Below are 144,179 nucleotides of genomic sequence, written 5' to 3'. Positions count from 1 at the left end.
TTCTCTTGACCTACTATTCAGTTATAGCTCTATATTTCAAACCATATATTGTGACATATTAGCAAGTTATAAAGTCAATTTAGTAGGTTTTAATACATTTTTGTACTAAAAAAACGGAATAAAAAGGAAGGAAAAATAGGATATGCCATGCACAGAAGTTTTAATATTGCTTTGTGAAACTTTAAGTTTTGTGTGTATGTACATATGTGGCTACTAGGTAGCATTTATTTTTTATTATAGATCATGATCAAAAACACCTGAAATCCTCTGACCCAGAATGTATTAACTTTCCTTCTAATGAAAAACTAAAATATTGGCATGCCATTTTTCTTAAAAACTATGCAGTGATTTTCATGCTCAAACTTAAAAATCAAATGTATATAGAGAGACAGAAGGAGTAATGTAAGAGCCACAATCTCTATTTCAGCTCTTTGATGCACAGAAAATGTATCCTTAAGTTTCTAATGCTATTCTAGTGAAAGTCCAGATCAGCTTTTCCTTTTTTTCTTTTCACTGCCAAACATGCAACATATAGAAGTCCCCAGGCTAGGGATCAAATTGGAGCTGCAGTTGCAGGCCTATGACACAGCAATGGCAATACCAGATCCAAGCCACATCTGCAACTTGCAGCAACTTGGGATCCTTAACCCACTGAGTGAGGCCAGAGATGGAACTTGCATCCTCATGGAGACTACCTCAGGTCCTTAACCTATTGAGCCACAATGGGAACTCCTGGATAATTTTTTTTTTTTTTTTTTGCTTTTTAGGGCCATACTTACGGCATATGGAAGTTCCCAGGCTAGGAGTCAAATTGGAGCTACAGCTGCTTGTCTATTCCATAGCCACAAAACATAAGATCTGAGCCACATCTGTGACCTATACCGCAGCCCATAGCAATGCCATATCCTTAACCCACTGAGAGAGGCCAGGGATCGAACCTGCATCCTCATGGATCCTGGTAGGGTTAGTTTCCGCTGAGCCACCATGGGAATTCCCCCAGATCAATTTTTAAAGATGTGATTTACATGCAACTTTTCAGAACACCAGGTACTGCATCAGGGAAGGTATATGGAGTCTCTTGCCTGCTTTCATTAACACCTGCAGGTTAGTCAGTTCCTCTCTGGTGCTTTTTTTCTTTGCATGTTGTTTTGTTCCTCTTTGACTACAAAAAAATCTTAAACTCTTTGACTAGTATCCCTGGAGTATGTAATGACTATGTATGTGTGCTGGAGATGCTCTTGTCTACTTTGAGTAAGGGGGGGGGGCGTGGCACAAACGAGATGAAGAGGAGAATTGTATAAACGCTTTATGCAACTGTAAGGTCTGCTAGTGAAAGAGGAAGAGAAAAAGTAAAGAATAATCTGAAACTGAGGATTTAAGATCGGAAAAAAAATAGCTTCGAGTCATCTAGATGGTAAAGTTTTCGATTTTCTTTTTTCATGTTTAAAGGAAAAATAGACATGCAAAATAATATAGATCAAAACAATAAACACGAATGACCTTTTCTGGAGAACTAGAGATAAAAAGGAATGCAGATATAATTAAAACCCTGAGAAAAGGAAATGGTAGTAAATCCAGTTATTTCTATCACACTCAGTGTGATTTATGAATCATTACAGCAACTTCTGGCACCAGACCAAGAATGGCTTGGGAAATGCCCCCCTCCACTTGTTTTATTATGTTTGTTTTAAGTTTGAGTGACATCTTCTTTTTTTTTTTTTTTTTTAAACTGGTTGTTAACAGCACAACTTCATGAACCAGAAAATGTGTAAACCTCACATGGGTGCTGGGGCATGCATATACCAGGTACCAGGTTGGAAACTCCACATAGGCCTCAGCCCAGCTCTCTTCGGCTTTCCAAGGCTGGGCTGAATCTGAATTTTTGAAAAAATACTTTTATCTTGGTTTTCATTTTCTTTTATTGTGTAAAAATACATAACATGAGGTCTAACTCCTAACAAATTTTTAAGTGTACAATATACTGTTGTTGACCTTAAATCCAATGTTATACACCAGATCTCTAGAAAGTATTTGTCTTTTTTTGGGGGGGGAGCTGAGCCCGAGGCATATGGATATTCACAGGCCAAGGGTTGAATCCGTACCGCAGTAGTGACCCCAGTGGCTGTAGTAACAGTGCCAGGTTCTTAACCCACTGCACCACAAGGGAACTCCTAGAAGGTATTCATCTTGCTTAACTGAAATTTTATCCCCATTGATTATTAACGCCTCATTTCCATTTCCAGCCCCTGAGAAAAAGCACCATTTCACTCTTTGATTCTCTGTATGAGAGGCTGAGCTGATTCTTAGGTGAAGAAGGGGAACCCTTTTATCATTCTGCCACCAAAGCAGAATTTAGAGAGGTAAAAGTTCTTGGATGTCTTCTAACTTCCTTATTTGGTTAATAGGAACATTATCATTTAGAGAAATGAAAGGACCTTTCAAATTTGCACAAGAATTAATGGCATAACCAACTCTAATCACTGCTAGGCCATTTCTACAAAACTACCACTACCTCAAATTTGCTTAGATAAACACTTTAACTCTGATAGTGCCCCTAATAATTTTAAAGGGAAAGTACATGTTTTGAATTAACTAAAACCCAAGGTCCGTTCCCCACTGTCATTAAAACTGAGAGGACGTTTTACAAAAGAGACATCCATTGCAATGTTCAGCCAAGCCCAGTGTTCCATATTAAGACCATTAGTCCTCTCGTTTTGGTCAGCAGTGTTCATTCATTTGCCCACAGAAAGAAAGTGGTGGAGTTATATATATGTGTTTTTTTTTGTTGTTGTTGCTGTTTTTTGTTTTTTGTTTTTGTTTTTTGCCAAGCACAAGAGGAGTGACCTGTAACACTCCCTCAGGTATATTTATTATCATTGAAAAGCTAAGTGAAGACACCCCATCACACAAACTGTCCTAAGTGCAATCCTCATAATACCTCTGTTAGTAGGTCACATAATGCTAATTTTTATTCATAAGCAAGTTAAGGCACAAACAGAGCCTGAGTGGCAAAAAAAGTGGTCTGGAATTTTGTTCACTGAAACACACTTTCTTCATCTTGAGGTAGGCAACCCTGCATTGCCTTAAGACACACTGCAAGGATGTCCCTACATCAGTCATGACTCTGGGGAAGAAGCTCCCTCTCTAAGGCTCACTGACGGGAGTCTTAGCAGCTGCCCTCCACTTAAGAGTACTAATGTGTGGACTGCCGTATATTTGATTCCAAAGGCTATTCTTTAGCCTCTGTGCTATTTTGTCAAGGCAGCATTAGCAGAGAAATAAAGTACAAGTATAAATATAGGCTATCTCTTAACACTTAACTCATAATATTTTAGAGTTAAATGCAGTTAGTTAATGAGAGATAGTGCCTCTGTGAATTGATGTTCATCACAAGTGATTCTCATTCCCATTGTACATGCAAGAGTTCACAGGCTGGAACTGTATGCAGCAGTCAACCCTTAAGCAGCAATTGGAAATTTTGTTGATTTTTCTGAACAAAGACATCATGATATTCGCTGCAGCCAAAAACCCTTAAGTTGTGTAGGAATTGGAAATTTTGTTGATTTTTCTGAACGAAGACATCATGACATTCACTGCAGGCAAAAATTCTCAAACTCAATTTCAGTGCGTTGGTCATAATTATGAACCTAGGAACAATTTAAGGAGTTCCTCCTTCATTATAAATGGTGTCTTTCTCTTTCACTTCTTAGGGCAAAAAGGGGCTCTCTCTTAAAGATTTCCTGATCTTCAAAGGGTCCCCTTAAATCCAAAGAGCTAACTTATACCTACAAATGACGTCAGTTTTAAACACCGCCTATTTAACTAACACAATTTCTTACTCTTTCCTAAAACAAAACATAATGAAATAAAACACAATTGAAAAAGAAAATAAACTGCACGGGAAGAGAGAAAGTGCCCCCCCATTCTTATAGGGTGATTTCTCTTATCAAGGCAATTGTCTGTTGGCCACAGACCAGGGGTCCTTTTTTTTTTTTCCAGCTACCAGGCTATGCTGTCAGTTTTTCTTCTGGCCCTTCTAGTACCTGTCTTCAAGTCAGTAAGATGAAAGTGTTTCACTTAAACAAATATCAGAGTGGCACCATCACCATGGCAACCTGAAACAAGAGCTTTTCAAGATGGAGAAAAGTGAATGAGGGAAGGAGAGGTGTTATTATTTATTTCACATTAAATAAAATGCATGCAAGTTTAATAGTTGAAAATAGCCTAGCATATTAAAAAGAGATAATAGAATAGCCTGCCTCTCTCAATCTACTCTCACACACTTTACCTGTTTTCCATTATTGTGAGCAAAATCAGAATCATCCAGTGGCAGAATTCAGCTTCCTTTCATGAGGAATTCCAAATGATGCCTATTATTCAAGCCATTTATTATTAAGAAATCTTAGATAGTTCATGTGGAAAATAAATGGGTATACACCCTACATCTTTAGAAAAGAGAGATTGATAGTAAGTGCATGAGACTCTCAGTGGAGTTCTTAAAAATTCAGTTCTGAATCTTACATAGCTCAAACATCTGTCAACACGTGGATCTCAGTAGCCTTGTTTGAGGATGGAAAAAAAGAATTTAAATTTGCCCACAGTTGGTATGTTAGTTTGAATACCTTAGTGGCTGGATTTCAACCCCTTTAAACTTGTTTTGAAACCAATCTCAGTTGCATATTTTGCGCATTTCATATGCCTGCATCTTCTTTCTCCTTCAGAATTAGGATAAAATAATATACCATAAAGACCAATTGTTTTTCTACCATAATATACACACTTAAATATATTTAATGGATTTGCAACACACTTCTTGAAATCTGGAGGCTGAAAGAGTTTCATTGTTTAGTCCTATAATATAGATATTTAGAGAAAAGCTCAATCTTCATATTGTTCAGAATGTCATTATTTTTATTGTCCTGGAGAAATTAAAGGAAAACCAGAAGCACTAGGGAGAAAATTACTGACTTCTGCTTTTCCTCTAAAATAGAGTTGTTGTGAGACTACCTCTGTGTGAGACAAGGACCCTGCTGTCTTAGTGACAGAACAGGGGGTGAGAAATCAGGGGATCGTTTCCTCTCATTTGTTCTTTGGGATTCTCTAGGTACTGTTTTCTAGTGCCATGAAAATATCTAAATGAGGGAGTCTGAGGCAGACTTCATAGAAACTGCTTCCACCTGCTGATTTGGAGACCAGATTAGTCGTGGCCTGAAACAAAGCCTACAAAAGAAATTGCCTGGTGGTTCAATATTCCCATGTTGTATTTTGTCTGCATGAAATAAGCCTTGCTATTTTCAAATAAAGTTTTCAGTTTAAACACACCTCACCAGGCAGTATAAGCAGATTCCTCAAACAACCTTAAGTAGGCAACTCAGGCACTTTCTATAGAAACTTGGTCCTGTAGGTGCTGCCTCTAAGGGAAAACGTAACTGGAAGAAACCATTCATGTGGGTAAATTCATTCCCGGTCAGAATCAGGCCAAGAAACTTTGCTGTCATAAAAACTTGCTCCTCAGCAGCTTTCGATGTGCCATCATCATAAGGAAAGATCTGGTTGGTCTAGTTAATGCCATGGAAACAGCAGTGGACAAGGAGTTAGGAAACCCAGCTTCTCAGCTCTATTCTTCCATGCTTTGCTCTGTGAATGTGGGACAGTAACATCTTTCAAAGCAGAGAGAATGTCAGGGCTTCCAAAGCTAAAATTATTTACTTAAAATTATTGTGTTTTCTTAGAAGAATTACTTGAGGAATTAATTACTAGAAGATTAATAGGCAATAAAAATTTTAGGGCAAATCACTTTGGGAAATGTTAGGGGACCCAAGTTAAATAGGGCTCTTTATGATTTCTCAGAGGCTTTTATATGGTACATGTATTGTGACTCTCCTGAAGGGAATTAAATGGTCCATATTTGACTTTATTCACCCATTCATTCATTTATAACCTTGAAAACACCATATTTCTAAGAACATAATTTGAAAAGACTGATGCCACCCAAACTTTTTACCTCATCAGGGAAATTAATGCCTAGAAGGCGTAAATGACAGTAATTAATGACAAAGACATGCATTGCCACAGCCCTGCTCTCTTCACCCTCAGTGTAGGAACTCTGTCTACTACACCAGCCTGTCCTAAACTTTGTTGAGGTCTACTTTTTACAACTGTAACACAGGGAAATTTTTTTTCCTGGACTCCATGATGGCGATTCTATGAGAATCAAATGAGTAAATGTATGTGAGATATTCTCCAATGTGAATTAGCAGGTTAAAAATATTCATACTAATATTTCACATGGAGTATGTGGTATATGAAAGTATGTAAGTTAGTCAGCCTAGTACAAATACATGATTTTAAAATTGCTGGCTAGGAGTTCCCGTCGTGGCTCAGAGGTTAATGAACCCAACTAGTATCCATGATGAGGCGGGTTTGATCCCTGGCCTCGCTCAGTAGGTTAAGGATCTGGCACTGCCCTGAGCTGTGGTGTAGGTGGCAGACGTGGCTTGGATCCCGTGTTGCTGTGGCTGTGGTGTAGGCCAGCAGCTACAGCTCTGATTTGACCCCTTGCCTGGGAACCTCCATATACTGCAGGTGCAACCCTAAAAAGACAAAAATAAAATAAAAAAAATAAAATTGCTGGTTGTTATTATGCTTTTGGAAAACTATCCAGCTATAAATCACTTATTCTGGAGGCTCCACACATCCTTTGTGAGTGTGAGGTGTAATTTCTCCCTCATCTACATGATTTCCACTGAAAAACAGGTCTCTAGAGCACCAGCAGGTTTGTGCAAAAGCCTCAGTATGCCCAGAATCCTTTCAAAAGAGTTTTTTCTTGAATCATTTTCTCATATATTTGATACTTGCTTCCCAGATTCTGAGGGACCCTGTAAGATTTTTGGTTTTGTTTTTCACATTTATGGGCATTGTAACAAAACAGAACCTGAAGCTAAGAACAAAAGACATGGAGTACCTCAATTCTGAGTCAAGCCATTTCCATACAAAGGTTGCTAAGAGGTGCTATTTCAGCTGAACCAGCAATATAGCCCCTTTTCCCTATGGTAAAGAAGTCTATAAAGTTAAACATAAACTTACTACATGATCTATTTTTATCGTAAGTATTTACCCCAAAGGAAAAAAAAAATATGTCTACACAAATACGTGTGCATGAATGTGCATATCAACGTTCTTTGTAAGTTTCCCAAACTGGAAACAATCCAAATGCCCATCAATAGATGAGTGGATGAACAATATGTGGTCCATCTACATGGCAGAATAGTACTCAGCAATAACAAGGAATGGACTCTTGATATATTTGACAACACAGATGACTCTCCAAGTAATTATCCTGAGTGAAAGAAGCCAGACCAAAAAAAAAAAAAAAGTGCATGCTGTATGATTCCATTTATATAAAAATTCCAGAAAATTTAGATTCATTATAGGAAAAGAAAGCAGACCAGTGGTTGCCTGGAGACAGGAGGAGGCAGAGTGTGCAGGAGGGGCAATTTTTTTTTTTTTTTTTTTTGGTCTTTTTGTCTTTTAGGGCCACACCCACAGCATATGGAGTTTCCCAGGCTAGGGGTCCATTCAGAACTGTAGCCGCCAGCCTATGCCAGAACAACAGAAACGCTGGATCAGAGCTGTGCCTTCAAGCTACACCACAGCTCACAGCCATGCTGGATCCTTAACCCACTGAGCAAGGCCAGGGATTGAACCTGCATCCTCAGGGATGCTAGCAGGGTTTGCTAACTGCTGAGCCATGACAGGAACTCCATGGAGGGGCAGATTATAAAGAAATATTAGGAAACATTTGGGGTGATGAAGATGGTTATTCACTTGGCTGTGCTATGGTTTCACAAGGGTGTATACATATCAAAACTTATTAAACTGTTGACTTTTTAAAAAAGTGCAGTTTGTTGTATATTGATTATATTTAAAAAATAATTTTAAAGAAGGGAAAACTAAACTATGTACTACACTGGGAAGCCCATTTGAAACTGAGCAGGACCCTGATGAGCCCTCCTGGTCACAACAGCCCTTCTGTGTCTCCTGTTCTTGCTTGTAGGAAAAAGGTTTCAGCCTCCCAGATCTTCCTTGAGTTCTGAACGGCAGATTCAAACAGTTACTAACTAAAGGAGTGAGAGCATGCAGAAACAGAATCTTGTAACAATAGCACAGTGTTGGGGCAGGCTCTTTTTTTCTTCCTTAACTGATAAACACAATCTAATACTTATCTCTGAGTTCTACTACAGGAACTAGGCCCCCACCCAGGTGGGGGATGGTAAATTCAGGTTAAGCACAAGCAGGGTACCCCTGATCAGTTAGTACCAGAAGGCTGCTAACAGATTCCTGGACCACTACCCTGTTACTTCATTACCAATCAATCAGAAGGAAGTTACTTACACACCCTGCTGTTCTGCTCCCAATTTGCTTTAAAAAGTTCTTCCTGAAATCCTTTTGGGAGTTCAGGCCTTCTGAACATGGGCTGCCCATTCTCCTTGCTTCGCCCTGCAATAAACCTTTTTTGCTTCAAACTCCAATGTTTGTCTGGCCTCACTGTATCAGGCATCTGAACTTGGGTTTGACAACACACGGTTTGACAACACACCAGGGGAAAGAATGATACTGTTTTTAAAATTATAAGCTTGGAGCTCCCAACGTGGCTCAGTGGTTAACAACTCCAACTAGGAACCATGAGGTTGTGGGTTCGATCCCTGGATTTGCTCAGTGGGTTAAGGATCCGGTGTTGCCGTGAACTGTGGTATGGGTTGCAGACGAGGCTCGGATCCCACGTTGCTGTGGCTGTGGTGAAGGATGGCGGCTACAGCTCCAGTTGGACCCCTAGCCTGGGAACCTCCATATGCTGTGGGTGCGGCCCTAGAAAAAGATTGAAAAAAAAAAAAAAAAAAGACAAAAATAAATAAATAAATAAATAAAATTATAAGCTTGCATTGTCCCCTCCCCCTCACAAGAGACTGCCCACATGATTTCCAGTAATGCATCCACAGTGTGTCTTTCAGAAAATCCCCAGAGTTAAGAGAACCCCTCACTCTCTCCCTTTACTTTAGAGGACACTGTATCTATAGAACAGAATTGTTGATTTTCTCTTTTTAAATGGTATCTCTCTGAATTACCACAGTGTGTACATAAAGGCAGTTCTCTTAGCAATTAGTTCTCTAGTGTGCTCCCAGCTCTAACCTTTCTTCCTGCGAAATTTCATTGTTGCTTTAAAGCTGCTGTGTCCACGAATATTTTTGCCAGCAGCATTTGAGCATAAAAGAGTTTCTTGTGGTCAAAGGAATGACTCAGAGATTTGTTTTTTCACTAATTGACATAGTTACTGAGCATCATCAGATTTTAGAAATTCTGTTTAAAGTGCCTATTTTCCACATTTATGTGATGTTCCCAGTGTGGGAGAGCTAACAAGATAGAAATTTTGCCTTATTAAACTCAGAACATATTTGTATACTTATCATTTGCGGTATGTTTTTAAATGGAATGAATCCTTTTAATAAAGCAACTTTAAATTAATGTACAAAAGTGCTTTTTATTATTGTTCCTATTCTGCTGGATAAAATAACACACTTGAAGATAAATGTTAATTCTCACAAAGTCTCTTAAAGGAAGAAAACATAGGAAGAAGCAGAAAGTCCAGAAATGTTGAAGTGAAAGACTCATGGATCAGTGCTCTGAAAAACTGAGCTTGAGTCTTAGCTTTGCCATTAATTAACTGACACTTTGAGCAAATGAATAATCCTCATTGGGACATGGATTCCGCATCTACTGAGTAAAGAATTATAGCAAATATTTCAAAGACATTTTCCAGCAGCTCTTTACTAAAAAATCATTACCTTCCTTGTGGCATAAAATGGGACAGGAAGAAAAGTCACTCTGTCTTTAACTGTAGATTCCTTTCAGTTACACCACTGTACGAACTTATAAGTTATCTTCTTATTACTTATTACAAGTGTCCTTTCTAAGTTTCTGTAGTGAGGTACTTAGACCATTTGGATACATGCACTAGAAATTATTTATACAAATATTTCTTTATGCAGTCACAAATGCAATTGCCCTGTTATAAATAATCTGGCAATAACTAATTCTGTGGAGTACTTAATTTTGCCCCTTAGTTATAGTTGCAGTTATTCAGGACGTGTCCACATTGCACAGACTAAATGAAGTTTACTATAGGGATTGTATAATAACCATGATAAACTTCTATTTACGAACAATAGCTCAGCAGACACTTTTATTAGATGATTTCAAGTTTGAAACAGTATCACTGTCTTAGCAATTTGGGAACAATGGATGACAATTCAATGTCTGGAGCTTAGAACTTTTTTCTTCCTCTGTGGTATGTGGTGTTTGTATATATGCACTGCAGAGATTCTAACAGATTTATACAGTCGAGTCTGTTTTTATTCCTGTGAACCATTATAACATAAAATGTCTTTATTTTCAGAGCCATATTAGTTTTTGGCCATTAGTGTTACAGATATAATTTCTTTTTTTACGAAGAGTTAAAACATTTTTCTGAGTACAATGACTAACATAAAACTAGAAAAAATACTAGAAAAGTGATCATAGATTGTCCTTAACTGACAGCCAGGAAATACTCATCCCAAGAGTGTCATGGAAGCCATCAGGAATACAGAAAACAATAAAAGAATTTTAGTGCATACTCTTATAGTTGATCATTTCTTCCTAAGAATGTAAGGCATCAATTACTAGGTTTTTTCAAATCTTTCTCTCTCTAATTTCTCTGTTTTTTCCTCCCCCTTCTCTCTCTCTCTCACTCTCATTCTTTTTTTTTTCTTTTTTATTGTTATTATTGGGAAATCTTTAACACTTCGTTTTATATGATTATTTTCTAGAACTTCACATATAAAGACTTTGCTATATGAAGGAATTTGAAAGTGCCCCAACTTTCCCTTCAGGTGGTCTTCCCTCTTTATGGCTCCTGGTTTCCTCCTGGAATTGTTACTGATTGAGTCTGTGTACTGGGCCTTGGAAAACCCTGCCTTTTGTTTATTGTTCAAACAAACACGCTTTAATAGTAGCATATGTAAAAGAAGACTTCAGAATTTAATTTATTCCAGTGTAATGAGGTTGCCAAGAAGAGATCAAGGTAAAAGCCAACCGTGCCATCTTTAAAACAAAGCCCATAAGAGCTTGGCTAGCTCTCCAGTCTTCTCCAGAGCCTCCTCCCTGTGATAGGCATCTTACACTCCACCCACAGGAAACAATTTACAGTGCCCATCAAACGCCTCCTTCCTCCATGTCTCTGCATATGCTTATCTCCTATTTGAAATGCCATTCTCCTTTCCCAGCTAACTCTAACTTGTCCTCCAAGACTTGATTCAAGGTTTCTCCTCTGGAAAGTCTAAGTCTCCCCCCAATTCACCACCACCACCAGCCAGAAAGGATGTGTATGCTTATCTGTTTTATACATATGAAAACCATAGCCCTTTTCTGAATTACAGTTAACTTTAAATATCTGTCTTCCAAACAGACAGTGATCTTTAGATCTGGGATGGCTTGTTCACTGTCTCATCTCCAGATTTCGCCACATAGTTGGCCCTTAGCAGCCACCACATCAGTTTTAGATGGATGCATAAACAATTGGAGCATCCATCTAAAGAATGCAAAGTGTTAACCTTGTTGTGAGCCACATGGGAAGTCCAGTGTGTTAACCTTGACTAGAGGATTCTAAGATGCCTATAAGAAGGGTCTAGCTAACCTAACATTATCATAATAATAGCCAATCTTTATTTAGTGCTTAATAAGTGCCATGCCATGTTTCAACTTTTTTTTTTTTTTTGTACTTGTCATGTCATTTATTCCTGGCCAAACCCCAATGTGGTGATACTATTACCATCCTCATTTTATACATGGAAAACCTGAGGCACAGAGAAGTTAGGTAAACTGCATAGACTTGGGTAGAACAGGGTTAAGCCAGGTTTCACACCAGAAGGTTGACCCCAGAGCCCACACTCTGAACTAGTTCAGGGTGCCTGCCTAGGCTGTTACTGTAGAAGAAGGAAGAGACATTTGCAGGCATCTGAGCACAAACTTCTGTGAGCTCAATAACTGCCTCTATGATGATTTGCTCTGAGTGACCTAAAGGCTGGAAACCTGGTGAATGGTCTTGGCTATTGACTCAACAGAAAAAAATAACGTTACCAATCCTAACTATCCAACATGGAGTGGGCTAGCTCTGCAGTCACTCATTTGTAAAAATATTTAAGCAGAGATTGAGCTACTGCTTAGTGGGGGTTTCAGATCTGAAATTCATAAATATTAGAAGGATTAGGCACTGGTAAGTTATTCACACTGATGCTGCTGGAGTTACGCTTTGGCTACTCATATACTAAATATAATGACTACAGTGTAGAACTTGTCCAAAAGATGTCAATCAACTCTTTCAAGTAATTAAGACACCATTCAGACCGAACGCAAGAATTTTCTAACAGTGGAGATGGACATAAAGCACTGTGGAATGCAGGTAGGATAAAAGGATAGGAGATATATCTGTTTCTCACTGTCAAATGACAGTTTCTGTATCAATTAGTCTTTTAGAGACTCAGTTTCTTTGGCTATAGGATGGGGTAATTATAGTTTCCTAACTCTCAAGATATGAAAATCGAACAATTTTTGAAAGTGGCAGAAAGTGATACAAAGATAAATTGCCATGAAGGAGACATGAAAGAGATGTAAAATTATGAGGCAACTATAACTTAAAGTCAGGTAAATACACACTTATTCCGCCTATAATTACCACCAGCTTTTAAAAATTTTCCATTATGATTCAGGTATCTTTGTCAAAAACATCATCCTCTTATGGCCTGAGTATATTGGTTTATCTCTTATGAACTGGTACCTCTTCCTGGATATTTTCTGTGTCTTAGCCCTTATACCATAAGCACAGTGTATAAGCAGCCTTGACTATTTAAAATGCTTAAGGCACTGAGATGCCTAGAGACACTTTAGCAATTCTAAGGTTGGCAGTCTGAGAATCATCCTCTTCCTCTTTTCTGCACATTTGTATCTGCTCAGATAAATCCATTGGGCATGAGCAGTAATGGATTTTTTTGGCCAATGATGCCTGCAAGAGCATCTGTATGTGCAGGTCTGGACAGTGGTTTAATCTCAGTGACAGGAAGCCTTGATCAAAGGAAGAAAAATTCTGATTCTCAGGTTATAGAGTCACCATTGGTGAAATGCACACCTTATCCACCAATCAAATTCCCAAATAATTCACGATATAATTAAAAAAGCAGCACTGAGAATACATGAAAAAGGATGAAGGGAGAAAGTAAAGTAAAAGAAGAAAGAATAATAGGAAGAAGTGAAATGAGAAGATAGAGAAACTCAAGGAGAGAGATGACAACAGGATGAGAAAAGTTAAAAAAAACACCACAACTCTGTAAAGAGGTGAAGAAAGAACAAGACTTCTGTACCTGTTTTGCTGTGGAAAGGGTGTGAGGGGTTGCCCAACTTCGGTGTTTTCCCGATTTTCAGAGATGGATTAGCAAAATACAAAGTGAGCATAAATGTGCTAACTGTGGTGTTGCAGAGTCACCTTGGACCTCATCAGCGTTGCTAAACATCACCCGTAACCTTTCCATTATCACTGAGGGTCTGCTCAGCACCAGACCCAACTGCTCCAATAATTTCAATTACTTTTCCTGACAAATTTTATGTTTCATGTATTTTAGTGGCTTGATAATTATGATTTCTCTCATTTCTCGCTATCGAGCTTAATGGGTTCCAGCATGAGTGTGCAGTTTCGGAAATGAAGTTCCACTTGAATTCACAAGTTATTATCTGCTTTCATTAATGGAATTGGAAAAGAGAGAGTGGAAAAGAGATAAAGAATGAGGAAGAAGAAAGAGATGAATGAGCAGGAGGAGGGGTAAAAAAGAAGAAAACAAAAGGCCAGGATTAAAGAAAAAACAACAACAACCAACCAAATTGGAAAGGAAAAGTCAGACTGAATATATATAGAAAGTAGAAAGGAAAGTAGGTAGACAACCTATTTTAAAAAATATAAAAAGCACTGAAGAGATTTCTTCCATTATTAGACACATGACTAATGAAGCAGATGGTGTGTTGGAAAATTTGCAGGGCTTTGCAGCTAGACCACACTGGGTTTGAGGAACCTGGTTCTTTCATTTATTAGCTATGTGATCAAAAGCATGTTACTTGCTGAGAGTCATCTGTTTTCTTCTCTATATGGATAAGAACATTGACTCTATGGACTAATTCTCTTTCCTCTTTCATAATTCCTCATGTGTGTGTGTGTGTGTGTGTGTGTGTGTGTGTGAAAATATTACAGTGGAATTATGTTCAAGAATTTGTGCTGGTGCAGGGAGAAGGGCTTTCTGAGAGGTTGTGGAGCTGGAGGCAGAGACAGAGGTAGAGCTTAGGTTACCTGGGCACCAACACTATTTTTCTCCTACAGGTGAGTCTATGACTGTCTGGCATATGAAATGGAAAAGTCCAATTCTGAAGACACCCTTGGCAGTGGAAGCCCTAGTAAAACAGATTATTTGCATCCATTCTATGTGATGATGTACGCTCCCATAGAAAAGGATTGTGATGCAACAAGGCATCAAGGTCTCAAATCCATTAGGACTTTGTGAAGCTAGTGTCATCTGCAGCTGTGTGTCACCTATTAGGGTGCAGATATGCTACATTAGGCTGCTGTTTCTCCTGCTCTATGGAATTCTGATTTTTGGCTAAATAATTAATCTGATCTTATAGTGGAGTTTTGCCCATCATTTCTCACAACCAACATTTAATCCACTGGAAGAGATATAGCTGGGACAAGTAGGACCTAGGAAAATGAAGAAGACACAACTCTTGACTTCAAGAAGCTAATAATGGAGTAGGGAACATAACATAAATAAGCATATAAGTGTAACAGAAAATAAATATGATAAAACAGTCTAAAGTGTCACATTGGATCATATAGGTTTAAGGAGGAAAAATGTTACATCTCTTATAAAAGATTATCTTTTAATAAGATCCCAAGTTTTAAGCCAAAAGAATGAATCTCTAGTTTTACAATTTCAAGCATCAATGAGCTACTTGGGAAAATAAAAAGAGGATTACAGAGTACCTTCTTATTTCCATGAAAATACATCACATGGATGGCGATAACTGAGCCCTATACTATAGGCACTTGAGAGGATAAAATGAGAAAAATTTAAAAATTCCCAGAAAAACACTGAAATTAAAAAAGAATTAAAGACAACAAAAAACAGCTCTAGAAAAATCTAACAATCAATAAATCACCATACATAGAAATAGCTGGAGAGATGATTCATATAAAAAGCCTCTCCTCTTTATCCTGCAACTGAAAAGATTCTCACTTCTCCCCAATAATTCTAAGAGGGACCTCTGAAAGATGGCTTATCTTCTTCAGTTCCCTTGAAATGAAGTGAAAATGGCTGCTCTTCTTAGTGCAGACGGAAAGAAAATAGCCAATTAACCTGGCAACGTGCTCCTTTCTCACCAAGTACCTTTCTTTCTGCAAAGGCAACTAAAACTAAAGACAACTGGACATTTCTTAAGGTTATTATACTTTTCTGTGAATACATTAAAAAGAAAAGCATCAATTTATCAGTTGGCTGACACAGTCACATCAGCTTTGGCTTTCAGAAGAAGCATATACCTATTGAAGCACCGTGAGCCTATCTGCCCCACTCCAGGAACTGTGGGTACAAGTGAGAAAATCTCACTCTTGAAGCCCTGGTACTTCGAGAAATAAACACATACCAAAATAATTATAGCTCTGAGATGTGAGTGCAAAGTACTGTGGTTGCTGATGGGGGAGAGATGATAAAGAGTGTGGCAGGAGGGTAGAAACTTCATGAATAGGTCAAATTTCCATCTGGCCTTGAGGAATCACAGGAGCTTGTGGTAAAAGGCAGGAAAGGAGTTCACATTTCAAGAAGGGTCTCTACAAGCTTCTGTTTGCAAGGGTCATTAAGGGTTCAGGCAGGTAGTCCTAAAACCAGTTTATTGACTATTTCCACGTTACTACTTGACTAAGATAATGTTAGTAGCCCATAGAGGGCTTTGGCAGTAATTTTAAAAATAATTCAAAATGAGTGCCACATCTAGGGATTTGGCTTCTAGGGGTGACAATTCTAGTGTAATTTCAGCAAGGTCACATTGGATCCAAAAAAGAAACTTGATGTTATCGTCCTTCTAGTATCATTATCTTTGTCAAGGGCCTCTTTAGCCTCAGTTAATCCTTATAGAGATGCCCTGAATGTGAGAACGCACATGGTGTATTGAGGGACCTAAGGGAAGCTGGGTTGCTGTGCTCTGAAATCACCAGCCCATTGCAGCCTCTCATGGAAGCTAGGCCCAAAAACTCAACAGCAATCATGAATCCAGAACCTCAGAGGCAGGAAAATTTGCAGGTTTTGCAGCTAGACCACACTGGGTATGAGGGAACTTGACTCATTTGAACCATTTAAGAGTCCTGTTTTAGGAGTTCCTTGGTGGTAAGGTGGATTAAGGATCTAGTGTTGTCTCTGCAGCAGCTTGGGTTTGATCCCTGGCTCAGAACTTCCACATGCCATGGGTGTGGCCAAAAAAAAAGAGTCCTGCTTTTCCTATCATGCTGAATTATTTTTTCATGCAAGGGTCAACTAGAATAATAAAACATATAGAAATTTTGAAAAGTTGAATCTTACATTTAAATTCAGATTCCATAGCCTACTCAAATGGTTCCTAAGGTACTTTGAAGAATAAAATATGTCTAACCTTTCTATCTGCGGAGTACAGAAAATTAATGAAGAATTTCTTTCCTTTTACTTTTTGGAAGTGATTTTGTGTTTCTTGAGCTAAAACCATATTAATTTTGGAGAATCTCAACCTATTCATTTCTCTGAATATGAACAATGTGCTTTTGGCTTGAAATTTTTGTCTTTTTTTTTTTAAAGACCATGCCAGAGTTCCCATCGTGGCTCAGTGGTTAACAAACCCGACTAGGAACCATGAGGTTCTGGTTCGATCCCTGGCCTTGCTCAGTGGGTCAAGGATCCGATGTTGCTGTGAGCTGTGGTGTAGGTTGCAGACATTGCTCAGATCCCACGTTGCTGTGGCTCTGGCGTAGGCCGGTGGCCAGAGCTCTGATTCAACCCCTAGCCTGGGAACCTCCATATGCCGCAGGACCAGCCCAAGAAAATGGCAAAAACAAAACAAAACAAAACAAAACAAAAAAACAAACAAAAAAAAAACCCCATGCAACCAGTTGCCTCCTGGGATTAAATATAATTTTTGAAATAAAATAGGGCCTGAAGTGCTCTTATCATCCTTTAGAATTATATCTTTAACGTTCTTTATACCTGGATATTATCCTCAAGGTTTCATGGATATTTTTAATAAGCATCTGTTGAAAATAAGACTTCCAACAACATGCTAATAGAAGGAGGAATGATGGAGCTGAAGGGCAAAAGGTCTAGAAGATGTATGACAAAATGTTGGTGAGGTTTATAAGCCCCATTATCTGCCCCAGCCTATGGTCCTGGTCCTAGTTGTCCCGGTAAATTATTTAGCAATACAATACATCATGTGAAATAATATTTGGATCACTTATTAAAGACCCTTTTTATGTCAGATATTGTATATAATCAAAGTCTAATTTTAGCAAACACATTTATCATTGAGAAAACTGACTCAGTTCCAGAGAATAATCTATGGTTACAGATTCAAGTTAATGCAGAGAGAGGAATTTTCTTTTTTTTCCATATTCTTGGAACGCAGAGGTTCCCAGGCCAGGAATCAAACACATGCCATAGCAATGACCTGAGCCACAGTAGTGACAATGATGGATCCTTAACCATTGGGCCACCAGGGAACTCACAGAGAGAGGATCTGAAGTATGCAATTGGAATCCCAAACCACATGTTTCCCTTTTTCTGCTAATTCCTATTTATCAGACTTGTGATGGTCAGAAGAACCAAGAATCCATCTCTTTCTTCCAGCTAAGCAATTCTGGTCAGGTTTACTTAACTATTTTTTTTACATAGACACAAAAAATATACACATTTTTAAGAGAAACATTTCTTTTCCATACACAAAAAGATACATTTTTTAAGAGAAAATGCCATTTCTACCCTTTTGCTTTGTAAGGGGTCTTAATACTATCTGTGTTGTAGAAGGAGGAATGCATCTGTCCGAAAGTGGCAGAAATGTAAGGAGGGATGCTGAACTGAGGGGAGAGATTCTGTTTCAAAGTCTGGAATGTGGATTTGAGCCAGAGATATCTCTCCGATAGTTGCCATCTAATAGTAGTACAATGCAAGCCATATGCTTGAATTTAAACATCCTAATAGCTAGGTTTAGAAAGGTAAAAATAAGCAGGTGATACTAATTTTCAGAAGATATTATGTAATCTAATGTCTCTGGAGGACTATCGTTTTAAGATATAATCTGCACAAAATATTCATGAGCTATTTCATATTCTTTTTGTAAGTGAGGTTTTTAAAAAGACTGGACACTTGGAGCACATCTTTAGAAAGCCATGTTTCAAGTGCTCAAAAGCAAGCTGTCATCAGATTGACCCTACTGCACAGCACACACAGTTCTAGTAGCTTAAGAAAGAGAAAGTGGTCAAAAGGAGTTTGCATTAAGATGAACTCATTTCATAATGGAGTGATTGAAGTATAAAAAGTTATATATTGATAATTGGAGGAAGATAAAATTTCCATCCACTGGGGATGAGGTCAAAGGAGCTAGAGGTGAAAAGTGCGGAGTGAAATGAAGGGGGAAGAGAAACAAACACTTGGGTAGCAGGTATCTCCCATCCTTTGTCTAAAGCTAAAACTCTCCATTGTATAGAGGAGAGTGCAGAAGCCAAGAGAAATCCAGTCACTTGCTCAAGTTTCTGTTTCCTGCCCATCTATGAATCTGTGACTACTTGAAATCAATAGTTTGTGTCTATCTTATTCTCACTGCCTAGACGTTTATAAAAAAAACTTCTAGGAGAAAGAGAGAGAGAGAAGTGTGATTTTCTTGAGTTTCTGTTGCTGATGAGGAGGGGCTCTGCAAAGAGCAAGGTGGGTGGATGATGGAAAGTTTGCCAAGGGCTGTGTGTCAAAGGCTGTAGCTGTGATCCTTCAGCTTGTAAAGTGTTGGGGGAGGGGGCCAGGCCCAAGGCAGCTGTTGTACTACACAGTTGTTATTCTGGGGACATATTCTTGCTGTTCTCTTGGCACGGCTGAAGACAAAAAGGAAAAGATTGGGTTTGACATGTACTCAGAGAGCATAGGTGGAAAAACCAGAGAAACTGCTACAAATGATGTTGGCTAAAAATCAGAGGAGCTTATCCAATGACCTGCTCTGGGTTTTTAGACACTAGGATAGATTCTTGTCTGACTTAGACAAGCTCACTATATTTCCTGGCTTGTATTTTAAAATAAAAAATAACAGTCATACTCAACTGCACCTGTGAAAAGCAGATCAGCTACATCCTGTGGGTATAGATTGTCAGTTCATCTTTGGGCATGGTGGTGAGGAGATGCTTTATCACCTCATTCTCAAACAGTCAACTCTTTTAGGAGAACTTGGAGTAACAGAAAAGGGGCATCAGACAGCTCTAATTAGCCTTAGTTTCATGGAAATCAATTCATTTTCAGTTAAGGATCATGGTTGAGAGGAAAGAAAAACACATGACCTGAAGAGAAATAAGACTCCCTCCAAAAATGGATTCATAGTGAATTCTCATTTCTATTTGGAATAGTAGTTTATGTGTAATTACTTAACCTATAGGATTATGAGAGAGTTACAAAGTTGACTATATTCATTCAAAAGTTCCTTCACCAACTGTTGTTTGAGTGTCTACTATGTGCTAGATGCTATTCTAGGCTCTGATTAGAGATTAATTGGTCAAGGCTGCTCACTGATTCCTGAACCCATTTCCTCTAGACCACATTTTCTAGACTTCTTTAGAGTTAGGTCTGTGTATATGGCTGAGTATTAGCCAACAGAACAGAAGAGAAAATATTACTTCTGCCCCTGCCATGTGTGACTCTCCATGAGAACTTTTCACTGACTCTAGTGACCTTGGGGACTACACCGCAGGTGGTGGAACCATACCAAAGGAGGCAGAATCACCATTCAGAGGAGAACAACAAGAATTAGTTTTATATATTTATTTATTCTGTCTTTTAGGGCCACACCTGTGGCATATGGAGGTACCCAGGCTAGGAGTCGAATCGAAGCCGTAGCTTCTGGCCTACACCACAGCCACAGCAATGCCAGATCCAAGCCATGTCTGCAACCTACACCACATCTCAAGGCAATACTGCATCCTTAACTCGCTAAGGGAAGTCAGTGATCGAACCTGCATCCTCATGGATACTGGTCAGATTTCATTTCCACTGAGCCACAACAGGAACTCCAGAAAATTAGTTTTAGACTTGAGGAGGGCTCAAAATAAACTCGTTAGAGCAGCTTGTGCAAACTTCACTAATATTAGCATGAATAATAATAGATTTGCTCTATGCTCTTTCGGTCTTATGTTCCAATGAGAGACAGACTATAGATAAGCAAACCACATAAATACAGATATTTGGTTGTATATGAAAATGTTAAGTCTACCTATAAAAGAAGCTCATATAGCTCAGGTTCAGGATGTTGGAAACATGGCTTGGATTGTCAGTGTCAAAAAATGAGACATATGAACACGGGGAGATCTCGACAAGGCTCTTTACTTCTGTGGAAGGGCGCAGGTACTCCAAAAAGTACGTGCACCGAACAAAGGACCCTCCCATATTTATCCCTAATGCAGGTGATTTACCTGCCCCCTTCTTGTAGGTCAGATCAGAGCGCACATTCTTCCCGGTTAGCTAACTTGAAACGAATTGTTACTGGGAGAAGAGGGAAAGGGGAAGTGTGGGGGTCGCAGGAAGGCGAAACCGGAGCAAAATGGAGTAACTAAGATTTCCTTTGATAGAAAAGACATTATGTTACTTTCCACAAGGTTAAAATGATACAATAATAATAAAAAAAATTTCAGGTGACCTTAGAGAAACCATCTCTTTCTTTCTTCATCATACTCCAATTCCACTCCCTTCCAAGCATACACACAAAACCTCTGTCACTATGTAAGGCCTACTTTCTGAAAGAGTGGTGGACTCTATTACTGTACGGTGTGAATGAGTGCATGTGGCATAAGAACAATCACATCATCTTAGAGATTTCACTTTCCTGGTTTCCTTACCGAATGTGAAGCCACCTGTAGAAAAACGTAAATGCATCTTTTCTGTGAGCAATAATGAAACAGTGGTTGGTTGGTTCATTTTCTTCCATGAGCCAAAAACAGAAATGCTAAATCCATCAGCTGGTGTTAGAGCAGCAGAACGGTGAGGTGACCTAGGCAGAAGTTAAAGAGGCCTGATATCCTGTCCTAATTATGTGATCTTAGTTAAAGCAGCTACTGCTGAGTCCTTAGTTGCCTCATCTACAGAACTGTGGGTTTGGAGTAACTGACCTGTAAGATTCCTCCCAGTTTTCATATGGCTATTTGTAATTTTCTGACCCCAAAAGCCCGAAACCAAACTTTTTTTTTGGACAGAAATAGGTTAGATGTGTGGGCTCAAAAGTAGTGGTTAGGAGACATTCTGCCTAGTTTACAGGTTCAAATGATGGGATTCAGTGTGTGAACTCTGAATCCTTGGTATTCCATTAGAAACCTAATGCATTATCTAGAAAAAGGAGGCTAAAGAGACGTTGGGAAAATCCCAGGTGATTCAGAGATTTTGTTTGAATTATCCAAAACCCTTCCCAGGACTACTTTTGCTTCATCTGACCCTTGAACTTCTGAAGCACATATGTGTGTGAAGGTGGCGGGGGTGTGCTTACGTGTGTCTGTGTGTATTCTGATTTCCCAAAGCTCTGAGCTTCCTTTGTCCTTTGAAGCTTCAACTTCTCACCATAAGAACTCTATTGTTTTAGCAATTGGGTCTTTCTCCCCAGCTTCCTGCCCCCTGCTCAGCTTCTCTCCTCCTTTTGTACCTTTTCCGGCCCTCTCAGCTGTCTGACCCCTGCTGGTGTGCATTGTGATTTAAGGTACTCTGTACTTTCCCTTTCTTACCGTGGTGCCTTTGATTCAGAAACAGACAGATACATTATTGATCAGATTTTGGCTGCTGCTCTTAGCGTGCTGGCGCCACATGAGTAACTAATAAGCTAGTGAGAGAGGAGGAAGAGTGAGGAAAGCCTGCTTCCTTTTATAAAGCAAGTGGATGACAACTCCATAGCCTCTGTTTTGGACACTAAGAAATGCTACCCGCTTTCCCACAGGGAGCCTCAGTTTGTTTGGTCAGCCCTCATCACTGCACAGAGGCCAGTGGTCCACACATTGGGCACCGAAGTTCTGCCTGGATGCAGAAGAGAAAATTCACGTAGATGAAGGACCATTCTTTGTTCCATAGCTCATGGGTGGTGGGGCTTCTTGGCTAAGTGTTCCGTGTAAACCCTAAGCTGCCATTTTGAACCAGATTCTTTATAATCCTATTTAATTTTTTCTGCCAATGTAGGATTGGGTCTTCAGACTCTGTACCTTAATCCTTCTCTAGAGGCCAAAATGCTGGGAATTCTCTCCTGTAACTTAGACTTCAACACATTTCCTAGGCCCTCAAAAAAGATTGGGGAAAAAGCTACAAGAAAGATTGCTTTATTTTACTTAAAGTTTCCTTCTTTAACCCTTAAACACCCTATTTCAAAATATTAAAATTTTGAGTGTTCATCTCCTTTAACCCAACAACTCCACTATTATAGTTATGCCTGCAAAACTGCGTGTATGTGTGTGTGTGTGCGTGCACACGCGTGTGCGTGTACAGATGTATACATTCAAACACAATTATTCTACCTGTAAGAGCAAAGTCTGGAAAAATCTTAGGGGTGACAAATAAATTATTGGTCATCCAGAGTTGAACAATATGCAGCTATTTAAAAAATGAGAAAGATATATGTGATAATTTAGAAAAATCTGTTATATTATTAAATGGAAAACATACTTGTATAGGCTGAACTCTCTTGTCAAAATTTTTTATCTATCTGCTACTTGTCTGTCTGTCTTTCTGTCTGTTTGTCATCCATTCACCTGTTCTATTGGTTTATGTATTGAGCATTTTCGATTTTACTGAGAGTGTAGATAAAATCTGTTAATAGCAACTTCCACTGGGAAGAGTGACTATGGGAAAGAGAAACCTTACATGTTAGACTTTACCATTTTGTGTTTTCTAAGTTTCTAACTTGGTACAAATATTGCTTTAATTTTTTAAAAGATGTCCTGTCAGCTGAGGCAAGCTGGATTCTGACATTATGGAGGATTCCTTTTCTTTCTTTCTTTACAATGTTCAAACCTTTATAAGTCTTGCTTTAAAATGCCCTAATAGTAAGGCTTAATGGTTATATTAAAATATGGTTCCAGTCATTTTCCCAAAAATGAATTTTGAAAGATGAAGGGAGCGAATCACGGGGCTGTCAGTCCCTGAATGGTGAGAACACACTGAGGGGCAAAGGAAAGCGCTGTGAAGGGGGAGTGACACTGAGCTATGTGCTCCTCCAGGAGGCACGGAGGTGAGGAGGGCGAGGGCTGCCGTTAGGAAAATTGGATTCCGGCCCCGCTCTGCCATTTCCTGCCCTCTTACACATGTCATTTAACCTCTCCTAACCTCAGTTTCCTCATTTATAAAATGAGGGAATTGTGTTGGATGATTTCTGAGGTGCCTTCTAACTCAGAAATCTATAAAACTCTGTGAAACATCGGCCTTTTCCCCACCGCATAATTGGTAGGAGGTGGTAATGAAATAAGGTCCAGAATATAATTCGTCTTTCAATGTACATTTTCTCTGTCCTTCAGATGAAAGTAGTCAATGGGTTTTGTTTTTTCCCTCCTGTTACCCTGATAATAAGTGAGGATAAATTCCCTATAATGGATGCCATAGAGACCTTTATATTCTGGGAAAAACTGAGCTGGCCCAGAAATGCCCATTTGACAGAATGCACTTCTAGTCAGAGACAGCAGAGGTGGGCACAGTGAATGGACCATAAGGTAGATGGCAGTGATCAGAGGTTTTGTTTTTGTTATTTAAAAAACAAACAAACAAAAAATATATCCTCTGTCATTTGGAATTTTGCAGTATGTGGTATTTCCTATTTTATCTGTCTCTGCCCACCTGTCCTTTCTAAAGCATTTCAGCCCCACTAATGTTTTCTATTTCACACGTGCAGAGAAGAAAGAAGTCTGACCTGGTCCCTGCCGTCCCAGCAGACTCTTAAGTTCCCCTGATTGTTTAAAACCCTTCGTTTGGGGTTATGGAAAGAATGAAAGCCAAATGCTGGGTGATCACTATTTAATGGTGTGACCTAGGAAGGTCAGGGCAACAGGAGAAATATATCTTGAGCCACTACCACATATTTGGCCTCATGCTCTGCATTCCATGTTCAAAGGTCAAGGCCCTACCTTGTAGAAGATAAGAGTCTAAAGGGGAAAGAGTCAACATGTTTGTGACTACAGTTCAAGTCCCACACCAGAAGGACAGACTAGACCTCTGAAAGTACGGAGCAGGGGCCATTTAATTTGGCAAAGAGTCATTTGAGCTGGGCCTTAACTGGCAAATAAGTGGAGTTCCCGTTATGGTTCAGTGGTTAACGAATCTGACTAGGAACCATGAGGTTGAGGGTTCGATCCCTGGCCTCCCTCAGTGGGTTAGGGATCTGGCGTTGCTGTGAGCAGTGGTGTAGGTCACAGACACTCGATCTGGCGTTGCTGTGGATCTGGTGTAGGCTGGTGGCTACAGCTCTGATTAGACCCCTGGCCTGGGAACCTCCATATGCCGCAAGTAGAAAAGGCAAAAAGACAAAAAAAACAAACAAAAAAAAAACAAGCCAATAAGCAATACCCAGGATCTCCTTTTGCTAACAGTTTCTGAGTCTACTGTAGCAAGGAAAATAAGACTTTGCGTATGACTGCCCCAGAAGTGTGTGTGTGCGTGCGCGTGTGTGAAGAGCAAGGAGGTCATCTGTGAAGGACAGATGAAGAAAGACCCAGAAAGAGTAGAGCTGTTCTGGGAATGTGGAAAAGTAAGGGAATGGGGAACAAAGCAGGGAAAGAAAAGGCCTTGGAAGGAAGTAATAAGGAGACAGAATGGGGTAGCGGGCAGGGTGAAACAGTGGGGTAGGCTATGCTTTTAATATGCTGCAGATTTCATTCCAAAATGGTCCTTTTGGACTTCCCTGCCAAAGTGGAAGTCTACTGGTGGCCTACTAGTTAAAGATTCAGCATTTCCATTGCTGTGGTTGGGCTCACTGTTGTGGCAGGGGTTTGGTCCCTGGCCTGGGAATTTCTGCATGCTGTAGGAGAGGCCAAAAAAACCAACTCCCCCAACGCCCCTCAAATAGTTGTTTTCCTTATCTCTTCAGAGACTGTGTTTCACTGGGCATCCTCTAGTAACTGCTGCGAGAGTACATCTCCTTTCGTACAAGGTCCCTTGCCATCTGTAAGCCTTCATGAACATGGCTGGTTTTGTCCTGGAGCCTTTGGCAAAGTCGAACAAACCTAGCCCCCTGCTGGGGTGAAGATGAATGGACATGCAACTGGGAAGTATTTCACAACCAGGTGTGAATGGATGGGGAAGGGAAAGAAAATATTTCTATCATGGAATGATTTACAGCAAATTTAGACTAAGGCTCAGCCAAGTGGAGGTATCAGCAGTAAGTCATTGTGAAAGAACAAACACTATTTTTTTCCCTTCCTGCAACGTGTATGTTTAAATCAAATCAGCAAATATTTTTTAATGATATCATTGTTCCCAAATGCTGTCATTCCTTGATTTATTTACTTTCCTTCTAGTAGAGTCAGGCTGAGAACTGCGGAAGTCACAGGGTCAGGGAGAAAAGGACATGGTGCTAATGCTTGACTGTTATTATTTTCAGCTGAGGAGTAAATTAAGAGTCTGCATCTTCTCAGATCCCAAAGGATGCCCCACTAGACTGACATTTTGGAGGTTAGAGTTGTCCCTGGGTTTAAGGATGAAGAGTTTCCCTAAAGGTGTTACTCAAATATCAATTAATAGGTTAATACCTGAAACCATTAACATGTGAAGTCATTACTCAGAAAGAGTAATTTTGCTGCGTGATTGTGGAGGAAGAATCAAGATAAAATAATATTCCATTTTGACGCCTAATTAGATCGAAAATGGGGAATAGGCATTAATGACAGAGTCTGTTTCATTATTTTAAGTGTTGACCTGGGGTTGAGGAAATATTTACTAAGCCATGAGTTTTCAGTGTCATAGACTATCTGATATTTTGCAAATTGGGGTCTTGTGTTTCAGGTGCTAGAGAACTAATGATACTGTTTTTTTCAGCTTCTTGACAGTAGGTAGTTACAGTAGGTAGCTTGAGCTGCAGGGTGTCCTGAAGCCATATTAATCATATGGTTTTAGCTTTATTGTATATATGGAATTAAGGACTTAAAATACATGTTTTTTTCCTCCAAATCACCAAGTGGAACATTCAAGGTCCGTAACTGAGTTGTGATGATAATGTGAAAGCAAAGGCAAAGATAAAACCCTGAGCTCCCAGTTCCTGTCCATCCATTGTTTCCTGTAGATTCCAGTTTCTGAAATACTAAAGAGAGGAATTCTAGAGAACGCCTCACCAGAGACATCACAATTCATAGCGAAATCAGAGTTTTCAAAGCTCTCTGACTGGCAAATCCATGCCTTCATCCATTTCCCCAGGCTTCATCTCAGCCCTTGGAGCTGTCACATTCAGAGTCTGTGTGGTTTCATGCAGAGTGTGTGATCACAGTACGGCAGGCAGGTTAAGGCCACCTAAGAATAGAAGGGAGCAAGAGCATGCACATGTCCCAGAAGCAAATTTTGAAATTAAGATGAATAAGTAAATGAGAACTGTGGGTGGTGGTTTTCTGTTTGTAATAACCAACCTGATAGTTAATCAATAAGCAAGTATTTATTTTGAATAAGCCGCGTCCTCAATAGCACGTAAGGCGCTATCAAAAGGAAGAATCAAATAATGAAATGGAGCCACTCCTCGTGAAACTTCTGATTCTATCTTAATGAAGCACTTTCTTGTCTTTGGTTCAATGAAGTGTAAAAGAGCTACTTTCGCTGTATCTCAGAATTCTCAGATATTTTTACTGATGATAGGACACAATTCATGCTGGGTAGGCTCTGATCTGTATAAAATGTATGTTTTATTTAATATAAATATAAAAAGATAACTGATGTGAATGGCCCTTCCTGAAACAAGTCCAGGCATATTTACACACACCTGATGTTGAGGAGGTGTCAGGAGTTAACTTCTGCCCATCTACATAGCAGTGACTTGAGGGAAAGGGGGTCTGTCAGCATAAAGGGTGGGTCTGTCAGATGACTCTGATGGACTTTCATAGAAAATAAAGGACGTGAAGAGAAGTGGAGATGGAGTCCTCTCTTCTCTGAAATATGCTGGTGCCCTTACAGGGGGAAAGCCTGCTCCCCTAAAGAGGGGAGGGACCATTAATGACCATGTAGGAGAAAATCAGATCTTAGAATATTTCCCTGGTTAATGGTAGACACTATCTCAGTAGTTGCACCCTTAATTAACTAGTCCTCATGACATGCTGTTCTTGGTACCAGATGGTAGGTATTCTGGAAAAGAAAAACTGGAAAGTAAATGATTTTTCATAACTCTTGTCAACCTTCAGGTCATTTTAGTATGGTTCAGTTATCATTTATCATCTTCCTCACTTTAGGGAGGCTTAGCATTGATGCTCAGTCAATATGTTATTCCCTATAAAACTGTTGAAAGTAAAGCCATAGTATTCAAAGTGCTTATTTTGCACAAAATGAATTAATATCTTGCACCTCAAGCTTGCTAAGTTTTAGCCTCTCTTAGGCATTAATGCTGTACTTCACTTTACATAATATATTCCTGAAAGTTATGAGTAAATATTTTTTGGATATATCAACTCACATAAATAAATACACGGTAAGAGTTGGCTGTTTAAAATGGTTCCGTCTAATTCAACAACTTTTCCTAAGAATCAGTTTCATTGCAGGCATTGAACTAGGCGCTGTGGGTGTACAGATGACTGTAACTTGTTTGCTGTCATCAAAAAATCTGAGCGTTTACTGTAGGAGAGAGAGGCATTGATACCAGATGTCCATATCATATGCTGAGTGCAAAGAGATAAGCCTAGGATACTGTGAGAAAGCAAAGGAGGAGGAACTTGTTTACCCCATGGAGGTCAGTAACAGCGCCTGGAAGAAAAAGAAATGGCCAAACTGAGCTTTGAAAAAAGAATGAAGATTCTTAAAGAATGTTCTGGTTCATTAATCATGCTTTATTTATTTGTACTGTTTGTATAATCTCAGCCAAAGCACAGCCTTGTTTCTAATTCTTCAGTTGGAGAAAAGGGAAAGAGAAGCAAATTCAGCAGGTGGACTGTTAAGTCAGTTTCCTTATTGATGACCTACACATTCTTTGTTTCTTTCTCGCAGCTTTTTTTTTTTTTCCATATAGGAAGTGTTCTTAATGCAAAGCACCCCTACCTTGTACTGTAGATATTATCAATGTACTTATAGTTAACCTGAAAATATAATCAAAATGAGTATCAGTGGTACCATTAACAAGTCTTATATGGAAAGCCTAAACCCATCTGGGATAAAGGAGCAGAGCTTTGTTTTTGTGGCTACATTAATGAAAAGGCTTATACAATGTGGAAGGGATGACATCCTGGAGAGAATAAAGCTCAACAATCATAGTGCATCAAATTCTGCCTTCTGGGAAGCATCTGGGACTATATGTCTGTTATCTTTGTATACCAATCTTCTCTTTCAAAGAGCTGTCTCTTAATCAGCATATTAGTGAAGAAAGAGTTTTTATTGAATAGATTTACATTCATTTTCCTCAGGCTTCTTTTGGGGAGGTGGTATCGAGTAGGATACCAATGACAGAATCATGTAAACTCAAAGGTTCTGATTGGCAAGGGATTCAGCCATGCAAATAATCAGAGCTAGTCTGCAAGAGCATGTGGTATTAGGGCTGAGGCAGGAGATCACACACCCTGACTCCATCTGTACTGAGCAGTGAGGGTAGGCTTCCTAAATTCTCCCACACATCCTCAGTTTCCTCACCCATAAAACACAAAGACTTGGATACACTAAAGACTGGCTTTCCTCACCTTTATTTCTGGCTTGGGGTGGGTGATGGTGTTTAGTCATTAAAGCATCACGTTATTGACTTACTAGAGAATCTGCAGGATAGTGAAAAATATCTCCCGAACACATCAGTTAGAAAGACATTGACTATCCATAAGTGGAGGCAAACTGTATTCTAATGAACTGCTTTAGGTGACAGTTGACTTATCCAAGATTTGATGGTACCAAAAGACAAAAACACTTCCCAACAGAGAGCAATGCGCAAAGGAGCCTTGCTAAACGTATTGCTGTCTGCTAACGCCCAGATGAAGATGTGTATTTAATTAGCCTTTAGGCTGTCTATAAATGCTTGCCTTTATTTTTTTCTTTTTCCCTTAACGATTGCATAGTATATGGAGAATCTTAATTGGTATATGCTAATGCACCTTCATAAAAGACCTTCTTTAGGAAAGCTCTTTAAAATGTTGAAGGAGCCTTGACTCTAATGCTTTATCATGTTTCTGACTTTAAAAACAAAATGTATAAAGAGGGCTTATTTTTTTCTTTGACCTGTCAAACTTCTATCAGCCAGTGGTGATATTTAAATAGGTTTTTAGCATGGAGCTTGGAGTTTACAAACTCATCATTTATGGACTCAGACTAACAACATCTAGGATGCCTGATTCATTTCTCATGTAGAGTGTATATCTGAGGGCTTCCAAGCTGGGGGCTTTTTTACACATATGGAAACGAGAAATGCATATTTGTTTTCTAAATCCATGATGTAGAAGGATCAGATGCGTAATGAAAAATGGATGATAATCTTAACAAGCATAGAGATTTTTCTGAGTAAACAGTAAATCTGTCAGGTGGACAGATCAGACCCCACTTCTTAGGCCCATCTGATCCTGGCTGGGGCCAGTGATGCAGAGCAGGCAGGGCCCTGGGGCTCTGCTACCTCAAACCAAAGTCTTGCCCATTCATGCACAGGTGACTTTTTGTTTTGTTTTTGTTCAGAATACTAATACTACTACTTTTCTAAACACTGAGGTCTAACACTTGGGAGAGGGTTTTTTTTTTTTTTTTTTCCTCTGAGAAGGTAGTATGCTGAAAGAAAGAGCTTTGTCTTTAGAGTTAGAGAGACTTGGGTACAAATTGTAGTGTCTTATTGTAATTTAGGGCACCAGTAAAAATAAAATTATAAGTCTATCAAGGTATTAAGTATTATCACACAAGTCACATGTATGTGTATACATACATATGTGTACATATATGCACATAATATACATGTATGTGTGTTTAAATGAGCTGCAAGGAAAGAGAGGTGCTGTTCGTGCAGCTTGGCTACTATTGCTGGGGAAACCGAAGTCTGGAGCCCATTGGGACTGCCGTTCAAGGTTTCTAGTTTTCCACACCGATGCTACTTCTTTTACTCTAAGCAACTGAGAATTTAATAAGAAGGGTAAGGACAAAGGGGCAAGCACTAGCAGGGACTACTCTAGGCTTCTATTTATTAAAGTATAATTTCAAAAACTCTAAAACCCAGAGTGTTACAAGAAGGTTGTGTGGAAAGGTTGCATGCAGTGGGGCGGTCACCAAAAGAACGAGAGGACCAGAGCAAGGTGCCCATATGCTCAAGCCAAAAGCCCCTCTGCTGACTCCCAGCACAGAGAGGAAGACCACAGCCCCTGGTAGCCTTCCTTCCTGTGAGAAGTGGAGATGCTACACAAACCCATTCTCCCAAGACTCTGGGCCTGCCTGCATTAGGCTGGTGCCTAGAGGATCCACTGGTGCTGTACTTGCTCTCAGACTCAGTCTTTCTCACAGGCTACAAGCCCCAGAGAATCTAAGGAGGATTAATCCCTCCCTGGGGAAACTGGCCACCTTCCTTTCAGGATGTGATCACCCTAGGTAATATTCATCTCTTTTATGTGCACACATAGGCCCAGAGTTTAGTTTTAATTCAGACTTTGCCACTTTTTATTTGCACTGTCACGATGAAGATATTTCACCCCAAAGTAACATCCTAGAGTAAATATTCAAGAGAAACAATGAAGGGACAAAGAAGAGAAATCCTCTCTGCACATCCATGGAAAGGCCTGACTCTGGGCTAGGTTGTCTATGGTGTCAGGCTTCTATCAGGCCCTCCCAACACATCCGAGCTCCTCTCCTTGGGTCCTTCCTTCTTCAGGCAAATGTTGACATTGTTTAGTCTGGCTGGACAAGACAGATGGCAAGGCACCAAAGCATAGGATGCATTTTGAAGAATAAACCAAGAATTTGACACAATTTTGCACATCAAGGCTTTCTACTACTTTCCCACTCAAAGAAAAGAAATTATAACATAAAGTGATCATGACATTATTAAAGGGATCTGTTCTAACCTATGAAATATTTGTTTGCAAGCTTTTAGATCACATTATTTGTAGACATCTTACAACGCATCTTGACATAGTCACTAAAAGTTAGCATGGATGAATAAATTACATCATCATACTTGTCTAATGGGTTACTGGTGTATGGTTACGCTACTAAACTTGCAGAACTCTAGTGCACCAGTTTTACTTATCATTACACTTGACATCTGTTTGTGGTTTTTTTGCTCTTTAACCCTTCCGTACTACAGAACACTAAGGAATGCAGAGGTGGGAAACTCTGTAATCTGAGCAACACCTAGATTGCAATGGCTTTCTGCCAGCTACCAAGTGAGAAAAAGCCTGGACAACGAAGTGATAAAAAGAGCGATTTATGCAGATAATTGATAAGCATATGCTAATGAACCACCTTCCTACTTCTACCACCAGACTATTAGTACATTTTAAGTGCTTGCCTAAGAGTGTGCTTGAGATTTGCTCATAGCCAGAAACCAGTTCTTGTGTAAATTTTAGGTGTTTGGGGGAAAAATCAAGTACAGTACTTCTATTGCTTTCTATCCTAATTGAGCCCCCCTAGTCTGAAAATATTAGGGTGCTAAAACAGTTGAGGACAATGCCTAATGGAGAGTCTAGGCTTATCCCTGAATTCATAGAATTTGCTTTCAGGCTTCTCTCTGTCAATACAAGAAATCAAGGACTAACCATAATCCCGGCAAACAGTCTACAATTCTTCTGCTAGTCCTTTGAGATTGTCTTGCATGCATTATGTATGGTACTCATCTGATATTAGCAGTTAACAATATTAACTGTGGTGAAAATGATGATGGGAAGTAAAAATTAAAAATAGAATATAGCCTTACAGAATTAGTAGTTTAATGAGAAAAGATCTCTCCCTCATTAATTTTTTTTCCTGTCTCCAAACCAATCTTTGTACCTCCTACTGTTATGCCCATTTGATTCTTCAAACTAAGCTTTAAGTAAGAAGTTCTACCTTTGATTAAGGAAGTTCAATTATTTCATTAATGAAGTGGCTAATTATGTCAAAACTTACATAACGTACCTGTATTCTTCACTTAAGTGAGATAGGGTTGAAATAGCTTTTTTCCTGAAGGAAAGTAGTTGAAGAGAGATGCAACTACCTTTAACTAATTAGGTAAACCCTGTACAAAATTAAAAATTTATAATTCTGGGCCAATTGAGGTTCCATGGTAACCTATCAGAAAGTCATCTAATAAAGAATAAACAGATTTTAATAAAATCTACTACAATACCCTTGATCAGTATGTAGGCCATGGAGTTCTGTTTTGCTGTGACTTTGAAACCCAGCTCATACTTGGACATGATTTATTTGAATGATCCTCCCTGGACCATAATAAATAGTTGATCTTAACAAATATTAGTAACCAGTAACCATCATCTTGTTTGGTACAGAACTGACGCATAATGCAAATGAGATAGGAGCCAGTATTTTTCGAAATCTTGCCTGTTTGTTTTGAAACGGAGATTGGTATGTTATATCATGGTAGCGAAAAGCTTGGATCTGAAGTCAAACAACCCGGGTTCAAATTCTGTTTCTTCACCCATCAGTTGGGACTATTAATAATATTGACTTTGTAAAGAATGTGTAACAGTTAGAAGAGTTAATATGTATAAAGCATTGAATACATCTAATTATCTGAATAAATTAGCAAAGCTGTGTTGATTTGAGGGATAGATATTCCCAGATGTTAGACATATCTTATCCCTTCATTTTCCTGTTTTTCTCTTGCTTTCAAGCAACATTATTTTAATTTTGTTTTTTATTTATGCCCTTTGAACATTTTAAAGGGCTGGTCTATTCTTAAGGGCCAGAGTTAAAATTGTAAAACACTTTAAATATTGATACCAGCTGGACCTGGGAAAGAATGGCAGGGAATAGTTAGGGCAACAATCTGAGATCCCAAATTTGGCATAGCCTGTCTTAGTAAGCATGATACCAAGGAATTGTAACGCAGAATATTCTTTTAAAAAGGACCTGGGTTAAGTATGTATAAGCATGCATGTGTATATGTGAACCTATGCAGAGTTTATCACTGTCTTCTCAGGTGTTTTACTTAGCAAATGAGCTCAGCAACATTCCTCCTGAAATTGCTTGCTCTAGGGTGCTTAACAAATGGTTGGCCATTTAATGGCCCGAGGCAGAGCCAGGGAAGGTTAACACAGTGACAAAATGGGCATTAACTATGATAACAACTGTTTTCATGGGGGATTATTGCTATTATAAACCTTATCCAACATCATAATGCTAGCAATAATTTTTCTTTTTCTCCCATTTTAAAATTAAGTTATGCACCAGGATGTACATGACAGAGGAGACCTGCAAACTCAGACCTTTAATGGCCTGTTCATAATTCTCTGTTATAAAAATACCCCACTCAGATGCATATTCTAATGCTTGGGTAGATTATATTACCCACACCAGATGAAGTGTATTTAGGAAGAGAGATGGCAATGTATTAGACCCTATTGTGACAAAGACCAAGACTTCTCTCTCCCATATTCTATGGAACTTCATTTTGACTAGATTTGATGTTCATGGTTAGAGCAGCAACCTTGGCTTGGATAACAAAAGACAGGCCATGTTTATATGGAAAATCTGTCCAACCGCACATTGCCTGGTTTGGAAAGAACAACCTGAAGTTGTGTGTAACCTGGTCTCATTAGCACAGAATATTAGCACAGTAGCATTTGGAAGATAAAAATACCTGCATAATGTCAAATTATTATGTAGTACACCTGGTGTACAGATAATGTATGTCAACAAAATTTCAATTAAAAAAAAAACGCAAGTGCCTCTTGAGTAAGAATGAGACATTTCTCTGGTAATATTCATCTGTGGAGCACAAGCCGAGAAGAGCATGCAGGAGGCTGTGCTATCTGCAGGAAAGCATGGTTTGTGGGGATAAGACTAGTGGGACCCCTAGTGGAGGTGTTGGATAGGACAGGCCCCATGAGGGGCTGTTGATGGAGAGGGTTCCTGAGCTGTGGCTTTCATCCACAAGAGGAAGGGGAGGGGCAAGGTCAAGCATTTTATTTCCTAATTCGGTCTAGATCAGGACTGACAAATAAACTTAGCGTAAACTTGCAGAGTAAACACTTGCACTTGGGTCCCAACATAGCTGGTTCTCAAACAAGCTGGAAGAGATGGCTTTGCTGACTCCATTCACAGACTGAACTTTTCCTTCTGCCACTTGAGCCAGAGTAGATTTGTCTCCCTTATCACTCTTTTCCTATGTGTATCCTATTCATTTCTCCGATTAATTTTCTTATCTTTTTTGGCCTCCATTTTTACTATTGATCCTCTGCTTTCTTAGTTTTGAATTACCTTCTTTGTCTGTTCCCTTTGCCTCTCCTTTTTTAGAAGTTACTTTCACTGTCTTACACACACACACACACACACACACACACACACACACACACACTCCCAGAAAGCAGAAACTTTAGGAATCCTTTTCCTATTGGACCACTGTGCTCTCAGATCCTTTGCTATGCCAGCTGGCAGCCACTCCCCACTGACTGGCAGGGATTTTTCCATCAGTCACCACCAACTGTGGAAAACAGCCAAGAGGATTTTCTTTAGCTTGTTCTTTCTCCCTGCATGTACATTTAGCTCAACATTAATTCTCTAGTTTCGATTCACCAGCAGCAAGTTCTGCAACACATGCAGTACTAAATGCAAGCTTCCTTCACATCATCTTATTTTGGGGTTTGAAACATGATGGTTGCCTATCAAACATTTAGAGAAGAGCTAACACCTCTCCTTCTGAAACTATTCCAAAAGATCCCAGGGGAAGGGACATTCCCAAACTCATTCTATGAAGCTGCCGTCACCCTGATACCAAAACCAGACAAAGATAGCACACACACACATAAAATTAAAGGCCAATTTTACTGATGAACATAGATGCAAAAATCCTCAACAAAATACTACCAAACTGAATCCAACAATACACCAAAAGGATTGTACATCATGATCAAGTGGGATTTATCCCAGGGATGCAAGGATTCTTTAATATCTGCAAATCAATCAGTGTAATATACCACATTAACAAACTGAAGAATAAAAACCATATGACCCTCTCAATAGATGCAGAAAAAGTCTTTGAAAAAATCCAACACCCATTTCTGATAAAAAACCCTTCAGAAAGTGGGCATAGTGGGAATCTACCTCAACATAATAAAGGCCATATATGACAAACACAGAGCTAACATCATTCTCAATGGTGAAAAGCTGAAAGAATTCCCACTGAGATCAGGAGCAAGACAAAGATATCCGCTCTTGCCACAACTATTCAACATAGTTTTGGAAGTCCTAGCCATGGCAATCAGAGAAGAAAAAAAATAAAAGGAATCCAAATTGGAAAGGAAGAAGCAAAACTATCACTATTTTCAGATGACATGATACTATACCTAGAAAATCTTAAAGTTGCTACCAGAAAACTGTTAAAGCACATCAATGAATTTGGCAAAGTCTCAGGATACAAAATTAATACACAGAAATTGATGGCATTTCTAAATACTAACAACAAAAGATCAGAAAGAGAAATTAGGGAAATAATACCATGTACCATCGCATCAAAAAAGAATACTTAGGAATAAACCTACCTAAAGAGACAAAAGACCTGTATTCTAAAAACTATAAGACACTGATGAAAGAAATCAAAGATGATGCAAACAGATGGGAAGACATACCATGCTCTTGGGTTGGAAGAATAATATTATCAAAATGACTATACTACCCAAGGCAATCTACAGATTCAATGCCAAGGGCATTTTTTCACAGAACTAGAACAAAATATCTTAAAGTTTGTTTGGAAGCACGAAAGACCCAGAATAGCCAAATCCATCCTGAGAAAGAAAAATGTAGCTGGAGGAATCAGGGTCCCTGATTTCAGACTATACCACAAAGTGACAGTCATCAAAACTCTATGGTACTGGCACAAAAAACAGAAATATAGATCAGTGGAATAGGATAGAGAGCCCAGAATTAAACCCACGTACCTACAATCTATAACAAAGGAGGCAAGAATATACAATGGAAAAAAGACAGCCCCTTCAATAAGTTGTGCTGGGCAAATTGGACAGCCACATGTAAAAGAATGAAATTAGAACACTTCCTAACACCATACACAAAAGTAAACTCAAAATGGATTACAGACCTAAATATAAGACCAGATACTATAAAACTCTTAGGGGAAAACATAGGCCAAACACTCCCCGACGTAAACCACAGCAATATCTTCTTAGATCCACCTCCTAGAGTTATGACAATAAAAACAAAAATACAAAAATGGGACTTAATTAAACTTAAAAGTTTTTGCACAGCAAAGGAAACCCTAAACAAAATGAAAAGACAACCCACGGAATGGGAGAAAATCTTTGCAAATGAAGTGACTGACAAGGGATTAATCTCCAATATTTATAAACACCCCCTGCAGCTCAATACCAAAAAAACAAACAATGCTATCAAAAATTGGGCAGAAGATCTAAACAGACAATTTTACAAAGAAGATGTACAGATAGCCAGAAAACACATGAAAAGATGTTCAACATCACCAGTTATTACAGAAATGATGATCGTTGTATAACTGTAAATGTAATAAAATCCATTGAGTAATAAAAAAAGAAAACAAACAACAAAAAAAGAAACAGGATGTCCGCTTACTTACATGTACTGAATTTGTTTTGTATTTATGTAATCTAAGACACCTGTCATTATTAGGAAACAGTGACAGTTTGGAATATTTCTGACTGACAGTTATGTAGTCTGGATCACTTCAACTGAAACCAAATTCACTACCTTCTCTGATAGCAAGTATCATGTTATACTTATTTTGACTTAAGAGCATATTCTTCCCTACACTTAAACAAAATTTGTTTCCTGAAAATTGTCTCCTCTGGATTATAGTTCTTCCATCTTAAGAAGATACTTTCTCATTTGGCATAAGTTTAACTACTTTGAAATAGATATCCACCCGAGCCTTCTCCAAGGCTAAATATTTTCATTCTCTTTAATATTCATCATAAAGGCAATGTAGTACAATTCTGTCCAGCCCCATTATCACTACCCTGACTCCACTCTTAGCCCACTTAAGTATAATCTAAGTCATAAAGAACATAATGCTTATTTAGCAGGCAAATTTAAAAAGGAGAACTCACTGGCATGTTTTGTTACCTCATTATCCCTTAAAGCTGGTCTAAGTTGGAAATCAACAAAATCAAGAGGAAATACAATCTTTTTGCTTTAAATTCCTAGGCATCTGTAAAAATCATAACATTTAAAGGTTACTCAGAGCTATACCTTCCTACATACAACCCAGATCTATTAGAAGACAGGTATTGTATGCTTATCATTTTATCTGAAACAAGACCACCTGCCTTCAGTGACACTGTTAGGATACTTATTTTACAGGAGTCAGAACCTGGGTCTGACTCATAGCCATTGATGCCACAGCTCCCTCGAGTCTTGACAGCCAGATCAAACCGAGCCCCTCTTACAGTCTTTTGTCACCAAAGTCTGGGGTTTCAGGCATGTGAAAATTGATGTTCTATTGTAAGCTAATCTATTACAAGATGGAGGGAAATCACATGAGTAGCCCAGCTTGCAGATTCTATAGTGAAAGCTCACTAGTCTTAGCACAGCCAGTGAGCTATTGTTTTGATGTTCTAGTTGATGTGCTCATGAACCTTCACTTCTGCTATCTGGCCAACTGCAAGGAATGGATATTTAACAGGGTCTGAGAAGCTTAGAGACCTCCACAGAGGTGAGGGCTTTCCATTTTATGTGCAGTGTGGCTCATTTGATCTCTAGCAGCATCTTTTAAATGGTTATGTGTTTGGGTTGAGAATTCATTGTGAGTTCACAGTAAAGACAAGAAGACTTTACCTTAGAGAAAAGAGTGTGACTTTATCAAACCTAAAAAGGTGCTATAAATCTCCCCAGGCAACACATAGGAGGATTATCTCATGTTAACTCTGTCCAGCTCTAAGACAGAGCCATGTCAGGGCACAACCTAGGGTCTGAGTATGCTGGAATCTGTGAATTAGATAGAAATGATGAATCCACACAGACTCATACTTCAAATCAATACCAGTTCCATCTGAAATCTGTCTTTGAAGAAATAAATCAATTTATTTTTCTTTCTCTCTCTTTTCTTTTTCTTTCTTTCCTTTTTTTCTCTTTTTCTTTTTTTTCTCTTTGCAATGCAATAGATTGTCAAACAGTAAATGGGTGACAGACAAACTACTATGTACATCACTGTCCTTTGAAATGAGTTGGCTGTGACTGGCATTTGCACAATATCCAGAGTGGAAACTCACATACTATTCAATGTGTCAAACCTCTCTCTGCCCACTTAAACTCATGTTCTGAGCTCTAGTTTCTTTTAGCTTCTGTTTTCCCATCCTTAAGTGGGTCCTGCATCATAGTTTTTCATACCTCTAGCCAAAATGCTTTGGCATTGTTCCCAATTTCTTAAATGTACTGTGTCCTATCTGCCTCACTTCACTGTTTAGATGGCAAGTCTGATTTATCTCTCATGTCAATAGTGGTTGATTAGTACTTGCTGCCTGGACACAGTTTCAGGAAAAAATTATATAGCTGTGTTTGGGCTCACTGTGGCTGACTGAAAATACCTGCAGTAGGTACATAGTGGTGGGGTGGTACATGCATGTCATTCTTGGATAATTTCTCATGCAATAACCTAAGACAAATGGACAACCAACATGTGCCCTGACAGTGTACAAGAATAGTTGTACTCCCAGAGATTTCCTGTACAGTAAATCCATCATCAATAATGAATGTCATTTACTGAGCAAGACCAATGTGCCCGGCACCATGATTGGTGGCTTACATGCATTATATCAAATCTTTCCATCTACTCTACAACACAGGCGTCACTATACACATCTTACAGATGAAAAAACAGGGCTCAACATACTTTAACAGGCTTTGCAAAGCTACATAAATAAATGAGGAAGAGAGGCTCAATTCAAACTCTGGCTCATTGTGTGCCAAAGTGTAACAATAGCAAGAACAGAAATCCTAAGCATCTATGGACTATGGTGTCCCTGAAGGAGAGTCTCCATTTTATAAGAAAGTAAGAAGGAGCCAAGGGAAGAAACTTGAGTTCAAAATGGTTGAGTATTACATATAAAATGTTAAATTAATCTTATGTTAAAGTGCTCTCGAAAGTTAGAATGAGAATTTGTGATTCTGGATGAGATGAGCAGAAAGAGGCACTGTTTCCTTTTGATTTTATACTATGATTTAGAAGATAAGAATATTGATGCCTACAACCTAGGTGGTAAATTCCATGAGGCCAAGGGTCTGCATTCTCAGTTTCTTTCTTTCCTCTTTGCCATAGATAAAACCGAGCACAATTCCTTAAAAATCCCCACAAAACATTTGTTACAGAAGTTGTGCATTCACCTTAAACAAACACAAAGGAAGAAGGAAAAAAAAAATAACATACTGACAGGACGTTTATTTTCTTGATTCTTTGTAAAATCATGGGGAATAAAGGGAATAATTTATAGTTAAGATGGCAAAGAAAATAGCTTGCTTCCAAATTTTGATCCTTTCCCATTAAAGCTTCTCTATATGTCGATAAGTCCCTACCCCATGATAAAGAAGAACAACTAAGGAGCCGAATGGCAGCCTTTAAAAGTACAGCCTAGCAGCATTCAGGTGTGGTAGAGAGTTAGAAATCTTATGGCCAGAACCATAACATGATTTTTATTTAGTAGTCACTAGATGAGAGCAGAGAAAAGAACTGCATGCTAATCGTTAAGGAATTCAAGCCGAAACAGCAACGCGGTCCTACAAGTGGTGGGGACAATGTAATGCTGCATCATCTCATTTTAGTAGCTGAAGTAATTATTTATGTTAAATAAGCACAAAGTCATTATTGCCAACATAATGACTAAGGTTTATGGTGCAATGCGGAAGGCCAAACTTGTTATATAAATGGGTAAACCTCAATAACTCAGTTTTTTAATAACAGTTTGAGATTTAATCAACACAGAGTAATTGCATTAAATCTGAATTAAGTTCACACTGGAGACACGATAATATCAAGCTGAACATCTCATTCCTTTTTCTTATATTTAGAACAGATCCCATGATCCTGTGAATCAGTGCGGTTCAGTTGAAGTTCACGGGAAAAAACAGTTTTCTACTAGAGACTATGGTTAGTATGTCTCCATCAATTTTCATACATGGAACTTGTCAGTAAGTCAGAGATATGTCTTGGAAATTTCCTAAAAGAAATTTATTTCATCCATGCTTTTTATTCAATTTATTAGATTGTTTTTAGTATTCTTGGGGGTTATTTTGTTACTCTACATCAATGCATCTCAAATTTTAGCACCAAAGAATACTATGGCATAAGAGAAAGGCAGTGTTTTCCAGGAATCTGGGTCCACAATCCACCAAAACTAACTTTTCTTTAACAGGTGGTATTTTATCTTTAAAATTACTATAAACTTTGCATTCTCTTCCAGAAAAAAAAAAAACCACATAGTGTTTATCCCTGTGTTATGCAGATCTCTAGTTTGTGAGGCCCAGCCTCAAATACTTTATTTAAGTAAAAATAATAGAAAAGAAATATTTACACCCTGGACCATAAATAAATTCACTTTACTAATTTTTCTGAATTTCCAAATTTGAGAGGTCAGTTAATATTAAAGTTTCTAACAAAGGTTAAAAAGGACCTTAAAAGTTTCTGAAACACACCCTTATACCATGCTCTCAAATAAACTCAAAATGGCTTAAAGACTTAAACATAAGACAAGACACCATCAAACTCCTAGAAGAGAACATAGGCAAACACTCTGACATTACCCTTACAAACGTTTTCTCAGGTCAGTCACCCAAGGCAACAGAAATAAAAGCAAAAATAAACCAATGGGACAAACTGACAAGCTTTTGTACAATGAAGGAAACCATAAAAAAGACAAAAAAGACAACTTACAGAATGGGAGAAAATAGTTTCAAATGATGCAACTGACCAAGGGCTTCATCTATAAAATATACAAACAACTTATACAATTGAACAGCTAAAAAGCCAGCAACCCAATGGAAAAATGGGCAAAAGACCTGAATAGACATTCTCCAAAGAAGATATACAGATGGCCAACAAGCACATGAAAAAATGCTCAACATCAGTGATTATTAGAGAAATCTAAATCAAAACTACTATGAGGTACCACCTCACACCAGTCAGTACAGCCATCATTAATAAGTCCACAAATAACAAATGCTAGAGAGGATGTAGAGGAAAGGAAACCCTCCTCCACTTTTAGTGGGAATATAAATTGGTACAACCACTATGGAAAACAATACGGAGGTACCTCAGAAAACTAAATATAGAACTACCATATGACTGCCTAGCAATCCCATTCTTGGGCATGTATCTGGACAAAACTTTCCTTGAAAAAGACATGCACCCGTATGTTCATTACAGCAATATTCACGATAGCCAAGACATGGAAACAATCTAAATGTCCATCAACAGATAATTGGATTAAGAAGATGTGGTATATAGACACAATGGAATACTACTCAGACATTAAAAGAACAAAATGCTATTTGCAGCAACATAGATGGAACTAGAGACTCTCACACTAAGTAAAGTCAGAAAGAGAAAGACAAATACCATATGATGTCACTTATATCTGGAATCTGATATATGGCACAAATGAACCTTTCCACAGAAAAGAAAATCATGGACTTGGAGAATAGACTTGTGGTTGTCAAGGGGGATGGGGAGGGAGTGAGATGGACCGAGAATCTGGGGTTAATAGATGCAAACTATTGCCAATGAGATCCTGCTGTATAGCACTGTGAACTATATGTAGTGACTTATGATGGAGGATAATATGAGAAAAAGAATGTGTATATATATATATATATATATGTGAGACTGGGTCACTTTGCTCTACAGTAGAAAATTGACAGAACACTCTATACCAGCTATATTGGAAAAAATAAAGACCATTAAAAAATAAAATAATAGGGAAAATAATAATAATAAAAAATTCTGGAATGAAACTGCTAAAATTCAAATTTAAATTCTTCTAGCTACCTGTGTATGGATAGTTACATCAGCTTTCTTCCTAACTGTCAAAACTTTGAAGCAACCAAGATGCCCTTTAGTAGGTGAATGGATAAGTAAAAGTGGCACATCCAGATAATGGAATATTACTCAGTGCTAAAAAGAAATGAACTCTCAAGTCGTGAAAATACATAGAGGAAGCATAACTGCAAATTACTAAGTAAAAGAAGCCAATCTGCAAGGTTACCTGAAATAGTATGATTCCAACAGCAAAACTGGCAACAATGAAAAGATCAGTGGTTGCCAGGGGCTAGAGAGTACACAGGAATATATAGATTGAGCACAGAGGATTTTTAGAGCAATGAAAATACTCTAGATGATACTGTAATAGTGGATATGTGTCACTATACATTTGTCCAAACCCATTGAATGTACACAGCAAGGGTTAACCCTAAGGTAAACTATGGACTTGGGGTGATTACAATATGTCAGTGTAGGTTCATCAGTTTTAACAAATGCACCACTTTGGTGGGGGGTATTCCTAATGGAGGAGGCTATTCATTCGTGGGGGCAGGGTAGATGGGAAGTCTATGAACCTTTTGTTCCATCTTTCTCTGCTAAAATTACTCTAAAAAATAAAATCTTAGAAAAGTACTTTAACGGTTTCTATTTCCTCAAGGATAGATCATACCAACATTTAATAAAAAAGCTTTCTTGAACTTACTAATATTTTTTTGTTTTTATCACTTTGGGGTGTCAGTGAGTCTATACGTTTACTCTTTTCACTTGAAATGGTACCCCTTATATTGGAAACAACTTTTCCTGAAGACTGTCAGTTGAAATCAAGTCTTATAAGATCTGCCCACAAGAAAAGGATTCCATGGTCAAATAAGATTGGGAAATTATGCGCACATGTTTCTTATAGTTTTATTTAATTGTTATTATTTATATAAATATAAATTCATTTATACAAATGTAATTTATTTTTTGGCCACACCCATGGCATGCAGAAGTTCCTGGGCCAGGGATTGAACCCATATCACAGCAGTGACCCAAGCCACAGTAGGGACAATACTGGATCCTTATTCACTAGGTCACCAGGGAACTCCTGGGTTCATACTATTGACTTATAATTACTTTCAAGTTCCTCCTGTTTCAGAAGCAGAGATTTAGAAATCATCATGTTTACCATTGTTTTAGATCTATGTTTTTCTTTGTGTCAATTATCATAAGTAGATCACTTTAGTGCCCACTACCTACTTTTAAGTTCATGCACACAAACTTTTGAAGCCTTCATAAAATCTCTGTCAATCAACTTGAAATTTTATTCACTCTTTATAATAACTATTTGGAGAATCTGCATTTGCTCCTATCGAGTCACTGAATCCATCAGTACTCCTTTTATTTCCCTTTTCCAAAGACGTACCTATTTATTTTATCCCTTATTTCCTGTCTCTCCTCTTGCTCCTCTCCAAGATAAAATGGTAAAATAGCAAATAACATTTGGTGAACATATTATACTTTACAGAGATCTTTAAAGCACATTATGCCATGATGATTTGGACACTGAATACTGAAAGAACTGCAGGGAAGGAGAATGGGAGATGGCATAGCCCAGTGGGGAAATTGCATTGGGAAGGAATAGAAATCCACAGAGAAAATCCAAATAAAACAAGCTGGAACATGAAATGGAAACCTGAGGGAAATGGAGTGGAAGATGGCAGAGGGCAATGATACATTTCAAAACAAATAGACTCTAAGAGAGTTTATAAAAAAAAAAAAAGAAAAGTCAGAGTGGAAGTGAATGAAATGGAGAGAGAACCAGGGGAGCTGATGGTTAACCGTCAAATGTAATAGAACAGAAAAATGCAATCTAGTCATCTGAGGAAGGCTGAGAGTAGAAAGAAAATTGTAATGCAGGGAGTCTAATTTCACAACTCAGCAACAGTTTCATTAATTTCACATATATTCTGTCTAATAAAAATAATTCAGCATGAACTGGGGATAAATAGTTATAAAATAAATTTTCTGGAAATTATTTACTCAATTCAGTTTTTTTCTTTTCTTTTTTTTTTTCTTGAAGCTATTTGATTGGGTATGCAGGTGGAGCAGCAAGGAAGGGACCCTGAACTCAGTGACATGAGACTTAGGAGACGTGTTTAAAATAGATGCTTCTAGAGGACCATGGTAATGTTGGTGCTGTGTGTTATGTTTTCTGAGTACCCAATATATAATATAAATTCAGTAAATAGTCGAGATTGAAGAAAACAATGATGAAGACCTTGCTTCTCCCTGTAATGTGTTCTATAACCAAGTCAATCTGCCTCATGGTTTGGTTATAAGGATTTATAACACACTTAGAATTTCTTATAAGATGAAAGATGCCATAATAGCAGGCATAATGGGAAACAAAAGCGTGAGTTGCATGCAGACAGATCTGGAAACCACCCAAGTGGGGGTGGGGGTAGCAGATTTCTAGAGGGCAGAGGAAGAGGGCAAATCCAGCTTTTCCTAGCAGATGAAGTGCAACCAGGTGGAGCACAGTACTTGGAGAAAATGGTGACTAGGTAGAAGGGAACTCAAATAATGATGTATATAATAACAGCAGCACTAACCATTTTTATTGTGTCTACCCTGTTCCAGGCACTATACCAACCACGTATGCCTCCTTTTAATCCTCACGTCCTCCTGTGGTTAAATGCCATTTAGGTATGTGTTATTAGTCCCATTTTGCAGATGAGGAATCCAGCACTCAGAGAAATTAAGTTCCCCATAATTGCATAGCAAGTAAGCAGATCCAAATTCTAATCTGCCTATCAGGTTAAAATCCCTCTCCCTTTCCCACCTGACATTGTACAATCTCAAAGTGAAGCTCTTTCATAGTTTGAAAGGGTTTGGATGAAGTTGAAGCACAGAAATAATCCTCACTGGGAGTTCCAATTGTTGCTCTGTGGAAATGAACCCAACTAGTATTCATGAGGATGCAGGTTTGATCCCTGGCCCAGATTATGGATCTGTCATTGCCATGAGCTGTGGCGTAGGTTGTAGACATGGTTTGGACTTGGCATTGCTGCAGCTGTGGCATAGGCTAGCAGCTGTAGCTCCAATTTTATCCCTAGCCTTGGAACTTCCATATGTTTCACCTGTGGCCCAGAAAAAAAAAAAAAAATTCTTACAGGCAAAAACGGAAAGAATTCCCAGAAGGCCTATGAAAAGGAACATCATTAGATTGGAGTTTCCTTGATTAAGAGGACCAGCTTTGAAATTGGGTAAACCTTGCTCTATGTATGATCTTTAGGACATCTTCAACTTTCAAAACCTTTGTTTCCACAACTGCAGAATGGAGATAATAGTGGGAATAATTCCACACCTTCAGAATTGAGGCAGTTCAGAAAGCAAGCATACATGGAATGCCTAGCATAGGACCTCACATCTAGTAAATAGGTGATAAATAAGAGCTTTTTCCTTGTTGCTATTCATGTTGCTACTGTTATTAATGTTACCACACCTAGGTTATTTGTACCACTCCCCAAATTTTTCCCATCATATAGGCATACCTTAAAAAAATTTAGAACTACAGGGGTTAATGACTTACAGAGTCACTAGGATGATTTTGTATCATTAAGATACAGAGCTGGTCAATTACAAATTCCAGAAGAGAATCTCTAAAAGCTGGCTCTGTCCTGGACTTCTCTTTTCTGTCCACAACCTAGGTTATCTCATCCAGTCTTGTGGCTTGAATATGTTGACGACTCCTAGATTTGAACCTTCAGCCTAGACCCTTACCTTGGACTCCCATCTCATATATCCCATTCCTGATTTGACATCTCCACCTTGATGCCTGAGAGGAACTTCAAACTTAACATGCCTAAAATCAAGCTGCTACTCTTCAAACTTTCCCTCATTCCTCCCTATCCAAGGAAGGATGGCAGATCCTTCCTCTTGCTGCTGAGGTTAAATGTGGTATGATCTTCCCTGTCTTTCTCTCACTTCACATTCATTCTGCCATGAGATCCTTTTGATCAACCTTATTAGACCTCTACAGGAGTTCCCGCTATGGCACAGTGGGTTAAGAACCTGGCGTCGCTGTAGCTGTGACACAATCACAGATAAAGCTTGGATTTGAACCCAGGCCTGGGAACTTCCATATTCTGCCAGGGCAGCCATCAAAAGACCCCCCCCCAAAAAAAAAGAGAGAGAGAGAGTGACCTCTAGAATCTATTTCTAACCACCATGTTGCTACCCTGGCCAGGGTCAGCATCTACACTAGTCTGGCAAATTACAATAGTCTTCTAACCCAGCCCCTTGCCTTCTTTCTTGCCTTTAACTATATTCTTCCCAGAGCAACCAGAATAATCATTTCAGCACTGAGGTCAGAGCTTGTCACTTTTCTACTTGAAGACTCCAATGGTCTAAGAGAAAAAGCTCAAGTCCTTAGGAAGTGCTCTGGGGGCCCTTCCTATCCAGACTGCTGTTGACTCTCTGGCCTTATTTCTCCCTTACTCAGGCTGCATGGGCCACAGCAGCCTCTTCACGTATCTTCACACACACTAGGCACCCTCCTTCCTAAATTCTTTGAACATGATATTTCACCTCCCGAGCATCTGGATGGCTTATTCTTCAAGCCTTTTGCTCAACTATCAGGAAGGTGCCTAAAATATCAGTCAGTATATTTGAAAATTTTTCCCATGCCTGACTATTTCTGCACCCCTCCCTTCTGTATTATTTTTTTTGTCTCATCACTCTTAACATACTACAGATTTTTATTTTGTTGTTCTGTTTTCTGTCTCCCTTCTCTAAAATGTAAGTTTTTAAGGGCTTGCTTTTTCTCTGCTTCCATCATTGCTTTACCTTTAACATCAATAACAGGTGGGGTTCAAAAATAAATGAGTAAAATAATTTTGACTTCTTTCTCACCTATTAATATCATAATCTGTATATCTGTTCCCAAAGGAGGTCTGTTATATGTTCATGTACATACACATGTGTTTATATTAAATGTTGAGGTCTTCATGCCTGGAATTTATTAAACTGCCCCATATGTATAATGCTAATAATAATCAAAGTGCATATAAATACTTAATAAAGTGCTTATGATTGATTGATGTTTGATGAATCAACAAGTAAATGTCTTTGATCATGTGATGTATGTTCCCATTTGCTGTACGGAAAAATGAACAGGGTAAAAAACTATAAACACATTCTCCCATTAGTCACTAGAAATAAACCTTCACATTTGCCTTCATCTTTCTTCTAGCTCCCCTTTTGTTCCATTTGCTTTTTTCTTTGTTATGAAACGAGTATTTATAGCCATGGCAGGGCTGAGTAAGATGCAGTGATTATGGCTGATTTTATCACAGCTGTATTACTTAGCTGCAAGGTGAAGCACCGTGGTAAAATGGATCATGAATCCTTGAAATTGACTATCCGTCACCTTTATAATCCTGATGGAAAGGCAGGTCAGATCAGGCCTGACAACTTCCCATGCAAACGAGAGCACCAAAGCAATGTTCCTGACTCAATTTGTCTGGAAAAGTAACTACTGAACAATAAGATAAAGATGAAAAGGAAACCACAAGTTAGAAGATTGGGGTACTGTGTAGATTTTTACCCTAATACATGGACTGGATGTAAATCATCTGAGTGGTAAAAGTGTAGACAGCCCAGGTATTTAAGACACACACATTTAGTCGCCTCGGATGTTATTGGTTAATTCATACATTTGCAATTCTTGCCCTCAACTTAGAATTTTTTATAAGATTTTTTGAGTTGAATATATCTTTGATGTTTCTAGCTTAACATCCCCTGACACATAAAGCAGGAGTCATAAATATTTGTTAAATAAATGCATGTCTGAAGGACTTAATGAGCAGATATTTAACAGTCATCCAGCCTTTGCTTTATCTTTATAGCAATGAGAAACTCACCCTAAGAAAACTCATTCCATTATTGAAGAGTCTTTTAATTTTTAGCATATTTTTTTTTTTCGTGATGAACTGAAATCTTCTTCATCCTAATTTCTATTAGAAATCATCTTGGCTAGGAGTCAATAGTTTTGACTTGAATACTTCTGCTGTATATCAGCTTACTGAATTTCTTCCTTTGGCTTTGTCTGGTAGATTTTAAATTCTTTCTGCACTCAATGGGACATTCCTTCAAAACCTTGGGAGAAATAGCACTAGGGTAACTCAGAGTCTTATACCTGCTGACTGCAATGGGCCCTAGTAAAGGAGAGCCTCTCCAGACTACCTCCTATTAGAACTCATATAAGTTCTTTCTTCCATTGCCTGATACTGCATTCTTCCTTCCACTTCAGCTGAGATTTCTGGGATGTACTACATTTCTACTTAAATGTTCTCTGGGCATTTAGTTCAGCATTGAGGGGCAGGTATGTTTTCAACACTGAGCAATGTCTCTCAAAGAGCCTTAATCATTGCATATACATTTCTGAGTGTTTCTGCCTTTCCTGTGGAAATTTTGGATAGATTAAGCCTCATAATCCAAGCTTTGTTTATACTTATCCATGGTTCTAAGTCCAAGATATCCCTCTGATGGGAATGCATGGGCTTTTTGAGCCCATGGAAGTGCTGTAGGGCTCAATCTCACCACATTTGTGAAGCACTGGCTCCATTTTTTTTTTCATCGGGGAAAATACAGAACTCCATTATGTGATTGGACCACCAATTACTAAGAGTTTAATCTAGTCAAATAATGATGTAACAATAAGCCCCATTAGCCCAAATGCACATTTCATTCTTTTCTTCTTCTTTATGCGAAGATGTGTGGTTGTGTTCTCTATCTATTGTGTGTGTATGTGTGCGTGCGTATGCACGTATAAGATTAGCTGTCTTTGCTATTCATTTGTTCCTTGCTAATGAAACCTCTGCGTTGCTAACAAAGCAGAAAATAAAAAAGGTAAATAGCACTCCCCAGAAACAATTTGTTTCTTGTTACATGCACTCTTGTTAAACACCATCTGAGGGACTTTTTACAGAGCAAGGAAGAGGAAAACACTGCTAACACAATTAGCTGAGTCAAAAAGAAATAATAATTACAGTCACAATATGGTCAAATAGATATTGTGACACACAAGCTGTGGACCAGTAAGGAAATGGATCTTTGTCGTCAGGGACAGTCACAGGAAAGATGATACATGAAGGCACAGGTAGGTGCTGATTCCCCAGGAAATCTTTGTACTGATTTCTTTAAAGGTCATAGGAGCAGCTGTCACCCTGACCTTCACAGCCAACCATCTGAGGTCAAACCAACTCTGCATAACACTCAGTAGGAAGCAAATAATTGATCTTAAAATATTACTGCAACATGGTTTTTACTGAACAACTACTGTATGCAGGCAAATGCACTGTAATGCTAAGGACAGTATTAGGACAGCAATGCAGTGGAAAAAAAAATGAATCTGATAAAGTAGTCAGGCTAACAAAACTCAAACACAAAGTGAAATCTGATGACAACTCACCCTGTTTGGCTGCACATAATTCATAAACTCTCTTGAAAATAATTGAACCAAAATAGCTTAAACACTGCAGGAGGGTAAAGTGGATATAAAGATCAGCATGCATTATGTTATGTTTTTCCTTTAGTCAAATACCTGGAATGGAATATTTTAATGGCTGGAAGTAAAAGACTAACATTCTATTAGGTTTGAGATTTTGTATTATGGAATCAATTTTAAGAAATAAAGTGAACTATATGCTTTTATCCATACTTGGAGCCAGGATTGAGTTATAATCTCTTAAATCACAGGGTGAGAACCGTGGCTATGAAAACACTTCACTATAGCTAGAGGTGTGGGGTACCCTCTTAGCACAAGCTTGGCACTGGAGGACGTCTTCAGTTTTATTGGATTCAGGAAAGAATATTTTTAAAAATCTCATTTATATTTTACTATGAGGTTCTGTATTTGGAATCTATCCAATTAAGGTTGTGACTTCCTTCATGGAAGGTATAGCATCTTTTTCTCTATAGCTTCCATGGTGCCTGAAAACCAACAGTAAGCTCAAGAAATACGGGTTATACATCCAAACAAAACTGTAATTCAAAAAGGTACATGCACCACTATCTTCATAGCAGCAGTATTCAGCATAGCCAAAATGCCCATCAATAGAGGAATGGGAAAAGAAGATATGGCACATATACACAGTAGAATACTACCTAGCCATAAAAAAGAATGAAATAATGCATTTGCAGCAACATGGATGCAACAAGAGATTATTACACTGAGTTAAGTCAGGAAGAGAAAGATAAATATCACATGGCATCACTTATATGTGGAATCTAAAACATGACACTAATGAACATATCTGTGAAACAGAAACAGACTCATAGACATAGAGAACAGACTTGTGGTTGCCAAGGGCAAAGGGGATGGAGGAGGGACGGAGATGAAGGTTGGAATTAGCAGATGTATGTACTGTAGAGCATAGAGAGCTATATTCAATGTCCTATGATAAAACATAATGGAAATGAATATAAAAAAATGAATGTATAAATATGTATAACAGAATCAGTTTGCTATGCAGTAGAAATTAACACAACATTGTAAGTCAACTATAGTTCAATTTAAAAAAAGAAATATGAGTTAACAAATCATTTGAGTGAAAATATGCAGAGTTCTCACAGCTCTAAACCACACCATTTTCCACACTTAAAAAAAATGTACTTCATAGAAATCTGTGAAGTGAGTTTATAGTCTCTGCTTAAGGCTGAATAAACTGAACATAGGACACTGGTTTTTAAAAGCACCCAGACAGTAGAAGAATCAAAGATGTACTCTAGTATTACGTTTTCAACAGGCATCACCAAGAATGATCTTGAGCATTTTACTCCTGGGACACCCTCACCCCAAACCTTCTTCCACATCCCTTCTTTCAGGACCTACCTGCCACTCCTATGATAGAAGCCAATGGGAAAGCTAAACAATGCAGTAAGGAGATTGAGGCTAAAGTCCCTGTCCTTAAAGCTCTAGAGCACATGCAATGAGTAGCTTGCTAAATATCTACCCCTACATCATCCTGGAAGATAAAAGCTGAGGGAAAACAAAAACTATATTTCCTGGGCTCCTTTGCAGCTATTGTTTCTTACTTGTATCACCAATCACATGAACACTTGTGAGACTTTGGGAGGTGAGAAATATTGAAGGGGTAAGGCCCAGAGTACCTGTATATTTGGTAAGGACCCTGACAAAGAAAGCATGGTTTTAGAGCCAATAATTCTAATGGCAACTTTCTGATCTCACTACTTCCTGATCAAAAGCAGGCAGGGGGTGGCTTTCATGCTGGCTGCTGTGATAACAGCTTCCTAATTGGGTGGGTGACTTCCTGATTCAGCAGCTTTCTAGATTGCTGCAAAACCAGCAGTTCATCTGGTGACCCAGTTCTACAGTGCGATTTTAAAAGTCAGTCTTGGGACTTCAGCCTGGAATTTGCTTCTTCAGGGTTCTCAAGGATTTTGAGCCATCTCAACTTCTAATAGATTCTTTCATACTTAAAAAAGGTAGACTGGATTGTACTGCATGTAGATAAGAGTACTGGTCACAACATATAGTCGATTTTTCCCTACCTGCCCAGGTGAGGGGAACACTCCATCTTTCTCTCCAATATGTCCTTGAAAATCTACTTAAATAATATTTCCTTCAATATTCTTTACTAACTCCAAGTCTCTTCTTTGATAACCTCTTTGCATTTTCAGAGAATTGTAAGGGACCCTTCATTTGATGTAGCCTTAACATGGAGACATACAGACCAAGATTATAATGATTGCTGTAATCTCTGTTTCTTGGAATTTCAGAAATCTAAGGCTGCTTCAGAGGAGCTACCTGACCTCTGCTTAAGTTCATTATTGGGAAAACAACATTGTATACAGAATAGTAATTTGGAAGTGAGCTTCTAAAATGACTGACAGTGAATTCAAACAGGAATATTATAGCTTTTTCACTTATCCAAAGGGACTTCTGATAATCTTTAAAAAATTCCCTAAAGATAAAGAATCCAGCATCCACATATCAGGCTCCAGGGAATCCATGTCTTTAGTACATTCAAAAGAGAGTCACAACATTTCATCTACTGTTCACACTGTTCAGATTCATTCAGTATTTGTTGCACTTTGCTTCACTTTTTCTTCAGGGTTGTGCCCCTATATCATTTCCTGCATTCAATTTGCCCATTTACTCTTAGCATAGCATTTGTGGAAAGGGCTTAGAAAAGATCACCATCCTAAGATTTCTACCCTTTTCAACCTGATATTCAGTGACTTTTGAAATGGTTTCCTCTTTTCCATGTACCAATGGGATATTGACATTTTTGATTCTGGAAATCAATAATTGGCACAAGAACAACCCAGTGCCTGATGTCACTTTTGGGCTTAAGGAAACAGAATGTTAAGCAACCTCTTCCTCCAGAATGAAAGGATTTTTTTTTTAATAATTATACTTTCCATATAGTTTTGCTCTGCTTTTACTATTCCAACACGCCTGTACATGTTCTATACTAACACTTATTATAAGTAAGGATGAGCAAAAAAGATGAGAGGTATTCTTATTCTACTTTATAAAAACATTGTTTTCAATGATAATTGGAACTTTTGATATCTATGTCCCAGGCTGATGTGTTGCTTTACCATAAGTTATCTGGGCTATGTTGAACTTGGCAAGGCTATTTCACTGAATATAAAACAGATAACTTCTGGAATTAACAGCATTGACAAAAATTTAATATATTAATTGCTCATTAAATATTATTTGAATAACGAAGTATTGAGCTTCACAATATCATAAGCAAAGTCATGTTAAATATTTCCAGGTTTCACTAGATGAGGCTATGGTCCATACATAGAAAATACATTTTGTTCATCTTTATAATGGGATAGATTTTATTTATTATTCATTATACTTTCTGAGAAATAGTCGATGCCTCACTCCTTGAAAGCAGCTTATAGAATATATCAGAAAAACATCTTCTTTCATCCTAGCTGTCTTAGGCATCTCTTGTTATTTACAGGAGGTTTCTTTAAGTAATTTGTTTCCCATAAGATATTAGGCTGTGAACATCTATTTGATTCATTTTAATGAATGGTATGGATCATTTTTGTTGAGCTTGTTGCATTAATTAACGTGAAGGCTAAGTTGCTTTTTTTAAAAAATAATCAAAAGCTTAAATAGTGGCTTCAAGAAAACAAAGTTTTGTCAGTTGCTCATAGAACAGTCCTGAGGTCATTGGTCCAGGTCGTTGGGCAGCTTTGCTCCTTACAGTCATTCAAAGGTCCAAGTTCCTTTTACCTTGTTACTTTGTCCTTAGCATCCTATCCTTGTTTACCTAGTTGACCGGAGGCCATGGACACCCCAATGCTTTTACTTGTAAGAAGAGAGTAGAGAGAATGTAGAGGAACACATGACCCATATCTCATGTTCCTGACTGAGAGGTGACACTCATCACTCCCACTCATGGTTCACTGGCAAGAACCAAATCACCGAAAGGAAGAATAGGGAATAACAGGCTCCAAACGAGCCAGCATATATGCACAGCTACGGCTCCATCACCAGGGGGGAAGGGAAGCTGGATTTGAGTGAACTGGCACTCTCTGCTGCATTCGCCCACAGCAACCAGTTGACCGAGTTCAACTGGTTTACCTCATTTAAGAGAAAGAGATTTTCTTCTTTCTATTCATGAGTCATATGTGGATTTGATCCCTCACATTTTCCCAACAAATGTGCTCTCCTGGGGGATATTTAAAGACACCCCGAACAATCTTCTTACGGACTTGTTAAGAGTCTGAATAGTCCTTACCTTATGATTAAGCATAGAAATAGCATTGACAGGTAAAATTAGGAGACTCGAATCATGTTTCTACCACCCCTCTATAACTCATATTGGCTCCACAGAAGAGAAGCTTTGAAGTGAAAAAGGGTGTCAACGCATCAAAAATCTGGCCTGTGTCATACTCAACACGGATCTTTTGTTTCCTCAAACTATTTTGTAAAAGTTACAAAGGATGTGCTTTATGAATCTCTTATTACATCATTGCAAAATTTTTAATAACAAAGCAACCATCACAATGCTGTTATAGATAATGAATAATTCACTGGGTCCCTATTTAACTCACCATGGCTGCCTAACTTAACATAAAGAGATCAGACTTTGGAGGTGAAACAAGGCATTAACAGGTGTTGCTGGATCACAAAGGTGATTTCCCATTAGCCACATGGTAAATGTTCTGGAAACAGCAGCAGGAATGCTGCGACTCAGCATTGCTGAAGCAACAAGTCATTATGTTAAATCACGTTATTATTTTGGTTAAATAAATTACAAGCCATTATTATAAACACATTAATTAAGGTAATGGTGTAAAGAAACAGGTTTACTGTTAACTTCACACATGTTGTATAGGTGGAAGCTGGAACAATTCAGCTCTAATGAAGACCTCAAAATGACATTTGAAAATTTAAGGGCATTGCACCAGAGATAGAAAGTATTTTCTGTCTGGACAATGGCCTTGTCTAGATTCAGAATTAGTAAACTTTTGCCAAAATAATTTAGTATAATTGCTAAGAGAGCACAAGCTTTAAAATGAGAATGGTCCCTTTTTGATTAGAGGCTCTGTTGCTTGTTTCTGTATGACCTTGAGCAGCGTTAACATTCCTAAACCTTAGTGTCAACATGTACAAAATGAGGGTATTAATTGTTATTGTCATCGTCTCCTCCCCTTTTTAAATCGAAGTATATTTGACATACAATTTTATATTATTTTCAGGTGTATAATATAATTCAACATTGATATACTTCATGAATTGACAATCGTATTAAGTCTAGTTACCATCTGTCAGCATATGATGTTATTGTAATATTATTGACTGTATTTCCTATGCTGTATGTTATAGTCCTGTAACTTATTTTATAACTGGAAGTTTGTACCTCTTAATTCCCTTCACCTATTTTATCCAGCACCCCCACTCCTCTGGTGACCACCAGTTTGGTCCTTGTATCTGTAAGCCTGTTTCTTTCTTTTTTTATATTGAAGTATAGTTGATTTACAATGTGATGTTAATTACTACTGTACAACAAAGTGATTCAGTTATATTCTTTTTCATATTCTTTTCAATTATGGTTTATAACAGGCTACTGAATAGAATTCCTGTAGGACCTTGCTATTTATCCATTCTGTGTGTGTGTGTATGTGTGTGTATTTTCTTTGCATCTGCTAATGCTAAACTTTCAATCCATCCCTTCTCCACCTACCTCCCCCTTGGCAACTACAACTCTGTTCTTTACGTCTGTGAGTCTATTTCTTTTTCATAGATATGTTCATTTATATAATATTTTAGATTCCACATATAGGTGATATTGTAAGATATTTGTATTTTTCTTTCCAACTGACTTCACTTAATATGATAATTTCTAGGTCCAACCATGTTGCTGCAAATGGCCTTATTTCATTCTTTTTATGGCTGAGTACTATTCTGTGAGCCTTGTCCATTTGTTTTGTTAATTGTTTTTTCCTTATACGAATGTTGTAAGAATTAAATTAGAACTTCTATGTCAAACACTTCACACAGTGTCAGGAATAGTAAAGGGCTCAAAAAATGTTAACACATTATTGTTTGTATTATCTTCAAAATGTTTATATTGCCTGCCCACTCATATTGTTAAACATTGGAATTTATGTTTGAAAAGGAGGAAGAATTAGATTATGTTGTTCATAATTGACAAGGACAAGAACATGTTTTTTTCCTGGAGAGGAAACATTTACATTTTAACTACTGGCTACTGGAACGCAGTCATTGAGAAGGGAGATTAAAATGGAGGACATAATGGATGACACGTGAGTGAAAATATGCTTGAGAAAACAAATTGCTGATTCTACAAACTATCAGAGGATGTATCCTAGAGGATGCTAAGTTGTTATTCACTTCAAAATGAGAGCTGAGGAAATTAGCTTTAAACTTCAGATGAATGATACATATGGAGAAGAATTTTTTACCCCCATCCATAGGTATAATTGGAAGGAGCAAGACAGTTTAGATCATACATGCTTAGCATGTTTGAAGAAACTGTCATTATGAAATGCCTTGGAGAACTGACCTTGCCAAAAACTTAAATGAATAAATAAAAGTCATTGAGATTGTTAAAAAAAGTATATATATATATATTGCCTCTGGGTTTGCTATAAAAGGATCTCAGGGGTTATTACCCATCTTATCAAATATTCCATTAAGACTAACAGCCCTAAAAGAGAACTGTCATTTGGCAAAATTTCCTCTGAGCTCTAGGAATCCTTTTTGTCAGTGTCATGCCTGGACCAGGATTCAATACAGAGAAGAATGAACTCAGAACCTGGTTAATATATAATTAGCAATAAAAGAAGCTGGGGCATTTGAATAATACATCACATGGTCACATGAGAAGAATCCCAGGAAAATGGAGAGAGCATGGGCTAAAGATAAATCACGTGTAAGTGGTAAGGAAGGAATTTGGATGGTAAGTAGAAAAGAGGGGACAGCAAGTAGTAATAATGTCTCCTCTTTGTATCGACTCTTTCTTAAAAGTAGTCCCCTGTTAATACTCGTGGTATCTGTGAGAGAAGCCTGGAACAAGTAACCAGATCCTTATTTTAGAAATAAAAAAATTAGGATGATAAAGTGACATGCATAGGACTTCTCTAATGAGTCAGGGGCTCAGCTGGGAGCCTGCTCTCAATTCTGTGCTATAGCCATGAAGATACACTGCTTCTGGGTAGACATGGGGGAAACACAAATACACTCCCTGCAAACACACCCATGCTCTTTCTTATCCTCTAATACTGACATGATAGCAAAATTTAGAGGTCCCTGTTCACCATAGCTCCTTGTGTACTGGAGGTCTAACTGTCACCACAAAATGAAGTAAGTATTGCTCCAAATCTGGGTTGGCATGATCTGAGCACCAAAAGCATCCATATTATCTGAGATTACCTAGAGGTATAGAATTTTCGATCCTACTCCAGACCCACTGAATCAGAATCAGCATTTTTATCAAGATTCCCAGGTGTTTTCTATGCTCTAAATCACAGCCAGTCTACCTTCAGGGATAGTATTCCTAGCACCTCAATGCATGTTTCCCCATTTTAGTTTACTTTCATGTACGTTAATGCCAGGCAGGGGAGTAAGGACACCTATTCTGATTTTTTTTCTTTGTCTGAGATGCTGAAGCTTCTGTCAATAGCAGCCACTCCGTCTGGCACAGCAGAGCTCCACAATGGTTTTCCTACCAGTGCTTAGAAAAGTCCAGTCCAACATTACTCCATCTGCTCCACTGCATCATATCTCCAAGGTTCCTTTAACAGCAGACCTTGGAATTGCTTCCTTACCCTTCCCTCTGCAAGGGCAGTGAATTTTGCAAGTATTCATCTTTTAACAAGGAGGGGAAATGTAGTTATTGACCAGGTGACAGGTGAGTTGCCCTCAAAGATACATTTATGGAGTAGATTGAAGAGTGGACTGGCCCAAGCCCTCTGTACTTCCCTCAATGAAGAGGGTGAGCAGAAGGTGGTTCTCTCTCAAAAGTCTGGAAAAGATGAGTGGTCTGGCCAATATGAATACCTACGAGCAGGCCATATGGAAATTCTAGTGATACAAATATAAGTTAAATAAATTTAGTTCTTAAGTGATTTTGCTTTCAAGAATTTTAATATCAAATCTGAAACAAGAACATAAGATTTTATACATGGAAAGCACACTAGCTATTAAGAAAAGCACAAATAAGTTCAATAGAAATTCAAATATGAACCCCCTACAAATTGTTCCATGAATCCTTTTATATATTTCTCTAGCCCATTCTAGTTTAGCATCCCAGACTCAGCAAGTGGTGTTTTTTAAACTCAAGAATAAAGAGATTAAGGCGACAACCCTCATTTGGAATTAAGTTCCTTAATAAAAAAAAAAAGTGTATTAACTGTGATGAGTGAGTGTATGCTTCCATAAAGGAGTAGAGGAGGAATAAAAATCAGATCTGAAATTAGATAACAACAGCGTTTTTTTGAGACTGCTGTTAAATATACCTGAACTCTTATTCTGGGAGGCAGAATAATGGCCTCACAAAGATGTCCAGGACCTAATCACTAGAACGTCTGCATATGTTACTTTACTGACAGAAAGGACACTGCATGTGATTAAGTTAAAGATCTTAGCCATGAAGAGAGACTGAAGAGAGAAACAGAAAGATATACACTTGATTATAGAAGATGGGGTCAGAGTGGTGTCATATGAAGAGGTTTCATCCCACTACTGCTGTCTTTGAAGATGAAAGAATGAGGCCATAAGATCCTAGTTTCTCCTATAGAGCTTTTTTATTTTTATTTATTTTTATTTTTTAAATTTTTTTTATTTAGGGCTGCACCCATAGCATCTGAAGGTTCCTATGCTAGGGATTGAAATGGAGCTTCAGCTGCCAGCCACAGCCACAGCCACAGCCACAACCACAGCAATGCCAGATCAGAGCTGTGTCTACGACCTATACCGCAGCTCACAGTAATGCTGGATCTTTAACCCACTGAGCAGGGGCAGGGATCAAACCCAAAACCTCATGGATACAAGTCGGTTTCATTACTGCTGAGCCACAATCAGAACTCCTCCCCTAGAGTGTTCAGGAAGAAATGCAATCCTGCAAGCATCCTGATTCTAGCCTAGTATGACTGCATCAGATTTCAGACATACCCTATGATAATGAGTTTGTGTTGTTTTAAGCCCCTATGTTGATGATAACTTGTTATAGCAGTAATAGAAAACTAATATATCTGCTTGATCTATGGTACCAACAAAGAGAGATCTCTTTGATCACTTCCTAAGACCTAGGTGTCAGTTTCATTAAAAGTAAAGGGGAGGGGGTATTGCAAGTTTATTGATACATATCGTTCCTGTTTTTACTAAGTGCCATCAAGGATTGTTAAACATATGCACGCACGTGCACACACACACACACATTTAATAGAATTCATAATTAACATTTTATATCTTGTTGATCTACATCCAGAACCCATTCAAATCATCAAAACAGTGGTACCATATTTGAATAAATGTGATGATAGCACAGAATTTTTCAATGTAAAAAATGACAAATTATCCTACTTCTGCAAGATAACTTTCTAGTGAAATGGGAGTCACAGCTACTCAAGATTATACCCTGTTTTCTGTCCTGGTAGGCCGTGGTCAACCAGTATACCATAGCAGATACAATCTGGTTTACATTGATTTGAGATGTAAAATTGTTTTAGGGAGGGAGTTGTTGTTATGGCTCCGTGGAAACAAACCCGACTAGTATCCATGGGTATTTGAGTTCAGTCCCTGGCTTCACTCAGTGGATTAAAGGATCCAGCATTGCTGTGAGCTGTGGTATAGGTCACAGGTGAGGCTTGGATCCTGCGTTGCTGTGGCTGTGGCGTAGGCCAGCAGCTGTATCTCTGAATTGACCCCTAGCCTGGGAACTTCCATATGCTGAGTGTGCAGCCCTAAAAAGACTTAAAAAAATTGTTTTAGAGGGTAATTAGTCCTTGGAGAAATCCACACCACTCAGCAACTGGGAATAGTAGGAAAGCTGTACCCAATCCATTATAATACTCCAAAGAGGATTTAGAAGCAGGAGCTGAAACCAGGCAGTGCCCTGTGTGGCTCCTGGGTGCAAAAGCCTTTCTGTTCTTAGGAAATGGGCCTCATTGAGCCACCATGACCTTCCCTGAGTTCCTAGGGACAGGTTCAGACAGTTGTTGATCAGGACAAGGGAGGAACAGCCAAGTAACAATAGTACGGCCTTGGGGCATGATCCTGGTTCCCTCTCAGGGAATACACATAATAATATAGGAATCTTATACCTAAGAGAAAAGTTAAATTCCTTATGCTTCTTTTAGAAATGAATACTTTAAATCTGAACAGCTTAGAGTCCTTCCTTGTCCTTCTCCCTGGATTAGTTGCACCCTAAACACAATCGCCCATAAACTAAAGATTAGGCACCTTCAGCATAACTGCCTGTGGGTTAAACATTATTAGCATATGATGTTTTTCAGGAACTTTCCTAGTTTCTTCTAATCTCTGATCAATATGCCATTTTCACCAGGTATGGTTATTCTAGGCAATAGAAGACCACCATCAGGATCAGGCCGTGATCTCCAGACTTCAGCTCTGATGACTAAGGCTCCCCCAGAGAAGAATGCATGTTTGTCCCAATCCTGATTTCCTATCTGAAAACCTGTTTTTCTCTTACCATACAACGCCTTGAAATTCTTTCTAATGGGGGGCACAGTCTTTAGGGCATTAGCCTGCTGTGACCCTCCCTTTTCTGGCAAAGTAATAAAGCTTTATTTTTCTCCTTTACCCCCCCAAAAAATTGCGTTTTAGCAAAACCCTAGCTAGCAATACCTGATTCCTAGCATATTTTGTTTGAAGATCCTAGGAAACTCAAGAGTTGTGCTATGACAAAGCTAAATTGTTTGATTAGAGATCCTATCAATGATTTCAAATACAGTATTACTTAAAGAAAAACACCACAAGGAAAGAATGTATTAGAGATGAGAGGTGAAATTCTGTATATACAGGAATGTATTAAATGTCATAAATGGTGGCACAGCCTTCAAATTTTATTAAAATAATCTTTAGTTTTATAGCATATTTACTAGTAACTAGTATACCCACAGAAAATTTTTGGAGTGGTGATTAAAAAAAAAAAAAAGCATTTCTCCAGTGATGAATTAAAAAGCACTTTCTTTACACCAGAAAAGCTCAATAACAGAAGTGATTCAAATGGGAGAATATCTGTTTCATCAAGAATGCCTGCAGCCCTCCATGGAGTAAATAACACATCCCTGAACAACATTCTTGGAAGTCGAAATTCAGAATGTATTGATTCATTTTACAGTAGGAAAGTAATTTTCTGTCATATTTTTAAAAAATGAAATTCCATTGCTGGAGTCAACAGCAGTTTATAAACTGGGCTAAAAAAAGGCTTATAGAGACTGGCCTTGACCAGGAGAAGGACAGAGAAAGTCTTCCTTAAAAAAGCAGACCTTGCTCCTTAATTGAATATCTTTAACATTATCTTGGCTAATTTTTTTCACATTTTTTTTCTTTTCTTGAAATATTTTGTAGTGAACAATGTGTTGGTACAAACGAAAAAAGTGCTTAAAATATAAAGAAATATAGACAATTTTGTCAAGAGTATTTTTGAAGTGTTTTGAAGAATATAACTTCAAGGATGTGCTTGGAATCAAATCACACTGTTCTCATGCGGAAATAAATGGTGTTTGTGTGTATGTGCGCATGTGTATCAACACTTCGACTTCTGTACCTATGGCCCTCCAAAGATTTGTTAATTGCTCTGATGTGCTACATAGTTCTGCCTAATTTACATCTTAGACTCGTTTGTATCATCTTTAGCATGAATAATAAATAATTACTGAGTGAATATTGTATACGTTGCTTGCTTCTTGTACTAATCTGGTCAGAGAGCCTAGAGAATTTTATAACAGAGAAAATATTATACTTTATCAGTTCCTGTTCTGCAACTTATGTTTAAGAAGGACACTAAAAGGCATGTGTGAACAGGTCTACTAAGCCCTTTGATTCCAAAATAGACTCAAACTACAAATACACTTAGCTTATCATGAAAAGTTACAGCTCCAGATAATAGAATTTTTTTTTTAGCATAGGTAGTGTGGCATGTGATGATATTATTTTGAAATCAGTCATGGCTGGATTTCAATTTTAAGTTCACCATGTGCCATTAGCTAACTGACTTAAGGCTGGACCATAAATTTCTCAGGTGCAAATGGATTTGTTAATATCTTTTTCATCTGTTTACTGGTGGGATTTAATGAGAGAACATAAATAGATTGAGAATCACAGTGCCTGAAATTTGATATTTAATATTATTTTCTTCGCCCTCTCCACACCTTCCTTTAGAAAGTATTATGTCACTGACTAATTATTTATATGACTTTTCTTCTTTCTAAGTAGGATAATTTCGTTTATTAAAAATGCATTAGGCAACCACAAGTCTATTCTGCGAAAAATAGAATATGTACATGTATGTGTAACTGGGTCACCATGCTGTACAGCAGAAAAAAAATTGTATTGGGGAAATAACTACTAAAAATAATTATTATAATTATAATAATAAAAGATGAGATTGATTTAAAAAAAAAAAAACGCATTAGGAGTTCCCATTGTGGCTCAGTGGTAACCAAACTGACTAGTACCCATGAGGTTGCAGGTTTGATCCCTGGCCCTGCTCAGTGGGTTAAGGATCTGGCATTGCCATGAGCTGTGGTATAGGTCTCAGATGCAGCTCGGATCTGGCATTGTTGTGGCTGTGGTGTAGGCTCGAAGCTGCAGCTCTGATTCAACCCCTAGCCTGAGAATTTCAATATGCCTCAGGTGTGGCCTTAAATTAAAAAAAAACAAAAAACACATTAACATATTAAAAATAATTTCTAATTTTATATGATTAGATTTAATAAGCAAATATATCAAATACATAAATAGTTTGTATCATGATTTTACTGTCTTATATTTCAATCTTTATTTTCCAAATTAAAGAGTCATAATTATCTTTATTTACGCTCAGGAATACATCTTCTTTTCCTTGATCATTTTTATTGGATTTCATAGACAGTTCTCTTGGGTTTACACTTCTTTTTGAAGTTGCATATTTCTTCAACGGTAGAGACATGAACTTCATGAGGAAATTTAAGGTATAAGTTCAATATTTAATAGACATTAAAGAGAATTTTGTTTTCTCCTAAAATTCCTACTACCTGGTTAATTACATCTTTAGGAAATCATTCTTCCAGGTACTTTCTAGTTTCCTGCTTCAAGCCTTGTTATTGAAATTTATGACAATATAGAAAAATCTGAACATTATCTTAGACTCTAATTCTTTACTGCTTAGTCTAAATCATGCTTATGTGTTCCTGTTTTTCCATTTCCACTATGCAGCGTGGAATCCTTGATCTTCTGGGAACAAATGTGTTTATCTTCAAACTTTTCCTGAAACTGTGCTTCTAGAGATTCTCCAGGTTTGTCATAACTGAAATTTAGTATCAGGGCTGTTCTGTCATAGTAATTGATTAAGAGGGATCCGTAAACTAACAAAAGCACACAGAAAACAGATGATGGTGGTGGAACAGAAGTAAAAGATGGTATATTTGGTAGTAGTGGTAACAGTAGAGGTAGAGGGTGGGGAATGGAAAGGCACTGAGTTGGGACTCAAATGTTGGTAGTGCAATTATTAAGAGAACAAGCAATCTGAAGCCCAGGAGTAAAGTTTTAATGGAAGAAGGGAACGACAGTTTTTTTATAAGTAAAAGTAAAGGCCATAAAACACTAAGTTAATCTTCACAATAACTCTGAGTTAGGATACTCCAACTTTGTAGATAAAGATGATGGAGAGCAGAAAAACTAAACAATACAACTAATGTGCAACAAACAGAACATTAGATGTGAACTAAAACAATATTAGGAAGTACAGAAAAAATCTCTAGAGAATCCCATGAACCAGGCACTTCCTACCGTAGTTGACTTGAGATGTGATACTGGAGGCATAAATGATAGTTCTCCATTCCGGCATACCTTGAAGATATTTTGCCATCCTAGAACTGGCTCTTAGATAATCTGAACAGTGATGCTCTAAGACTATTTATTTAGTAAAACCCTCTTCAGTAACATCTGTTCCTTTTCGCTCAAACTCACAGGGTCAGAGGGACATGGTGGTCAGGATGCTTATTCTTTGCTATTTCCCACCATAGCCAATCATTGGCTTCAATAATACTACCATCTTCTCTTCTGAAATTAACCACATTCGCTGGTACTGATATGGTAGCCTTGAAAACAAGCTGCTCTGCTCTCCTGCTGCAGAAAGCAGAGTTGAGCAGCAGTCCTAGCTGTTGTCCTCTGGAAACACCACATTTACACTAAAGCCACCCTTTCCCTGGACTGCTTTCAGCCAAAGACTGAGCTGGTGATGATACTAATTCATGTCCATTTCTGAGGGATTTGGGACTTCTCAGATTGGTGACTTTGGACCAAAAAGTATCCATCAGTTTGGTTAAAACATTTTTACAACTGTGCTACAGTCTGAGTCTCTTCGCAGATGTCACACTTACATGGTGGTTTAAAGGCTTTTCCTGTCTATTTGGGTCCCTTCCAGTTTATCTTCAAAGAGATTTCCACAAAACATCTACACATTTAAACCCATTTATCTGCTTCTTGGAGGATTCCAACTAATACAACTGCACACATCTCATCCTTGTCCCTCACCGTGTGGAACACTCCTCCGTGGCCTCAGACCCATGCATGTTCTGTCTACTGCTTCCACAGTCATTATTCTATTACTGTCTTTTTGTTATCTTCACTCCAAATTTTCTTAAACCTCCAATCATAAAATAGGTCTTTCTACACTGATATATGTTCAGGGACATTCTCTACTTTGCATCATTACTGAATTTCTGAAAATAACAGTTTGTACTTGGGATCTCCTGCCCATTAAGAACCATCATTATCTGGATTTTATGCAAGCTACTCTTTGGAGGGAATGTTTTCTTCAAATTCAACTGATATTTCTTCACTCTTATATTCTTCAAGTTTTATACAGCATTTGACATGACAGATCATTCCCAGCTTGAATCCATCTAGTCCACTGGCTTTTGTAGAATTTTTCTCTATTCATATTGTCTTATAATTAAAGTATAGTTGATTTAACATGTTGTGCCTATTTCTGCTGTAAAGCGACCCATTCTTTTTCTCATATTATCCTCCATCATGTTTTCTCCTAAGAGATTGAATATAGTGCCCTGTACAATACAGGAGGATATTATTCCTTATCCATTCTAAATGTAATAGTTTGCATCTTCTTTGTTTATTAATTTTTTTTTTACCAATTCTATGACTGAAATTTCTGTGAATTAATTTCCTCCTCTGCAACTCAAAATGTAAATCACCCTCCAAGAAGCTAATTATCAAAGGAGGTAATATAAGGGGTAAAAGAGGGTAACCTTATTTAGCCTCATGGCTTCAATTATCACCCATCATGGGTGACGACCAAATTGCAATCTCTGGCTTGTTTTTCTCTTTCAATTGCTATATGTCAATTCCTGTTGAGTATCTATTGTATATTAAGTTCCACAAACTCATTTTATACCAAACTGAACTTGCTTTAGTACTTCCTAAACTTGTTCTTCCTCTTGAAGTCATAATTTCTTTTAATGGCACCATTTTCCTACTCAAATTACCACCTGAATCTTTGCTGAATTTGTGACTGCTCTCCTGACCACAACAGACCACCCACCAGAACTCTCTTCTTTTACATAATTCAACTAGGTCACAAGAGGCTTTGTCCTCTAATAACTCAAAACTCCAGGCTCCTCTATTTCCACTGCTGCTTCCTTAGTTCAGGTCTTCATTATCACTTAACTAGATATTAAAATAGCATCTCATTGTTTCCTTTATTCTGTATTCTCTCATAAACAAACTCATTTACCTTCTAATAATTGCCAAGTATCTCTGGAAAAAAAAAAACTGTTCTGATCATGACATTCTCTTGCTTAAAACACACTGTTTCCTTGGCCTGTAGCAGTGGACCTCAACCCAGTTACCTCAACTAAACAAAGTGTTATCTATTTTGACATGTGTCAAAACTAAGTTGTTACCACTACATTATTGAGATATTGACCTTTGAGAATGACTTAACATTAGAAAATTAGAACAGATAAATGATAATTCAAATGACAACTCGTGTTTAAAAATCACTCCTTTTCACTTACATGATATAATTTCTTGAAGAGTTAAAAAGTTATTTGTAGAAAATTTTTGCTATGACAAGATCCTGCATGTTACAATGTCACTGCCATGTGTGCTAAGGAAGAAAAATATTGAGAACACTTAGTCTTCAGGATCAAGGCCAAATTCCCTCAACTGACATTTTATAATGCTTCACAATGTGGTCCCAATCATGTTCTCTGCTTCTGCTCACATAATCTTTGTGCTAACGAGAAACTAGCAAAAACCACAAAGCCTAAATTCCTTATTGCTCACTTATATAATTTATGTCTTTTTTTCCCCCCACTCTACCTTTGCCATGTGGTTGCCCACACTTGGGAAGCTTTATTATATAGGCTAGAGGTGGAGTTCCCGTCGTGGCTCAGCAGAAACAAATCTGACTGGTAACCATGAAGACGCAGGTTTGATCTCCAACCTTGCTCAGTGGGTTAATGATCCAGCATTGCCATGAGCTGTGGTTTAGATTGCAGACATAGTTTGGATCTGGCGTTGCTGTGGCTGTGGCATAGCACAAGCAGCTACAGCTCTGATTCTACCCTTTGCCTGGGAACCTCCATATGCTGTGTGTATGGCCCTAAAAAGACAAAAAATAAAATAAAATTAAATTTAAAAAAATAGGCTAGAGGTCTAAAGGTGACGTGTAAATGTCATCACCTTCATGAAAATTTGAGCCATTTCTTAAGCTGGAAGAAAAGCTATGCCCTCTAAAATTTATTTTATTTAGTCCTCTGGTGGGTCAGGTAATAGTTTCTGCTTAATCTTCCAGTTTTAAAGGTAATATTTCAAACATATACTAGAATAGAAGCCATTTGAAAGTAGGAGCTGTGTATTTGCATTCTCAATGCTTAGCACGTTGTTGGGGTTCAAAAATATTAAACAAATGGATTTTATAATTTCTTTATTAAGTTTACTCATTGGCTTGACATGTCTCTCTGCAAACCTGGCACTCCTCCTATATATTACCCCTCCTAAATCATTTATTGAAGTATTAAGTTGAACTAATCTCAGCACTTTTCCCCAAGAATACCACTTCCACCATTTCTCCATCCAAAGAAAAGAAAATTTATCTCTATACATAGTTTTCTATTTCCTAGCGAATATCATTTTTCTCTCAATCCTCTGTTGGCTGGGAGTAACAAATCTTATTGTGGAAATATTTTAATTACAGCATATCTAATGTTGTACTTATCAATCACCTCAGGGAAAGCAGTGAATTAGTTGAATATAATTTTTCCTTTAAAGAAACTACACTCACCTTCTCATAGCATATTGCAGAATCAAAAAGCCACATCTCCTGATTTCCAGCTCAACTTCAAGCTTGCTTGTTCACTGACTTTATAGCCTGTGCTGGAAATAAGGTCAGTTCAGCTTGGGTGGGGCTATTCCTGACATGGGCTTTATAAAAGGAAAAGAATTTCAAATTGAATCACAATCACATAATGTCTGCTACTGCAGAGGACAGAAGGGACCAAGAGAGGTCACTTAATTAATTCCCTTATCCTAGGGAGAGGCATACCACTGACCTTTGCTGCAATCGTGGTTTATTTTCTTTAGTTCTCTGAAAACAAGAAATCTGGAGTGCATACGACAGTTTCCTTTTTTTTTTTTTAATCCCCACAGATTTTTACCTCCCTGTGCTGATTAGCAACAAGAAAAAAAAATTGTCAACAAGCTCCTTCTGATGGAAGAGGTATGCTGAACCCAATTTCCTGAGTTATAACCTTAAGTTTGCCATAAAATTTTTGATAATTTGATCTACTTGGCCTTTTAGTGATTGAAGGGTAAGCATTTTTTTTCTACCAAGAGGAACTTAATTTTCTAAGATATTGAAAATTTTGATGAAAAGTGAGAGACATATAACAGTTTCCCTATGTGAAAAGAGAAAATGTAAGAAACAGTTGCAAAGTGGAAGTTTCTAGCAAAGGTCTGGTGTGTGCCAATGCCTTCTACTGCTCCTCAAGGACTATACATTTGGAAAAGTGAAGGTATTTTTCCCAGAAGATAAAATGCTTAACTCAAAGCAACTTTTGATTGTTTCTCCAAAGGGGAAATAGAATACTAAAATTCTTCCAAGGTTCTCCTTAACTTTAGCAAGATGCATTGGTGTGACAGAAAGTATTTGGTATTTAGGATACCACGGAGACTACATTCCTAAAACTGCTGATTCGCAATGGAGGTAAAGGAATTTGTCACAAACACTATGATTTTTTCACATTGGCGGGTTTTCATACATCATCTCTCATTGCAGACTCCATGGACAAATGTCATCAAAAAGACTGAAGGTCTTTTTCAGTCTCACAATGGGGTTTGTTTCTCAAAGGCAGACACTATCAGCAGAATTTTCAAGGAGAAAGGAGAGCCTCTGTCCCAAATCTCCCTAAATCATCAGAATAATATGAAAGACAGAATCATGTCTTTGAATACTATGAACATGTACAAAGTTCCCCCTCTTGCTCTTTCTAATCTGCGTGCACACACACACACACACTTACACTGCCCTGTCCTTTGTCAACCAGATCAATATTTTAGACCCAAATGAGGTGAGCTCAGGGAAAGAAAGATTCATATTGAAGTGTGAAAACATTCCAGGAAGAAAAAGACAGATCTGTTTAAGAGCACAAATACGCCCAATAAATCATGGTGAGCTTGGTAGGGTGACTGCTCTCCCTTCTGGCAGCTCTGTAATTACTCTCTCAACACAGCAACAACTTTCTTTGGAAAAAGACACTCTATATGCAAGACAATTACAGCACTAGGCATCACTGCTGGTCAAGGCCCAGACTACATATGTCACAATCCATTAGTTAGGAGATATATCTGAGCAGCCTGAAGTTTATTAAACCCAAGTGCCACTCTTCCTGATCACTTTTCTCAAGGTCTCCCAAGGGCAGTCATTGACTATTTCTAATTGTCTATCAATCCAGTCTGCAAATAATTCTCTTCAAGTCCAGACTTTATGAATTATTGATCTGATCTGTGGGATCTGATAATTTCCATTTGGTTTTCCCCAATCTTCTAATTCTTTGCTATAGCTCACAATTGGAATTCCTCGGAAGACACCACAATGAAGAACTTGATTACACTTTGCCCTGGAAGAATCTGATTGATCTAGATTTACATATGTGCACTGTAGAGTATAGCTTGGGAAGTTCAGTTAGACAGAACAGTGATACTAAAGTATAGAAAACATGCTTGCTTTTCGAAGGTCCTGAGACCTTCCTTAGAAGGAAATACCTAAAAGATGTCTCCTTTATCTGTACCTTTTTTATAGTTAAGTATGTAATACCTTGAGTTAGCCTCTAATTGATTCACATGTAAAAGCATTTTCCCAATTAGTCTGTAAGGGAAGAAGCCAAGTCTTGAATGGTCTTATTTTGCCAGCAGTGATGTGTTGGAGCAGGCTTGTACAAGCTGGTAAGAGCCAATTTTTAAATCTTCAAAAAATTCTGCAAGCCATTTTCACAAATTAAAATATATAGATGTACAGCTAATTACATTAAAAGCAAAGGTAATAAATACTCAAAATGTATCACCCCTTAATTATTTCACTATATTTTACTATTATCTGTAGTCTTGAGGTTATTAAAATCTAGTGTAGTTTTACGTTGAAAATACATTATAATGGAGTGCCACTATACATCTTTTCATAAACTCATGTTCACTAACTTCACACGCAGTGGCTTCACCTTGGTAACCTGAAACTGGCCACAGTGGAAATATTTATACCACAGAAATCAGCAAATACTAGAAATTAGTGTTCTACTCTCTCCCCTAAAAACTGGTTGTTAAACATTAACCAGCACACCACTGATTATTGCTAAAATCATCTGAGCAATTTAAGGCTCAGAATCATCTTCCAGAAAGTGGAAATGTAAACTGCAATCCTAGACAATCAATCATTGCCTCACTAATTCTCTCTTCCCCCATCATTCTGAGGACAGCTGTTCCATGCACAGCTCTTGTTTGTTGTAGCCATCTTTTATGCTGAGTGACCTGCCTAGGTGCATTCCTAATCCCAGATGAATGTATCAAGAATGGGCCCCAATTATTGCAGCTGGAATTTCACTTATATGGCCAATTTCCTTCCTTGGAAAACTGGAACTAGTAAAGTGACTAATGTATGAGGCCATGACCACGAGGTCAACTCAAGGAAAAGGATACTGTGGTCAGAGAGCTCATAAACTGGTCTAGGGGAAGACTTCTTGGCTTCAATACACCATGATGAGTTACAACATGAGCCTCAGAAAACTCTTCAACTTTTGCTGTCTTTTTTTTTGTTGTTGTTGTTAATTTTTTGTGCCTCCTTTGGTGCGAAAAGTGAGACCACAATTCAGGCTCCAATGATAAGAAATCTAACTCAATCTAACTGTGCTTCTTTTATGAGGACAACAAATGAGTTCACACTTTAATACTAATTGCTCATATTTTTTGAGCATTCACTAAAGTCTTACCACTACACTAGGTACATTATAGACTATTTCATTTGACTGTAACATTATAAAGTAAGTGTTATTATTATTGTACTTTGTAGATAAAAAAAAAAAACTTAAAGTACTTGCTTGTTTACATAACAAGCAAATGGATGGGCTAGGCAAATCTGGTTCTAGAATCCCTCCTCTTAACCAGTTCGCAAAACTGGAACCCACGTCAGTAACATATTTAGGTCTCAAAAAGGAAGCAGCAGTCCAAGTCTTAGAAATTTTAGGAACATTGGTGAGAACAAGGAAAACATCAGCTTTAATGGTATTTTTAGTTTTCTGATACTTGATTGGCTGCTAGATTCCTAATGATTGGGGAACTGATAAGAGACTCAGAAAAATTAAAAAAAATAAAAATCCTATGAATGCTCTGGTTGACCTGAAGATGAATTATTTGTGAGACAACATCCAGGACAGGGGAAAGAACCTTCCCAGTCCACTCTGGCTGATCCAATGTTGCTCACCTAGGACATTTGTTTCCAGGCAGCAAACAAGACACTAATCAACTGAGTCAACTCAAGAGAGACCATTCAAGAAGGAAAGTGAATGGACACCCTGAAAACACTAAAGAACACTTAAGAAAGAAAAAAAATATATATAAAAAAAGAGTCCACTTAGCCTAGAGAAGGGAAAAGCTCAGATACATCAGAACTATTTGCAAACATTTGATAAGCTGTCATGTAAGAAAGACACTAGGCTTTGACCTTAAGAGTAGAATTAGATTCAACTGGGAAAAATTAAAGAAAAGAATATTTTAAGAAAGTCGATTCTAATGATTAGAGATGAAGAAAATCAAAGTAATCTTTATACCATAGGGAGTTTTATATGACTAGAGGTGTTTAAACAGGGCTGAGTAATCCTGGCATAAGAGATTCAGGATGGTCTTTGAGGTCATTTCAAACTCCGAGATTTCCCTGTTCTAGGCAGAAAGAGAATGAATTGAGATTGTCATCCCTAATTGCCCCCAGTCCTACATCTTTGATCACATACAGCCTAAGTTTTACAAGGACAAACTCCTTGGTCAGTTTCTTTTCACAAGCCTCCCTAGAATAGGGAGCATGGACAGTGGGTATAGAAGAAATGAACCAGAGTAGAAAGAACTGAAAAAAGTCATTACCTAAGCTGAAAAAAGGAAACCTCTGACCTCGTACAGTGGCTGTTTTCACCAGGTAATATAAAATGTTAGGCAGTTATGGGAAATGTAAGAAAGAATGCCTGATTGAAAAGAAAAGGAAAAAATAGTCAAAGAAAAGGAATACAAGTTAGTTAGTCAGAAAGACTTTCCACTTTCATTTCAACATTATTCTTAATATAGCTAAGGTATGCAACTGATCTACATGTCCACTGACACAAAAATGGGTGAAGAAGTGTGATATGTACACACAATCCTGCCATATGCAACAACACAGATGAACTTGGAGGACCTTATACTAAGTAAAATAAGCTGGTCACAGAAGGACAAATACCACATTCCATTTCTATGAGGAATTAAAAATAGTCGAACTCATAGAAACAGAGAGTAGAGTGGTGGTTGCCAAGGTCTGCAGGGATGAGAAAATGAAGAGTTGCTGTTCAAAGGGATAAAAGTTTCCATTCTGCAGGACAAATAAGTTCTAGAGATCTGCTGCATGACCTTGTGCCCATAGTTAACAACTTAACTGTATTGTGTACTTAAAAATTAGGAGTGTGGCTATTATATTAAAAGTGTTTTTACCACAATAGAGAACAACAACAAAAGACTTTTCAAATGATATAAATGAACTTATTTACAAAACAGAAATAAACTCACAGACATAGGAAACAAACTTATGGGAGGTCTCACTCTGGCTCAGCAGGTTAAGAACCCAAAATAGAGTCCGTGAGGATATGGTTTCTATCCCTGACCTTGCTTAGTGGGTTAAAGGTCTGGCATTGCCATGAGCTGCAGTGTAGGTGGCAGATGTGACTCGGATCTGGTGTTGCTGTGACTGTGGCATAGGCTGTAGCTCCAATTTGACCCCTAGCCCACGAACTCCCATACGCCACAGGTACTGCCTTAAAAAGAAAGAAAAAAGAAAACAAACTTATGGTTACCAAAGAAAAAAGGGGGAAGGGGTGATATATAGAACATATATATGTTCTTTTTCAGATTCTTTTCCATTATAGGTTATTATACGAGATCCAATATAGTTTTCTATGCTATAGAGTAGGTCCTTGTTGTTTACCTATTTTATATATAGTAATGTGTATTTATGTATATATGCACATAACTATTACATATATATAGCTTTGCTATTCACCTGAAACCAACACAAAATTATAATAGACTATACTTTAATAATTTTTAAAAGGACTTTTTCAAATCAATGACATATCATTTCCAGAAAATGTATCCTAAGATGTGGGAAAGTGGTGTATTTTCTGCTATTTTTTCTTTTCTTTTTAGGGGCAGACTTGCAACATATGGAAGTTCCCAGGCTAGGAGCTCTAGCTTCTGGCCTACATCACAACCTCAGCAATGCAGGATCCAAGGCATATCTGCGACCTACACCATAGTTCACAGCAATGCCAGAACTATAACCCACTGAGCAAAGCCAGGGATCGAACTTGCATCCTCATGGATGCTAGTCAGATTCATTTTCACTAAGCTATAGTGGGAACTTAGCAAGAAGTAATGATAAAATGTAATTTTTTTTCTCAATGTACACTATATGAATCTTGGATAGATAGTATATATAGATGTTATCAGGGAAAGACTGGTTTGCCTTACAGTATTTCTTTGGCAAAATCCTAATTGCCGCTTTTAGCATCTCATTGCTCTGGTCAATAGTGTATTTCTGAAGTCATAAGTGTAAATCCTAAATGTTTTTAGCCATAAATACAATAACACTTAATTTGAAGATGCAATAAAAAATTTTCTGCTTAAGCTGGTATTTATCTGATATTGAAAACTGAACATATAGTCATCTAGTTTGTTGCTTCCCCCAGGCATGGGGTGAGCTAGATGGTAATTATGAGCTAGACTCTATGGTTAGAATGCCTGCATTTGAATGCCAACTTGGGCTGACTTTGGGGAAGTTACTTAACTTCTCCTCATATCATTTATATGTACAATAGGTACAACAATTGCACTTCTTGGAGTTCCCGTTGTGGCTCAGTGGTTAACGAATCTGACTAGGAACCATGAGGTTGCAGGTTCGACCCCTGGCCTTGCTCAGTGTGTTAAGGATCTGGTGTTGCCATGAGCTGAGGTGTAGGTTGCAGACGCGGCTGGGATCCCACGCTGCTGTGGCTCTGGTGTAGGCTGGAGGCTACAGCTCCAATTAAACCCCTAGCCTGGGAACCTCCATATGCTGCGGTAGCAGCCCTAGAAAAGGCAAAAAGACAAAAAATAAAAACAAAACAAACAACAACAACAACAAAAAAATTGCACTTCTCTCTTCAGCTTGTTGTGAGGAACAAAAGAAGTTATGTATATAAAATTAAACATTTAAAACAGTGCCTGGCTATAATAGTCAATAAGTAATGGTAGTAGTAGTATTAGTAGGTATTATTTTATTACTATAATCATTACATTTAAACAAGCAATTTATGTTTCATTTCACTGATCAGACTGAACGGAAAGATTTCTTTCAGAGTTAAATAGATACAACCCAAGAATACCTTAACCCTTTTCATTAAGCATAGGTTGATTTATATATAAATACTGATGGCAATGTTATTGACCTTAGTTCATTTAAACATTGGTAATATTAAGTTAAAGAATAGAAAGGGTAGTTATCTCAGATCTATTGAAAATTCCCATGACACATTCACATCAGAAATGATTGCTCCTGTTCAATGCACATCATTTTGATGTGAGGTGTAATTGTGCTTCCCAGTACCTATATGTTAGCTATTTGGAGAACAGTGGAGTGAAGTTAAAAATAATGTCACATTTTAACTTCTCGAGACCTCTGCAACTTAGCTGACTAGTGAGGATGAAATCTGATGACAAATGGTGATAAATGATTTGAAATGATTAGAAAAGTTAAAAGGAGGAGAATAAAAGCATGCATGTGTGTGTACAGATGTACCCAACCATAGCACTTGACCGTTGTGGATTCCAGAACAGGTCTGTGCTTTGAAACTCTCTGCTAACACTGGGGGCTTGAGCTGTGCTTTCAAAGACAGCTCTAGAGAGTGCAGAGAGAGAACATTTTATTAACACAGAATGCAATTGGACTGTGCTTTTAGAAGGTGAGTTTGAAAGAGAGTTTGAGGACAGGAAACTTTGGTACAGGGAAAATGATAGGCTGAACAAATACTATGGTTGTTCTTTAAATGCTGGAGATGAAGGAATAATTAATAACATGTTAAGTATCATTTCTATTGTGAACAAAGACACTATATACACAAGATAATCAGTTGCTACGATAATGTGATTCTTCGCCTCCGTAATGAGTCTGCCTCAAAGGGCCCGGTGTAAGTGAGGCAAAACCACCTGGCATGGTTATGATTAGAGAGAAGTGCATTTCAGCAGGAAGCTGGGCATCCAAAATGCCAAGATTAAAAAAAAAGAAGAAGAAGAAAGAAACATACACAAAAAGGCTCCCACAGTTTAGGCCAGCAGACCTCATCACAAATTCTTTTAGAATGTGCTTTTCTGAAAGAGATCTCTGTTAGCAGTAAGCTGCCATCACTCCCCCTACTCCCACCCGTCTGTCAAGCCACAGATGAATATTCATACAAGGTTATTTTAATCATGTTTTTCTTGATGTGACATAATTCTACATAATTTATTTTCCCTTCTCCGGGGTTGAAAAAAAAGGCTTTTTATTTTTTTCCCCACTGTCAAGTCTAAAACTTTTTCTTTTTCTTTTCTGGCCCTCAGACAGAACGGGACACAGGATGACACAGAGAGGTGACCACACTGGCATGTTACCATTGGAAATCAATGCCTGTGTCCTTGGCCTGCTCTGGGGAATGTAATGGTTTGCAACACTGAGCTTGGCAACAAGACATGATCTACCTGAGGGAATCTAGAGGGCCAGAATGTCAGGTTACATTGGTCTATGTGGGTCTAATATGCCAGCAGGAGGGAGTCTTCAGAGCAGACAGACTCCAAGCCAGGCTCAAGGCAGTGTTCCCAGCAGTGAATCTGGAATGCAATGTAAATCTACCATTCTACCTTTGCTGTGGGGGAAGAAGGGGAAGGGGGTTTTCTGAAGAAAAAAAAAAAAGGGACGGAGAGGAACAGAGAGAGGCAAAGAGAGATACACTCAATTACACAGACAGTCACACAGACAAATTGAGAGAGGCAGAGACAGAGAGAAAGAAAAATGATTCCTAATGTATTTCCTATTATTTTTTTCCTGAACCTTCGGTAAATCCCATCCAATAGAGATTCTGAGTTCGACATTATGTTTACTCTAAGTAAGAACAAGGAAATTCTGTGTTGTGGATAAAATTCAAAACCAAGAAAAAAGGATGATATTACAAGAAAGGTGTCCTTTTAGCTTTAATTAAGAATGAATACAGTTGGAAAGATAGTAATAAACACCAGCAGAGAAATCACTAGTCTGTGTCTGAATGCTGCTTTTCTCTCTCTCCAGAAATACTAGCTCTCCATTTTCGTTATGCTCTGACAGGCTGTTTGTAACAAAGAAACGCTCCCTAGAACCTCAACCCAGAGCAATTTCAAGACCCAGCACTTGCCTTGCTTAACTGTCATTATGAAGTGAATAAAAATCAAATGAAGCAAAGCAACGTTTGTGGGTCTTTCTAAGCGTGAATTAATTATTCCCAGATGAAAGTGCTTACCTTCCTCTTTATCAGTTGTTAGTTTCCGCTTGTATTGGTTTTCTGTTTTTGTTTATTTGTTTGTTTTTCCCTGAAGGTGCAAGTAGAGAACTCTAGAGCTTTATGGCAAAAGTCAGGCTCAGTCAGGGTTATGTTAATTTCTACTGTTTGCCTGGGGGCATTACAATATCTGGACAGCATAGGACCTAGAAGAAGCTATGGTGCTGGGTTAAGCATCAGCAATATTCCATTTTGGACCAAAGCACTCTCTGTTCCATACCTGTAGTGCCAGGTTCTATTTGGCGATTCTAACATCCATGGAATTGGCTTTGATGGTCCAGCTCCTTCAACCTTTAGTGTCTCTTTCTTCTTAAAGTTATCCGAAGATTATTGCCTGCCTACCATTAACTATACATTGTAATCTTTGGAGTCCACTGGGAATAACACATAACATTTGCATCAAAACAAAGATTCAAATAAAATCTCTCTAAAATGTCCAACTTCACAGTGCTGCAATATTTGCATTTTATAGAAAACATTTTGAAATCATTTTAGTAAATGGAATCCATTTTCCTCCATGAACTGTTAATACTGAATTCTTAATAGCTTCCCCAGGGTTTTGGGTCTTGCTATGAAGCCTTCAGTGATTTCATCATTGTTAAGGCACAGTAAACAATCACAGTTTATGCTCATAAGCATAAAACTCTCAATCTATTACTTGCCCTAGTTTTTATATTCTCAGAGATGGAAAACTTATTTTCCATGCAATCTGAATACAAGACAATGCTAAATTGGTTTATAGGCCTGGAGAATATTGGTATAAACATTCCTAAATTGCTTTAATGTATAATATCAGCATTTGAACTCTTATAGAGACAATTATGCTTTCAAATTTTTCAGGTTTTTAAATATGACACTGACTATTATTTTCCTTTGTTAAAGTTAATTTTCATTTATGTTTATGGTTCTTATTCTTTGTTGACAAAGCGACCTTGTCAGTGTGTCCCTCTTACAAGTGACACCTCTAAACTTATATTCAAAATCTTAGTTTCCAGTGTTACTTCCAAACATCTCATATCACAGATCTCTTAGCCAGGTACACACAAAAAAGATCACATGACAAAGGTTTGAAATAAATGATACTAAGATATATGAATCCATTGTTTTCTCCCAGATATAAAATGTATATTCACTGTCAAAAAAAGGAAGCTATGAATATATACAGAAAGCAATATTATTATTTAACTTTTTACATATACATCTTTCATACATTAGTCAATCTTCCTCAGCTTATTTTTCTCACAATTATGTAAATGCTTAAAATCTAGTATCTTTTCAACACTTCTAAAATTAAAATGGAATATAAAGTTTGATACACTGCTTTTTATTTTAAATTGCTATTATATCTTAAGCACTTTCTCATTTTATTTTCTGTTCTTCATAAATGTGAGTCTGTGTTATATTTTGTGCTATTATTGTATCACAATTTATCTAACTATATTGCTATTGTTGGGAATTTGGTTGTTTGTAATTCATTAAAAATGAGTAAAAGATAACATTTCCCCTAAATCTTCTATTAAATTTCTGATTATTTTATTAGGATACATTTTTCAAAGAGAATTAGAAGTTTAAGGGTATCACATTCAAATGTAACTACCTGTTTACTTGAAACTATATTAAACCTACAAAATAATATGGGAGGAAATACATATTCAGAAATTCCATTCATTTTTTCAGTCATGTCCTGTATCTTCCTTAATATAGATATTTCTTATTTTTCTTTTTCAATTAGATATTTTCTTTCTTATGATTTTTATAGGTTTATAGAAAACCTATTATTTTTTGTATATTCATTTTGTATCTAGTTACTTGACTTCTCTTTTTATCACTTTTGCATTACATAACAAAAGTACATACAGTCTTGTTATAACTTTATTGCAAATTATTGGTTTTTTATGGCCACACCTGCAGCATATGGAAGTTCCCAGGCCAGGGGTTGAATTGGAACTACAATTGTGATCTATGCCACAGCCAGGGCAACACTGGATCCAAGCCACATCTGCAACCTATACTACAATTTTCATCAATGCTGGATCCTTAAGCCACTGAGCAAAGCCAGAGGTCATACCCACATCCTCATAAAGATGGCAGGTCCTTAACTTGTTGAGCCACACCAGGAACTCCTGTTGTAAACTTTTATTTTGACCTGATCTAGAATTATTTTATTTCTAACTATACTTTTTATTAATTAATTAATTTAGTCTTTTTAGGGCTGCATCTGTGGCATATGGAAGTTCCCAGGCTAGGGGTTGAATTGGAGCTGCAGCTACTGGCCTCCACCACAGCCACAGCAATGCTGGATCGGAGCTGCATTTGTGACCTACACCACAGCTCATCACAAGGCCAGATCCTTAACCCATTGAGCAAGGCCAGGGATTAAAACCACTTCTTCATGGATACTAGTCAGACTTGTTACTGCTGAGCCACCATGGGAACTTTCTAACGGTATTTTTAAATGTGTCTTGTTTCAGTTTTCCTTGTTTCCAAGTATATATAGACATCAACAGACAATTTATCTTCTTTTCAATAGATACAAATAAATAGCATTCTTGCCTTATTTTTGGTTTTGATGGTTATACTCCTAGTGTTTCTAGTATTATACTTAAATATGAAATAGGCTGATGGTTTCAGATGCCTATTCTTTATCAGCTTAAAAGAACATCTTCCTTTTAGTAGTACTTAAAAAGTTATCATCAGTATGCATGTAAATTCTAATCAAATTACTCTTTTGGCATATATCAAGATGATTATTATTTTTTTCATTTGATATGCTGCTGTTTTCCTAAAATGGAAAATAATGAAAAGGAATAATGGAAAATAACTGACTAGATTCTTTTATATCAAACAATATCTTTATTCTTGAATTTAGAATACCTGCTATATTGTTATATATTTTTTATGCATCGTTGAATTTATTTTATAATATTTATGCCTGATATATGTGTGCATAAACACACATATGCACACACACATGTACACATATGCGTTATGTACATCTATTGGATTTTCATAGCTGTTTTGTTCAGGCTTTGGTTTTTGAGTTCCATACTTTTGAATTTGAGAAATTTTACTTCTTGTATTTGCTTTTTTTAACATACTATGGAAATGCTAAGAGTTTTTAGGCACTTAGAATTTGTTAGAATTCACCTGTAAAATTGTCTGGATCTAGACTTGCTTGAGGAGGTAATCTTTTTGACAAAATACTAACTTTTCCCAAGGTTACTGGTGAATTTAACTCAATCAATTAATCTATATGTAATCTTTTATACTGGGTGGAGAATCACAAAATAAGATAATTATGGTCCCTACTTTCTTAGAATATGAACTGCAGTGAGAAAGCCAGACTTCAAATAAGTAATCTCAAGAATAATCCCAGGTATTTTCCACTCGGGACTCTGTACATAATGTTTTAAAAAATATTCCATGGATTATTATTATCTTTTAAGTGTAGTCTCTTATTATAGGGTAAAATATGGTGGGAGTCATGGATCTCTTCTGAGGATATGATGGGAGTATCATGTTGCCAGAAAAGTTCACAGTCATGTACACACGCAATTTACAAAGAGCTCTAGGATTTCAAGAACTCGAGAAGCCTAGCCCTAAATTCCGTATTGAACAATATTTTATTCTGTCATTATTTTTTTGTCTCTTGATCCAGAAATAAAGATGTCGAATTCACACATAATTTTCCTCTGCATTTCTAATAATTTGATCAATTATTTAAATGTTATAGTACTCTTTTATAGAAAGACTAAAACTTATTAAATATTAATTATGGAATATCCCTTTTTTTGGCCACACTTGTGGCATGCAAAAGTTCCTGGCCTAGGGATTAAACTCGCACCACAGCAGCGGCAACACCAAGTCCTTATCCACAAGACCACCAGGGAACTCCAGAACCTCACTTTTTATAATGTAAAATTAATCTATATAGGAGTTAGTGATTTTTGTCTTTAATTATATTTTGTCTAATGTTAATATTTAATGATCTCCGTTTTCTTTTTCTTTTGGTTGGTAAAACATTGAGTATTTCTAACTTCTTTGTCATTTTAAAAAATGTATCTTTTGGTTTAATTATATTTTCAACTTAAGTGAGGATTTCAGCTTTGATTCACAAAGCTGTTGTAAGGATTAAGTGATATAAAACATTTAAAAGGTAACATAGTATAGTGCCAGGCAGATATTGAGAAGTAATAAATACTGAGAATTATTATCATTATTACTAGTTATTTGATAAACAGTTTGAAATAATTTATAGAAATTCTCATAATGGTTTTAATTTCGTCATTTCTATTGACTGTTTTTCTGATTCTTTCCACATTGTCTATGTTTTCCTCTACTGTACTTTCTTGCATAGTACATAGCTTGCTTTATCACTTTCAGTTGATAAATGGGTAGAAGTTTTGCTTTTAATTTTACTTAGCAGTTATCTTTAAGTTTCCAAAAGTCAGAGTTCCCTTTGTGGCCCAACAGTTAACAAAACCAACCAGGATCCATGAGGATGTGGGTTCAATCCCTGGCCTTGCTCAGTGGGTTAAGGATCCAGTGTTGTGGTGAGCTGTGATATAGGTCACAGATGTAGCTTGGATCCTGAGCTGCTGTGGCATGGTGTAGGCTGGCAGCTGCAGCTCAAATTCGACCCGTAGCCTGGGAACTTCCATATGCCATGGGTGCAGCCCAAAAAAATTTTCCAAAAATTCATCTTTTACACTGTAAAGTATTACAAACCTATGGAAAACACAGAAAATAATACAACCCACAAGAGGCATCAATGTTGCAGTCAGATTTAACAAATGTTAATAGTTTGCTCAACTTGTTTCAGATCTTTCTCTTAAACAAACAAACCATTATGGATGTAGCCAAAGTCCTGTTCCACATTCCCTGGAAAGAACCACTATCCTGAAGTAGGTATTAGTTCCATGCATGTTTTATACTTTCATTATAGGAACCTATATTACTCTAATTGTAATATTCAATAATTAAATAATGTTCTTGAATTACCCCGCTGTCACATTAGGAATTGGGCATTGTTTGTATTATTCTACTCTATTTCTTGTTCTTGCTATAACTCTAAGTCTTAAATTATGCTTTATTAAATTATAATTTTTATTAACCTACCTTTTCACTCAACAATTATTTTTAGATATTTGACTTTAGTTTTGTGAAAATGCAATATGACTTTTAGCTGTTTTTAAATGTTTTGAATGTTCCCTACCAATATTTTTACATGTGATTTCCTTGGGATGGACTTTTCAATTCTGTTTTATTTCCTGATCAGTTGCTATATATTTTAAATTCAATTAAAAATGATGTATAGATGTTACATTTTATGTCAGTCAATATCTAAGAATAACTTTAAAAACTGCTTCACGGCAGTTCCCATCGTGGCGCAGTGGTTAACGAATCCGACTAGGAACCATGAGGTTGCGGGTTTGGTCCCTGCCCTTGCTCAGTGGGTTAACGATCCGGCGTTGCCCTGAGCTGTGGTGTAGGTTGCAGACGAGGCTCGGATCCCGCGTTGATGTGGCTCTGGCATAGGCCGGTGGCTACAGCTCCGATTGGACCCCTAGCCTGGCTACCTCCATATGCCTTAGGAGCGGCCCAAAAAATAGCAAAAAGACCAAAAAAAAAAAAAAAAAAAAAAACCAAAACCAAACCAAAACAAAAAAAACTGCTTCTCAAGAAAACAAACAAACAAAAAAACCAAACAAAACACCTTTGAAAGGATAAACATCCCAGAATGTTATTCCCCACTTAGATACCTTGTGGACACTGTTCCATTGTCCATTGGCCTGTGGTTGCCATGGAGCAGCCAATCAGCCATCAGCTCCTCTACTACGGCAGAACAAAGACCTTTCTAAAGTTAACACTATTACCTATCATTAATGGTTATTATAGGTCTGCTCTCCTCCCCAAGTTTCTATGTTTTCCAAGTTTTTTCCCCCTCTAAACTATGTATTTCTTAGTCAACCTCAGAGAGAGGACAAATTGATTCAGATTTAGTATTTATTAACAGATAGAGTGTGTAGATTCCCTCTGTCTTTACTCTCTGTTCACTTGAATGCTGGTGAAATATTTTGAGATTCACTGACAGAAAGTTAATATGCACAACTCAGTCTAAATCCTGATGTCTTCAATCTTTTGTACTATGTAGCTCTCCTGGATTGAAACAGGATCATGTTTTGTCTCAAGTGCCTGATCATTTGACACAAAGAACAGATGAAGTACATGGCAAAACAAGAGTCCCTAGAGTCTGCTGACATGAATTTCTTTCTTGTTTCTGCACCATCCCCCCATCAAAATCCATCTCTTTTCCTGTTGAAACAACAAATCCCAAAATACAATACAATAGCTTGTTTTCCAACATATTTCAACTATTTATTTTCTGGAAGATTTAATCTCAAGCTGGATGCAGAAAGATGTAAAGTGGTAGGAGAAAAGGAGAGGAGTTGGTTGCCTGAAAGAGCACCTGTTTTAGGATCCATTTCTTAGTTGTCTGATACAGACTTTTTGTTTGTTTATTTTCTTGATCCAGGTGACAGTTAATGAGAATGGGATGACAATTCCCTATCCAGATTCAGGAAGGCAAGAGTCTTCTGTTTCTAGCTCATCAATGATTCAGTCTTTCGACCCACCTCTTTCCATCTTACAGTTTAGAAGAAATTTTTGAAGAAAAGATTGATAGCTTGGCTTTTTGACAGTAGCCCGATGTTTCAGCAAGCATTCATCTTAGCTTTGAGTCAAAAGCTGTACACAGAATAGCAGCTTGTTTCCCTGTCATGTATGAGTCTGGAGGTACGTTAGGCTTGTAGGGCAGTTTTGATCCCCAAGTTCCCCCTTCCAGGCTCCTTCTACCTGATTGCTGTTGTGTGTGGCCTAGATATTATCAAGGTCATATCACAGTTCAATATAGCCACTCTCATTCTAGCCGGAAAGAAGGAGGAGGGCACTAAGAAGAAAGGACAGAGGGCAAATGACATGCATGAGCTGCCTTTTAGGGGAGATTCCAAGAAGTTGACTCTCCTGCTTTCCTTTTACTGACCAGAACTTAGTAACAGGGTCACAGCAATCCAGAGGGGAGGGCGTTTCTAGGAAATAGAGCCTCATTGAGAACAATCATGCCCCCACCTGAAAGTAAAGGGTTCTAATACTAAAGGAAGGGAGAACAGAGATGAAAGGTGGCTAACAACTTGCCACAGTTGTGGGTTTTCACCTTTTAGGGCATACTGTCAGACCAGACCTCATTTTAAACCAAAATAGAAACAAAATGATTTTAATCATTTAACATGTCAAACAATTTTGCTTTAACTTTTAATTACCTAATGTTGGAATATGTTCATACAACCCCACAGTTAAATATTTTAATTATGAGAGTTTCTAATATCATCTGTTTGGCGACACTGAGATCTGATTTGGCCATGAGAAAAACACTTGTGTATCCTTAAGAGAACTATCCCCCACCCCTGCCTTCTGAGAGTGTTATTATGTCTGAAACAATTCTTCAAACCAGTAATATATGCATGTCCCATGCTTGTTGATATTTCAAGTGGTCTAGTCAGACACTGCTGTAAGAAACTCTAAGTGGAAAAAGAGATTACAGGTGAGATGTGATCCCAGGATGTTGAAAATGCCCCCTTGTTCCTAATCTTTTCTCATCTCTGTACCCATAATTCCACATGATAGTCTCCATCCAGCAAGTTTGTCATGCAACTTTATATATCAAACTGTCTTCCTGCAAGAGAACACTTTTAATCACTATAAACTTTCTTTTGTTCATGTGGCCATTTATCTTTAATTAATCCCTTTATAATCTCCCTAGCAGATACCATCAACTTCACCTAGGAAAAAATTTCCATTGTCAGTACCTCAAGAATGATTTTTCTAACAGCTGGTCTCCACTGTTTAATCATTAAATATGTACCACCTAATATTATAATCATCTATTTTACACCCAAGCCACACACAATTGCTGGAATAAGCCTATATCACTAGCAATTGATTTTTTTTAAAATGTCAGTTCTATCTTTGTGGTTACTTGACAGTGCTATTTATTCATCTTACTGATTCCACAGCTCACACCATACAGTGGCCATGTAAAAGTTCTTCAATTTATTATTTATCCTTATTATTATCCTTTATTATTTATCCTCAGTTATTGGTTATACATCCTCCATCAATTATGGAATTAGCTCCATACTTATTCTCTTAATAAATTTTCCCCACTCACCTTCCCAGTGACCTCATATTTCTACCAAATCCATCCTCTTAAAACAAAGTAGGAGAACAGTATGTGAGAGGGATATTATTTTGGATTGAATATAGATAGATAGATACATACATATATAGATAGATACATAGATACATAGATAAATAGAAGATAGAGATACAGATAGAGATATAGATACAGATACAGATATAGATACATATACATCTCCTATTTGTTCTGTTTCTCTGGAGAAACTTAACTAACACACCAAGAGACACTGGAGTGTTCTCTTTCTTTCTCTCTGTGCCTTTGCACCAAGGAAAGCATGTATGAGGACATAACAAGAAGGTATCTATCCACAAGCCAGGAAGAGAGCTCTCACCAGGAACCAAACTGGCTGTCACTTTAACCTGGACTTCTGTACTCCAGAAATGTGAGAAAGTAGATTGCTCTTGTTTAAACCACCCAGTCTATAATATTTTTTCTGCAACTTGAGCAGACTAATTCAGGACCATAGAGGTGCTACGGAGGGAGTTTAAACCAGACAATAATGAGAGGAAGATGGATGACTTGAAGACAGACATCAGTCTGATGGAGAGTGGTCCAACAGGGAATAAATACTAAGAAGGCTCAGGTGTTTTTCATTTATTCTTTGCCACCATCTAGGTGAGGCTGGGCACCAGGTGATCCTTAGCCATACCTGTTTGGACTCAAGAGACTAATGTGATACACTGAGTACGGGTTTTAGATGGTTGTTTTCATTCCCCAGAAAGTGTTTTCCCCCTTGCCTTAATAGAGTTAAGTTTATGTTATTATTTAAGTCACATTTTAAATTTTGATTTAGAGATGAAGATAAGGAAGGAGATAAGAGAATCATAGGACCTGGTGTCAGACTCCAGTTAAACAAGACTGAGAGCCACAACTATCTTTCTTTCTTTCTAAGTATAACTGATTGGTACAATGCTGTTAAAATTTCCACTGTAGAACAAAGTGACCCAGTAATATATATATGTATGTATATATACATATGTATACACACACACACATTCCTTTTATTACCTTTCATCATGTTCTGTTCCCAGAGACCAGATAGAGTTCCCTGTGCTCTACAATAGGACCTCATTGCTTATCCATTCCAAATGTAATAGTTTGTATCTACTAACCCCAAACTCCCAGTCCATCCCACTCCTACACCCCTCCTCTTTGGCAACCACAAGTCTGTTCTCTATGTCTGTGGGTTTGTTTCTGTTTTGTAGATAGGTTCACTTGTGCATATTTTAGATTCTGAATATAAGTGATACCATATGATATCTGTCTTTCTCTGACTCACTTCACTTACTATGAAAATATCTAGTTGTATTCATGTTGCTATAAATGGCATTATTTGGTTCTTTTTTATGGCTGAGTAGCATTCCATTATATATATGCACCACATTGAAAGCTATAACAGTAATAAGAAGGTGGGGATAATGTGAGTCATGTCATTATAGAACAAGTGCTCAGTGAATGTCTAAAGTATTTAATGTACTTATGAATGTAAAAATGCATATAAAAAAGACTGAAAGAAATCTGGCTCCTTAAAAAGGGTAACCTGTGGATGAAGAGTTGTTTTCTAGCTGCCTTATTCTAGAGTGTTTTTGAACTGTTTCATAATTAGATCAAAAGCAAAATGAAAACATGACGTTATATATACTTCAAATTTTAATATTAAAGATTAAGATCTGTAAATCCTAACTTCTCCCATTATATGAGTTTAGTTTCTAGCTGCATCTTTGCAGTTTTGTGAGACTGTAAAGCTTGTATATGTGGTAATCCTACAATATATACTTGTGTGATTACCAGTGAAGCAAAGTTTGCATAAGTTTTTACATTCTTTTCATTTAATAATACACTTTACCTCACACTCTCTCCTGCTTCTGCCACATTTCTGAGGAAATCTGTTAGAATGAAAGCACTGATTTTCTAAGAACACACATTGTCTTGAATCAAGGGTGATTGGCATTCTTAACACGGCAGGAGTTTGGGAGGAATTTCTGTGTATCAACATCTTAAAAAGATCTCCATTTCCATATGCAGAGGTAGAATGTTGAATATTTAGCATTTATCATTAAAGAGAGGATGCTACTTATATTTGAGATGTAAGTAGTTGACTGCTTGCCAGAGTGCACTCAGTCATTGAACTGACTTAGTTATTTTCATTGTTGAACTCTCTTGGTAGTAACCTGGTTATCTTTTTAAAGATGAAATCCATGCATATCCAACTGGCTTGCAGATGTCACAGAGAGGCCCAGCAATGTATTCCTGCTCTAGCGTGAATAGCAGCATGAGCTCCTGGCCCCAGGAAGCAGAATGCAGAACAAACTTATGTGCTTTAGGCTCCTTCAAATGGTAAGCAGTTTAGCCTTTTCCAAATGGTGAGCTGGATGGACAGTCTTGGGGCCATCCTAATTGCCCCCACTCCCTTCAAAAACAAAACAAGACTGGCAACTACTGATAATGCAAGCTCTGCTGTCAAAAACACAAGTAAGCCACAGATTGAAGGCACAACCGTGCAAAGAAGTATCTCAAGAGGGATCATTAAAACACACATGCACACCCACAGGAAAAAAAAAAAAAGATGACTTGCCATCCTTCCCAACCCCCATCCCAATCCTTTTGCCATCCTTCCCAACCCCCATCCCAATCCTTTTGCATTTTCAACAAGTAATAAGACAGGAGAAAGGGACTGTATGCTAGAGTGCCTCTAAAATTGGCAATTAATAAGGATGCTGTTTTGACTGTCTAGGATTTCCTTCCTGCTAAGTGTTTAAATATATCATTCCGTTTGCCTCCACCCACATTCTGTCTTTTCAGGGAAGAGTTCTTGGTCCTTTTGACTTCTCTGACTCCAGACATGCACAGGGGACGTTTTCCTAAATGAAAAGATTTGCCTCTGTATGTTCTCGTCTCCATAGGTATAGGAAGAAAGAGCTGTAACTATGTGAGTCAGAGTGAGCTTTCTCTGCAGATACGCCCTAGGCATCCACTGGGTTTCTTTTTAATCCTTCATTTTTGAACTGTGTGTGTGTGTGTGTGTGTGTGTGTGTGTGTGAAAGAGAGGGAAATTGAAAATCATAATCTACCCCCAATATCTTGCTCTGGTTACAATTTATTAGTATGTGGCTCTAAATAAAGGGTCTCACCATTTTGTCTACAAAAAGAAGCTTGTAGCTAGATCAGGAAAAATAAAACCCAAAAAGGCAGTTTTTTTTTTTCCTTCCCAGTTATGTTAAATCCAGCATTTGGGATTCTCATTGCTCACACTAGGGACACAGTCACCCAGGTGTCTTTATTCTCTTCTGTGAGTAAAGGCTGAATGGGGATGCTGATAAAGTGACAATGGTGAGAGGGCAGAAGACTGGAGGAGAAATATGCACTTCCAAGTGGAGGGGGGCAAATTTTAAAGATTGCTGCCATGTGATGCTGTCCATTATCTGGATCACTCCAGAGAAGTCTGATACTGCATCAATTTAAATATAAGCTTTTTTATAAATTGATTTATTCATTCAATACATATTTATTGGATACAATGTGCACAGCATTCTGGAGGATGCAAAATGAATAAGTCTTTTCTCTCAAATAGTTTATGACTGCCTAGAGGAGGATAATATATATATGCAAATAACCGTATTATTTTATTCAGGACTCTTTCAGTTGCAAATGACAGAATCCAAACACAGAGTCACTTAAAGAGAAAAGAAATTTAACTAAAAAGTAACTAAAAGGTTTTTGAACAATGAAATATTAGAAAAGGAACACTGAAATATAATACCTTTTAAAATCACACCCCCAAAAATTAAATACTTGGTAATGAACCTGACCAAATAGGTGAAAGACATACACTGAGAACTACAAAACATTAATCAAGGAAACTGAAGAGGATTCAAAGAAATGGAAAGATATTCCATGCTCCTGGGTTGGAAAAATTAATATCATAAAAGTGGCCATACTAACCAAAGATATCTACAGATTCAATGCAATCCCTATCAAATTACCCATGACATTTTTCACAGAACTAGAACAAACAACCCAGAAATTTATATGAAACCATGAAAGACCCAGAATTGCCAAAGCAATCCTGAGGAACAAAAGCCAAGCAAGAGGCATAGCTCTCCCAGACTTCAGGCAATATTACAAAGCCACAGTAATCAAGGAAGCATGGTACTAAACAGACATACAGACCAATGGAACAGACATACAGACCAATGGAACAGACATACAGACCAATGGAACAGAACAGAGAACCCAGAAATAAACCCAGACACCTATGGTCAATTATTTTTGACAAAGGAGGCAAAAACATAAAATGTGAAAAAAAATGGTTTTTTCAGCAAGTGGTGCTGGGAAAACTGGACAGCCACATGTATGTAAATCAATGAAACTGGAACACATCCTCACGCCATGCGCGCGCACGCACACACACACACACACACACACACACACCCAACCAAAAATAAACCTCAAAATGATTAAAGACTTAAATGTAAGACAAGACACCATAAAACTCCTAGAAGAGAACATAGGCAAAACATTCTCTGACATCAACCACACAAATGTCTTCTTAGGTCAGTCTCCCAAAGCAACAGAAATGAAAGCAAAAATAAACCAATGGGACCTAATCAAACTGACAAGCTTTTTCACAACAAAGGAAATCATAAAAATAAAACACCCAGAAAGACAACTTACAGAATGGGAGAAAATAGTTTCAAACAATGCAGCTGACAAGGGCTTAATTTCTAAAATATACAAAGAACTTATATAACTCAACATTTAAAAAAATATAACCGAATGGAAAAATGGGCAAAATACCTGAATAGACATTCTTCAAAGAAGATATACAGATGGTCAACAAACACATGAAAAAAATGCTCAACATGACTGCTTATTAGAGAAATCTAAATCAAAACTACTATGAGGTACCACCTCACACCAGTCAGAATGGACATCATTAATAAGTTCACAAATAACAAATGCTGGAGAGGGTGTGGAGAAAAGGGAACCCTCCTATACTGTTGATGGGAGTATAAATTGGTACAACCACTATGGAAAATAGTACAGAGGTACATCAGAAAGCTAAATATAGAATGACCATATGACCCAACCCACTCTTGGGCATATATCCAGACAAAACTTTCCTTGAAAAAGACACATGCACCTGTATGTTCACTGCAGCACTATTCACAATAGCCAAGACATGGAAATAACCTAAATGTCCATCGACAGATGAATGGATTAAGGAGGTGTGGTAAATATACACAATGGAATACTACTCAGCCATAAAAAGAACCAAATAATGCCATTTATAGCAACATGGATGGAACTAGAGACTCATACTAAGTGAAGCAAGTCAGAAAGAGAAAGACAAATACCATATGATATCACTTATATATCTGGAATCTAATCTATTGCACAAATGAATCTTTCTACAGAAAAGAAACTCATGGACTTGGAAAACAGACTTGTGGTTGCCAAGGGGGAAAGGGTGGGGGTGGGATGGACTGGAAATCGGGGGTTAATAGATGCAAACTATTGCCTTTGGAATGGATAAACAATGAGATTCTGTTGTATAGCACTGGGAACTATATCGTCACTTGTAATGGAACATGATGGAGGACAATGTGAGAAAAAGAATGTATATATGTATGTGTGACTGGGTCACTTTGCTGTACAGTAGAAAATTGACAGAATACTGTAAACCAACTATAATGGAAAAAATAAAAATCATTTATAAAAAATTAAATAAAACAACATAAGTTTTTGAGTAGCTCTTCAGGCACAGCTGAATTCAGCACCTCACTTGGTATAAGTTTCTCTAATTCTTTTAAAAAGTTGTTTTATTTAAAAAAATTTTTTATACTGATTCTTATTTTTTTTCCACTATAGCTGATTTACAGTGTCACCAGAAAAGAAAAATATAGACCAATATCTCTCAGGAATATAGATGCAAAAATTCTCAACAAAATTTTAGCCAACTGAGTAAGTCTCTAATTCTTACTCTCCTTCCCTCCCCAGTGCTTCAGTTTCTTGGGGGTTTGGTCTCTTTGGACAAATCATTGTGGACAGAGGTATCGTGATTCCTCAGTACTGATTACATAAATTTTGCACCTACAGCTGTGCCTAGAGCTTGGCAAGATCTTATTAAACATTTGCTAAATAAATAGAATATTTTCAGTAGCTTGAGGAGATTCAATGGGAGGAACCACAGATAGTAAAAGATTGATGAATGATAAGATGGAGAGGAAAGAAGATAGCGAGTCTAACTAATAATTTGAGGATGTCTTCCAGGAGAAAAAGGCAGAGAAGAGTATTCTTTAGATAGAATCTGTTCATGTTTGTGCATAAAGGGAACACGTATCATACTTCTAGGCTAATAAGAATAATGAAAACTAAGAGAGTTCTGTTCTTGAGGAAGTGCACTTATGTGTGTATTGGAGGTGGGGAGAGAAGGAGAACAAGAGCATAGGTGGAATTTCACTTTGGAAATGATTTTTCCTCCAAAGCAGGAGAAAAAGAGAGGGTAGAAGAGGAAAAAAAGAGTTTTAAAGTGGAGTGGAAAGCAGTGGAATGGTTCAGAATCCAATGGCTTTTGTGTTCTCAGTCCAACAACATAAGAGAATGAAATATGAAGCAGAAAAGACTGCCCAGCCACTGTGATCAAAAGGATAGGGATGCTATAAGAATGGATTACAGTGATTTTTAGAGTTAGGTAACAGGAATTGCTGTCACACACAGACACACACAGTGTATAAAATAGAATCTGTGATCAGATTCTAAAAAAAGGTTTGTTTTTAGCTTTTTCTATTCAAATATATACATATGGTTCTTTCTTAAAATGATTCTCAGTTTTTTTAATTGGGAAAATATAAATTACCTGAAGTTAAGATGAAGGCATATACCTGAATTTGGCCAGGGATAAGAAAAAAGTCAGGACACTCACATTGTTTTCTGACCCCCCAAATCAGCTTATTGGGTGATTACACATTTGCAAAAGCATATGCATTCCTCAGCATTCCAAGTTAAACAAAGGAAGTGAGTTTTCTCCAATCTCCATTCTCCAATATTCTTGGAGAAATGATAAGAATTGATGTCTTTAAAATTTTGAATAGAGTGGAATTATTTCATCTCCCACTAGAATCCCAACTTTAAAATTATGAGGATGCTAAACACACATAAGAATCTGAAAATATATGATCATATTTTCATTTTCAATAAAATAAAGCAGTTTTACAATTTTTGAAATAAAATTAATACACTTAAAATAAAATTTTATTGTATATAAACCACCTAGTTTTTGTTATGTCGTTATAGCAGTCTAAACCAAGATGAAACTTTTGGCAGTCCTCAATCAGAGAAGAGAAGGATAAAGTATAGGATCTCAGAGGTATACAAATTGGAAAACATGGGAATACAAGTTTATGAAGAACTGAAATGCCTGACAATAGGGTCTGTGCTGGGGAAAGAAACAAATGAAGACAGAGGCCAGCTTATGAACCATGAGAGCGGGAAAACAGTTAAGGGACTAGGGGTTATAGGGAAACTCAGAGCAGACAGATTAGGAATGAGAAAGTAGGAGATATGAAAGTGATTGTGAGTCTTCAGGGGAAATGAGTCTAAGGCTGTGTTGCTAGGTGACTGAAGTGGAGAAGGATTAAAGGCTGTGGGAGTTGAGGGGACTGAGGCACTAAGAGGTCAAGGTCATGGATGAGTCTTGAACTTGCATCTGTAAAGTATAAAGACATACAGATGGACTCAACCCTAGGGGTGAAGGATGGAGGGATGTGGAGTGAGGAGTAAAAGGGCAGAATCATTCCTGGAGGTGAGAGATCTCTGGGACTATGTCTACCACCACCTGTAAACTGTGCTAATGGGACCATCTGACCCAGCCCTGGCCAGAGACAGGTCACCAGGCTCTTAGCCAGACAGGAGGTTTGGAAAGGGGATCAAACCTTGCTTGGTGCACGAGGAAGCTGTGGATGAGTGGGTGGCTATATAGGTGTATTATTTTGTATTTTGAGCCTTAAATCCCTTTAAAATAACTGATAGCAGAGATAACTAGAGTTATCTAGAGTCAGTCCTTGCTGGATACCTTAAACTGGGGAAATTTCTCTAATTATGATAGCCTAAGAAAGTTAGCCCCTAAGAAAAGTTTACTCTAAGAAAATTTCTCTAATTATGATATCCTAAGAAAAGTAGGTAACATTATGACCTACATGATGGTGTCTTGTCTTAGCTCCGCCACTTTCTAAACATATACAACCTTAATTATGTCATAGTTTTATTGATTCATTTATTCACTTGCTCACATAGCTATTTTATGTCTCACCTCTCCCTTTAGAATATGAGCTTCCCCAGGGCATGGACCTTTGTTCTATTTTGTGATCCCAATTCCCTTCCTGGATCTGTGCCTTTCTAATACAAGCTGAATACTCATATCATATATATATGGGTTTCTTTCCAATTATCTGAGCAAAGTTTTCAGATCATATTTCAGTGCAAAAGTATAAAAATGGGAGTTCCCACTGTAGCTCAGTGGGTTAGGAATCTGACTGCAATTGCTTAGGTTGCTGCAGAGGCACAGGTTCAATCCTGGGGCTGGCACAGTGGGTTACAGGATCTGGTGTTGCTGCAGCTGTAGCAGAGCTCACAGCTGCAGCTCAGATTCAGTCCCTGGCTGGGGAACTTCCCTATGCCATGGGTGTGGCATTTTTAATTATTTTTTTTTTATTTTTTTGTCTTTTTGCCCTTTCTAGGGCCGCTTCCCGTGGCATATGGAAGTTCGCAGGCTAGGGGTCTAATCGGAGCTGTAGCTGCCGGCCTACGCCAGAGCCACAGCAACACGGGATCCGAGCTGCATCTGCAACCTACACCACAGCTCATGGCAACGCCAGGTCCTTAACCCACTGAGCAAGGCCAGGGACCAAACCCGCAACCTCATGGTTCCTAGTCAGATTCGTTAACCATTGCTCCACGACGGGAACTCTCTGGGTGTGGCATTTTTTTAAAAAAAGGTCAAAAATAAAATTAGCACAATAATGAATAGATTAAATATTTCTTTTTCTCTTGTCAAGGTGTTTAGTGGTATTTAAAGGATAGAAAATAATTTGCTTTAGTGGTATTTAAAGGGTAGAAAAATGTAAAAGAGTAAGGAAGTGAATTATGTGGTTTATCTTTTGTGTTTTCACACCTATAATTATGTTTTAATACATCTTACATTTTGCCTAAAGAAAGCATAGTTTGTTCTCTCTATTTCTCCTTTTCTCCTCCCTCGCCATACCATACACACACACACACACACACACACACACACTCATTTACTACATATTCATCCTTAAACCTGTGATTGTCAGATCTGAGATTTCCATGTAAGTACTCCAATTCACCCTCTCTTATGCATGCTTCCCCTGATTTGCATCACTAATGGAAATAATGAAATTTCTAGATTTGGTACTGCTCTTGCTGTATCTTGACAATCATGGTTGCATTATTAAAATAATGAAAGCGAAATGTTCTGCTGCTTGGAGTGCAGTGCTAATGAGGTCAAGGTAGTCAGTTCAGTCTCTGGGCAGGGTAGTTAGTATTTCACACAGGAGAAAAAAAAATTTTCATAGCTATAGATTGCACCCTTAACCTTAACTAGCCATCTTACCAAGGTGTATCATTTGTTACAGGCAGACTGTGGTGAGAGAAAGGGAAAAAATTGAGGTAAGTCCCCAATTTAGGTAAGACGAGCGCCACTCTCATAATCAGTTCAGTTATCTTGGACCCACAATTAAGGAGTCAAGCTCAGCAAGCAAGTAGAATTAACCTTAACAAATGGCGAGTGAATACATTTCAAGAATATAAGAACAAATCAGATAGAAATAGTCAAAGATGAGGATAAATTTTAAATAATACCTACTATTTTAGGATGGCAATGCCAGGAACTGTGCTAAACTCTTTAAAATTTTAATTTATTACAGGTTCCCTTTCTTTGGCTGCATAGGTTGTGTACTGCACAACTTTAGAGGGAGCCTTTCACTTTTACAATGATGTGAACACAGGGCATTGAATCTTTAATCTTTACATCAGCTCGGTAACATAAGCACTGTCACCTGACATATGAAGAAATGGAAATTATTAGATAGCAAATAATTGGCCAAGTCACACAGATAATGAATGTTGGGGATAGGATACAAAGGTATTTTGCTCAAGTTAAAGATATCTTTACAACGGGGAAATTATCTAATTTGGGCAGGATAATATATTGAAACTTAGGAGACACCCTCTAGGACCAGAAAAAGAAGGGCCTTCATTACCTTTAGAAAAGCCTACCTAAATGAGGAATAGTCCAGCATCACAGGGTGGGGAGGGAACCTAAATGTTCTAGGACTAGATAGAGGCTGAAAATACTAATTCATATCTTTACCATAACATGTCCTTGTGTAGGGCACACTTGAGCAAGTAAAACATCTAAAGACCCACCTGTGGTTTATTTCCTAGACCTGTAAAATACAGAAAACTACCCTTTACTCAGGAAAGAGATGATAGACTGGATATTCTTGTGTTTTCCATAATGTTTCTCTATTGAGGCAAGTAGGATGCTTGTAAAAATGCAGATTGTTGGGTCCTACCTTAGGCTATTCAGTCTTCGGTTTCCCAGAGATACTTACACACAGTAACATTTGGTAAACATTGCCTTAGAAGATAGGTGAAGTAATAAAATAAACTCAACTCCTACCTAAAGCCCAGAGATGGGCAGAGGTTTTGAAAACAAATGAAAATAGAAACCTCAAAAGAGCAACAGGAACATCAGATTCATTGACACCAGATCTTCTTCTTGGACATTCTCCTTTAAGATGGATATGCAATTGGATCCCATTAGGTGTTTTAGGATCCAACCCATGTTAGAAGAAAAGCTCCAGCATAGGACATGGTAGCAGACTTGGTGCTGGGAGTCAGAATAACCCAAATTCCAAAACCCATATAACTCTGAGCAAACAGCCTACTTTCTCTAGGCTCAGTTTCCTTACTTGTAGTATTAGGATAAAAACACTTTAATGCAGTATTAAGAGAATAAAATGAGAAGATATATGAGAAGCACCTGGTGTAAAAGTTTAAATTGATGATAAGCATTGTTGCAGGTATTACTACTGTTGGATGATAAGCACTGCTATAGGTATTGCTATTATTGGAAGAGCACTAGATCTAGAAAAAGCCACAGTTGTTTTCAGACTGGGTGAAGGAATCAGTCAAAATGGGCTGTTCCTTGTTAAACACAGTGCTAAATAACGAAACTTCAGGTCTGAAAACAAACTCGGCTTTGAATGTATCTTCATAGTACTATCTAAAGTAGAGTTATTGTCATGGTCAGACTGGCCATCATTAACAAGTCAACAAATAACAAATGCTGGAGAGGGTATAGAGAAAAAGGAACATTCCTTCACTGTTGGTGGGAAAGTAAATTGGTGCAATCACTATGGAAAACAGTATGGAGTTTCTTCAGAAAACTAAATATAGAACTACCATATGATTCAGTAATCCTACTCCTAGGCATATATCTGGACAAAACTTTCATTCAGAAAGATACATGCACCTGTATGTTCACTGCAGCACTATTCACAATAGCCAGGACATGGAATCAACCTAAATGTCCATTGACAGATGACTGTATTAGCAGATGTGGTACACATATACAATGGAATACTATTTAGCCATAAAAAAGAATGAAATAATGCCATTTGCAGCAACATGGATGCAACTAGAGATTCTCATATTGAGTGAAATAAGTCAGAAAGAGAAAGAAAATTCCATATGATATCACTTATAGGTGGAATCTAAAATATGGCACAAATGATCCTATCTACAAAACAGAAAAATAACAGATAGGAGAGAAGACTTGTGGTTGCCAAGGGGGAGGGGGAGGAAGTGGGATGGGTGGGGAGTTTGGAGTTGGTAGATGAAAACTATAACAATTTGAATGGATAAGGAATGAGGTCCTAATTCGTAGCACACGGAACTATGTCCAGTCTCTTAGTAGACCATGATGGAAGGTAGTACGAGAAAAAGAATGTATGCATGTGTGTGGCTGGGTTACTATGCAGTACAGCAGAAATTGACACAAAACTGTAAATCAACTATACTCCAATAAAAAAATTAAGTACAGTTATTGTCAACAAAAAGAAATATTTACATGATGCAATGACAGGAAGGGAAAGACCAAAGAAGACCTTGACACCTATGCACTACTTGGGTCTTTCCCGTGTGTGGTGGGGGCGGGGGTAGAGAGCAGAGAGAAGAAGCCTTTAAAGACAAGGGAGGGGCATCTCCAAGGAGAGGACAAGGCAGTAGACCATCTTGAGTTTGCTTCATTTTCAGGACAACCGTTAAAGAAGAAAGAATCAGCAAGTGCTTGCATAAGGATATTATTGTGGAAACACTGCTGATAGAGTCAATGACTCTGATTCCAAGAGACATTTTCTTCCTGATTTTTATGACAGGGAGGAAAGCATCCAGCAGAAGCTTCAGGAAAGGTATAATCTTTTAGTTAGCTTAGAGGAAAAAATAAACAGCAACAAGTCAAAAGGACTGCTGGTTAGGCTAGGCAAAAATTGCCACTTAGAGGAGTGTGATTGAGAGCAGCGTCTCACATGCAGGACTATACACTGCCACTAATTCAGGATGTCTGGGAAACGATGGTGCACTGGTTAATTGGACATTATGCTTTCCCAAGTGTTTCCATCACTATGCGGCACATATGGATTACCAATTTTCAGATAAACCAAATGCATGTGGAATCTTAAAATAGTCAGAGATTGTCTGCTCTACTGCTTCCATTTTATAGATGAGGAAATTTAGGCTCAGTTAGGAATAATGTGTGTGAAGTCACAGCTTATTAACAAGGTAGCCATGATCAGAACCCAGATCTCTTCATTTTTAGGTCAATATTTATTTTCACTCCCCCAGGTGGATATAGAGCTCTTAACATCCTTGACTATTTTTGGTGATTGAGAATTTTAAGTGCCTGGGAGGTCGTCATCTCTGATACTTGTTTTCTCTGGGCCAGGCTAAAAGACAGGTGTTAGAGACATAGGACATTGGGTTGGATCTCTTCCCACCCAGTCCAGTCCCTCCAAACTTCCTATTTTAAACAAACTAACAATAGTCACTTGTTCATTTATCATTGCTTTTCTCTCACAAACTCTTTTATAAGATATGCAAAGTAAAGTGATTAGGCTTTGTGGGTATTTCAGAAACAGTAGTTTTTGAAGGAAATCTAGAAATGAAACAGGCATGAAGAAAAACAGTTTAAAATAGGATGATTTAAAAAAACCTCATTAAGTACATTAGAAGCAACTGCCCACTGGCTTAAATTTTGGTTTTGCAAGTCTATCAATGTGCTGGCTGACCTGACACTTGGTTGAGATACTGGAAGGCACAAGGGGAAAACATGTTAGAGGTAACTGTAGGGAAAATCCTCTTGTGTTGAGGCCCCCATCTTTACAGCCCACAAAACCTGTAATCAGTCCACCCTGAGATCCCGACTGCTGTGGAAATATCATTTGGGGGCATTACGTACATTTGAAGATATGAAATGGAAAGGTTTTTAAAAAAATGTTTATTCCCAGGCCTATATTTAATCTCACTAATAAATTTATATTAGTCTTTAAGACAGAGAGATAGAATTAGGGGTTGGGAGTCTAAGCTGGGTTTCTAGAATAGGCTTCTCAGACTCATGTGTGCAAAAGCATTGACTCAGGAATGTGCATATACAGATTCACATTCAGGAGTTCTGGACCACACTTTGACTAGGGAGTGAGAAGAAGGGGGAGAGGTAAGAGAGCTTGCCTCCTCAGAGAAATCAAGTCTCTGTGGCTGATCTGTTCCTCACTAAAAACACAGAGAATCCTGACTACAGATTAAAGTGAAGAGAATTTTGTTAAGGACTTGTAACTCAACGCCAATAAAAGAATGTATGTGTGTGTGTGTGTGTGACCCTCTGTATGTGCCCGTAGTCCTCACTGCCTATCCTCCCACATTGGAGTCAGAGTAATCTTCATAAAACTCTAAAGCACTATGGCACTGTCTTTTTCTAAAAAAATTTATTATGATTGATTTACAAGCACTGTCTTTTTACAAAATCTTCTAGTAGTCCCTTCTGTTGTACAGACCATTTGCAAACTCTTGAAATAGTTTATACCATTGCCTTGGATTCAGATACTGCCTCAGGTTTTCTCATTCTAAACATACCAACCATCTATCTATTCGTCCTTGAAATAACATGTTTTCCTCATAGGTCTCCATAGTACTGTTCCTTCTTCCTGAAGCATTCTTTCTCTTCCCCTACCACATTTCTTTCCTTCGCTTTCTATCCCTTTTGGTCCCTCAGGAGAAGTCTTCCTCCATGCCCAGTGTCAAGTTTAAGAACCTCTGCTCTGACTTTACGGCACCTTTGTTTTATCCTATCATAACCCATCATATTGCCAAAGTCAGTTTACTTCAAAGTCTTTCCCATGTACTTAACATATCCTTGGGGAAAGAGATCGTGTCTCCTTTTGCCCATTATTTTATCCTCTTTTCTTGGCTTGACCTTCTTTAGGCAAATATATAATAACTACTGAATAAATACATGAACAAGAAAAAACTGCAATCCTGGATGGGAGTGTGGGAGAGGGATGTTGTAGGGTACCGTCCAAAGAGAGCAGACAGTAGTGGCTGGGTAACCAAATGGGCACCCAGAAAGTATTTTTCTAGAAGAGGAAGTCCAAGATAGTGAGCAAAAGGGACTGGGAATGGAAGGCAGAGATGAGGATGTTTTAAAAGGGTGGTGAAGAAGAGGAGAGAGACACAATCCATAGATTTAATTGCGGTTTTCCTAGGGCTATTTAGAAGACATATAGCCTACTGCAATGGGGATAGAGAGAAGGTAGAGGTAAGCAGGAGCTGGAATAAAATATCTTCCCCAGATCCTGGTTAAAGCAAGGGTGAGTATCCTGGGAAGCCTGAGATGCTGACAGTGTGGATTTCAGAGGCAGTTAATTGCTTAAATACTTTAAGATGTGAGAATAGGCTTGTAATAGTTCAAAGAATGAAAATAACATCTTGTGCATCACGTGACAATAAAGGGCATATTTGTGAAATAGTCTATGTCCAGAATAGAATAGGCAGGAAGAGAAGAGAGGAGAGGAAAAGGGCTCCTAAAATAAAACTTGCCTTGGGCCTCGTGCACACAGGATGATTATTCACATACACAAGTCAGGGAGATGCTTGTTAGTTTTCAGTGGTGACACATCTGACACTTGGATTCGATTTCTCAGGATATCCCCTAAAACTGTCGGTTTCAAACTTCTCATATGCAATGATCCTTTTGTCAAATAAAATATCATTCCTTGGACAGGAAGGAATAATCGGGTTGAAAAGAAGCCTGTGGAGATGAACAAGTCCAGCCTCCCACACATCCCAACATCCTATCTTGGGTCCCTGGCAGAACCTCAAGGCTTTGGATACATTCTCATAGTCCAATTTCTTCTCTTTTAGCATAGGTATTGGTCCGCCTCCCCAAACATTTAGTGACTTATATTTGCACAGACCTCATGGACTGCTTATCTCAGTGATATTTTGGAAGTTTAAATTCAGTTTTGACTCCAAGTGATACCATAAATATATATATAAAATGCACATATGTATATGTATATATACATATGCATATGTTGGTATATATTATATATATTATAAATTTCATATATATATATATGCCAACATATGCATATGTATGTACCTATCTCTCTCCAATGGTAAATAGTTCAACCATTTATATATTTATCAACTATTTACCACTATATATAAACAAACACAAAGATTTATCACATATCAACATTTAAAGGAAACAAAAGGCAAATAGTAGTAGCACTTTTTTTCAATTTTAATTTTTCTTGTTATCAATCATGTTCTAACAGAATTCTGTATTTCTAATTTACTCTGGATCTTTTCAACTCAATGACCTTGCCAGTGAGTGATCAATACTGATCGATAATGCATCTTGCCTTCATGAAGAGATCCTCTGGAAGGACTTTTAATAAGCTGCTCAACCTTAACAGAGTACATAACAGTCACTCCCTAAATATTTGTGGAAAGATCAACTGAATGAATGAGTGTTGGCTTTTGTTTTTTCTTTTTTAAAATTATTTCATCACACAAGCCATGATAAAATCTGAGTGACAGAGGATATTGCTGTGGACCTAGAATTAGGAAGTCTGGGTTGAGCGCCAATTCTAGGTAATTTCTTGTTTGATGCTCAGCCCCCTTTTCACTTTTTTTTTTTTTTTTTGGAAAGTTTAGGTAGCAAGTAACTCCTTGGGACTAGAAACTGTTTTGGGTATGTCAGATCTGCACTGCTTTTGAGCCCTAAGGCGCATTTTCCCAGGAACCCCAAGAGGAAGAGTAGCCTTTTTCTGGATTTTTTTCTTTCTATTTAGTATTTCCGTTGTTCATAACTATTCTGTCTGAAGAAAATAGGAGTGATTTTATCCCCTGATATGCTCTCCAGCCAAGAATGTTTGTCTCCATTTAAGGCAGCCCTCTAACCCTACTTTCTAATGAGTATTTCATTAACATTGAAAGGATTTACTAATTCATTATCTCTGCTTTCTAACAAAAATTACACTTCCACCTGCCTTTGTAACTCCCAGTAAATTTTGACGCAAGACTAACTTTTAAAAGGCCTGTCTGTGCTGTAGAATAAATGTTTGTGTCCACTTCAAATACATATATTAAATCCTAGCCTCCAATGGGATGGTACTAGGAGATGGGACCCTTGGGAGGTGACCAGTCCTGAGGGTGGAGCCCTCATGAATGGGATTAGTGCCCTTACCAAAGAGACCCTAAAGAGTTCCCTTGCCCCTAGAACACGGTGACAAGCAGGCTGTCTATGAACCAGGAAATGGGCTCATCAGACACCAAATCTGCCAGGGCCTAAATTTTAGATTTTGCACCCCCCAGAAATATAGGAAATAGATTTCTGTTGTTTATAAGCCACCCAGTCTATAGTATTCTGTTACGGCAGCTGAAATAAACTGACAGTCTCAAATTGACTGTTTGATTTAGGATTATTAGTGGCCCTCCTTTATGATAGGTTGTATGCCTGCCTTTTTGCACTCAGAACAATAAGAGCTAATTTCTCTCAAAGCACTGTAAAGATGAACAGCATCATATAGTGCATATACTAAATTATCGAGAGGCACTTCATAAATTGTAGCTGCAACACAGGATTTAGGAACTAACTAGAGAATATAGCATAGCAGGATTTAATTAAATATTAATTGAAATGAACATCTTTTGCTCTTCTAAAAGTAAAATTTATTTAAAGTAAAATAAAGTAAAAATTATTCTTTACTATGTACCTATGCCCAGAAGGCTGATAATCTAAGATTTTCTGATTCATTTAGAGAGAAGCATCATGTATTGAGTTGGCATATGGTAGTATATGCCATATGAGTTTAAATCTTTAAACTTTATTACAGTCTCTGGAAGCAGGTATTATTCTTTCCATTTGATAGACCTAGATTCTAAAGCTGTCCACAGTCATGCAACACAAAAGCAGCATAGTGGGATATGAATCCAGGTGTGAAAGCCTTAAATCACAACTTCTCTCTTTAACACCATTTCATTTCCCAAGAGACAAGAAGATCATTTTAAAAAGATAGGGAAATTTTACATTTTGATACAGAACATATTTATGTATAGATTAGATATAATACGGAACACTAGAGGTTTTTTGGTTTTTTTTTTTTTTTTTTTTTTGTCTTTTTGCCATTTCTTGGGCTGCTCCCGTGGCATATGGAGGTTCCCAGGCTAGGGGTCTAATCGGAGCTGTAGCCATCGGCCTACGCCAGAGCCACAGCAATGCGGGATCCGAGCCGCATCTGCGACCACAGCTCATGGCCATGCCAGATCCTTAACCCACTGAGCAAGTCCAGGGACAGAACCCGCAACCTCATGGTTCCTAGTCGGATTCATTAACCACTGAGCCACGACAGGAACTCCTGGAACACTAGATTTAGTATAAACTTCAGGTGTAATAGAATACAACATTTAAACCAAATCAGAAAATTATTATTATTATTTTTTGGCTGTGCCCATGGCATGTGGAAGTTCCCAGGACAGGGATCAAACTTGAGCAGAAAATTATTAAATCATTAAATGCATATTTTGTAAGTGCCCTTTGCATGGCTGGTAAATGCTAGTTATTTGATTTACAACCACAGCTAAAACACAGTCTACCTATAATATCCCTAGCAGTGGTCACCCACTCTTAAATATTCCCAGCACCCACCTCCAAGCATCTGCCAGCAAAGCTAAGTAGATGAAAGTTGGGCATTTTAATCTCTAAAATCTTGTTTAACTCTAAAGACCAATAAAAAATAATAAGTAAAGCTGAGGCATTGATTCTTTCTTCTAGTTTACATCCTGAAAAATAGAACAGTATGCTCCTTAGTTCATTATAGTTTCAGAATCTGATGACCCAGGCTCCCTTTTTAGAAAATGGAAGCAGACATCAGAACAAGAGGTAAACCTCATGAGTATGTGACTCAGTCTCCTTCCCCATTTCATATTCCCATCCAAATTAGGCAACCTGGAGCTAACATTTGAGACAGAAAACAAGCATAATAGCTAGTCACTCAGCGAATCACTGAATCACTCTAGGCTTTGATTTCTCCAGCTAAAAATGTGAATCATATATGCTATATCCCTCATTAAAACACTAATTCACCAATAGCATTAGAAGCATGCTTGAATTCCCCAGCCCATGCCACACTCAGGGGAAAATGATGGATTCTAAATTTTTTTTGGTCGCACCCAAGCCATATGGAAGTTCCCGGGCCAGGGATCAAACATATGCCTTGGCAGCAACCCAAGCCACTGCAGTGACGGTGCTGGATCCTTAACCTGTGGAGCACATGGGAACTCCATTGATGGACTGATATTGGTACATACATCTTCTCACCCCAAACCAATGAATATAAAAAGCTGTGAAATGTAAGACAGATTGCTATTTCAGAATTGTTCCTATAAATGTAGGCATAATTATACCGATGTTGAGCCTAAAACAAAGATAGTGTCTAAACACTATTTTGGAGAAAACTTGGACTAGTTATATAGATGATAGATCTGTTGATGATTGCTTGATAGATAATCTGAAATTTTTAACAGAGCATATACCTATAATAACTATATTTTAATTACCTTGAGGGATTTCATGAATTTTGATTCATATCAATGATACACATGAGCATTTAGCCCAGAAAAGGATCTAGTGCCCTCTCCTGGAAAGTTGTTGTTGCCCATGGAAAGGATTCTCAGGATGGTAGGGATGCTGTAGGAATGCTGCCAGTAATAACCTAATGAAACATCAGATGCCTTTCAACAGTAATGAAGTAAGAAGGCATGTGGTGAGAATGTGATGCTTCTGATATAGCCGCATTAGCAAAACATAGTAATAATAATAATAACAACCAATATATTTTAGGGAGTACTTATCATGTGCCAGGAACTTTGCATGTATGTTTTTGTTCATAGAAAAATATTTGAAAGGTGGACTTATTTTCTCTCTTCCTCACATTAGGGGACTGAGGCTGCTAGAGGTTAGGAAATAGTATGTATGAATGAAAAGACTATTGGTGGAAGAATAAATGGCTGTTTTCTGGCTGCAGTCTGATGAACCTGCCCTGACTCAAAGAACACAGGATGCATATTTCCTCCAGGACAGGGCTGGCTGGTAGGACAGCAGCTTGTGTACTTGTGTTTAATTAGGATAGAGCTGGGAATCTGACTGGGCTGAACTTGAATTCAACTCACAAACTTTATGAGTTAGTCACTCCTTTGCTTATTTACTGGCATGTATTTATCTGTTCTTTACATATTATAGGCTGTCAATTTTATCCCTCATTTGCACTCTGATATTTCTCCACATTTGCTACTTTATCTTGTGGACCCTGTCGTGGAGGAAATGTGCAATTTTTTTTTAAGTCAGAGCATATATATTAAACTTAAGCCAGAAAACAAACATATACATATCCACCAACATTCTTTTATCTGCATTTATGTATGTACTATCCCTTAATTTGCTACACACGGCATGAAAAACTACTTTCTGTATTTTATTGACAATAGATGGTACTGATTATGACACACTGTTATTTCATGAGTCACCAAGAAAGAAATATATATAGTCAATTAAATTAGAATATAATGCTTTCTTATCATCAACTCTAAGATGTAATTCAATTTCAGAAACATTAGTGAATAAAACATATGTACCTTAGAATTGATGAAATATGGTATAGATCGCACAGAACTATTAGCATGCTCTATTGACTAATTATTCTTTGCATGGATGTAATTTACATACACAACTCACTCTTCTACACACGTTTATATAATTCCAGCTCTAGTGGGCATGCCTCAGTAGGGTGGTCCTATATTTGATCATATGGACTCTGGAACTACCCTGTTTGGGTTCAAGATGTTTCTCCTCTTTTTAGTAGCTGTATGACCTTGGGAAAGCTTCTTAACCTTCCAGTGGATCATATTCCTCATGTCTGTTACACAAGGAATAAAATCTGACTCATAGGGCTATTGTGAGGATTAAATGAGTAAAACTACCTTGCACATATTAACTGCTTAAAATGTATTTAATGTTAATATGGCTGTTATTATGATTACAGAGTACATGAAGATGTGAGCTATACTGAACTTGCAATGCAAATCTTCACAATGCCCAGGGCACTTCATCTCAACTTCCAGATGTAAACCTTTCCAAGCATGCAGCTGTTCCAGACATCAAATGAATGCACAGGCCATTGTCACACCAGTTATGCAAACTGCCATGCAAGCCACATCCTTCTGAGTCATATATCCCCAGAGGACATACACAGATATGCACAGGGAACCTGCTGTATCCTAAGTAGATCCACTTTCCATAAATTTACAATTAATATTAATCCCGATCTTGAAAATAAGCTGTGAACCAAAGCAAATCGCCTTAAAACCAGATTTTCATTAATGAGGAGATTTACTGTAAGTTTCTCCCCGCCTACCTTCCTTACTTGGCTTTTGTGAGAAACCCGAAAGCATCCATCCCTGGTGAGATCCACACCATGACTGTGAATACATGGTTGAGAGTGCCTTTGTACTTAATTAGTGGGGAAACACAAGTAAAGGCAGAACCTCATTCACCTCTCTCGTCCACTTCCCCTCTGAACATTTACTGTGACGTCGCACATCACACAGCACCTACATACCGCCCACCCATGGCTAACACATATATTGGCTCAAGGCCTTGGCAATCTTGAACCTTCCATTGCTCCTGGAACATACCCTGAACATCCACATGCATGTATGCTCACCTTGAGCATCCACATAAGGTCAAGAGCATTTAGAAGGCCTCCACCTGCCCATTCCTCTAATACCTCTCCTCCCCTCCTCATCTCCTTGGTCATTCCTTCTTGAGCTGTGTTTCTCAGAGAGCTGGATGTATTTACCCATGGCTCTAGCAAGAATCTCCTTTTTCTTTCTCTATAGAGGCTGCAGTTCTTTTAGATATCGGGCAATAATAAAGTATCTAGCACCCTGTTTCCCAGCACATCTGGGATGGGCCAATGGACTATGATCATGGAGGAAAAACCAAAGTTACCTATCAGGAACACATATAAAGGCACACTCTCATTTGTTTCTCCTGTTCATCTCTTCTCTATTTATTATTCTCAAGTAAAAAGAGACGAGGGAAAGACATAATGGCATAGCTGAGTCAAGGTAATGTATCTATCTTATGCAATCTGACCCCCTATTTTTTCATATAGAGATAGGTAATGAGTGTAAATCATGAATCATGGGACTAACTATGAGTCTTCTTTAACTTTGATCCTTAGTCATAAGAGCCCTAATCATCCTAGAAAACAAGGAAATAATCTCATTTCTTTAGCAATTGCCATGTGCTTAAGAGAGAGTCAGTTAGTATTAGAATTAGTACTGGAGGTAGTGATGATACTTGTGGTCACAGACATTGGTATGTAAGATATTCCCAGGAGAGTCATCATAATAGTTTATTAGCCACAGTAAAATAGGGAATTAAAGCCTCTGCCATTAACTGATAACCACCAAGGGAGGCCGAGGATTGTCAGTAGTGTTTTGAGATGAATCCACTTTTAATTTTACTTATGAAATTTAATTCACCTTTTCCTTTGTATTTAGGATTTTTCACATGAGTTTTCCTACCTATCAATCCAGACAAGTTCTGGATTCTACTAAATCATTTATCGTGTCAGTTTTCAAACATCTTGTCACTTAACCAAGCAGCCATTAAACAAACACTAGGTGCAAAGTGATGATTTCTGTTCCCAACTAATACAAGACATGTTGAATGTTTTCTATTGGTCTTTGTTTTTCCCACTTATCTCTCATTTTGTTGCCCTTGAAAATTTTCTTACTCATGTCATGTTGAAAATGTCAAATCCTAGCCCTTTAAACATGACCTTAGCAAGGAGCTTTGAGGACTCTTTCCCTGGTTCTGGTTTATCCCACATAAGCCTCAGTCCTTGTATTTGGTGTAGGCCACTGAGGCAAGGCTCTGCTGGTCCTGAGTTCCCAGCATTATGCAGTGTCTTGAATGTGGTCTTAGTGGGCTACCATGTTAGCGAAGCTCTGGAGCATGGGGCTCAAGAAGGTCTACCTAAAGAAGTGAGGGAAACACTGAGAACTTCCTACCGCTTTTATGGAATTTGCAGAGAATAAAACCATTCATTTAGTCATGTGCAGCAATCCAACAACTACTTAACAAGCAGTTGCTATGTGCCACCTCTGGGCTAGATGCATGGGATACACATCTTTGTCGTCCTTATCATACTTTTGAGTATTTACTATATGCAGACACTGTTTTAAGTTCTATACTTTTAATAAATACATAAATATATTATACTTCCCATACCCAAGGAATCATTATTTTCCTCTCTCTCATGCTCAATAAGTTCCCTCTCAGGGACTTTGAGACCAAGAACAAAAATAACTAGATTTTACCACTCATTTTCTCGGGTTGGAATGAGAGCAGAGTTCATTTGGGATTTCTCACCTCATAGCCAATCTCACTGGCAGCCCATTTTGGGTATTTAATCCCTTTCCTTTGAGTTTCCAAGTTTTCAAGGTGAGCTCTGTAGAGGCAGCAAGCCAAGGAGGACACCATGGCAGAATCCTGATACACCTACCAGCTGGCCTTCTGTTAGAGCTCACAGGCCCCCTGCATTGGGCCAGGTGACTATAACCAAACAGAATGATACATCACACACAAGCCTGGAGGCAGAAATTTCCAGGAAGACTTTGACTGCTTTCTTTAAAAACAAGCAAACCAAACCAAAGCAAAACCAAAACCTGAATGGAGAGGATTATCCTGTCTTGGTTATTTTCAGAAAAAAAAAGGGGGGGTGTTAACTAAGGGACATCATACATAACTCAATATCGGCCAAATGTAAAGTAGTTCAGCAGGGGACTGCCCTGGTCTTTACCACCCTTTCCCATAGCAAATCATTTCTTTCTGAAAATTAATGTCTGGAAAAAAACCTAACAAACAAAACCCACAAGAGACACAGTTCCACGGGCAGAGTGTGAAGATGGTGAGATGTAAACAAGGAATGCAAAACAGTTCAGTAGGGCCATTGTCTATTTGTTTATTAAGTTTTCCAGTACAGTAGATTGATCTGCAAATAACAGAACATTTATGAAGCATGAAGCGTTTCCTAAGCTTTCAATTAAAATGAAATAAAACAAAATGCTGGATATGTGTTCATTCTAGGAAATCTCATTAGGGCATTGGTCATCACAGCCAGGCTCAGCCTTGATACTCCAGTTTGCTCACTGTCTCCATGCAGGCACCAGGGTAAGGGATGCAGCCCTATGCTAACATAGGCTTTATTCTCCAGGATGCAACATCTTACAGTGATCTTTTAAGAGAAAGATCTTAAAAGATCTTATCCATTCTATAGATGAGAAAAATGAAGTACATTAACTGACTTTCCATAGGATCCACTGTAAAAATTAGAAAGAGAATCTAAAGGTCAGGAAACAGTGTTAACTCCCTGAATTGCTGAGCCATGCCATGCTTGTATTTGTATGGTGTCCTTTGGCCAGGGGCTTGAACTCAGAGAGGGTAGTGGAGGAAAGAAGAGAGCATTAAATGAAGAGGAGGGAGAGCAAATCAGAGAATGGAACAGACCAGTGACACGTGTTGATAGCTGGATGTCAGGGAGCCTTAGGCAGAATGCGGTGGAGCGTGGGCAGTGGGAAATGGTAGGGGAGCTGTGATACTGTGATTTATAATAAGAACTATGTATCTGGCTTTCTTTTTTTACTTTTTTAATATAATGATTTTTATTTTTTTCCACTATAGCTGGTTTACAGTGTTCTGTCAATTTTCTACTGTACAACATGGTGACCCAATCACACATACATATATACATTTTTTTCTCACATTATCATGTTCCATCATAAGTGACTAGATATAGTTCCCAGTGCTATACAGCAGGAACATTTGGCCTTTATCCCTGTTGCTGGAATAGAGCTCCTAAAGTCTTGGAATTTTGTAAGTGATAAGCACAATAAAGGTGTCTTGATAGTCACAGTAAGCCCCTTTCAACCATACCGAGTTTATGTTAAAGAGGGGAATCCCCTAAATGTAGACGCTGGTTGTCAGAGCAACCAACCAGGTAAGCAGAGGTTTGGAACTTTCAGCCCCAGTCCTGATTTCCCAGGAAGGGAGATGACTGGAGATTGAGTTCATTCATCAATGACCAATGATTTAATCAGAAAGCCTATGTGATAAAGCCTCCATAAAAACACCAAAAGATGGGGTTCAGAGAACTCCCAGGCTGGTGAAGATGTGGAGATTTGGGGAGAGGGCACAGAAGCTCCACACCCTTTCCCACCTACCTTGCCCTATTCTCTTCCACCTGGCTGTTGCTGTGTTATATCTTTTTTAATAATGGATAACCTATTCAGAAATATCTTTTCCTGAGTTATGTGAACTGCTCTAACAAATTTGAACTTGAGGGGTCAAGATCTAGAGCTGATGAGGTCAGAAACCCAGATAACAGGATCCCTGTGGTGCAACAGGTTAAGAATCCAATGTTACCACTGCTGTGGCTTGGGTAGCACCTGTGGTGCAGGTTTTGATCCCCAGCCCAGGAGCTCCTGCATGCCAAACTCGCAACCAAAGAAAGAAAGAAACACAGGTAACAACTGGACTTGTGATTGGCACCTAAAGTTGGGGGGAGGGGTAGTCTTTCAGGATTGAGCCCTTAACCTGTGGGATCTGATGCTGTCTCTGAGAACACAGAGTCTGGATGGAGATGAACTGTGGGACACCCAGCTCATGGGGCAGAGTTGCTTGATGTATGGAAAACCTACAGGCCTGGTGCCAGAGGTGAAGCTGTGTTGTAGAAAAGTGTGAGAGGAAAACACAGCAGGATGATGTTTCCCTTTATAGGAGCTTGGACTCTCCTCTGAAGAGCCAGACAAAGGGAAGATCTGCAGGGTCAGTTTAATGTTCAAGGTCCAGGAAGAGTTAAAAGAGAAATGAATAAATGAATGCATGACTGGGTCTAAATGAGCATAGTCCACCCGCAGGCAGAACCAAAAACAGAAACCAAAGCCAGGATTATGATGATTTTCTGGTGTCAGTATTGATGGTGTTTGTATGATTGTCAGTTTATTTTTGAACTAGTAAAATCTCACTAAGCTATGTATCAGGGCTCCTCAACTTTGGGGTCTCTTCACTACTGTCTATCTTAAGAGCACTCCTCCTTTTCCCTGTCCTCTGGAAACATGAACTACTTGGAAATCCTTTGTAGGCTGAATACTCATTACACTTGGAGAAATTCCAATCATGGACAGTTTTTACTACGCCTTCAAAGGCCTTTGGACATCCACTTCCAGGGGAAAAATTACATATGAATAGTGTATATTTATAACCTGAAATTGCTCCAGAAGAAGCAGAGCCAGGTACAGAATAAAGCCTCATATTTCCATTTTCTATTTTTCCTAGTGTTAGGGCAAGATTTCTCCTATCTTCTGAAGAAAGCAATGGCTCAACAGTGAAGTTTTAAAAATAATGAACCATTTATCCAGGAAGCCAAATAGAACTGCTTCTCCTTCTCCTGAACTTCAGTCTTCTCATCTTCTTCATGAACCACAGTGGAGTTTAGTTGGAATAGCACTGGGTCAGTTAGGAGCCAATCAGAAGAGAAGCATGTGTTTCAGACCCGGCTTAGCCAGTGAGGAGCTGTGTGATCTTGGGCAAGTCGGTCAGCTTGGGGTAGAACTCTCTGCTGTATAAAGAATTTCCCATCTCCAGAAGAGCATGCTATGCATGAGCAGGCAGCCCTGGTACGTGGTTTAGGCGTTCCTTCTTCCTAATGATTGCACTTGGGCACTTAATCATCTCTGCTTCTGTTTCTTTGAGGGTAAAAGTGCACAGACTTCACAGGTGTTGGTGAGGACTCAATGAGACAAGGCTTTTAAAGAGCTCACAGTGGCACTGGCATATAGTAAACACTCATTGACTTTTGGCTATTATTGCTATGATGATGCTTAATCATCTCCAATAATAGTAATTTCCTGTGTGCCTGGCGTGTGTCTTTAGCCAGACACTTTACTAACAGGCGGATTGGGTAAGTAATGATTTGGAACAATCAGCACTGGAGGCAGGTTTGGGAAGGAGAGTCTGGCTGATTGCTGTTGTGTTATTTTTCTTCCTTTTATGAACCCATAACCAGTACTTACTGGAGCAATACGTACTCACAAATTGCTGTCCCAGAGTGTTGGAAGGGAAGTTGCTATTTAAAGGCTGCTCAGAGTGTCTAGATTGGCATTTTGTGGTTGCTACACAGAAACAAACTGTTGGAGAAGGGTTGGTTTAACTAGTGTGGTCTGCTTTGGTTTGCCAGACCCATTCCAGGTATGGGGTAGGGGGCCAGAATCAATCAATCAATCAAAAGCTGAGAAAGATATTTTTATCCTAGAAGTACTTTTTGCTTTAGTCAGGCATATTAAAGGCACCCGCAATGGAAATAACGAGGTCTACTAAAACAGTATATATTTATACATGTGATATTATTGAGCTAAGTATAAAATGTGCTTGTGAAGGGATATTCCAGGAAAGGGAGTTTCAGTAAAATATGAATTTTCAGGGAATACTCTTGCTTAATATAGCTTGTGCACAGGTACTTGGAGGAAGCTTGGAATTTGTAGAGTATATAGAGAGATGGGGGATTTTAAGAAAAAAGAAAGGGATTTTTACTTTTTTTTTTCTTTTCTTTTTAGGGAGACACTCAGCATATGGCAGTTCCTAGGCTGGGGGTTGAATTGGAGCTGCAGGTGCTGGCCTATACCACAGCCACAGCAATGCTGGATCCAAGCCACGTCTGCGACCTACACCACAGCTCATGGCAATTCTGGATCCTTAACCAAATGAGTGGGGCCAGGGATTGAACCTGTGTCCTCATGGATACTAGTCGGGTTCGTTATCACTGAGCCGCAACTCAGGACTTTTTAAAATGAACATTCCAGAGGCAGAATTTGTGACATCTTTATATAAGGAGGTACTGTGGAGAAGGCCTTTACTGGCTAAAGGACAGGGAAGCACAATACCTGACAGGTAAGAGGTACACATGAGTTCTACATTTCAGATTTTTGGTTTTAGTCCATAAAGTATTAATGAGACATTATGGAATTTTGTACGAGGAAGAAATCTACTGAAATAAGTGAAGGATCCAATTGAATCATATGAAATTGCTGATAATTAACCATTTTTGCCCTACTGAAATGGTAACATACTAAAAATCAATCTGTCAGTTGAATAAGGGGCAGGGAGATTAACTTGGAGGCTAAATATATTAAGTAGACGAAAAATCCCATGGGCTTTGATAAAAGTGGATATTTTGGATAAGGAGAGAAGAATAAATTTTACTAACATGTTTTTTGCTTGCGTTTTCTTAACTCTATTTTCTATTTCTTTCTTTTTTTTTTTTTTTTTCTTTTTGCTTTACTCTTGGGAAAGCAAAGCATTGGCTTTATTCCATCCTTTTGGGTCCAATTATGATGATTCTGATCTCTTAGAAGCTTAACCTGTAGACCCTCTACGGAACAGTGTGAGGCCCCTTCCTAGCAGAGCAGCAGAGATGAGCTTAGTTTCCTAGGCCAGGACTGTTATGCTGGATTTGATAGGTGAACTGCAAAATGCCTGGATAAGCACAGCTATTGAGAACAAACTTCCAGTCTCATTATTGAAACTCTTTGTTGGATTTGGAAAAAATGCCATAGGTCTAAAGAAACCAAAACTTCTAGGGATATTCTTAGCTTTAAACATTTTAAAAAGAAAAAAAAAACAAAAACAAAAACACAGGTTCTTATCTAGGCAAGCATGTGAGGCCTCACTCTCAGAATAGTCAAATTGAGGAATCATGTCAGGATGGATGCATAATTAATAAAATGGGGGATATATAGCCACTCAAACATTTTCAACTTCCAAAAAATAATTTGGGGTTCTATTTGGGGATTAGGGCAAACTCAACTTCTTTGAACCATTTCAACCCACTTCTAATTCTGTGGTATAGATATACAATACACAGCATGACAAAATTAGGTCAGCAACTGAGATATATGCAATCAAGCAAAATGCTTACAAAGTTATACCAAAAATTGTACCATCCAAGTTCGTAGGGTTGGGATGGCAGAATATTTATGATTTGTGTTGTTTTTTTTTTCTTTGTAGTTATGTCCTTTGCACTTAATGCCGAAGATTTGTACCTGTGATAATCTGCTTGATATCTTTTCTCCTCTGGCCCTGCCTCCTATGGAAAATATGGATTTCCTATCTTGGCTCTGGTCTGTAAGTCAGAAGACAAAACAACAAAACACATACCCTTGCTAACCTCCTTCTAAACACGGAGGTGGGGAAAAAAGGTGGGGAAAAAATGTCTATGTGTGTGTATTCATGCTTTCTCTTTATCTACTCATTATAACATATCTCCTCCTTTGCTTTCTCTGTCTTACTTCTTAATTTATAGAAAAGAGAGTTCCCCAGCTCTGTCTGGCCCTGATGATGTGTTTAGGGGGGTGTGTGTGAACCTCCCTCTTTTTTGCTGATACATTAAACTCTGAATGGTCCTTCACAGGTTGAATGAGATGGACTCAAAAATTGGCCCAGAGCCGTTTAGCAGTTTGGAACCATGGACAGTGTCATTCATAGCCAGAAGCACAACTAACAATACAATGGTACATTTTTGTTTGCTGTTTCCCTCACCCACCTAAGCATCAGACTATTGTTTGCTGAATGGTTCATATTTGTTCGTTTTATGTCACCCACTTGACTCTGAGCACCTAGGAGTCAGGACCCCTCCAGCCACTTTGTGTCTTTCACAGTTTGTATCTTTCACAGATACTAAATAAATGTTGAAGTTCCTTCCCCAGGAATGGAATGAAAGCCAAAGGAAGAAAACATAAGAGGGAGATACAGAACCTGGAGGCAAAGCTGTGACATGAGATGGAGAAGGCAGTTTGGGGAATGCACTCAGAAAGAAGACACAATAACGCCACTGTGGTTGGTGGTCAGTGTGGAACGATATTTAGTTAGAGGCGTTTTCCTTGAGTACTTCCTCCTTTTGGTTACTTTTCACCTCCTTGTCGTCCTGCCTTTCTCTCTCTCTCTATAAAAGAGAGCTATGCAACAAGAGTGGACAAGAGCTTAACAGGGCAGCCACACTGAAGGTTACAGGCATGGAAAAGCCTGGGTAGCACTAGCCTCTTTTAACAACCAGCAGGGACGGTGTCTGCAAACTTGATGGAGACTAGAGGGCAGCAGCGCTGCACAGCATTCAGACCCAACACAGGCCAAGGCCACTGATCTCCACCTGTAGCTTGCTTAATACACATCTAGTATTACACATCCCCTCTAGTATTTTGCGCTTCTCTGTGGGACCCTTGAGGATGGGGAAAAGAGTTAAGAAGCATCCTGAGTGATTAAAGAGTCGTTTTGTAAGTTCATTTCCTCAACACCAGGAAAGGATGATATTTTTGTTTCCATCAATGCAACAATCATTATTCATTGAAAGAAAACAATTTTTCTCCCCTCAATCTTTTCCAAAGGAAAACATTGGGCCCAGGTCTATGCAGCACCCCCATGTGACAGTCAGCTTTGTTGAGACCCAGATGATGCTGTGGTCTGTTTATAACACAAAGAGGAAATAAGAGAACAAGATGCTCAGTCAGTAAATGGTGAGTCTAACTCAGGCTCACTCAGCAGAAACATTTCAGATCAATTTGACTCTCCTTCCATTTCCTTAAATTCCCCTTTCTCTTCTTATTCCTCTCTTACCTGGCTATTGCCTTTTGGGTTTTCTTTCTTTTTATACATCCTCTCCTTTATTTTCTCAAATTAACCATTGCCCATTCTCTCTATTTTGTTGCAATTCCATCCGATCTCTCCATCTCTGCCTCTGCTGCATCTGCTTTCCTGGAGTTTTTCGTGGCCTGACTTCAAGAACTTGCTATTCCATCAAGGGAAACAGTACTGGGGGCCAGGGCAGGTGGGAGGGAGGGCTCTGTCTTACTTTGTAACCAGGTTAAGGGATTGCCCATTGTTGCGGGGATGATGTGTTCTGGTCTTTTCTTAGACTTGAATGGCGCCCTAACAGCTCCATTACCTCTGCAAGCAGGGAGATGCTGTTTACTTTCAAAGCAGCAGGGCCTGGCTAAAAGCCTACCAATCCAATAAAAGTCTCCATTGTGCTGGCCTCTCCACAGCCCCTCCCACCCCATGCTTGTGAGGCTCCTGACACTGAAGTTAATGCTATTCATCAGAATAATACTCCTTCCCATCAGCTTTGATTGTGGTGTCCTGCTGACAGAGGGGTTGAAGTGATCTCAGGGTTGGCTTTCTCCCATGGGATGCATTCTCCTGAGAGAAACCTGGGCTGGGGAAAGGGGTGAAGGATGGACAGAAAATGCAGTCTTGCCTTTGTAAGAGTCAGATTTACCTTTTCATGTTATTTTGAATGCTACTGCAACTCAGAAACAAAGAAGCACATTGCTGTTCTGATAACTCCAAACCAGTTAACCCTTTCTCCCTTTATCCTGATCTCCCTGGGTCTGTCACTGCCATTCTGCCTTCCCCTTTGGTATCTTTCCAACTTTGCTTTTCTTTTCTCTCTCTCCTAATACCATCATGAATTCAAGCCTCTGAGTGGTTTTTCTCATCAGCTGTGAAAGAGCTTAGATACATGCACTCAAGTTGACCCAATCCTTAACCTTTTCATGACAAGCCTGTTGTATAGTCTTTATTAGCAGAGAAAGAGTCATTTCTTACGGATTTGACTGGGAATACCATCCTCCTGGTGCTCTAGGGTCTTTTTCAGTGGCCTGAGGACAGTCCTATAAAATATGCCTGATTGTCTTAGCTCTGCTGCTATAACAAAATACCACAGACTGGGTGGCTTATAAGCCATAGAAATTTATTTCTCACAGTTCTGGATGGTGGAAGTCCAAGATCAGGATGCCATCATGGTCAGATGAGGGCACTTTTCTTTTTTCTTCTTTTGCTTTTTAGGGCTGCACCTGCAGCACATGGACGTTCCTAGGCTAGGGGTTGAATCAGAGCTGCAACTGCCGTCCTACACCACACCACAGCCATGGCAATGTGGGATCTGAGTAGCATCTGAGACCTAGACCACAGCTCATGGCAATGCTGGATCCTTAACCCACTGAGTGAGACCAGGGATCAAACCTGCATCCTCATAGATACTAGTTGGGTTTGTTACCGCTGAGCCACGGTGGGAACTTGGAGGGCCCTTTTCTGTGGTGCAGATTTTTACTGGGTCCTTACACAATGGAAGGGGCTAGGGAACTCTGTAGGATTTATTTTATAAGAATATCAATCCCATTCATGAGGGCTCCACCCTCAATACCTAAGTTCTTCCACAAGATACCATCACACTGGGCATAAGGATTTCAACAAATGAAAAAAAATTTTTTTGGGAGGGGGCACAAAAACATTCAGACCATAGCACTGATGATGCCAATTAGTGATGGAAAAGCCTTTATTCTCCAGAAAGGTGAGGCTGGCTTGGAATTAAGATTGACCAGTAGATGGCTGGCAGCACAATGGAAAGTAATGAAGAGATATGTGGAAGAAGACTGTTGCTGACATAAATGATTCTAGAGAGAGGAAAAAGAGAAGTAAATGAGAAAGTGAGGAGGGGAAGAATAGCTAAATCCTAAACAAGGGCAGGCCCCTAGTTATTCCAGAGGGGTCCTCAGATCTGGTATGCAAACCCTGCCCCCTCTTGCAGCCTATCCTTGGCGGTCTATTCAGTCTCACGCAACTTCCTATAAACCAGTGTCCCATTGCTGTGAGCGTTGTCATCATTGCACTCCGGAGCTGTGTAATTCCGAAGTCCTTCCTCATTGTTTTCTCTGCTTAGATCTGGAGGGTGACCCATTCTTATCAGGGAGCACGCATCTGTCCCTGGTTGTTCATCCTCATCAGCAAGCCCTCGGCTTAATCCCTGATCCAGGCTTTTTCGTGTCCTACCGGTAATGCTGAGATGCTCACTGACATCAGCTTCCCTTGCCAAGGACACATTCAGCATGCTGTGAAAAACGCACACAGAAAGCTGCTTAACAAATGCGATGGCAATGAAGTTTCATCCTCTTCGCACAGATCCCTGGGTCCTCATTGCCTGATAAACTTAAGGCTCCGATGGCCTCCATTTCTTCCCCATTCTCTCTCTTCCCAGGGCACAGGTTTCCCCATGAAGGATTTTCTCACATTCTTCATTATCTCTCATCATTACCTCCTCCCTCACTCTCAGCGTCTTCCCTGTCCTCTCTATGCATGGTCAGCAGCCAAGGCGGAGAGCGGAGACCGCCTCAAGCCTCCTGGGGGGCAGATGGCCATGCCACGCTAGAGATAGGACAGGAGGGGGAGCCTCTGCGCAGCCAATTAGGATTCACGGGAGGAGAGCCAGAGTATTAGTTCTGGAATTGCAGGTTCCTCCATCAGCGTGGGGAGGTGCAGACCACAGAGGAGGAGGGAATGAGGAAGAAACGAAGTTTTTGTGGGTAGTTATTTTTCACTCAGATCTGGCCAACAGTCTTGATCCTGAACACTTCTCTTTCTTCTCTTTCCTCCTTATTTTAAAATTTATTTGTTTTTAGGGCCACACTTGAGCCACATCTGCGACCTCTCCTACAGCTTGCAGCGTCACTGGATCCTTAACCCACTGAGTGAGGCCAGGGATCGAACCTGCATCTGCATGGATACTTGTCAGTTTCTTAACCTGTTGAGCCACAATGGAAACTCCTTTCCTCCTTATTTTAAAAAATTTCTTCCCTCACTTTCTCTCAGTGTCCATTTTACCAAGCTGATGGATGACTCTAAACTATCAAACCTAAGAACCCAAAGGGTGCTTCTCATGATCTCTTTTATCACTTTCCATTTTTTCCCTCCCCTCTCTAAATAAAACACTCGATGGTTTCATACTTGGTAGGAACTGATTGACTTGTTCTAAGTAAACACATGAAAACAATCATCAAAACTTTAGAATTGATTTGTATTTGGGAGTAAGTGAAGAGGTTCACACTTGTTGAGTACCAAAGCAATCAGATACTGAAAACTGCAATAGTAACAATAGAAGGATAATTAGATACTAAGACTGTGAGGAAACTAGAAATCATGAGCTAGTGCAAAAGATTCTTCACTCTTCTTGATCTTATCTCTAAATCTGTCTAGACAATGTGATTTTAAGGAGAGAGCAAAGAGTTTAGTCAGATTTTAGTACAAATCCTGATTCTATTACTTTGAGGTAGATCATGTTTATATGCACAAAGAAATAGTTCTTAGAACTTGTTTTGTTTTAAAAATAAGGCTGGTCACAGTATCCTTATAAGGATGTTTATAGAAGCTAGTAAATTAAGGACTATATCATTTTTTTCTTTTTTTCTTTTTTTTTTTAGGGTCACACTTGCAGCATACAGAGTTTCCCAGGATAGGGATCAAATTAGAGATGTAGCTTCTGGCCTACGCCACAGCCACGCCAGATCCGAGCCGTGTCTGTGACCTACACCACAGCTCATGGCAACCCAGATCTTTAACCCACCGAGTGAGGCCAGGGATTGAACCTATGTTCAATCAGAACAGAGTCAGATTCGTTTCTACTGAGCCACGATAGGAACTCCAGGATTATTTCTTATGATTGTCTGCATTTCCCACTAAAATATTTCTAATGGGATACAAAGTGAAATGGTGACATGTACATCCAAATGTGTTTTATACAAATCCATTCTTGAAGGAGATTCTTTTTCTCCATATATTCTTTGGCCCACTTGAATTTACTCTTACTACTGGTAATAGGTGAGACTCCTTGTATCCAAGGAAATTTGTTTCAGGGCTTTGCATGGAAAATTTAAAAAAGTATTCCTATGACAAGAGCTTATCCTGAGATTCTTCCTTCTGGAAATTTCCTTAAAAATTTTGTCATCATTTTCATTTAATTAAAATGGACTCAGCCAATCAGGAATTTCATTTGCTCTAAATATCTACCTTCATTCATTTCTGTTGGATGTTCCTAACCTGTGTCATCCAGCACAGCACTTGGAATCAGCAAATTCTGACACAGTTTGGACCTCGATCATGATAAAAACTGAGCCACATAAAGGAAATTCAGATTTTTCTCTTTGGGGATGAGGGTTTGCAAGTGGCCAGATCCTAGTACACAGCTTTTGCAGAAAACTGGAGAAAACTCTGGGGCAGTTTCTCAGGACTGAGAGCAGCGTAATTTGTGATGTTTGACACAGTATTGTAGGGACTGGGATATTTGGGAACATCAATATGAATTTGTTAAGTTAGTTTTTTATTGTTTTATTGACATTAAATAACTTCCCTGTTCTCTTCTGAAAGAAAAACGGCTTGGGTCATTACTTTCATTTTGGGTGTCCAACAAAGATAGCCCACATGATCCACCTAGGATTTGATTATATGGCAACTTGAAACTGCAGAAGAAACTAGTGAGAAACTTTTTATTGATAAACATCAAATCCTGGATCAGTTTATGATCTTACCAATAAAGATGAAACCAGACTAACACTCCATAAATGTATATGTATAATTCTCATTAACCAAGAGGTAATTCTTCTATTAACATATGTTAAAAACATTGAATCTGTAAGGATAAAATAAAATTCCAAAATTTTAGGGAACATGTCTCACTTGAAAGATCTTCAGTGATCTCTACTATTTGGGGACAGAAAAACAACTGAAGAAAACAATCGAACCTGAAATAGGTTATGGAAATTATTTCTAGGAGGTAATTTCAAAATTTCAGCACAACAAATGTAATCACAAAGAAGTCCAGTGTGTTTAGAGGCAGGAGCTGGAAAAGTGAAACATTTTCTGTATCAATAATGGTATTAATTTTTTTCCTAGCTGAAAGGGAGTTGGCAGAGAGTAAAATAGAAAGGTAGGGAAAAGAAGAGAAAAAATAGAAAGTATGAGATATAAATTGGGAGTCAATCTCATATTTGCATAAGTAGTAAAACAAATGTTTACGAACAAAGGTGCCTAATATCCTATTTAAATTTTTTTATACATTAAGATGTAAAGACCACTGTTCTCAACAAGTTAGAAACACAAATATCTTGTGTGAACTGTTTCTTTTTTACTTGCATGTGTATTTTTTAATTTGGGGGAGATTAAGAGTCAGTTCTAGTTCTGAACTCCACATGTGGGTTTACACCATGTGGAACAAAAGCAACTGATCCTCAAGGGTGAGATGGACTATGAACTAAATTAATTCAGTAGAGCCAGAAAGCTGGAAGTGATGTGATGGTAAAAATCACAGCTTCTCAGGAATTTACCGTTATTTCGGGAGAGCATTGGACAGTCCAATGAAATGAGGTTTCTAGGCAATTATCTATATTTCAACAAACAGAACAACACTAGTTCATATCTGGGGGAACAAATTATCAAATGTACAAAAGAGAACTCTTGGTCAATAGGAAACATTCCATATGAAGATCTGTAGCTAAGAAGAAAATAATTATCCAAGTTGCTTGTTAACCTGTGCCATCTCCTTGGGATTTAAGTTTAGGCATTTTGTAGTATCCAGGATAATGTTTAAAATAGGACAAGATCTATGAATATTGTTCTGTACTTTACAAACAGAATGACATTGATGTCTTGGTATTTCCTGCTCCTGTGTTTTCTTTGTGTTTAGTGAAATCTATTGGAAAATGACAAACTCTTGTGTCAAATGTAATCAAGGAAAAGGAATGACAACCACACTTGGGCTGGAGCTGTCAAGGTGAAAGTGCAAACCCAGATGAACCTTAAAGCAGAGGGAATGAGGAGGAAAGAGAAAGAAGAAAGAGTGTGTGAGAAAGTAGAGAGGGGAGGGGGAAGAGAGATGAAGAAGTAGGAGGAGGAAGAGAGGGAACGTGAGGCTGATGATGGGGAGGAGAAGGAGGAAGAGGGAATGGGGGTTGGGAGAGGAGAAGGGGGAGGGGAAGGGAAGGAGAGGAAAGAAAGGGGACAGCAGTAAGAAAAGCATCAGCCATGTGGCTAAACAAACCAGCCTTCTCCCATTCTTGTTTAGTTTCTTTAAATTTTAGAGCACACCCTCGTTCTAACATTTGCACTGTAACTCTTAGAAATAGAGAAGTAACAAAGGGTCACATTCTAGATAGCGGATTGCTTAAATATCTTTTTTCTGCTTTTATTATTTATCCCTGGAATGAAGTAGAATTGTTTAGATCATCACGAACTCCTATTCCAGATACAGAATTTATAATGACTTCATGTTCAAAAAATTGCAGTGCACTGTTTGGGGAAAATTCTTGTGGCATTTAATTTTTCAATTGTTATTTATTCCTGGCCAAATAACTAAGTTTTCACAAATTGTTGTGACTTATTGATCAACATTATACTTAAAATTTCGACTGCTTATAAAATAACTAGCTATTATTAATGTGGATCTAATAAGCAGTTAAAAATCAAGGTGGACTAAAACTTAAAATCAGTATAAATAACCCTTATGGTTAGAAATGTGTTGAAAGACAATATTTAAAAGTTTAAATTTAAAGTAATAATGTGGGTGGGAATAAAAGAAGCCAATTAGGGAAGACTGGTTAAGCCAGCTGTGAGGCTGGATTTCTCCCACACTTGCAGAGATTTTCTTTTTTAATTGATAGGAAAAGATGCAAAATAAAATGTATAATGTAATAGGCAAATCTTCTGTTGGATTAACTCAAAAGTATAATAAGCAACTGTTTAGAGTATCGGCAAAGCACAGGGACAGCAAATAATGAAGATGCTGATAATAATAATCGTTAATAATGGTTTAAGAATCTCTGAGATTTCAGTATAAATGTGCCAATGTAGACATCATAGGAAAATAAGCTTTTTGTACTTCCCAGTATATTTATGGCATTTTGACATCTGTTAATATTTTGAGTTGAGGTGGGATGTGGGTACAATAATTTTTCAATATTTACAGTCCGCAAAGATCTTAATCTGGCCTTGACCAAGCATCTATATACATTTAGTAATGACTAATAACACCCTTTTAGAGCCTATGAGAAGACTGTACAATTTCATAAAGTATATTAGAGGTCCCCATTACAGGTTTCGTTTAATCAGAATAAGGATGGCAACCACATTATAATGACAAAGACACACCATGCATTAAGATACATGTGTGGAATATGATTTGATCTGCCTGCAAATGAAATCTTTGATACATCAAAGTAGTTCATGAATTTCAAGTAGATTCACTATTCAGAGTTTAAAATATTCTTTCATATTCCGTGCTAGTAGAAAATTGTTAGTTTGTTTCTTTTCTCAGGACTTAGATAATGGCACTCTGGTACCCTGCTATCATCTTGGACTTAGTACATCTCCAAATACTTTTTCTCACCCCCAGGGACTGTGAGTCTGAAGTTGGAATAACCAGCCACCAAGGAGCCTCAAATGAGCAAGCTGTTCACTCTGCAGCTTCACATATTTAGGATGCAAAGGCATCTATCTACCTTCCACACATCAAATCATTAGCATGTTCTTAAAATATATGTCATCTCAATAATCAAGATACACAACTCTCAACATCAAGAATAAAATTAATTGTCTTTTGGAGTAGTCATAGAAAAGGAAACAATTCTTATATGTTTGTACTTTCCTACAGACTGCTCTCTAGTCCTGAAGACTGGGGTTCCATCCATTAACTTAGAGTTCTCACTGAATCTTCTATCAAAATTGATGAGCTGAGGCTGTTACACTTATCTTTACTTTGAATTTCATACACTGCCTGCTGGACTTGGGAGAGGCAAGAGCATCTATATTGATGGCACTTAGGGAGTTTCTGCTAATTAAGACCTGTTCACCTGAACCAAGCAAGTGGCTACACTCTATGTAAGAATAAATGTTCTTCCTGACCTCACCTGTCTTTCTATGCATTAATTAAGGTGAGTAGAAGATGATATCTGACTGGCAACTTCTTCTGGCATTATTTTATGCTCTCCCAAAAAAGAATCCATAAATAGAGAAGATATAATATTTAAGTGCTTTTTCTTTGCTACAGTCTGTTTAGCTTTTCTTCACATAAGAATGTGTAATAATTTAAAGATGCATTTAAGTTTTAAAATGATGACCTCCTTTTTCATAAATATACCATAAACCACATCACATTTTTAATAGATCACTGATTTAGTGACTGCTTAAATCATTATATCCCCCACATTTTGAAAAGAATAGGCCTATGCTCAATGTTATAACATCATTTAAATATTTTTTCACTAAAAACTTTAATTCTTATTAAATTCAGGAGACACCTGCATGATACACATATACATAAGTGCTTTGACATCTACCACTGAGTTATTGAAATATCCATTTCAAAAACCCGTCTCACCACAATCAATCAAGTCTTTCAACAGTGTACAGAGAAAATAAATATCTCAAACTGTCTATTCAAGTGCTCTTAAAGCTTAAAGAGCCTTAGATAGGATTATCATCAAAGAATGAAATGATATATTAAAATTTTAAGAATTGCATTACAGAAGAGTAATCCTTCCACTTAGAAAACAAATTATATGAATACAAATTCGCCACAGTTGTGTCAAGACACACGCGCACACATCCTCACAGTGCATCCAGGGAACATACTATAACAGTAGGAGAGTACCCTACAGGGATGGTTTGGGGAATGTTTTACATGGTCACTCATTCCCTATATGCAGCAGAACTCCAGGCTTGGGGTAAGTAGGTAAGTGATGGAGGGTGTGGCAGGACAAGAAAGGTAAAGGATAAAAGAGGCCAATGGCAGCTTCCAGTACTCCTGTAGCTCTCACACTCATGCAATCCTGCTGGTGGGCAGACAACAGTGATCAATAGCTTGGACAAAAATGACATCTTCAATGGAGCCACTACCTGTAACACCTGGTCTTACTTTCAATGTATACTTCTATGACACAAGAGTCACTGAATGGATTCATGGGATGCTTTCATACCAATGCACTTCAAGGCAGAAACTCAGAAGACCAATGTCAGTCCTGAAGGTAATCACTTTTGACAATTCTGAGGAACTGAGAAGATGCTATGAACACATAGTGGTGACAGTGGGGCCTTGAATAAGGAACAATTACCTTAATTTTTAGATCTCCATCTTGTTCTGACTGTGGTTTTTAAAAAACTCTATCAGTGGTTTAGCTCTATACTGCTTGTCCTAAAAGAAAGAGATCTCTTATCTGAGATGTATCCCATTTAAGAGAATGCCTCCTCTACATATACAAAGCTGAATTTATGATTTTGATTTTCCAAAGTTGTGTTTTCCCAAATATTCTCTATCTCAGGGAAAGGAAGCACTATACATCCAATTCAAGCTATAAATCTGGGAATCAGTTTCATCACTTCCCTTTTCCTAAGTCCCAATAACCAGTTTATCACAAAACCCAGCCAATTTTACTTCTAAGTCAACCTCCTAATTCCCATTTATACATACATCCATATTACCATTGTTTCAACTGCTTCAGCCTCCTGCCTAATTATTGTAGTTGTCTTGTGTTCCTTGCTCACTCTTGCTGTCTCCAATCTGCTTTCAAATTCATCCAGTGTAATTATTTTAAAACACAACATTAAGCCTATTGTTGCTGAGAGGTAAGGGTTAATTTATCTCAGAGAGATCCCCTGAGCCTTTGGTAAAGGCCCATGTCAACTAAGGAAGGATCTAAGTTTAAGGCAATCAAGCCTGGTCACGCACAAGCCTAGAACTCTAAGCCCTTCTCATGTCAAGGGAGGGCCAGTGCTTTCTCAAACAGAGATACTGCTGTGGGGAATTTTTCTACTTGCTACATCATATACCTGTGAACTTTAGACGATCAAGTCACAGGAGAAGCTGGCTCTACCCACAACCATAAATTCTTAATAGGGCTGGGGCCAAGTGTCTGTCTTCTAATATTGCTATTGTTTTTCTGTTCTTGGTCACATCTTGCTTCCCTAATTGTGCAGCTTCAAAGCCCCACAGGCCAAGGGTGGAGGTTCCTCCTTACGTTTGGTCTCTGGACTTGTTAGACCTCCGTGGCATTTTCTAGAATACAAATATATCCACTGTTGAGTCTGTCTCCATGAGATAACTTGGGGGTTAAACTTTAACTCTCCCCCAGTGCTATTCTAGCAAGTTTGGTGTCCTTGTTTGCATGACAACTGCCAAGCTTAAAATCCTTCTGGGACACCAACATCATTCTTATGCTAAATACCAAAGTACTGACTACTGGATGGAGAGCCCAGCATGACCTCGCTCCTGCTTCCTCTCCCAGACTGGGTTTGTACCACTTGTTCACTTTGTTTCAACTAGCTTGCCTTTTTTTATTTTCCATACATGTAGCATGCTTTTTTCAGCCTTGGGGCCTTCTACCTGGTCTTCCCTATGCTGGAACATTCCTTCCCACTCAACCTTCTGATCTAAGATCACAAGTCACTTCTCCAGGGACATTTTCCCTGATCTTCCAGGCTAGCAGGGATGCCCTTTCATATATCTTACAGTGTTTAGCAAAAGGACAAAAACAAAAATAGGTGTCTTCAAAATTTTTTTGTAGTTGTTTCTAATTTGAGGCTGACATATAAAAAGAAAGGTTCATGCTATTAATAGTTGCACAAAAATCTGTTTCTGGTAATAGAAGTGTTTTCAACATGAACCTACATTCACTCCAAAAAGAGACCATTTTGTTTTCTTTGAGTTCTTGCTGCTTTCAATAGAATGCTCTACACTCTTCCCATTGCATTTGATACATGTCCCTCACAACACTTACCATAGGTGCAATTATATGACAAAGTGTGAGACTGATTTATCCCTAGTTTCTTCTCTAGACTACATTTTCCACACATGGGATGGAACTTTGCCTGGCTTCTCATTGCACTGTGTTCTCACTGCATAGCACAGGACCTGGAATATCAAAGGCATTTCATAGCTATTTGTTGACTGACTTTTTTTTTCAGGGCCATGTCTGCAGCATTTGGAAATTCCTGGGATAGGTCTAATTAGAGCTGCTGCTGTAGGACTATGCCAAAGCCACAGCAATGCAGGATCCCAGCCACATCTGCAAACTATGCTGCAGCTCATGGCAACATCGGATCTTTAACCCACTGAGCAAAGGAATCAAACTAGCATCCTCATGGATATTAGTTACATTCTTAACCTGCTGGGCCAAAGTGGGAACTCTGTGAATAATTTTTTTTTAATCTGAATATCATTTCTAATAAGAAATAAAGACTATGAAATAAAAGGCATTAACATTTTAAAAATGCATGGTAACTGTAGAAAGTTAGTAAAAAGAATAAAAAGGAGTATTTATAATGCCATCAGTCAAACATGCAGTTAGCCTTTTAGTTTACATTTAATAAAACTCAATTTCTTCATCAAAAAAATATATGTTACTTCTTCACTCAAAAGGACTGAGAGGGTCAGACTGGGAACCCAGCTGACAAACATGGGATAGAAGATGCTAGAGTGTGAAAAGAATGGACAGAACATACATTCCCTCCTTGGTCTTTATGAGGGAAGATCTTGGCTGAGACATTAAATGAATGATTCGCTTTCCTTTTTTAAAGGAATATGTTAGAGGGAGTCTCATTTGCCAAATGTCTTTGGAAACAGGCAAGAGAAACAGATGAAAATTATTAGATCAAATAATGGTTAACGTACAAGATGTTCTACACTTAATAGATAAACAAGATGTAGAAAAATCACCAGGACCAGATGGCAGTTCTTATGTCCTTTCATATGTAGGGTTTTCCTCTCCGAAACAGGGATGAAGTACAAAAATGTGTCTGGGTTTAGACTAACTGCAAGGATCTGGGGGAAGAAGATATGTCCATCAATTTCTAAGGCTGCCATCTTTCCCGAATACTGAATTTAGAAATAAAGAGCCAATAGAAGTGTCACCCCTATCCACACCTTCTATAACTTTCATGACCACACAATTCGGTCTGAAAACAGAGCAAAACATTTCCACATAGAACCTCTGTTTAATCATACAATAATCTAAATAAAGTTAATGTTTTGCGGTACATCTGCAAGGAGACGCAACAACACTCTACCTTATAAACACATACAGTGGACTCATATTCTTTTTCCTTTATCTTTTAACATGAGATTATTCAGTTCTGGTTCTGATATTTCCAGCCAGAAGGAATCGAGACAGCTGGTTGAGTGAGTCATTGCACATATTCTGAGAGACAGGCATGAGATTCATTTGCTTTTTGCTTATGGGGATATCTTAATGAATCTTCCATCTTGCTCACACCGTCCCCTATGGCCATGATGCACTTGTAGAGAGAGCAGGTTTACACAGCAGAAAGGCTCCTGTCAATACTATTAAACCTGTTGTTATTTATCTTCCTAGTCTTGGAATATAGAAAGGAGGGACAGGAAGAAAAAAAAAAAAAAAAACTAAAGAATGTTACATTTGTTTAACAATAAAATATGGGATTCTCTTTCAGTTTAGTTTTTTTTTTTTTTTTTTTTTCTTTGTGGTTGTTATTCACAATTGTGAAGCTGAATCCTAATGGGGAAGCCCGTAATATTAGCCAACTGTTCCGGAAAGATGTCTTTATGGTAACTGAAGTAATTTGGACACACATATTCACTCAAAAATAGCCAAGCTTTGTTTTCCTTAAACTTTATTCTTCTCTTAAAAGACTTTAGGCTGCCTTCTCTCTTTGGTGGGGGCTGGGTATTCCAACTCTATCTTATTACTAAGATTATTCTTTGATATAGTATTGGACCACAGGCATAGTGATCAAAACAAACAAATGAATAAATGACTGGGGAAGGAGACAGAAGCGGAGCCTGAAGAGCAGATTGTACTATGCCTAATGCCTAAGTAACAGCAGCTGATGTTTTTGTTTAGTCTGTGAGTGCTTTCATGTTTTGCCAGGGTTTGTGATGTGGAAAAGGGAGAATAAGATGAACATTGAGGGAGAGAGGCAGGAATAGTGGGGTGAGTCTGGGTTGGTGAAAAGCTCAAGGATGGGAAAAAGCAAGAAACTGCAGGGGAAGCTCTTATGCTGTCTTCTACTTCATTGTTCTGTGAGCAGTGCCCCCTGGAGTTGTACAATACAGAAGCTCCAGAAATGAGGCTTCCCCACTATGATCTTCACCATTCTACTTACAAGAGCCACCTTCCTACACTGTTGGTAGGAATGTAAAATGGTGTAACCACTATGGAGAACTTAAAAAACTAAAAATAGAGTTACTATATAATCCCAATCCTGGACCTATAACTGGAGAAAACTCTAATCCCAAAGGCACATGCACCTCAATGTTCATAGCAGCAATAGCCAAGATATGGAAGCAAATTAAATGTCCATCAACAGAGGAATGGATAAAGAAGATGTGGGGGACACACATACACATATACACACATGCAATGGAATATTACCAATCCATAAAAAGAATGAAATAATGTGATTTGCAGCAACATGGATGGACATAGAGATTACCATATTGTGAAGTAAATGAAACAGAGAAGACAAATATCATATACATGTAGAATCTAAAAAAAAAAAAAATGATACAAATGAACTTACTTACAAAGGAGAAACAGATTCATAGACATAGAAAACAAATTTGTGGCTACCAAAGAGAATGGAAGGTGAAGGGAAGGATAAATTAGGAGCTTGGGACTAACAGTTACACACTAATATATATAAAATAAACAATAGGGTCCTACTCTATAGTTCTATAGGGAACTATATTCAATATCTTATAATAACTTACAGTGGAACAGAATCTGAAAAAGAACATATATGCATGTTTGTATGTATGTATGTATGTGGGTAACTGATTCACTTTGCTGTACACCTGAAACTAACACAACATTTTAAATGAACTGTACTTCAATTTAAAAAAAGGAGCCAAGGAAAGCATGCAGATGTGGCTGGGAATCCTGGAATGTTGCCCTTTCTTTCCCTTTTGTCTCTGACCTGAGGAAAAGATGTGCTGAACTTGGGGTACATGTACAATGGGATAAAGGAAAGAGGGAAAGAAACCCAAGCTAAAAAATAATCAAATCCCACCCTATTGAGAAAACCCCTGGTACACTCCCACCATTATAACCTCTTCCCTTGAGAAGAGTGTCCATTACAATTGTATCAAAGGATGTTACAGTGTTAGAGTACCTTCCTCTGGCGATTTTGAAAGTTCAGTTTGGCTGCCTAATGGCTACTGGGGGAGTGGGCTGTGAAAGAAAGAATGTGCTAGTATTGCGATAAGAGACAAATTGTAAAAAAATGTGGAAAACTAAATTTACCCACTTCATCTCTGATAGTGACCAGTCCTCTGAAGGCACAGTGACCAGACCACATTCACATAAGTTTTAATTCTGTAAGTTCCATTCCGTCCCTTCCTTTTCATTCCCGTGGCTACTGCATACTTCTATTTTTTTTAGGCTGGCACAAAATACTATCAATTTTCATTTCTCTCAATCCTCTTCCATAGAGGGATTCTTTCATATTCCTAAAATGAAGATTAGATAGTTACTACCAGCCTCAAACACACTCTATGCCTCATAGAAGCAAGTACAAACACCCCGCTATTACAGCCAAGACTCCCATGACTTGGACTCCATGACAAGACTCCCATGGTCTCTCTCTAGCCTGCCTTCCCCGACAAATCATCATGAGTGCCAGGCTTCAAGTCCACGGAGTCATTTGCTGTCTCTACATATGTGCTATACACATTGAGGACACTCTGTCATGATCATGCTGATCCTTCTCCTTCATTTTGGAATTCTCTTCTCTTTGTTATCAAATAGCCCAGCACTTCCCCCCATGCCTCCTATTCAGAAGTCTCTCTGATTTCAAGAGCTGGAATTCAATGCTCTTTAGCACAAGATCAGGATTACAACACTTACATCAGGATTGTAACACTTTTCCATTCTTCACTGGATTATTGTTTGTTACTGTACATGAATCAAGGTAGCCCATTTCTGGAATGAGGTTCTTATTCTTCAATCTACAATGTTTTCCTTCTAATATTCTCAATGGACAGCAGTTGAATTAATTAGCAAAAGTAAGTGTGAAAGTCATTACCAAAACTGACTGAAGTGGGAAATAAGAATGATACATTTTTATGGAGAAAAAACTTCTTCCAAACTGGGATTATATGCAGGTATATGGAATAAACAATTTAAGTTAGATAAAAGTCCTCATTAGGTGGAATTCAGGCTTTTAATAAAGATGAGAAAAACATCAGGGCTGCAGGAGGCTATGCCAGTGTCCATATTATTATATCATGTTATCAATCTCCTGCAAATAAAGGTATAGAAAATGCAGAGGTTAAGAACATGGACTTTGGGGCCTGACAAAAATTTAAATCCTGAGGTCATCCCTTACTAGCTTTGTGACTTGGGAAAGCTGTTCAACCTCTCTCATCTCTTAGAATACACTAATACTTACCTTAAGGACTTATTATAAAATAATGTATAAATAAAGTGCTTTGTATAGAATAATAGCTGTCATTCATTGAATAGCTTTTTTTTTTTTTTTTTTTTTTTGTCTGAGAATGATCATGCTACTTTAAACCACTGGGACCTTTAAAATTTGAATACATCTTCTTTACAAAAGTATAATGACTGGAAGCATATGATTTTAGTTCATTTAGGCTTGGTTTGACCTAAACTTTTAAAAATAAAGCTAATTCATCAACTCTATATGCCGAGGTATAATAGAAATTCTAGGGCATAAGAAACAATGAATTCAGGTCTGAATAGTCAAGAGACAAAGAAAAGAAATAAATGAAAACACACACAACCATAAAAATAGACTTTTGAAGTAAAACCACTTTCTCTTTCTTATTCAGCTTGTTGGCCTTATGGAATTATTTGACATGCTTATCCCTGGTCCTTTTGTTGATTTTTTTTTTTTTAATGAGGTGAAGATTCATGGACAGAAGCAGGTCCATCATACATTACTCATGGGAAATGTTAGCTACTCATCTTTGGTGCATTTGGTGACAAAACTCAACAATGAGAAGAGAGGACACTACCCTTCCTCATGAAGAATTTTCCAAAGGCACCATCAAAAACAATAACAATGTCAAACCGTAAAGGCAGACATATTGGACCATCTTGGTTAGCTAGCCGTTTCCAGAGGTAGAAAACTAAATTCCTATTTATAACTAAATAGTGAAGTAAATGCATAGGCTTTCAAAATTTACTTCTTTTGATTAGTCTCTTTTGACATAAATCTTTTTCCTTTGATATATGCCTTTTCTTTCAATATATAGAAAACCCAATAAATTAGTCATAAAAGGGAAGTTTCTTAGAATTATTTCAGAATATGGAATCTCTCAGAAAGCTGTAATACCCAGAAAAGTGACACAGAAATTTGGAAAAAAAAATCATAGTTCTCTTATTTTCAGAAATAGGAAGATAATTTGACCTGTGAATCATGGCTGAGAACTGTGCTCATTGGGCCCATGAGAACACTCCCTCCCCCCAATTCCACATCAACAAGCATTTTTTTGAGTAATTGCTCTGCGTTTAGAGATGTGAGCACAAAAGAGAATAAGGAAGACATTCTTCCTGCCTAAACCCTACGGTCTATTAGAAACACATCCTTGAGTAAATAAAGCACTTACTTTTCACTAGACTTACCTTTATACTCATAATGCTTCAAACAGCAAGCTTCCTCTCCACAAATATGAAATGAAGCTTTGATGCATAAATTCATTTTATATTTTTTGATGAAGAGGAAACTTAATTACACTTTCAAAGAAAGGATTTGTAAACATGTGACTTCAGTAATTAGGACTCAAATATAATGAGCCATTTAGAAATAATGCTGCATTACATTTTCAATGACACTTAATAGTTTACTCATTTACATAATGTTTTACATTCACTTTTTTCACTTAATCACTCTGACTTCTCTGGCAAGCAAACATTGTTTTATGCCCATTTTCTGAATGGGCAGCCTTCTTGCTTAGAGAAGTCATATTATTTTTATTTTATTTTATTTTTTTATTCAAGTACAGCTGATTTACAATGTTTCATCAAGGTCTGTTGTACAAAAAAAGTGACCCAATCACACACATTTTCCTGTGCTATAGGATCTCATTGCCCACCCATTCCAAATATAACAGCTTGCATCTCCCAAAGCCCTCAAATGCCCAAATATCCCACTCCCTCCCCTTCCCTCCACCCCCACCTCAGAAAACCCAAGTGTGTGCCTCTTGGCCATGATCTGTTTCTGTTTTTTGTTTGTTCATTTGTTTGTTATTTTTAATAGGATCATCTGTTTCATATTTTAGATTCTACAAATTAGTGATATCATATGGTATTTGTCTTTTTCTTTCTGGATTACTTCACTTAGTACAAGAGTCTCTAGATCCATCCATGTTGCTGCAAATGGCATTAGTTTGTATTTTTTATGGATGTGTAATATTCCACTGTATATATGTACCACATCTTTTTATTTGCTCAACACAAATCACATACAGAACAGTCAGTTAAACAAGAGAGCCAGGATGAAAATATGGCCATGTATCTATCCCATCTTTGAGTGTCAGGGATCAATCACTACACATGTGAAGAGAATTCCAGCTCTTAGAATTCTACCCCAATATTTCATTGTGTAGGTTTTACATTTTGAAATCCCAAAGAAAAATAAAATTTTTACCTAGCAGGGGCAGATTATTCAAATGACTAGATGAATATCTATAACACTTCAAATACTCTTTTTATGAGTATTTCAAGAAAATGAATTGAAAACACCTACCATTACAAGGAACTGAAGCTATTTCAATATTTATTTGACTTAGAATATCTTTTAGCACCTTGCAGATCTCAATATTATGTGAATAGGAGTAACAAATCAGGTTGAATCTGTTTTCTGTTACAGCCTAAAAGTCTCTTTTCATATGGTCGGTATTAGTATATTTATTCAGCACTTGTTTCTTCTATATGGAATTCAAAATATGCAACTAAGAGGTTTCTGCCACCATGCCAGTTAGTAGCACTGTCTGGCTGACAGAATGCTAAGTAAGCCATGTTTTGCCTTATTTGATTGACAATAATTTCTAGAAATATTAAGCAGAAATCATTACTTAAGCAAACTGCCTGGCCATACTGCCTTCAGGTTACTCCTATGTGACCTCATTTTTCTCCTCAGCTAGAATATAAGAACAGAAAAGGAATTTAGAGGCCATGTGGTCTACCAGCTTCTTTTTGTATCTGAGGCAAGTTTAATGCAAAGAGAAGAAGCAACTTATTAGAGACCTAATAATAAGTTGTCTCTACGCCAAATTTTCTTGAATTATTTGGAGTTTGGGATGATTTCTAGTCATGTACTCATGTTTTATGTCACACATGGTCGAGACTGTCTATAGAAACAAGGAATGCTATTTTAAAATAGAGGGGTTAGGAAAGCTCTCTCTGAATATTTAATTTGACATCCTCAAATTAAATACAATAACTTTTCACTCGGCAAAGATTTGATCTTATGAATGGGTCTGCTTTCAATGTTAAGTTCTTCATAGGCAGTTTCCAAACACACCATGAACAATTTGGTACCTTTATAATGATTTATGCTCATTCCTGTCCTATATAGAGACAGACAACTTTAAGTCATGAAGAGACTGGTTTCAGTATATTATTGTGGCCATTTGATTTCCTGGCTCATGTCTCTAATTTTTGATTCAAATATATTTTACTACTTATTAAAATCTTCACAGAGTTGAATAGAAGATTTAAAAGAAAAATAATCCAAATTAACCTTTTTATTATTGTTGTTGCTGAAAGGGCAGAATACCATTGGCCAAGGTGATATTTTCATTTAATTTATAGCTTTTTGTAAATTAAATTGACTCAATCTGTCCCCATTCACTATGACAATATGGAAATGAAATTGTTTTAAGGAGAAATGACAAATTTTGTTTTAAGTCCTCTCTATGCGACTAGGGAAAGGAAGTGTATGCCTATAGCCAATGTCGATATGGATGTAGATGTAGAATGTGATTTGTTAAGATACGAATATGAGGATTCAGGTCTCTGAATACTTTTAGACAAAACTAAACTGAGGTGAACTGGTTCAGTCAAATCACACATGGACCAATAAGCTTGGCTTTAAATACTATCACTTACTGTGTGAGAGCCAACACATCAAGACATTAGAAAAGAAAATCATGGACTTGGTGAATGGAGTTGTGGTTGCCAAGGGAGGGAGGGAGGGAGTAGGATGGACTGGGAATTTGCAGTTAGTAGATGCAAACTATTGCCTCTGGAATGGATAAGCAATGAGATCTTGTTGTGTAGCACTGGGAACTATGCCTAGTCACTTATGAAGGAGCATGATAATGTGAGAAAAAAGAATGTATACATGTATGTGTAACTGGGTTGCCATGCTGTATAGTAGAAAAAAAAATAAATTGGGGAAGTAAAAAAAAGGAAGAAGAAAAAAAAAGAATGAAAGCAAAAAAAAAAAAAAGACATCTGAATTCTTAAACAGCCTTAATTTTTTTTCATGTGTCAAATATTTACAGACCTTTAAAAGAACTGAAGTCAAAGGAAATGTTACTGTTATTCCAAATTAATATCTTTATAGCATTGTAGTTAGGGAAATATAGTCATGGACTATTTCGATCAAAGTTTTAAATTTAATTTGTTTCTATGTGGCATCTTTCAAATATTGTTTTCCAACAAAAGATAATAAAATGAGATAAAGCTTTTATGAGATTCAGTACTGAAACATTTATAAGCAGCAGGGCAAAACAGAGCCAGTCCATTGAGTTCTGAGTTACAACCAATGATGTTGCTATTTAAAAGTGGTAAATTATAAACAACAATTACTTATGTACTACTCTAGGGGCAGGATAAGTGAAAATGCATATAGGAACTGGGCAAATAGTGACAAAACTAACAGTTCATATATTTATAATTTGTAATTTTGTGAGTAAACCAAACCCATTCAAAATCTAATTGTCTTAATTGAAAAAAACTGACTTGAAAAGGTTTGAGGTGAAAATAAACTGGGAGTTGTGAACGAACACTACACCTGCATATTTTAAAGAATATTATGCAAATTGTCACTTTTCTTTATTAGGAAAATCTAACTATATACTAATTGATAACATTATTGTGTTAAGTATATATTAATTTTATAATAACTATATCATAATATTATTATTATTGCTATAATTAATCGATGGATCCACTCATTCTTCCATCATAAAGTGCCTATAGGTGCCAGTACTCTTGTGGAAGAGTGTAGGAGTGGTACATAGAACAGTGATAAAGTTTCATGCCCTTGTGAAGCTTGGATGCTATCAGGAAACACTAATAATTCAAGGAAAAAAGATAACTTCAAAATGTTTTCGGTATTATCAAAGAAACAAAACAGGGCAGATATAGTAGTGATCGGCTGAGGGTATAGGTGTGAAGAGAAAGTATACTTTACATTATGATAATAAATGATTTGTGCAGGATGAATTACAAAATAAAAACAAAATCACAAATCAAGCATTACCTCTGTGAATGTAGGATAAGGAATAAATATCGTAACTGAAGTATTGAGTTTAGGAGGCAGATGAAAACAACACAAACATTCTAACAGTGGAGAGAAGGAATGCTTGCCCTGTTTTCACTACACTCCAGGGTTTAGATGCACTCAGCATAGAAGTAGACACTACCACTGAAATGCAGGAAGAATCCATACGAGCCCTAATGAATACTTGCATATTCTCCCTGGGTAGACTGCCCAACTTTTGTTACCATTTCTCTTTATCTTTTACACAAACCTTTGGTTTATTTTTTTTTAATTTTATTTTTATTTTTTTGTCTTTTTGCTATTTCTTTGGGCCGCTCTCGCGGCATATGGAGGTTCCCAGGCTAGGGGTCGAATCGGAGCTGTAGCCACCGGCCTACACCAGAGCCACAGCAACGCGGGATCCGAGCCGCGTCTGCAACCTACACCACAGCTCACGGCAACACCGGATCGTTAGCCCACTGAGCAAGGGCAGGGACCGAACCCACCACCTCATGGTTCCTAGTCGGATTCGTTAACCACTGCGCCACGACGGGAACTCCTGGTTTATTTTTTTTAACACTATTTTATTTGCTGTTTTATGGGGTCTAGCATTCTTGCAAACATTATTTCTCATTTCTCCATTTTAAAGTAAATGTCACCTCAAGCCAATTATGACCAGATTAGGGCATAGGAGGGAAAAGATAAGTGGTTAGAGAAAATAATGACTGTGATTTTCCTAAGGATGTCTTCGGTCTTGTTCTCAGGGTTAAAATTGTACAGGAGCGGATAAATGCAAGAAGAGATGCAGTGGATAAAACAAAAGCTTTCCACAAAGGAGCCAGCTCTCTGTTTTTCCCTTCAAAACAAACATGAGCCTAGAACATGAACAATAATCAAGAAAAGTCATAATGCTCTATGTCTGTGAGTTTTTCTCTATTTCGTAGATAGATTTGTGCCATTTTTTAGATTCCACATATAAGTGACATCATTGCCAAGGGGGAGGGGGGAGGGAGTGGGATGGACAGGGAGTTTGAGGTTAGTAGATGCAAGCTATTACATTTAGAATGGATAAACAATGAAGTCCTGCTGTATAGCACAGTGAGCTATATCCACTCTTTTGGGATAAAACATGATGGAAGATAGCATGAGAAAAAGAATGTATATATATATATATATTCATATATATACATTTGACTGGATCACTTTGCTGTACAGCAGAAATTGACACAATACTATTAATCAATTATACTTTAATAAAAAAAAGAAAAGTTGTAAGTCTTTGCTTTCTCATGGGGTGATGTAAAGAATTGAAAAAGGAATAGGATTGCCCAACTTTATTGACTCTCAGGATTTTTCTGTGATATCTGTCTCCTAGATTTCTGGCATTTTTACAATTTCATCTACAGGATCAAATATTGCCTGGAAGCAAGGGAAACTCATGAGAAGAATTTTTTAGTTCCATTCTCATATACAGAATTAAATAGTTATTACTATTATTATTATTTTTTGCCATTTCTTGGGCTGCTCCTGCGGCATATGGAGATTCCCAGGCTAGGGGTCTAATCGGAGCTGTAGCTGCCAGCCTACGCCAGAGCCACAGCTTACGCCAGAGCCACAGCAACGCGGGATCCGAGCCTTGTCTGCAACCCACACCACAGTTCACGGCAACGCCGGATCCTTAACCCACTGAGCAAGGCCAGGGATCGAACCCGCAACCTCAAGGTTCCTAGTCGGGATTCGTTAACCACTGTGCCACGATGGGAACTCCTAAATAGTTATTTTTAATAAGGGTAAATATTAGTATTAATAATCTAGCAAGGCAACAGCAACTTCTGCTAAATCAAAAACAAGAGTCTGGCCTTTTCTTTGTCAGTTAAAAGGTTAAGAACTCAGTCCTTCAACTATACAACTGATGGCAGTGACCCAAAGAACTTATTGGAGATGAAGAATGACAGTTGACTCAACTGGAGGTGAACTGAAGGAAAAGAGCCGAAGGTAAGAAAACAAGTTCTTAATTGAAGGATAAAGGTGAAGCAAGAAGACAAATTGGTTTTGTTTAGTCAAGAAGATTAATGAGATAAAGTCAGGAAGATGCTATAGTTTTATTATGTACAGTAAGTAGTTTCCTATGTTAGGGATCAAAAAAGCAGTACAGCAGGACAAGCAAATGAGCCTGGCCAGCAGTTCTCAGGAGTGAAATGTGAGCTGTGTGAATTGCAATGATGAAAAAGGAATAAGAAAAAAAGCACACTGAGTTTCCCAATATTTAATTAAGTTCACCAGGTGGAATTTGTACTGGCACTCTGTTATTTGCCAGTATCTTTTAATGACATTCTAGAGAAGACCCACAATTTTTTTTCTAGGACATTTTCCTCGTGAGAAAAGGAGTTTGGACTTTTAGAGACTGTTCTTTTGGAGCTCACTGGTGGCCTCAAGGTTAAGAATTCGGCATTCACTCTGGTGGCTTGGGTCACTGCTGTGGCATAGGTTCGAATCCTGGTCTGGGAAATTCCACATACCTCAATTGTGGCAAAAAAAAAAAAAAGACTATACATCCCCCCCCTCCCCCGCCATTTGCTTGTGCTCACAGCATGTGGCAGTTCTCTTGCCAGGGAGTGAACCCTTGCCAAAGCCGCAGCCCTAGTTGCTACAGTGACAATGCTGGATTCTTAACCCACTTTGCCACATGAGAACTTCAAGACTCTACTTCTGAAGCCACTGTAGCAAAGACTATGCAGTTGGCCTCAAAACACTGTTTTGGGCATCTATGAAGTGGTGTGTAGAGCCTGTGGGATCATTTCAGGAGAACTAATTTGTTCTCATTTATTTCTAATAAGGTAGTTTTAATAAAACCATTTAGCTTTCACTGATTCCTTAATATATGCCAAATTCTTAATTAAAAAATAGTAAGCTTGTCCTAAATGTTAGTTGGACATAAATGTCATACCCTAAGACACCAATTGTGCCCATTCTTTGGTGAATTTTTGAAATACATGTAAACTATGGAAAGGGATCTGGCAAGACTTCGCTCTTTCCAGTGACTTTATTTTGATTTTCTATTAGATCTACATCCAAACCATTCCTTTAAAACCAGAATCTAAGAAAAATAATGTATGTCCCATGCATCTTTCAGCTTCAAAGCTAGTTCCTTAGCATCCAACTTTTTTTCCCACTTGTAATACTATCACCATAAATGCCTCTTAGGTAGAAGTTTCTAAGATGCCATTTGGCCAGGTAATATTCAAAATAACAACTTAACATTCTCTTCAGAGCCTTATGTTCTAGGAAAACATTTTATGGTCATAAAAATAAGCACAAATATCAAAATAAGTTCTATTTACAACAAGGACATCATTTATGCTAAAGAAAAGTTACCTTCTTGGTGTCTAACCTTCTCTCAAGTATTCTTTCCTTTATATAAACAGATTTGTGTAATAGGATCATTTGGAAAAATTTTAAGAAACTAAATATACCTTAGTAGTCAAGAAAAAAAAAAAGAGAGAGAGAACAAGAGAAAAGTAAAACAACCAAAGTGAAGGGCTGAAGGAAAAGGAGGTATTCCTGCCTGTCTGTAATCTTGCTTGCTTCTTTCCCACTGAGGCAGCTGAAGGGACCTGCCAGGGATTTCACTGCAAAGGGAAAGTTTCAGAGATGAGAAGCCACTTCAAATTGACACAAGACTGTTTTATCTGTCAGTCAAGTCTTGAGGTGAACAGTGGAATAGCAACAATGTCACTAAAATTATATTCCTTTTCTTCAAGTACCTACATATTTTATTTCTCCTTTTTTCAAATTTATTTTCTTATATTGATACATCCACAGATGTAAAAGAGTGCATTTTTGAGTCACCCCTAGTTGACAATAAATATTCAAATCTTCCCGTGGTTCATGGTTCACATAAATCTCGGCATCCAAGACTACTGAAGTTAAAGGAGACATTGTGTTATATTGCAGTGGGCAAATGCAACAACCTTGATCCCCTGAGGTTGTAGCTGGAACTGTTTTTGATGGCTGTCTGGCTTTGCTAAGTATGACTGGGGAGCATCCTCTATCTCTTTCATACTGCAAAAAGGAGCAGGCACTGGAATGCTCCTGCTGCAAAAGGACACATGCTAATAAAACAAGGAATTGGCCTGATCAGGGTTTTCTATGCCCTTCACCTCACAGCCTTGTGTTATTGCATTTTCCAAGTGCCCAGGAGGCACACACCACCTCTCTATACTGACATGTAAAAGCAACATTGCTTCTTGTGAGGGGTAGCAAGATTTTCACCTAATCTCTGGAGATATGGCCAAAGAAATGTTTGAAGGGAAAGAAAGGGGAAAACCTTCCATTTTACACCTGATGAACTTCCAAGTGTAGAAAGCTAGTCTGTGGCCACTGGGGTTCCTAACAGCTGAGATACAAGCTGGGTTTCTTTACCCCTAGACGAAGAGATGAGGAAGAGTAGATATAAATGTTTGTGGAATCCATAACAATACCATGACTCAGGAAAAGGAAAAACCTTTCTATGTCAAGAGGAATTTGAAGCTAGGGAAAAATGAAATATTTATCATAACAATATTGAAGGAGGCACAAGGTAACTTCACATGTGTCCATGCACAGGCTGCTTCAAAGGGTGTATCTAAACAACAGATCAGAAGATGACGGAGGGACTGAAAGGAGGAAAATCTATAAAAGCATTAAGCGTAATCAACCATTGCTTTCTTGCTTTGATTTTTTTTTTTTCTTGTGATAGGAAGAGATCATTATCATCTTTCCTGCCCTTTGTTGGAGACCCCTGTATGCAAAACATGGTGCGGGTATACAGTTTCTGTTGTTCTACAAAGGAACGAAGATGGCCTCCCCAGACTAGCTTTATTTAATTTTTTATTTTAATTATATTTGTCTTTTTAGGGTGGCACCCACAACGTATGGAAGTTCCCAGGCTATGGCTCGAATTGGAGTTGTAGTCACCAGCCTACACCACAGCCACAAAAACACGGCATCTGAGATGAGTCTGACCTTCATCACAGCTCATGGCAATGCTGGATCCTTAACCCACAAAGCGAGGCCAGTGAGGGAACCCGTGTCCTCATACTGGTCAGGTTCGTTATTGCTGAGCCATGACAGGAACTCCCCGACCAGTTTTAACAGCTTTGTTAGGGCACAGTCAAGGCCATCAGAGGAAAACTTTAAATGAAATAGATCAGTAAATACATGGTAGTATCAACCAGGCATTTGTGAAATGATGACCCCCACCCTACCCAGATTACCTCGAGAGGTGAGAATTTCACCATCCTCCAACAACAACAAAAGTGAAAAAAAAGAAAAACAAATTATGGTCCTATAAATCCATTAAATTCAACCTGATTTTAGCATCTACAATTTAGTGTTATGTCAGACCTACTCCGGTCCTTAAAACATTCAATCCCATTGAGAAGAAAAACTAAAACATCATTTTAATTGTAATACCAGACAAGTGGGTACCTAGATCAATGTTGAAAGGATTTTAGTGCTACTGACATTGAGATGGAGGCTCTAATCCTTGAGGGTTAGAGGAAGAGTTAAAATAAGATATTGATACTCTATCCAATCCACCAAATGTTCCTGACATGTCTATTTGGTGGATTTTGAACTTTGGATGTGCAGATTGGCTTCAGTTATAGTGGAATCATTTCCTAAGGAGTAAATTTTTCTCCACTAACAAGCTAGGGGTGGTAAGGCATGGCAAGGGAGTTGATGAGAATATTCGTTGTCAAAAAATATATGACCTATTCAGTGAAGAATACATAACAATGAAGTTCTGCCACATAGTTCAAAGATATGATATTGCTCCCCAAGATGGCCCTTCTCTATGGCCACCACTGGCTCTTAACTGTCCCCAGGTGTTTGTTACCATCATGTCTGTATTCCTGCTTTCCCACCTGAAATCATGGCAATTAGCAATCCCCCTGCCCCCTGGGGACTTTTAGCAAGAAACTGGAATGTTTTTTAATACTATAACTTTCAGTAGCAATTTCTGCTGCAATATAGTACCCCTGAATTTTTTCTCTATTGTTCTAATTTTTTCTCCAAATATATTGTAATTGATGAAAGACAGAGAACAAGTCTACCTGGTGGTACCCCCATGGCCCTTGAGCCAGTGCTGAGTATACGAGAGAAATTTATAAATAGATGAACAGATAATTGAAGAGAGATGAAACTAACTAATATTAGCTAAAAATTCCTTCAGGACTATTAACATTTTAATATATGATACATATATCTGTCTTTACCAGAAATTCAATTTAGGACCATAGATAGTAAATTCATAGGTCATTGTAATTTCCATAGAGACCAAAAACAAAACTAAATACTGAGGCTTCGTGTCCCTTTTTTGATAATACTGAGCCTTCATGTCCCTCTTTTGATCAGTTTGACCACTCCGAGGCTTTGGTGGTGGAACCCTTTTTCTCTATCAGCTTCTTAATTTTCCTGTGGAAGTTAGTAATATTAATATACACAGACAGTATGTTTCAGCAAAGGGCAATGAAAAGCAAGGGGAAAGATGGCAATTTGATTATATCCTCAGAAGAGGAAACAAAGCAATGAAATATTTTTATTCTAACTGTCAGTTCTCGGATAAGATTGAGAGCTTGTTGAATTGGATAGTTTAAAGAAAGGCGCGAGGGAGCTTTCTCTAGAACACAAGATATTGTTTCTCTGTGGTCTATGACTGTCAAAGACAGGTGTGTAAAGAGGTCTAAGAGCACTGTTGTCCTTCCCAGGTAACAGTGATGAGGACTTCATCACCAAAACCAGCCCTGGCCTCTCCTAGTTCCCTGTTCTTTTGTTCACCATTTTATTTCTTCCTTCACCTATGCCTGTAGGCCATTTGCCTCCCTTGCTGAATTTGAAGATACTTCTCTTAGAGGTCTCAATATTGTGAGACAAATCCCCAAAATATAAGCCACCTAAGAGGACAATCTAATGAAAGAAATACAGTGTTGTGTCCCAGGTTCATGATTAAGAAACACATGCAAAGGTTCTCTGCAAAGAATCTGTACAATAACTGTCCATGCATTTATCATACTTTTCATTCTAGTCTTGCAACATTAGTAACTTCTCAGCCAGTGTTGTTTTGGATGCATTAAATATTCAAGTTATTTTCACAACCATTTAAACAACAGTGAGCATTTTTGCACATGTTTAGGAATATCTGTGTGGGAAACAGTTTTATAACCACTTTAGTTTTCCCTGAAATGTATTCAAAAGTGGGGGAAAAGCAAGGTATTTTCATACATCTATGATTAAAGCAGCTTAAAGGTGAGTTTAATGTAATACCTGCTTATGGTACATGCAGCCACAGCATGAAATGTAGGTGATTTGAGATGGCAAGAGTCTAACTTGACATACAATCCTTGCACCACTTGCCTTGCCTCTCATCGCTCTTGTGAATGTGTTTGGAAGATAGGTTTAAGCTTTTTACTGCAGGTCACCCACCACTTCCAAATCAATGTCACCTCCAAATTACTCTACCCACAGAGTAGATGTCATTAACCACCACCCAATTTCCACCCAATATGTCCGCTAGGATCTCTTTTCAAAACCCATTTCACTGTACCATTCTACCTGCATCCTTTTTTATCAAAGTAAATTATTTCTTCCTCCATTAAGTGTTTATGGTTTTCAAACACGTACAAGCATACCTTCCTTAGCCAAGCCGTGTAAACATAATTCTTTCAAACTTTTCCCATAAGTCAGCTTCTTTCCCCTAATCAATTGTGAAACTCTTCTTTGGATTCCTTCCAGTCTGTCTACTTATTTTTGGTAGTCAGACAAACCAAACTGAATGAGGCATTCTAGAATAGGTCTCATGAATGTCATTGGGAGTGGAACTGTCACCCTCTATTCCATGATGAAATGCTCTAAATAGAGTGCATCCAAAAATAACATTAGCCTTTTGGGTGTCACATCACACTAAAAATGTGTTGTCTTTTTCTTTTCTTAAGCTTTGTATCTCTAGATATCCCCCCAGCATCTCTGGGATACATCCTCATTGGTTCAATTAAGAAAGATTCTTCTGTTTCTTCTTCTTCTTCTTTTTTTTTTTTTTTTTGCCACACCTGTGCAGCATGTGGG

The sequence above is a fragment of the Sus scrofa genome, chromosome 13 (genome assembly GCF_054392235.1).
Source record: "Sus scrofa isolate SSC_HxYL_T2T_F1_AM1 chromosome 13, Sscrofa_HxYL_maternal_Yorkshire_Landrace_v2.0, whole genome shotgun sequence".
NCBI lineage: Eukaryota > Metazoa > Chordata > Mammalia > Artiodactyla > Suidae > Sus > Sus scrofa.
This window is presented reverse-complemented; position numbering follows the sequence as displayed.